Source organism: Solanum dulcamara, chromosome 9, assembly GCF_947179165.1.
Source record: "Solanum dulcamara chromosome 9, daSolDulc1.2, whole genome shotgun sequence".
Classification (NCBI taxonomy): domain Eukaryota; kingdom Viridiplantae; phylum Streptophyta; class Magnoliopsida; order Solanales; family Solanaceae; genus Solanum; species Solanum dulcamara.
In genome coordinates this window covers 18,231,131-18,375,309 of record NC_077245.1, presented here as the reverse complement: position 1 = coordinate 18,375,309, position 144,179 = coordinate 18,231,131, and the positions used below count along the sequence as shown (strand labels likewise).

The 144,179-nt window shown below is 35.5% G+C and overlaps 7 protein-coding genes, 1 long non-coding RNA gene, 1 other non-coding gene and 1 pseudogene across 10 annotated transcripts; 5 read left to right on the top strand and 5 right to left on the bottom strand.

The window, feature by feature from the left end:
- The first annotated feature begins 40,316 nt into the window (after nt 1-40,316).
- LOC129902512 (dihydrolipoyllysine-residue acetyltransferase component 5 of pyruvate dehydrogenase complex, chloroplastic) lies at nt 40,317-48,792 on the top strand. Its single transcript, XM_055977801.1, has 6 exons — nt 40,317-41,367; nt 41,699-41,890; nt 41,987-42,074; nt 47,934-48,004; nt 48,108-48,191; nt 48,318-48,792. Exons 1-6 carry the CDS (start codon nt 40,501-40,503, stop codon nt 48,420-48,422), a joined length of 1,407 nt encoding a protein of 468 aa, XP_055833776.1. The 5' UTR covers nt 40,317-40,500; the 3' UTR covers nt 48,423-48,792.
- Nucleotides 48,793-49,545: 753 nt separating this feature from the next.
- On the bottom strand, nt 49,546-53,169 carry LOC129902503 (leucine-rich repeat receptor-like tyrosine-protein kinase PXC3). The gene is made up of 2 exons (XM_055977764.1): nt 50,417-53,169; nt 49,546-50,119 (listed from the first exon to the last, which is right to left on the bottom strand). The coding sequence occupies exons 1-2, from the start codon at nt 52,962-52,964 to the stop codon at nt 49,812-49,814; spliced, it is 2,856 nt and encodes a 951-aa protein (XP_055833739.1). The 5' UTR covers nt 52,965-53,169; the 3' UTR covers nt 49,546-49,811.
- An 11,422-nt stretch (nt 53,170-64,591) lies between these two features.
- On the top strand, nt 64,592-67,988 carry LOC129904390 (leucine-rich repeat receptor-like tyrosine-protein kinase PXC3). The gene is made up of 2 exons (XM_055979956.1): nt 64,592-67,157; nt 67,478-67,988. The coding sequence occupies exons 1-2, from the start codon at nt 64,667-64,669 to the stop codon at nt 67,786-67,788; spliced, it is 2,802 nt and encodes a 933-aa protein (XP_055835931.1). The 5' UTR covers nt 64,592-64,666; the 3' UTR covers nt 67,789-67,988.
- Nucleotides 67,989-72,381: 4,393 nt separating this feature from the next.
- On the bottom strand, nt 72,382-76,210 carry LOC129904462 (pentatricopeptide repeat-containing protein At1g31430). The gene has a single exon (XM_055980033.1). It carries the CDS (start codon nt 76,098-76,100, stop codon nt 74,271-74,273), a length of 1,830 nt encoding a protein of 609 aa, XP_055836008.1. The 5' UTR covers nt 76,101-76,210; the 3' UTR covers nt 72,382-74,270.
- Nucleotides 76,211-80,065: 3,855 nt separating this feature from the next.
- Nucleotides 80,066-86,662, bottom strand: LOC129902720 (COP9 signalosome complex subunit 5a-like). Its single transcript, XM_055978097.1, has 6 exons — nt 86,121-86,662; nt 84,110-84,391; nt 83,832-83,979; nt 83,627-83,709; nt 80,540-80,617; nt 80,066-80,445 (listed from the first exon to the last, which is right to left on the bottom strand). The coding sequence occupies exons 1-6, from the start codon at nt 86,541-86,543 to the stop codon at nt 80,356-80,358; spliced, it is 1,104 nt and encodes a 367-aa protein (XP_055834072.1). The 5' UTR covers nt 86,544-86,662; the 3' UTR covers nt 80,066-80,355.
- Nucleotides 80,746-83,617, bottom strand: LOC129902721 (uncharacterized). The gene is made up of 2 exons (XR_008770149.1): nt 80,965-83,617; nt 80,746-80,881 (listed from the first exon to the last, which is right to left on the bottom strand). It is a non-coding gene; the product is annotated as an uncharacterized LOC129902721 (long non-coding RNA).
- Nucleotides 86,663-88,714: 2,052 nt separating the features above from the next.
- Nucleotides 88,715-95,540, top strand: LOC129902158 (early nodulin-like protein 3; annotated as a pseudogene).
- An 11,825-nt stretch (nt 95,541-107,365) lies between these two features.
- Nucleotides 107,366-118,436, bottom strand: LOC129902157 (pentatricopeptide repeat-containing protein At3g22150, chloroplastic). 2 transcript variants are annotated; one of them, XM_055977224.1, is made up of 4 exons: nt 115,718-118,436; nt 115,466-115,593; nt 108,871-108,948; nt 107,484-107,503 (listed from the first exon to the last, which is right to left on the bottom strand). In XM_055977224.1, the coding sequence occupies exon 1, from the start codon at nt 118,328-118,330 to the stop codon at nt 115,847-115,849; it is 2,484 nt and encodes an 827-aa protein (XP_055833199.1). In that variant the 5' UTR covers nt 118,331-118,436; the 3' UTR covers nt 107,484-107,503; nt 108,871-108,948; nt 115,466-115,593; nt 115,718-115,846. The 2 variants fall into 2 exon arrangements, with proteins under 2 accessions (XP_055833198.1, XP_055833199.1); XM_055977223.1 differs by lacking the exon at nt 108,871-108,948 and having other exon boundaries at nt 107,366-107,503.
- LOC129903583 (uncharacterized) lies at nt 111,783-112,291 on the top strand. The gene is made up of 2 exons (XM_055979136.1): nt 111,783-112,072; nt 112,162-112,291. The coding sequence occupies exons 1-2, from the start codon at nt 111,783-111,785 to the stop codon at nt 112,289-112,291; spliced, it is 420 nt and encodes a 139-aa protein (XP_055835111.1).
- Nucleotides 118,437-128,963: 10,527 nt separating the features above from the next.
- Nucleotides 128,964-129,037, top strand: TRNAT-AGU (transfer RNA threonine (anticodon AGU)). The gene has a single exon. It is a non-coding gene; the product is annotated as a tRNA-Thr (tRNA).
- Nucleotides 129,038-144,179: the final 15,142 nt, after the last annotated feature.

Below are 144,179 nucleotides of genomic sequence, written 5' to 3'. Positions count from 1 at the left end.
AAACCTTAAATCGGCTAACTTTTTCAAGGTCGCTCGACTAACGTCTTTGATTGTTCGTTGGAGTTAAAACTTCTTGGGCTTTGCAATTACTATATTTTCTGTTGTCCTGCAACTTTTGGAGGCCTTTTCCACAAGTTGGAAGTTCCAAATTGAGACTTGCTCCATCATGAGACTTAAGTCGGCCAACTTTTTCAAGGTCGCTCGACTAACGTCTCTATTTATCCATTTGAGTTGAAACTTCTTGGGCTCTACAGGAGGTGTATTTGCTGTAATCTTGCCCAATTTGGAGTTCTTTTGGTGTTGCATGATGTATTTGTTTAGTGTTGGTGGTTTCCTCTGACTTCTGTTGTTGATGTTAGGTTGCTGCTGCTGATGATTAGTGGCATTCACTTCTGCTGATGTAATGGAGCTTTTGCAATTGATGTTGTTGAGTTGATGCAGGTCTATGGTGGGTTGTTGGTCCTTAAACATTGTTCCTGCAAAATTAAAACCAACAAGAAGGGAACTCCTAGAGTTGAATGAGCCTCCACCTGCTGTTGATGTACTGTAGTTGCTCCATGTGTTGTTGCTCAGCTGCTGCAACACCACCACATGGCTCAAAGTTGCATGATACCTGAACAATGAGACACCCAACAGTAAACATAATTGGAACTTAAGCTTCCTTTTTGATGGCTGTTGAGTGTGGATCCATATGTGTGATGTTGTGTTGCTGGTCTGGGTTGTTGTTGCTGTATGCTCTTGAGTGTTGTGATAGGTGGAAGTTCTTGTTCTTGGAGGGTGCAGATGTGTAGAGGGCACTCCTACTCTATCTTTTACTTCTAGCATTGTGGTATTATTTCTACTGAAGCAATAAACAAGGGAGACTCTCCCCTTACAATAAGAAATAACTAGGTGGAATATGAAGAAGTAAAACAAAATACAGTTAATTAATCTATTACACATTGGGAATGAGATCAGTCAAGAGGATAGTTTGATTCTTTTCAGAGTTTTCCTTCTGAAACTTGCCATTCCTAGCTTGTCCATCTTGATGTAACCTTTTGTTTCCTGTGGTAGCTGCTGGAGGTTGTAGAAGTGTTGTGTATCATTGAACATGTGGCTGCATTTTGATAAGGTATCTGCAGGATGGTTTGCTTCTCTGAATATATGTTTGCACTGAAAAAATTCCAATTGTTGGACCTGGAATTGTAACTTTGTAACATATCTATGAATGCTCCAAGGTGGCTTAAGGTCTTGTTTCAGCCACTTAGTCAATAATTCAGAGTCAACTTCCAATATCACTCTATTATGTCCATGTTGAAGACACCAAGTGAGACCAATAGTTGCTGCCTGCACCTCTGCTTGGTTATTAGTACCCATTCCCAGTGGAGTTGCAAAGGCATATATTAAGTTACCATTGTGGTCTCTTAATATTCCCCCTGCTCCAATTTTCCCAGGGTTGTCTAATGCACTCCCATCAGTATTCAATTTCACAATGGAAGTTGGAGGTCTGATCCACATAACTTTGGTCACTCTCATGTCTTGTTGACACTGTTCTAACATAGGAACCAGTTCCTTCCAGCTCTGTGGCCACTTAATGTAGGGGAAAGCAGTGTGCATCAGCATGTAAAGGTCCTTGACTATTGAGAATTTAACTCTCTTAGTACTAGAATTCTTTCCTCCATACTTACTTGCACATCTATTCTTCCATAAATGCCAACATACAAAGATAGGAGTGGCCTGCAACATGAGCTTCTGAGCCTCATTACTGGACTTGGCAGTCCACCACTTCATTAGTATGCTTCTCAGTGAGCAGGTCCCTTGTATTATTCCCCATGAGCTAGAGAATTGTTGCCAAATATGCTTGGCAAAATTTCCAGAAGCAAATATGTGATCTACATTGTCCAATCCTGGTCTGTAACAACAAGAACATGCTGTTGGTGCTGCTCCAAACTGGACAAGTTTATCATTAGTAGGGAGTTTCTGTCTCACAGCTCTCCATAGTAAGAAAGATACTTTGAAGGGAATGTTAGCGTGCCAAGTGCATCTATCAATCAGGGTCTTGGCTCTTTTCTTCCTAACTATTTCCCAAGCTGATTTAGAAGTGAAGTTACCATGTGAAGTCAACTTCCAGCAAGCTTGATCAGCTGTGTTAGAATGATGGTCTACCTCAGTACTTAGTATCTGCTGCACCAGTTGAGGAGGGGCGTATTTTCTGATTTTCTGCACATTCCACTCCCCATTCTCCATGTAATCAGATACTCTACTATTGTTGAGTCTAGGTAGATGGTTGTTATGATAAGCTAGGGGGCCAATACCCAGCCAATCATCCCACCAGAAGCTGCATGTACCAGAGTTGATGTGCCAGTGTATATGCGGCTCAATATCACTTTTATTAGCCATCATGTGCTTCCACATAATAGACTGACCTTTGTTCCATTTTTTTATAACAGGATTAGCTCTTTGGCAGTACTTAGCCTTCAGAAACTCTCCCCATAGTGTCTTTTTGGATCTGAAAGTCCACCATTGTTTGTACTGTAAGGCTAAGCACACATCTTGTATATTTTTCATGCCAATACCCCCTTCCTCCACAGGATAGCTGAGAGTCTCCCATGATGCCCAATGATATTTCTTCTTCTCTTTGTCCCACCCCCAGAAAAAGTTAGCTATGAGGCTTTTAATCTGATTGATAGTTGTAGCAGTAGGTCTGATCGCAGATAACAAGTGGATTGGTAAAGATTGCAGCACTGATTTCACCAAAGTTGCTCTGCCTCCAAAGCTCAGTATTTTATTCTGCCAGCCTTTAATTTTGCTTATAACTTTGGACACCATACCTGTATAGTATATGATTCTCTGTCGTCCAATGTAAAGTGGACAGCCCAGGTAAGTAATGGGACCATGTGTGCACTTGAAGCCTGTGATCCTGCCTATCCTATCAATAATATCAGGATTGGTATTAAGAGGAAGCATGAACTGGCTCTTGTCCTTGTTGATTAGCTGGCCTGAAGTTGTTTCATAAACCTTCAAAGTCTTGGTAATAAGAGTCATGGAAAAGTTGTTTGTAGCAGTGAAGATGATCACATCATCTGCAAAGCTCAAGTGGTTCACTTGTGGACCCTTTCTTTCCATATGGAATCCAGTATATAGGTAGTGTTGGTTAAGATTATTCAGCATCCTGGATAACACTTCTGCTCCTATAATGAATAAGGCAGGTGATAATGGATCTCCTTGCTTGAGACCTCTTGTTGAATGAAAAAAACCATGTCTCACCCCATTGATGATGACTGAATACCAGTTGTCAGACATGATCCTCCATACCATATCAATAAAGACTTCTCCAAATCCCATCCTTCTCATGACCATACAAGTGAAGGACCAAGAGACCCTGTCATATGCCTTAGCCATATCCAGCTTAATCACTACATTGTCCCCAACTGTGGGCCTCTTAATGTTGTGAATAATCTCCTGAGCCAGCATTATATTTTCTGAGATGCTCCTACCTTTAACAAATCCTGACTGATTGTCAGAAATGAGCTGAGGTAGAATGGGAGCAAGTCTGAGATAGAGGAGCTTGGATATGATCTTGCTAGTGAAGTTGCTGAGGGAGATGGGCCTGTACTCTGACAGTTTGTTGGGGTGTTCAGTTTTAGAAAGTAGAACCAAACAAGCATGTGATATGTACTTGGGAATACAGTGACCATTGAAGAAGTGCTGCACCAGCTTCAGCAGATCATCACAAATGATATCCCAGCATGAGTGAAAGAACTTACCACTCATGCCATCTGGCCCTGCAGCAGAAGTAGGACTCATAGAAAATACTACCTCCTTTAGCTCCTCCTTTGTAGGTATGGAATGTAATAATTCATTCTGCTGATCAGTAACTATCCTTGGGATGCATTTAATCACATCTTCATTGATTTGTTTCTCCTCAGCAGTAAAAAGTTTCTCAAAGTGTGCACAGGCTGCACTTGCAATATTGTCATCACCCTGGATAGAGTTTCCTTGTTCATCACTGATTTGATGGATGAACAACCTTCTTCTTCTCCCTCTGATGATGGCATGGAAGTAATTGGTATTGGCATCTCCATCTTTGAACCAATGCAACTAAACAAAATTGAGTCGTGGAAAGGTCTGCTTGCGAAACCAATTAGAATTATCATAAATTGGTAAGTATTTTTTCATCCTTTCGAGTTTGAGTCTTCTTGGGTACAGAGTCGTCCTTGTTAGAGAGCACTTTACCCCCTCCTCCCCCCCCCCGCCCCCCATAATGTAGAACTTTTTCATGCGAATGCAAATTTAATTGAATTTCAACGTGAATACCGAAAATCGAATAAAAAAAAAACGTTTAATTGAATTTCAACGTGAATACCGAAAATCGAATAAAAAAAACCCGTTTGCGTCAGAAATGTCATGTGGCGCACTTTAACATTATGGAGCGTAGTGTGCACGCTTTGCTTATGTGCGTATTTAACTTCTTAAGATGAAGCTTTAGTTTAGCTTGTATTTAATTTATTAATTATAATATTTTATTATTAATATGGAAAACCGAATTAAAAATGAAAAGGGAGAAATTTACTATTTTTTTTCGTCGTATATTAGATGGACATCTTACTAAAATCGTTATTTCATATTACTTGATCATTTACTAAATCAAAATAGAATTAATTAAATTTTTTTCATCTTAACCTTTATAATTAATATGCTTTTTAAAAGTTTAAATAATTCACAGTAGTAACTATTCTTATGTTTTATGTATATTTTTTAATTTATTTTTATATGCATTGATATGAATAAAAAATAAATAAAAAATATTCATATAATATAGAACGGAGGAAATACGTAATAAGGAAGGAAGTTAGTTTGAGCGTGTGAAAGGGGGACTTGTAAAGGGTGTTTGTAATGGGGATCCACACAAAGCTATGTGCACTTTCTTATAACACGTCTATTTTCTATTGTGTTGTCACCTTCTTTCCCACTAAAGTCCTCAAACTACTTTCTGCCCTTTGTGATCCAAGCAAGCAAAGAATTGTCCCAAATGTCATTCACTTTAAGAAAATTATTGACTTTGAGAAATATGGTCTCTAATTGGATATTTTTTATGAAAAATACTAGAGTAAATAGTCAAAAACATATTGTTGGTGAAATTAAAATTATAATTAAAAAATAAAATAAAAAATAAAAAAATAGAATATCTCGCTCTCTTTTATGAGATACGCGTTCACTGTAATAATTTTTTTCACCGATCCAACAGTAATTTTTTTAATTTGTCCTCTTCATAATACAACGGCTCAATCATAAATGTACAACTCAACAAACTCTTGATGAAAATTGAGTCCAAAGCTTTACAAAAAAAACATTGTCTTTCAATTAATAAAAACTATCATTTTTTACTACTCCCTCCGTTTTTATTTACTTGTCAAATATTTTTTAATTTGATTTCTCTTTTTACTTGTTAATTTTGACAAATCAAGAAAGAACAATTTTTTTCTTCCTATTATACCCTCAATTTATTAATATTGAGTTAATGTATTTGAAAAATATAGTGAGTAAATATGTTTAAAACTCTATTAATTAATAGGAGTAAAATAGTAAACTTACTATACCAATCGTTGTTTTCTTAATAGGTGTGTCAAGTCAAAATTTAATAAGTAAAAAAAATGAAAAGAGTGATTTTTATGCACTCTATATTTTCTTGTACGCAAAAGATGGACAAATTCTTTCTTGCAATGAAAAAAAATTATGATATAATAAACTAGGTAAATGTATGATGTAAAGATTACACAAGTTAGAAGATATAAAGAGATAGAATAATGGACAAATAAATTGTTAGTTGTTATAATGATTTTAATAGAGAAAGAAACCACTCTTTGCCAATTAACTAAATGCCAGTAACGTCAAAAACAATTGCGGCAAATGAAACAAATGTTGCATAATGACGACGCCCTCTATTGACCCAATTTAATGTAATATTAAAATGCTAAATAATCAATAATTTTTTATTCATTTTAATATTAAAATAAGAGATTTAATCAGTTGGAGAGAGACTAGTATGAAGGTGTGCTCTGTATTACATTTTTACTTAATAAAATAGTAACTTCAGTGGTTTCAGACTTGAATTATGATTGCTTAAGGAAAATAAAATATCACTGCTTACACATAATAATCAAGATGTTGACATAAACTTTAACGGGTTGTTTAGTGTGAAGGATAACACCAAATAATCTCGGAATTAAATTATATTGGCATTTAAGTTGGTGTTTAGTTGGCAAGTCCGGAATAACTTATTCCGGAATTAATACATAGCACCGGAATAAGTTGTCCTACCTCTTGGGTGGTATACTAATCCCGAAATAACTTATCTCGGGATAAAATAGGTAAATGACAAATATATCTCTTTAAATATTTTTTATACCTTACTTCTCACATTCATATATATTTACGTTATTTTTAATATCATATATATCAAGATTCACTCCTTATTTTTATGATAATTTTTCATATTTTTTCTATTAAAAAATTACACTATATAATATAATTTTTAATTATAAATTTATTTGACTAATTCTTATGTTTATTTATATTTTGATTTCTCATAAATCCTTTTTTACTTTAACAAACTTAAAATAAAAATTCTATTTTAAAATTAAATAAGAAAAAATTTTATTTTTAAATACATACGGGCACCATGGAAATGCACACATAAAAATATTTAAGGTAAAGAAGATGAAAGTTTTATTTTAACAATGAATATTGAATAACTAAACCTTGCAAAGAAAATATAAAAAACTAAATAAAGTGAAGGGTATTTTTGTAAACAAACAACATATTCTTAAAATTTTATGCAATGCATATTATTTTGATTACAACAAACCAAACATTCAATAAGAAATAATCTTAGCATAACTTATCCCATCATAACTAATCTCATCATAACTTGTATTCTCAAACCAAACGACCCCTAATAACCAATATATTATGTCTTTATGTTTTTATGAGTGTTTTTGAGAATAAGCCCAATTCTCATAGAAAACGGTCTACTTTCACACTCACATAGGTGAAATATGTCGAGAGTGCTCCTGTAAATTTGACATTCCACTTATATGAGCAATAAATTTTCATTAAGAGTTTTAAACTTGACATTCATAAATTATTACAAGAAAAAATGCACTCACATTATAGGGAGGGAAAAAATAATAGTGCATTTCACAACAAGTAATCATATGATTAGTTTTTCTCATTGAACATGGTTATAGGATATCTAGTCCCCAAGTTGGATTTCCTCATATATGACTCATAGATTTATAGGTTTCAATCTTGTCCCTCTCGATGTGCTCCTGACATTTTCTCTTGCTAAGGTCGTAGTCAATAGATCTGCAAAATTATCACCTAATTTGACATATTTAACGGTAATGATATTATTTGTCAAATATGATCTCATATTACTATGTTTTCTTCTTATAAGTCTGAATTTATCATTGTTATAACGATTTTGAACTCTACAATTGCAGAGCGGTACTATCACAATGAATTAAAATATGAGATTTTTTTTAAATAAGGTATTTAAAATAATAAATATCTCAACTAATTCGCTTCCTCACTAGCTGAACCTAAAGTAGAACGTTCAGCCTTCACGGTAAAGTTAGTAATAATATTTTATTTTTTTGATTATCAACAAATAGTACCACCACTAAGTAAAAACATAATCAGTAGTAGAACTGGAATCACCTGATAAAGTATTTTAATCTGCATCAGAAAAGGCTTCAAGTACAACATGATATTTTTTATAGAACATATCATAATTTTTTGTTCCGCTTAAATATCTCATAATTCTTGTTATGGCATGCCAAAGTTCATTACCTGTCTTGTGTCACGACCCAAAAACCAAGATCATGATGGCACACATCCCAAACCCACCCCGATGTGTAAGCCGAAAAGTAAACCATATGAGACTTTTCAAGGTATCAACTACCTCGCCACCCAACTCATGGCCAAGGACTCATGATACTAATATCTCATTCATTTGCATCCTACTCGTGGTCAAGGATATATGAAATGTGTCACATTTTCTTTCTCAAAAAGAGTTTCCACAATTCTCAACTTTCCAGTGATCAATAATAATATGAATGAGCATGAATGCATTTACAACATATAAGGCACGGAGGTAATATTCAACTAAACATGTAATAGAAGGTTCAAAGTTCTCAAAATTTAACCTAAGCATGATTTTCACCCTCAATAGACAGTAATGGGAAAGAAATACATCAATTTAAGTGTTTACCCCTTTTTCGACAATATCTCACTACTCAAACATTTTCAAAACCCTCAACTCAACCCCTCAGGTAGGCATTGCAAGTCAATCAACCTCTTCACATCTCTACTCAATCAAGTCATAGATTACACAATCTCAATTACAAATAAAATGTCACTTTAGGCCCCCACACAGGCTACACAACATATAATAGCCCTCACATGGGTATCACAACTATTAATTATCAGTCCCAAACTACACTAAGACCCCATCCCAAAGTCTAGAACATAGATATTAACTAATTATCCTAACTCAGCCCTAAGAAGAATAGCCAAACCTACCCCAATTGCCGAAACGACCCTCGAACACTCTATAGGATGAACAACCTTTGAATTCAACGCCCGAAAGGATGACCCAATGTCAAGAATGAGACATACGCGTCATAAGGAGTCTAATGACACCCATATTGATAGGTTTCAGAATCGGGGGTTAAATAGTCCAAAAATTGGTTAATTTCGAAAAGGTCAAATCTAGAATTTTATTTAAAAATCACGTATTACTCATAATAAGAAACTCATGGTTGAAAAACTCATGATAATAGAGTTCAAAACGATTTAGAAATCACCAATTTTCATAAATTCAGATTAGGAAAGAACAAGAGGTTTTTGGAGTTTGAAATTGATATTTAGGAGTTAAAATCATCAAATAATTAATAAAAAAGGAAGGTTTTAGGTTAAAAAATCACTTACCCAATGATTTTTCTCGAACACCCCTTCTCAAATCGCCCCAAGAAGCTCAAGAACTCAAAAATAGTGAAAATGGGGTTTCTCCCGAAGTTGATCACTATTCAGGTCAAAAATGACCTTCGCGATCGCGAGTCACTAAATCTCGCGATCGCGAAAAGTACTGGGCACAATAAATCATCAAGATCGCAGATCTACTCATCGCGATCGTGAAGCACACTAACACTAATGCATCGTGATCGCGTGACCTGGGGTCGAGATCGCGATGGGTTAAGTCACCTGCACCAGAAACCAGCAGAAACTCAACTCAAATTCTCCGATCGGACCCTCGGTATTTGTTCATAATCCTGTGAACACAAACCTTATATGCACTCCTACTAAATTCAACATTTTGGACTCAACAAAACCATCGGAATTTTAATTAGAGGTCACTTTGACCTGAAATCCGATAACTCACAATTAAACTAGTTTCAGCACTTGAAATATTCAAATTGCCCTCGGAACCTCTAAAAATTACAACGAAGTATTTCTAGTGTTAGAATCACCCCCCAAAACTACTGAAATCATCAGAAATCTAATTTGAGTCTCCAAACTTGATTTGTTGACCAAAATCAAACTTAACTCATTTAAACCTAACTTTTCAACTCGAGACCTCAAATTCATATATCAATCCAAAAATTGATTCTGACAACTCTCCTAAACCAATTTCTACATTCCAGAGATGATGGAACTAATAGAATTCCATTATGAGATCCATAGCTCTGATTGGTATCGAAAACAACTTTTCACCTCTTAACTCTATAAAACTTAAAAATTGGCCTAATTCACTAACTATTAAGATTTTAACATATTCAACCACATAAACTGAATAAATAACACTCAAGAGCACTAATGATAGGGGTAAAATAATAATTTTATATAAATTTTCAAAAATGACCCTCAAGGTCATTACAACATCCACCACTAAAAAGGATGTTCGTCTTCAAACATAAGATAAGGGAAAGTACCTGGAGTCTCAAAAAGCTGAGGGTACCGGGACTGCATATCAGATTCTAACTCACAAGTCGCCTCCTCAACAGGCAGATGCTGCCACTGCACCTCTACTGAAGCGATCTCCTTTGTCCTGAGCCTACGAAACTGTAATGACCCTGTAGGTCATTTTTGAAATTTTTATAAAATAACCATTTTACCCCTTCCTTTAGTTGCCTTGAGTTGTTTATGATTGGTATCAGGTGTTGATTTTTAGAAAATCCTATGAAAAGTTAAGTCTTTAAAAATTTTGACTTTTCATAAGCTTTAAATATTAAAAAGTGGTATTTGAGGTCAATCGGAGCTACATGTTTCGGAATAGAATTCCATCGATTTTAGCAACTCTGAAATGTCAAAAATGGCTTGATAGACTTTACGGAATCAATTTTGGAGTTGTAATAAAGATTTGAGGCCTTGAGTTGAGAATTTGAGGATTTTAAGCCAAGGTTTGACTTTGGTCAATATTCTTGAAAAACGCACTTAGATAGAAATTCTAACAGCACGGTTAGCTCTAAAGTGTTGATTTTAGTCTAGAATGACCTTTTATTCGGTTCTCGAGTTTTTTGGGTTCATTTTGACCCCCTTAGTGGATTTTGATATTCGGAAGTGGGACCTATTTTTTATTGTAAAAATCTCTGATGAAAATTTTAACCACTCCATTGAGTCCGAATTATTGTTTCCAATTAGATTCCATATATGGCTTGTGTTTTTCCAACTCGGGATGAGTCCGGAGCATCAAAACCAAGGATTTGGTAAATTGCTGAAATCTGGTGGTACACCCTCGCCTCTATTAAAGCAACCAATTTCAGCATTTATTTGAAAATTAGTTTCACTTCATACCTCGATTTCTCCTTCGTTTCAAGTTCAAATTTGATGATATAAAGGTCCAAAGTCAAGAGAATTTCGTGGGAAATCTGTTGGTGAGCTTTCTCGAGGGGAGGCTTTGTTTGAGGTAAAACTTCGAATTTAGCAGCTAGTTGTTACGTTTCCGAGTTAGAATTGTGTTGATCTTTGAGGGGCTGGTTCTTGCTCGTTTTGACTCCTATTTGGGTGATTCTAGAGTCTATATTGCATGGAATTTTGAGGAGAACATCGTGGAGGTATCGGAATATGTTTTTGGCACATTATTCGAGGTAAAAATTTAATTTTTAGCTGCAGATTTAGTTATTTTCGAAGTTGAATTTTGTTGAATTTTGAAAGAGTGTATCTTGGTCAATAGAACTCCATTTTGAGTGATTTTTGAGGCTAGATTATGGGGTTTTTCGCAAGGAATGTCATGATGTAATTAGTTTGATTGGAAGAGTTTTGGTTTTGAGAAATCGATGCATAAAAAGGTTGTCTTGTTTGTTTTCTTAGTTTGAAAATGTGGAATTAATTGTTTGATCGTCTTGCGTTATTTTTCCATCCGAATTGTGTTATAAATATGATTTGTGAGCTTGAAATTACATTTACAACCCTGCTTTTCTTTTCTTAAAAATGGCGAATTACACCAAATTTTGCCTTCAACCAAGCCTTTCCTATTTTGGGGGTCAAATCCAGAATTCCAAATGCAGGTCTCACATTCTCTGTTTTAGACCCCAAAATTGATCTGTCTTCAAAAATTATGAAATTAGTGTCTAAACAATCATATCAAAGTTCTACATCTAATTTTGACAGCGTGGCAACATTTCGAGATTGCTCGAAAGGAAAAGGCTCCGGCACTGTGATTTGGAGCTCACGTGTTCAGCCTACAGGTAGGCTACGGTTTATCTTTCTTTAGATTGAGATGGAATTTGTGAAAGAATGTTGAAATAGTTAGAATTTGGGTTGGATAGTTTAATTGTATATCTTAGATGTTAGAAATCATGTTTTAGGCTTTTTATCGGGTTTTTTTGAGTATTTGAAAGCATGTGTATCTTGTCATTATTTGTTAGTATTGTAAGAAGAGTTGAATAAGCATGTTGGTGATACTATGGAGTATTTTGGCCTTAGTATAGGATGTAAACTTGATTTAGATGCTCCGACATCGCACCGGCAAACTTAGATCCTAGTAGAATGGTGTAGCAGGCTAGTGCCTAGTAGTTGGCCTTAGCTAGGCGATACCCTTGCTCTTAATAACACCCTCATCCATAACTCGATATAACCATGACTTCGAATTACATCGGCAATACTAGATTTCGTGACCATTTGGGTTTGGCTCCAACTTAAGTTTTGGCAGCATATTAGTTAACACATTGGGGAAGAGATCCTCGGTATTGTTGTAGCCTAGTTGGGAAGAAGAATATTCAGCACCATGGGATAAATTATCTATAAGCATCCAGATACCAAGTCTCGGCCCCCGTTTTGGATTATCGGAAAGCATCCGGGTACCAAGCCTCGACCTCTGTTATCTTGCTAGTATGACGAGCATCCAGGTATTCAGTCCTGGCCTCGATCATATCGATGTGTTATGGCGAGCATTCGGATATCCAGCCCAGACCTCGACAGCACCAATGTATCATGGCAAGCATCCGGGTACTTAGTCCCGGCCTTGGCCACTTTGAACATTTAAGCGAGTATTTGGGTCCCAGTCCTGGCCTCGACCCCTAAGGCACCCCTAGTTTATTGAATCTTGGAGATTCTGGGTTTGGAAATGATACTGTACTTTGGTTTCGGACATCGCAGATTCTTAATTCCTAGCCTTGGTAGTTGTAGCTATTCCGTGTACTTGGCGAGCTTATGAGGGTTCGTTCGGGTTTTTATATAACTTGCGCAGAGTGTCTTGGCTGGGCTTATGGGGGCCCTGTTGGGTATAGTTAGTTGTAGTTCTTATATATAGTACATTTTTCGCTTGTGATGCTTATGTTGACTCCTATTTAGTCTTATTCCTCTTTTTCATATTATTTTCACCTTTTTTGCCCAATCGATCTATGATGCCTATTGGATACCTGTTGTCTTATTACTCATACTATACTCTGCATCTAATTTCATGATGCAGGACCGAGCACCAGCTACCGCCGTGGATAGATCGTGCCAGTTGCAGTCAACATCGGAGACTAGGGTGAGTACTTGACATTTTTGGATCATTTTTGTCTCCTTTAGTATGGATGACCCATCTTTTGTCTTTTGAGACTAGCCAATTATTGTATATATTTTTGGTCCACTTCGAGAGTTGTACTCATCTTTTATTTTATAGCAACTTTATACTTGTGACTTTTAGTTTCTGAGAGGGATCTTTAGTTGTTTATATCATGTATTGGTTCTTCTGCTTATTCTTTTTGCTTATCTTTATAATTCGCCACTCTTGTTTAGTTTCTACCCTAAAACCCATTAATTGATGTTTTGGGTTGATGGGTTGGCTTACTTACTGTGGGTTATTGTAGGTGTCATCATGACCTAAGGAATTAAATTGTAAAAAGTTAGTATCAGAGCCCCAGATTTATTGATCTCACTTTTACAGAAATAACATCTAGTAGAGTCTCGCAGATGGGTGTGGAGACGTCTGTAACTTATCTTCAGGAAGCTATAGGATGTCATTAGAAACATTTTCTATGTTGTATCATTTCATGTAGTGTTGTTTCTTATTGATTTTCTGAAATCTCATTTGTTCCACTCTTTCGCAGGGATGGTTCATACGCGTGGTACCACCGATCGTGATGATGCACCAAGGCCTGGCAGGCCTAGAGGACAGCCCCATGGGATAGATAGGGGAGAAGTGTCGCAATCCAACCTCATAGGCCGTGACTGGGATCCGATCTGAATTCTCGTATATATAACTATCAGACGTAACAATTGATATACGAACTATACATAAGAACCTCAGTGGGTTACATTATTTTCACATACATGTAGCTATTTTCTTTGTATTTTACTATGAAAGGGCATGCAAGCCGACAAGGCCGCCATAGCATCTTAACATTTACTATATATCATGTAGACATAACTGAACAGAACTTACACGTACAACCCACACACATATCTACAGACCTCTAAGAATATTAACAATGGCATATGGCGGGATAGGGCCCCCATTGTACCCCTGAATAAACTAATATATACATTAAAAGATCAGCATCAAAAGTTAGGCTCCGAAATAGTAGAGTACTTCCGACATAGCTGAGTGGAAATCCTAAGCTGGTAGATCACCAAATCTAGTACCTGTACCTGCGGGTATGAAACGCATCCCCTCGGAGAACGGGGAGTCAGTACGATATATGTACTGAGTATATAAAGCATAACATATCATAACTGAGACAACAATTGAAATAGGGATGCAGGTAACAAGTGTAACAGTTAACAAATCACTATACCAGCACTTTATGAAATGAGGGCATGTACATCTTCCTCACATACCATACCTGGCCTGTTGTGGGACTCGGAGCTATAAGTGAATCACTATATTTTATATGCATGTCTATATACTGTATCCGCCCCTTTGGTAAAGGACTCGATGAGTAATCATCTTATTATTTATCAGGCCCGACCCTTCATGGGATGCGGTGAATAATCATGTATCATGCCCGACCCTTCATGGGATGCGGTAAATAATTATTTCATTGTTTATCATGCCCGACCCTTCATGGGATGCGGTGAATAATCATTTCATTATTTATCATTTCCGTCCCTTCATGGGATGCGGTGAATAATCATTTCATCATTTAGCATGCCCGACCCTTTATAGAACACGGTGAATAATTATTTTATCATTTATCATGCCCGACCCTTCATGGGATGCGGCGAATAATTATTTTATCATTTATCATGCCCAGCCCTTCATGGGACGCGGTGAATAATCATTTCATTATTTATCATGTCCGACCCTTCATGGGATGTGGTGAATAATTATTTTATCATTTATCATGCCCGGACCTTCATGGAATGCGATAAATAATTATTTCATCATTTATCATACCCGACCCTTCATGGGATGCGGTAAATAATTATTTCATCATTTATCATGCCCGTCCCTTCATGGGATGCAGTGAATAATTATTTTATCATTTATCATTCCTGGCCCTTCATGGGATGCGGTGATTAATCATTTAATAGAATGCACGAGCAGAGTAGCGAGTAACCATATGCAAGTAAAATCACCGTCTAAGATTCAGGAAAATAGTCAAGTGAACCGTCACTTGAAGATCAGAGTAGTACTTGTCTTAAGTACCCTCTAAAGGTCATTAGGGATCATAATAAGTGGAGACTCAGGCAACATAGATGTGCATCAAGATAATGCTACACAGCTTATGCAATCAGAGACATTCATTATCACAGAGTCTTTAGAAATAGGAGCTTACGTACTCAGTCATTACTCAACATATAGAAGGCTCGAGGGTAGTAGTTCAACTACTTTAGGACTTCTAGCATTCAGGAGTGAACACGAGTCATGAGTTATGTCCGAAAATTATAAATGGAACTCCCTCCAAACTCTTATCATATATCAATTCACTTACATTTAAGACATTCCAAAAGAAAGAAGAGATAGGCTTTACGTATACTACCCTTCATCATATAGAAGCCTAAAAAGGAAATAACTCAACTATTATAGGAGTTCTAATACCAAGAAGTGGGTAAGAATTATGAGTCATGCCTAGAGTTTTATGAATGGAATTATCCCCACATTCCATATACAAACCACTTATGACTAAGACATGCCAAGAGAAAAGAAAGATAGTTTCACATACTCATCACTTCCTAACGTATGGAAGGCTTGAGAAGCCCTAGTTCAATTACTGTAAGAGTGATTTCATCAAGAAGTAAATAAGGACCGTGAATTATGCTTGGCATTTATGAGTATATTTACCCTGAAGCTCATATCATTCATTACTTAACTTTAAGACATGCCAAGACAAAGGAAGAGATAAGCTTTACATACCTTTTTATAGATTAACTGTAATCCAACTTGCCTCGTTATCTCCTTAACCTATTAACATGAAAGCAATACTAAGATTAATAACCTTTCACTTTCCAATTTCCAAAGCTATAACCAAGTATCCATAGGAACCATTTCCTTATTCTCCTTTCTCGACTAGTTTATAACTTAGTTAAGAAGTTAACGAAAATTGGGCAGCACCTCCCCTATAACTTGCCCTATCCAAACTTCCATTTTAATCTCCAAAACTTAGCATCCATATAAAAAACAACAAACATCAGCTATATAACATTGAATTACTACAATACGATGCAATACAAGTTCCAAACAACTCGTCCAAAACTACGATATTAAAATAAGGTTTTCTATCTCTATTTCATAAAACCTTTAACCACACGAACCGAAGGGTTATGTGGCTGCAACCAGAATCTACCACACCCCTTTTGGAACATGTTCCATCCCTACAACATACAATAAAACCATCTCCAACTGCATCACCATAATCGCAACAACACCACTCGACTTCGATTTAACTAGAACGACTTCAATTTAGTTTATTTCTAACATCAGGCATACTTATACAATTTTCCTACTTCCAGCTCCATTTAACATATGTAATATATCCCATAACAACATCCTTAACTCAAATTTGAAAGGGAAAACCTTACCTCGCCAAAACTCAACTTGGAAGTTCCTTAACGCGGCTAAAATTGTGGTGGCTGCTTGTTATCCTTTTGGCACTACTCTAAATAGAAAATTCATGATATGAAAACCTTCCCTTAACCGAGGGATACCCTAAATAATTAATTCACATAATGAAATCAGAGGGCTTACCTTAAATTGGCCAAACCCGTGGCTACTCTCTCTTCTTCCTCTTAGCTTTTCTTTCAACTTTCTCTCAAGTTTCTAAGTGTAAGGCTGAAGAAATGACTCCTTAGTCATTATAATATACATATATATACCTCTACGTGATCGAGGAACATCTTAGATAATCAATTCACGGAGAAATATTGGAGGCTTACCTTCCTTTAGGTGCTGTTGTAGCTCCTCTCTTTTGTTTCTCAAATTCTCTCAAATTCTAAGTGTAAGATGAAGTGAAAATGAGATAATAGTCATCTTTATACGTATATATATATATATATATATATATATATATATACCTCCCTTTAGAAGGTGACATATGGCAGCCCCTAGGGGTGACACGTATCTAGCCCCCTAAGGCGCTACCTAACCTTATACATCCACCTACATACTGCCACATGGCATGGTGGGGACCACCTCAAGTAGATGTGTCACCTACTTATCCCAAGTAGGTGCATCACCTACTTGTCACCTACTTGCTTCTTTTCGTAAGTTCAAAATCTAGTTTTTTCTCTTTTTCATAGGTTCGTAATCTCAATCTCATCTCACTTTAAAAATCTATGTAGTCCTTGCTACTTAAGCTCGGTGTGTACTCAAGTAGCTTAAGTATGTGAAGTATCCAAAGTGGTAGCGTATGCAAGTAAGTCGAGTCCTACAACTCATTACTTGGCCTCCAACTCCTTTCAAATTTCTATAACCCTATTTCCAATCTTCCCTATTATGGGGCATCACATTCTCCTTTTCTTAGAGTTATTGGATAACATTGTAGATGATAGGGGTCACATGGAAACTTTTAAGAAGCTTAAGAAGACGTTCCAAGGTGCAAAAGGATGGGGTATAACAAGAAACACCAGCTCCCAACCTAGAGATAAAGCCGAAGCTGGTAGAGAAGCATTAGGACACTCTTATTCCTCCTCATCCAGAGGGACCACCACCAACAACATAGCCCCCAGTTGAACTAGTTATAACCCCAGCATTGCAGGCAGCGATTGTGCAGCTCCTTGTGGTTATTGGGGTTGTACCACAGGCCTCGACCCCAGTAGTGAGCATACCAGCATCGCAGGATCCACCCACCCATCCAGCACTTGAGGTTCAGCTGCCTCAACCAATTATTGCACCCCCACCAGTAGTTCCGTAGGGTGTGATGTCATTATAAGATCAGAAGATGTTAGGGGGATTTCAGAGGCTGTCACCCCCGATATTTTCTGGAGCCATTGGCGAGGATACCATGGAGTTCTTTACTACCTGTCAAGAGCAGCTCCATTCCTTGGGTCTTGTAGAGTCTAGAGGCATCGACTTCACTTCTCACCAATTTAGAGAAACAGCCAGACAGTGGTGACGCTCTTATTTGTAGTACAGGCCAGTTGGGTCACCACCATTAATATGGACCCAGTTCTTAGAGGTTTTCCTAATCGAAACATCCCTGGGAGTGCTATAGACCAACTCTGGAATCAGTTTACTCGATTGGAGTAGCACCATATGACGATTACAGAGTACGAGGCCAGATTTCATAAGCTTTCCTGATATGCAGCTATGATTTTACCCACTAAGGAGGAGCAGGTACGATGTTTTATGCATAGATTGAGACCTTACCTGAGGTTGGGGACCGAACACTTGGTTTCTATTGGCCGTTCTTTTCTAGATGTGGTGGATCATGACTGCACGATCGAGATTATTCATCATTAGGCCCAAGGGGGCAGCGATAATAGACCCAGGCATCAAGGTAGATATAGTGGGTCCCACTCTAGAGGTCATGATAGTTATGATAGGACCGCTAGCGGTTCCAGTAGGATAAGTACCAGTAGGGTCAGTCTAGCCGATGGGTTTAGGCTGCCCTGCCAGTAGTTGAGGGTAGTCAACCCATTCGGGGGGTTCCACCATAGGGCAGAGCTCGAGGGGATTAGGTCCACTTCCTTCCTACCACAGATATGTTATCACGGGTTGCTCAACTTCAAGATGCTTTAATTGTGGCTTACTAGAGCACTGGGCTAGAGAGTGTCCCGACCGAGCTAGACTATTGGCAGTAGCGCCACCTCCACCAGGAGGTATAGATAGGAGTCACGGCCACGGCGATGGTAAGCAGGGTATTCGAGGAGGTTCCCAAGGAGGTAGGTCAGGTGGTAGGGCGAATGTTCATGGGGGAGGCCGACAAGGCCACTTTTATGCTACTTCGGCGAGGGCAGAGGCTGAGGTATCATGTAGCATCCTCTTTTAGGAGAATGCCACTTACGAAACTAAAACTAATTATTACTATTATTTTACCCTCAAAACAAAAACTTATTGAAATACAATATAGGAGTTTTATTTAAAAAACATGATTTCCAATTCAACAATACTGCAGGTCCATAAAATACACAAAACGTCAAATAAGTAATTATCACAAAAATATTATCTTCCTTCGTGCATAATGACAAGTTAAAATATAACCTAGTACATTGCATAATTTGAGTTAAAAGCACACTCTAAAATAACAAAATTAGTCACTTGGTTCAAGTTACAAGCCTTCAAAATTTCGTTCATAAGTGCCACATATGTATCATGTACATGTCCCCAAAATAATATACAAAAACTAGATGTATATGCATATGTGATCTTCAAAAGAGCTCCTAAAAAGTTTACTCCACATGGCCATCTTCATATCCCGTCTTGCACATCACCTATGATAGAAAACAACTATCGCTAAGCATAAAACTTAGTGGTGTATAACCTTTGGACTTAGAACCATTAAAAATTCTCTAATTTCCTTTTTCATCATAAGCGGTTTAATAAGGTAGCATTAAGTCCAAGTGAACAAGTATATCAAGTATCGAATACAAATTTTGGAGAGTTTCAAAATATCAATACTAATATTCAAAGGCTTAAGTACCAAGGATGCTTATAATTCAATTCAAAAGAGTAGTCAAATAATCAATTTCACCCCATATGTATGTCATGCCTTCACACTAAGCACAATCAATATCAACACGGACCGAAGCCCCGAAATCAAGAAGTGTCCATATCAAGAAGGGTCGTCACCCAATATCAAGAAGATCAAAGACCATATTGAAAGTGGCTTTTCACTCGTACTCGAAAATAGACGAAAGTCTATCGGCAAGATGAAATGTAAATCCAAAGTCAAGATGGGCAAGATCTAAATCGAGAGGCATGCCAATATCGATAACAAGAAGGAAAAATTCCTAATAAGAATGCAAAATGATCAAGCAATTCGTACAAGTGGGCGATTCAGCAAAAATTTTGCAATACTTGAGATAATAGTCATACCAAAATACAAAACAAGGAGTAAGGAAACAACCCAACAAAATACTTTAAATTTCAGAAAAATAAAATATTCCAAGTTCAATTTTATACACGAACCTTGGCGTTTTAGCACACAACAAGTTCTACCACCACTCGAGGAGTTCAATTTCTCTATGTCATAGATCAACCAAAATCCACTTCGTCAAACAGTTCCTCTTAGCTTGTATAAGAGAATATACACCTTAAATACACAATAAAATATCTACTTAAGTTTAAAAGTTCTAGCATATCGAAACTAAACATAAAATCACTGAAAATCAACCCAAAGTATCAAAATAGAATTTCTGGGCAGCACTACGGCCTTGTATTGATGCTCAGTTTCGAAGGGATAAATAGGAGAAATAGGCTTTGTGTCCTCAAAGAAAGTTATATCTATATGTCGTAGGGTCATATACAACTTTGAATCACCCCTACAGCAATTATGTACAACAAGATATGCTCAAAATACCCACAGCAGTCCATGTAGGATTTTTAGACCAAAATCTGGGCAGTACCTCCCCTGTACTTCATCACCCTTTTTCGATTCAATAAAAGCAAAACTGGATTTTAGATCCTAAATACAATTTATATCCCTATGAAATATATTTCCAAAACATCTTGAATCACTCAAAACTAAATTTTACACAAGGAGTTATACTACAATTACTAAAAGTAGTCCCAACCAAAAATGGGTTTGCAAGCAAAGTTTATTCCCCCAATTTCGACAACAACAACTTATCAAGAATATCAAAAACAATATAAAAAATCATTATACTTCATAACGTAACTAATTTCACCCATTTAATACAACCAAAATAGCCCCTAATCCATAAATTCCAACAAAGCAACAAACAAGTTTATAACACTATTTTCTCCGTTCTAATCCGTTAAATCTCTAAACAAGCTTGATAATAAGGAAAAACAACACATCAATCTTACCTTGAAGTATAAGTCAACCACCTTAATACACTCCTTCTTCTCTGATTTTTAGCTCAAAGTGAAGACAACGCAACGTGCAACATTTTTCTCTTCACGAGCTTCGGAAATCGGGACTCGAATTTGGGTCAAAATGGCTTTTAATTCTCTCTCTCTCTCTATGGTGTTCTAGAAGTGTATTGAATAAAAGGAAAGACATAAGGCTGAAATTATCTCTTACATGGTAAGAAATATGGGCTGACCCGACCTGGAATCGGGTTGGGCCGAACTTTCTGCCCATCTTTACCCTTCTTCCTTACAATGTCCATAACGTTTTATTCCAATGTCATAAATAATCCCATGACCTATGATTGGAATGGTATTTCAATTATCTACAACTTTCATTTTATGGGTTTTCCCAAATTTTCAAATTTTGATAGGGTTATGTCCTCCTGAAGTCAGATCACCCAAAAACATAACTTAAAAAATATAAATATTTTTTTGAAGAAAAAAAATAATTCTTAAAAATAAATTGGGGTGTTACATATCAGATAATGTTATCATAGGTACTATACTTATTTGTCAGCAGACTACTTTAGTTTTATTTGATCCAGGTTCCACGTATTCCTATGTGTCTATATATGTTTCTCCATATCTGGGTATTGCTTATGAGTCATTTGAGGTCCCGCTATATGTTTCGACCCCGATAGGGGATTCTTTAATAATAGATCAGGTTTGTAGATCCTGTGTGGTGACTATTCAAGGGCCTGAGACTCAGGCAGATCTTATTTTACTTGATATGCTAAACTTCGATGTTATTTTGGGCATGGATTGGATATCCCCTCATCATACGATTTTGGACTGTTATGCCAAAACCGTTATATTAAAAATGCCAGGCATTTCCCCGGTCTTGTGGTAGGGTATTTATAGTCGCTCACTAATTGGGATTATATCCTTTATGCGGGCCCAATGGCTAGTTGCATTCGGGTGCTTGACGTACTTAGCATATGTCTGTGATGTATCTAGCGAGGCCCTTACTATTGATTCAATCCCTGTGGTTAGGGAGTATACTAATGTTTTCCCTACTGACCTACCTGGCCTACCCCTAGAGAGAGATATTAACTTTGCCATAGATTTGGAGCCGGTCACTAGGAGCTCAGTTTGCAACTTGAGGATCATTTAGGTAAGGGATTTATTTACCTGAGTGTGTCACCGTGGAGGGCACCCTTCCTGTTTATTAAGAAGAAGGATAGGACTATGCGGATGTGTGTTGATTACAAGCATCTGAACAAAGTGATGGTGAAAAACTGTTACCCCATACCTCATATCGATGATCTATTCGACCAGCTTCAGGGTGATACCGTGTTTTCTAAGATTGACTTGAGGTCCGTCTACCACCAGTTGCAAATTAGAGCAGCCGAAATTCCTAAGACTGCTTTTCGAACTCGCTATGGCCACTATGAGTTCCTTGTGATGTCTTTTGGGCTTACTAATTCCCCCACAGCTTTTATGGACCTTATGACTCGAGTATTCAGGCCTTATCTGAACTCTTTCAAGATTGTATTCATTGATGATATACTGGTATACGCGCGGTGTAGGGAGGAGCACGCGCAACACCTGAGGGTTGTGCTCAAGTCTTTGAGAGATCAGCAGTTTTATGCTAAATTCTCAAAGTACGAGTTTTGGTTGGAGTCTATGGCATTTCTGGGACACATGGTGTCCAGAGAGGGTATCAGGGTAGATACGTCAAAAATTGAGGCTATTCATCGTTGGTCTAGGCCTACATCTATTACAGAGAGGGATTCAGAGCTTCGTTAGATTGGATGGATATTATAGATGATTCATTGAGGATTTCTCCACTATTGCAGCCCTATTGACTCATTTGACCCGCCAGGATATTCCCTTTATATGGTCCAAGGAGTATGAGTCGAGCTGTTGGAAGTTTAAAGAGTTGCTTATCACCGCTCCTGTTCTTACTCTTCCAATTAAGGGAGAGATCTTTTTGGTATATTGTGATGCTTTTGGTGTAGGTCTTGGGTGTGTACTAATGCAACGAGGCCAAGTTATTGCATATGCTTTTAGATAGTTAAGAGTGCACGAGCGCAATTACTCCACTCATGACCTAGAACTGGCGGCAGTAGTTTTTGTGCTCAAAATGTGGAGACACTACTTATACGGAGTCCATTGAGAGATATATAAAGATCACCACAGCTTACAGTATATTATGAGTCAGAAGGATCTTAATACTAGACAGCGGCGCTGGATTGAGCTACTAACAAATTATGACATCTCTATCCTCTACCACCCGGACAAGGCAAATGTAGTAGCGGATGCGTTGAGCCGGAAGATGAAGAGTATGGGTAGTTTAGCTTACTTGTCTATTGAGGAGAGACCCCTAGCCTTGGATATCCATTATTTGGCTAATCGGATGGTCAGGTTGGACATCTCAGATTCCGGATAAATTTTGGCTTTGTGGGAGCTCGATTATCTCTACTAGACCAGATTTGTGGTCGGCAGTTTGAGTATGGAGAATTAATAGAGCTTCGAGAGTTAGCATTTCGAGGTGAGGGTGGAGAATTAGTAGAGCTACGAGAGTTAGTATTATGAGGTGAGGATGGCTAGGCTTCTATAGATTCGAATGGGATACTACGATTCGAATGGCCTGGTAGAGTCTTTCAGAGATTACCCATTCCCGAGTGGAAATGGGAACAAATTGCCATGGATTTCGTGATGGGATTGCCTCGAACATCCAGAGGTAATGATGGTATTTGGGTCATCATTGAGATTGACCAAATCAGCGTATTTCTTGCCATTACTATCCACTTTTACAATAGATCATCTAGCTCGGATCTATATTCACGAGGTGGTCCGTCTACATGGGTTACCAATATCCATTATATCAGATAGGGGATCTCAATTTACTTCCAGTTTTTAGAGGGACTTTCAGAGAGAGTTGGGCACTCGAGTTGATCTTAGCACGACATTTCATCCACAGACTGACGGTCAGTCAGAGCATACTATTCATATTTTGGAGGATATGCTGCAAGCTTGTGTATTAGAGTTTGAGGGTCATTGGGAGCAGTACTTGCCTTTGGCAGAGTTTGCGTACAACAACAACTACCACTCTAGTATTCAGATGGCCCCGTTTGAGGCCTTATATGGTAGGCATTGTTGTACTCCAGTTGGTTGGTTTGAGTCTTCAGAGCCTGGGCCGCACAGTACCGATTTACTTTAGGATGCCTTAGCCAGAGTTTGGGTTATTCAGGATAGGCTGAGGACAACTCAGAGTAGGAACCAGAGTTATGCTGATCGCAGGCATCACCAATTGTATTTCGCGGTAGGAGATCGGGTGTTCTTGCGGGTGTCACCTTTGAAGGGCGTGATGAGATTCGGCAGGCGGGGTAAGCTTAGCCCCAGGTATATCGGGCCCTTTGAGATTCTGAGGAGAGTTGGAGAGGTAGCTTATGAGTTGGGTTTGCCATCAACATTTTCAGCTATACACCCTGTTTTTTATGTTTCTATGCTGCACCAGTACATTCCAGATGAGTCTCGCGTGCTTCAGTATGATTCTGTTGAGTTGGATGATCACCTGACTTTTATTGAGGAGCTGGTTGCTATTCTAGCCAGACATATTCGTCATGATGTAATTTAGTTTGATTGGAAGATTTCATTTTTGAGAAATCAACGCGTAAAGAGGTTGTCTTGTTTGTTTTCTTAGTTTAAAAATGTGGGAATTGATTGTTTGATCATCTTGCATTATTTTTCCACCTGAATTGTATTATAAGTATAATTTGTGAGCTTGAGGTGACGTTTACAACCTATTTTGGGGTCAAATTCAGAATTCCAGCTGCGGGTCCCATATTTTCCATTTTAGACCCTAAAATTGGTCCGTCTCTAAAAATTATGAAATTAGTTTCTAAACAACCATATCAACGTTGTACTTTTAATTTTGAAAGTGTGCTAGCGTTTTGAGATTGCTCGGAAGAAAAAAACTCTGACACTGTGATTTAGAGCCCACGTGTTCAGCCTACAAGTAGGCTGTGGTTTACCTTTCTTTATATTGAGATGAAATACGTGAAAGCATGTTGAAATAGTTGGAATTTGGGTTGGATAGTTTAATTGTATATCTTAGATGTTAGAAATCATGCTTTAGGCTTTTTATCGGGTTTTTCGGGTATTTGAAAGCATGTGTATCTTGTCATTATTTGTTAGTATTGTAAGGAGAGTTGAATGAGCATGTTGTTGATACTATGGAGTATGTTGGCCTTAGTATAGGATGTAAACTTGATTTAGATGCTCCGACATCGCACCGGCGAACTTAGATCCTTGTAGAATGGTGTAGCAGGCTAGTGCCTAGTAGTTGGCCTTAGCTAGGCGATACCCTTGCTCTTAATAACACCCTCATCCATAACTCGGTATAACCATGACTTCGAATTACGTCGACAATACTAGATTTCGTGACCATTTGGGTTTGGCTCCAGCTCAAGTTTTAGTGGCACATTAGTTAACACATTGGGGAGGAGATCCTCGGTATTGTTGTAGCCTAGTTAGGAAGAAGAATATTTAGCACCATGGAATAAATTATCTGTAAGCATCCGGATACCAAGTCTCGGCCTCTGTTTTGGATTATCGGAAAGAATCTGGGTACCAAGTCCCAACCTCTGTCGTCTCGCTAGTATGACGAGCATCCAGGTACTCAGTCCTGACCTCGATCATATCGATGTGTTACGGCGAGCATTCAGATATCCAGCCCCAACCTCGACAGCACCGATGTATCATGGTAAGCATCAGGGTACTTAGTCCCGGCCTTGGCCACTTTGAACATTCAAGCGAGCATCTAGGTCCCGGTCCTGGCCTCGACCCTTAAGGCACCCCTAGTTTATTGAATCTTGGAGATTCTGGGTTTGAAAATGATACTGTACTTTGGTTTCTCACATCACAAATTCTTGATTCCTAGCCTTGGTAGTTGTAGCTATTCCGTGTACTTGGCGAGCTTATGGGGGTTCATTCGAGTTTTTATTTAACTTGCACACTAGTGTCCTGGCTGGGTTTATGGGAGGTCCCGTTGGGTATAGTTAGCTATAGTTCTCATATATAGTACATTTTTCCCTTGTGATGCTTATGTTGACTCCTATTTAGTCTTATTCCTCTTTTTCATATTGTTTTCACCTTTTCTGCCCAGTCGGTCTATGATGCCTACTGGGTACCTGTTGTCTTATTACTCATACTATACTCTGCATCTAATTTCGTGATACAGGACCGAGCACCAGCTATTGCCGTAGATAGATCGTGCCAGTTGCAGTCAACTTCGGAGACTAGGGTGAGCACTTGGCATTTTTGGATTATTTCTGTCTCCTTTAGTATGGATGACCCATCTTTTGTCTTTTGAGACTAGCCAATTGTTGTATATATTTTCGGTCCACTTCGAGAGTTGTACTCATTTTTTATTTTATAGCAACTTTATACTTGTGACTTTTAGTTTCTGGGAGGGATCTTTAGTTGTTTATATCATGTATTGGTTCTTCTGCTTATTCTTTCTGCTTATCTTTATAATTCGCCACTCTTGTTTAGTTTCTACCCTAAAACCCATTACTTGATGTTTTGGGTTGACGGGTTGGCTTACCTTCTGTGGGCTATAGTAGGTTCCATCATTACCTAAGGAATTGGGTCATGATAGAAAACGCCTATCTAGGATTGCTACCGGCTTTTCCTCATAAGTCAATTCTGAACCCAACTCCACCACATCATAATAAATCACATGGGACTCATTTGGTATATACTTGCGAAGCATGAAGACATGAAATACTGGATGGACAACTGACAGTCTAGAGGGTAAGGCCAACTCATAATCTACCTACCCACTCTCCTTAGAATCTCAAATAGGCCAACAAACCTAGGGCTAAGCTTACCCTTCTTCCCGAACCTCATCACACCTTTCATGGAAAATATTCTAAGACACACACAATCACCCACCATGAGCTCTAAGAGGCAAACCCTCCTGTCGGCATAACTCTTCTGACAACTCTAAGCTGTCAATAGCTGGCCTTGAATCAAACGTACCCACTCTATAACATCCCTGAGTAAGTCAGTATACAATGTATCCACCTCAACCGAATCAAACCACCCAATGGGTGATCGTAACCTACGACCATACAATGCCTCAAATAGTATAATCGGAATATTGGAGTGATAACTGTTATTATAGGCAAACTTCGTTAAGGCCAAGTGTTGGTCCCATCGGCCATCAAAATCAATCACACAGGCCCTAAGCATATCCTCCAACACCTGAATAGTTTACTAGGACTGGCCATCAGTTTGAGGATGAAATGCTGAACTTATCTCTAGCAGTGTACCCAAACCATGTTGCAATGCCTCCAAAAAGTAAGAGGTGAATATTAAACCCCGATCCAACACAATTGAGATAGGTACCCTATGTAACCTAACAATCTCACGAAGATAGAACCTAGCTAACTGCTCTGCCCTGTAGCTAGTCTTCATGGAAGGAAATGGGCTGATTTGGTCAATCGGTCCATAATTACCCAAATAGAGTCATAGTTACCCAATGCCATAGGTAATCCAGACACAAAGTCTATAGTGATATGCTCCCACTTCCACTCGGAAATGGGCATCTTTTGCATAGAACCACCCAGTTTATGATGCTCATACTTCACTTGTTTGCAACTCAAACACTTAGCCAAAAAATCAACAATGTCCCTCTTCATGCCACACCACTAATAGTGTTATTTCAAGTCATGAAACATCTTTTCCACTCCCGGGTGAATCGAATACTTGGAACAATGAGCCTCTCCAATATCATACATACCCAATCACCAACCTTGGGCACACAAATACGACAATTAATCCTCAAAACTTCCTCCGGATCAAGAGAGGCATATTTTGCTTCGCCACTCAATACTTTGTATTGAATGGCCCTCAACTTGTCATCCTTAAACCGGTGTGCGCGAATCTAGTCCATCAAGGTAGACCTAGCCTCCACAAAAGCGAAAATGCTATGATAGGTAGAAATATCAAGTTGAACCAACTGTCTAGCCAATGACTGAACCTCCAAAGCCAAAGGCTTCTCATCCGCCTTAAGAAAGGCTAAACTACCCATACTAGGTTCTTTCCAACTCAAGGAATCCGCTACCACATTAGCTTTGCTTGGATGATAAAGAATAGTGATGTCATAATCTTTCAATAACTCCAATAACCTATGCTGCCTCATGTTCAGATTCGGCTAAGAAAAGATATACTTAAGGCTACGATGATCGATAAAGACCTAACAATGCACACCATAGAGATAGTGTCTCCACAACAGAATAAACACCACTGCCGCCAACTCTAGGTCATGGGTAGGATAATTCTTCTTATGTACCTTTAACTGTCGAGAAGAATAAGCTATAACTTTACCTTTTTGCATCAATACACCACCCAAGCTAACTCTCGAAGCATCACAAAACACAATAAAGGCCACATCCTCCTTGGGTAAGGCTAGAATAGGTGTTGAAGTCAATAACTCCTTGAGCTTTTGAAAACTTCCCTCACACTCATCAGTCCACTGATATACCATGGTATTTTGAGTTAGCCTAGTCAATGGGGGTGCAATAGAAGAGAAGCCCTGAACAAACCAATGATAATAGCCTGCCAACCTAGATAAAACTCTGAATATCGATTGTTGAAGTAGGTCTAACCCAATCACGAACCGCTACAACCTTGGTTGGATGAACCATAATACCATACTTGGTCACCAAATAACCCAAGAATACCACAGACTTGAGCTAAAACTCACATTTGGAGAATTTTGCTTACAACTTTTGCTCTCTCAATCTCTGAAGGATTATCCTTAATTGCCTAACATGATCCGCCTCATTCTTGGAACAAGCCAAGATGTAGTCAATAAACACGATCACAAATGAGTCCAAATAAAGTCAGAATACCCAGTTCATCAACTCTATAAAATTAGTCAGGGCATTAGTCAGCTCGAAGGACATAACCATAAACTCATAATGCCCATAAAGAGTCCTGAATGCAGTCTTTGGGATATCAGATTCCCAAACTCTCAATTGATGGTAACCCGACCTTAAATCAATCTTAAAGAACACCAATACACCCTAAAGTTAGTCAAATAATTCATCAATGCGAGGAAGGGGATACTTGTTCTTGATAGTGACTTTGTTCAACTATCGATAGTCAATACACATCATCATAGTACCATTATTCTTCTTCACATAAAGACTGGTGTACCCCATGGAGATACACTAGGTCGAATAAACCCCTTCTTCAACAAATCTTCCAATTGTTCTTTTAACTCCTTCAACTCCGTCAGAGCCATCTGATAAGGAGAAATAGAGATAGGCTTGGTGCAAGGTTCCAAATCAATCACAAAATCAATATCACGGTCAGGAGGAACACCTGGCAAGTCTGTCGGAAACACATCTATAAACTCTCTCACCACCCTCGTAGTCTCTAAAGGAGGTGACTCTGTAGTGAGATCACGCATATGAGCCAAATAAGACAAACAACCTTATCCATCAGACGACGAGCAAAAATGTAAGATATCACCCCTTTCGGATACGAACTCAAATTATCCTTCCACACAAGCTAGGCAAACCAGGATAAGTTAAGGTCACGATCTTTGCATAACAATCAAATATAGCATGATAAGGAGATAACCACTCCATACCCAATATCACATCAAAATCAAGCATGTCTAATAAAATCAAGTCTGAATGGGTCTCTCTACCCAAAAATACCACCAAACACCTACGATATACCCATCCACCACTAAGGACTCACCTACTAGGGTAGAAATAGTAATAGAAATAGTAAGAGGCTCACACATATAATTACTACCCACATCAAAATACGCCGATACATAAGAATATGTAGACCCTGGATCAAATAATATTAAAGCAGGATGTTGGCAAATTAGAACAATACATGTAATGACTGCATCAGAGGCCTCTGCCTTAGACCTACCTGGTATAGCATAGCACAACTGACGGTCATCCATAACCTGGGAACCACCACGAGTACCACCTCTAGATCCACCCTTGGCACCCCTTGTGCCATCTCTAATGCCCTCTATAGTACCTCAAACAGCTGGAGCGGGAGTAGAATGAACAGTCGGTATCCCAGGCCATCTAGTAGATGAAGCACGTCTAGGGTAATCTTAGCCCTTATTCCCAAACTCATCATATACAAAGCATCCTCGAAGTCCTACACCCCTTAGATAGATGATAACCAGAAGTGTCAATACGTCATCCGGATCCCGAAGAACCACTAATCTGACCCTGTATAGATCCATATGTCCCATCTGAACCCTAAATAGATGCATGGACTAGTCTGCTCTGATAGCCATAGGAACGTGAACCTGAATACTCCCTGCCTCTAGAGGAGTGACCACCAAACTGACCTTGCCGACGGAACCTCTTGGGCCCTCCCTATCTAGTATGATGAATGCTCTCTATCATCCTGACGTGGTCAATAACACTCTAGAAAGTACCATCGGATAGTACAAGGAAAGTTGTAGCCTCCTGAAGATAACCTGCGAATCCCTTCACTAGGTTGTAGATCTGCTCAAACTTAGTAGGAATACTAGACATGGCATAATAGGACAACTCATGAAAGTGAGCCTCGTACTCAGATACAGATAAGGATCCCTGCTCCAATCTATCAAACTCATCTATGCGCTAGTCACGGAGGTTATAAGGCACGAACCTCTCAAGAAACACCTCTAAAAACTGCTCCTAACTCATCATAGAGGAACCAGAAGGACTACGGGCGATAACCAATCTCCACCACTCTTTGTCCACTCCTGTAAACTGATATGAAGTGTACGCCACTCCATGTACCTTAAGAATACCCAGGTTGAACAATCTATCCTAGCACTCAGTCAACAAATCATAAGCCTTATCCCCCATTGTACCATCAAATCTAGGAGCTGACATTTGAAGAAAATCTCTCAAAGCTCTTCTGTTCACCTATCGACATGGCAATACTAGAAGAAACTGGTGGAGCTGCAAATCCAGGGGTATGATAGAAGGAACAGAAGAAGATCCCGGGGTTTGAAGCCCAATACTAGGCGCCTGAACTGGTGGCATAGTACCAACTGCGATAGGAGAGCCTGAAGTACCTAGAAGAACACCAAGAGTCGGAGCACCATCCAATCAATCTAATAGTCTGATCAATAACTCCTGAAGCATTGATAGGTTTAACCAAATGAATATAAGAAATTATTCAAAAAATTTGAAATAAACTAAGAAACGCTTCCACCTATATGCAGAAAAGTCCAATTTTGGCTACGTCGCCGCCAATTTATATAGAACAATGAAAATAAAATAAACATGTAAATACAATTCAATATAGAAATTATCAGATAGAACAAATATCACAGGTATCAATGCAATTCAATGCACTATAAAGATGCAATGATGTAATGGTAAGATAGGATCAAGGATTTTGCACAACCTATCGTATACACCTGCTGAGTTGTGCTATCAAGCAGGACTCATGGGGGTCTCGCAGACCATATACATCATCACAATCTCAATATATCAACTACCATGCCACCTAAACCATGTCCAGTGACTCATGATACTAATATCTCATCCGCTTGCCACCTATTCTTGGTCAAGGATATATGAAAGGTGTCATATTTTCTTTCTCAAAAAGGGTTTCCATAACTCTCAACTTCCCAGTGATCAATGATAACACGAATGAGGATGAATGCATTTACAACATAAAAGGCATGGAGGTAATATTAAGCTCAACATGTAATAGAAAGTCCAAAGTTCTCAAAATTTAACCTAAGCATGATTTTCACCCTCAATAGACAATAATGGGAAAGAAATACATCAATTTAAGTGTTTACCCCTTTTTTGACAATACCTCACTACTCAGGCATGCTCAAAACCCTCAACTCAACCCCTCAGACGGGCATTGCAAGTCAATTAACCTCTTCACAACTCTACTTAGTCAAGCCATAGATTACACAGTTCAATTACAAATAAAATATCACATAACCCCTACACGAGCTACACAACACATAATAGCCTCCACACAGGCATCACGAATATTAATTATCAGTCTCAAACTATACTACGATCCCATCCCAAAGTCTAAAACATAGAATTTAACTAATTACCCCAACTCAGCCCTAAGAAAAATAGCCAAATCTACCTCAATTGTCAAAACCGCCCTTGAACACTCTACCAGATGAACAACCTTTGAATTCAACGCCCGAAAGGATGACCACTATCAAGAATAAAATATACGCGTCATAAGGGGTCCAATGACACCCATATTAATAGGTTTCGAAATCGGGGGTAAAACAGTTTTAAAATTGGTTAATTTCAAAAAGGTCAAATCTAGAATTTTAATGAAAATCATGTTCTACTCATAATAAGGAACTCGTGATTGAAAAATCCATGAAAATATAGTTCAAAATAAGTTAGAAATCACCAATTTTCATAAATTTGGATTATGAAAGAACAAGAGGTTTTTGGAGTTTGAAACTGAAATTTAGGAGTTAAAATCATCAAATAATTAATGAAAAAGCAAGGTTTCAGATTAAAAAAATCACTTACCCAACGATTTTTCTCGAACAAATCTTCTCAAAATTGCCCCAAGAAGCTCAAGAACTCAAAAATGGTGAAAATGGGGCTTCTCCTGAAGTTGAACATTGTTTATGTCAAAAATGACCTTGCGATCGCGAGTCACTAAACCTCGCGGTCGCAAAAAGTACAGGGGCACAATAAATCATTGCGGAGCTCCTCATCACTATCTCAAAGCACACTAACCCTAACACACCGCAATCGCATGACCTATTATCGCGATCGCAATGGGTTAAGTCACCTGCACCATAAACCAGTAGAAACTCAACTCAAATTCTCCGATCGGACTCTCGGGATTTGTTCGGAATCCTGTGAACACAAACCTTATATGCACTCCTACTATATTCGACATTCCGGACTGAACATAACCATCGGATTTTGAATTCAAGGTCTCATTGACCTGAAATCCTATAAGTCACAATTAAACTAGTGTCGGCACTAGAAATATCCAAATTACCCTCGAAACCTCTAAAATTTGCAACGAAGCCATTTCTAGTGTTAGATTTACCCCCGAAATCACTGAAATCATCAGAAATCCAATCCGAGTCTCCAAAATCAATTTGTTGACTAAAGTCAAACTTAAGTCATTTAAAATTAACTTTCGAACTTGAGACCTCAAATTCACATATCAACCCCAAAATTGATTCCGATGACTCTCCTAGATCAATTTCCATATTTTGGAGCTGATGGATTTGATGGAGTACCATTTCGAGACCCATAGCCCTGATTGGTACCAAAAATTACTTTTTACCTCTTAACTCTATAAAACTCAAGAATTGGCCCAATTCACTAACTATTAAGTCTTTAACACATTCAACCACACAAACTGAACAATAACACTCGAAAGCACTAATGACAGGAGTAAAGTGGTAATTTCACCCTTAAGGTCATTACAACTTGCTTGAAAACTTGTTGAGTAATCTTAATGCATATGCAATGTCAGGCCTAGTATAATCAGTCACATATCTCAAACTTCCAGTTACGATAGCAAGTTTATTTTAATTTATCATATAATTTTTACTTTGAATAAGAAACAAGTGAATATTTAAATCAAAAGGAGTTACAACATGCTTGAAATAAAAAACGTTATATTTTTAAAAAAAATTTCAACATAATGGATCAAGAAAAATTCCATCACATGTTCTAGTAATTTTTATTCCAAGAATAATTTTTTTCTCACCAAGATCTTTTATATTAATATAACTTACGAATATTTTAGTTTCTCTAGTAACATTCATGTTAGAGGCTTAAAGCCAAAGCTCAAGAAATCATCAACGTAGAGGCAAATAATAACATGTGGATTATTTCAAGATTTATAATATATGCATTTGTCATAGACACTTGTTTTAAAATTATTTTAACTCGTGCAAATCAAATTTTCCATGTCATTGTTTTGACGCCTGTTTCAAGCCATGTAGAAAGTTACTTTTAACACTTTATTTTCTTAACCAGCCTCAACAAAATACTCATATTGTTTCAGATTTTTTTTAAAATTTAGGTCTCCAGTAAAAAAGATAAATTTTACACCCATTTAATGAATATGCATATCAAAAATTATAGCCATAGCAATTAAAAGTTTAATGGATAAAATTTTAATTACCGAAGAAAAAATATCAAAACTTCTAAGTCTTCTAGTTACTTAAAACCTTTAGCAACTAGTCTAGACTTATATTTATCAATAGATCTATCTGATTTTATAATGACCCGAAAGGTCATTTTTTAAAATTCTAAGAAAATTATTATTTTACCCCTATTGATAACTGTCCCGAGTCATGTTTGATAAGTTTGGAAGGTTAGTTTTGTAATTTGACTTAAATGTTGTGATTTTTGAAAGTTTTGAGTTTTGAAAAGTTTAAAGTTATTAAAAGTAATTTTTAGCAACAATCGGAGTCTTGAGTCTTGAAATAAAATTCCATCAGCTTCAAAATGTGAAATTTGATTTTGGAGCATCGTCGTTTTCTATTTTAGAGTTGTTTTGTGGAATTGAGTTCTTTAATTGGAAGTTTAAGTGAAATTTAGGTCTTTATTCATATTCAATAGTTTGGTTCCAAGGTCCAGAAAGAGTTTCAACAACTATTGTCAGCATCAGCCACTTTGCTCAAAGCCTTGACAGGCCAATAACCCACTGGTAATCTAGAAAATTTAACCCATATTGGAATTTAACTAAACATATCAGCATCAAGCTCAAAATTCAACTCTTAATTTCTTAAAATCATGGGTTTATTACCATAAAAGTACGGCCCTGTTTGAATGACGTTTTCCTTTTCATCAATGGTGTGGAATTTAAACACATAGTATCCATCATCATAATATAGCACCTAAGGTAGAGTAACAAAACCCCAAACCTTCTTGACATATTCGATCATTTGTACTTCATACGGATTTTCATTCCTTAATTTGGGAGCAAATATCCTCCTTTTCAATTTGTACTGTAATCACGCCCTCCTTAATCACAGGAGGTATAGAGTTCAAGGTCTTACCATTATTGCGATTTTCCCTCACACGGTTAGGAGAAACTAGAGTTGGCTATGCAGACGTACCAGCATCAGAGAAATGTAATTGTCGCTCCGAATTTTCATTTCCAGTAGCATCGTCCAAATATATGACATCGTCCAAGATGGCATCATCATTCTCCTCCGTAATAGTGCAAATTTTCGATGGCAGGAAGCTCCCAAAAGTAAGAGGTGGTAGCTGTTGAGCTTCACTAGTAGCAGGTTTAACTATTTTGGGTGTGTGTATAGGTGGTGGTTGCCGACGACGGGCCATCAGGAAGCAATCTCCACTCACAATCACGACCTTGCTATTGTGCATCGAGAGCACTCATTTTCATGTTATCGTGCTAAAAAATATTATATATCAACTATGTCTAAACAATTTTTTTGAAAGCAAGGAAGTTTGGAGCTCATTGTTTGGCTTTTTAAAACTAGGGATCAACATCTCTCCAGCCTAGTTACAACATTGTCATCTTCTATTTATGGATAAATGATACACTTAAATTATGCCATGAATGTTAATTACTTGAGCTGAAGTGATCAAAATTTTAATTTCACTTATCTCTTCCTCTAATCTTTTAAAAGAAAAATTATTTATATGTAAAGTGTTAAAAAAGGAAAAAAATTGTGTGAAACTATTTTACGATAGACAATCCTAAAATGCGAAGCCACGATTCTTATGTGACATTATGTTGTGAAGGAAGTAATTTTTTTTGATGATTTTGCTTATATCAATCTGTCATGATCCAATCCATCGACCCGTGCGAACACTTACTCTAACACCTCGGTAGAAAAGTCTTTTCATCCATTTAAAAACAGGTCATGCGGAATAACTAAAAACACCATAATTCATTTTATCCAAATACATAAAGATTTTATATTTAAATTTTTAATATAAACTTTTGAGAAATACAATAGAACTTTTTTAAAAATACTATGAAATTCTTCAAATGGAACTAGTCTGAATAGGTACAAAAGCTTCTAAGAGTATAATTTATGAAAGAAATAAGACACAACTTGAAAAATAAGGAAAGATGAGTAGAAGATGTCGGAGACCATCATCATCTTCATCTAAGAAACATCACCAATCTTGCAACCAGACTATGCTAAGCGACATAGCAAGAGTAGTATTAGTACAAATAATACGTACTGGTAGGCATTATCGATCGATCCAAATCAACCACATAATATCATGCAAATAGTCAAGAAACATGAAACTTGAAGATTAAGTTAGGACCCAAATCCACTCAATCACCCCTCTTATTATTGTTAATATAACCTTGGATACTATACACCCCATCGCAAGTCTCCCCACCTCCTTTCTATGCCAACTCTATCAGGGACAAAGCTAGAATTTTCACTAAGGGGTGTCAAAATATAAAGAAATAAATTAATGAAGCAATCAAAGAATGTCAATATGTAATATGTCTATACATAAAAAACAATTACCTAGATACAAAATGTAATTTTTGAATGAAGGGATGTCAACGTACATGTGGCTCCGTCACTGAACTCCACCCTCTAGGCCATTCCATTATGCTTATCATATCACAACCTAACCCTTCAATCTCATAGAGATTTCCTCAAAATTCAAGGCAACTTTGTTAACCAGTGTACTATTCTACCTCAAGCCCTCGTGTCAATACCCTGACCCTTAATCAAATAAGTAAACCACCTATCGAACTCTTATCAAACTACCTAGATCCAAATTATCCTTTATCATATGTGTTCCAGACCGTCCATACTGACAATACTGTGTAAGTTAGTGACTAAGCCAACTACCAGTCAATATTATGGCTTAACAACGCTCTAGTTTTATAAAATATGAGCAGGTGATCACCACTTGGCAAAACAGATACTTACAATTGTAATTAAAATTGTAACATAGTTCGAACTTTCAGTTCTCACCTTAGTTTAATATGCACCATAAACATGAACAACACTTCTCACCTTAGCATTACGACAAGTCATACCTGATCAATTACACTTCTAAATAATCTGGGCAACCAAGGATCCTTAAGACAACATCTACGATGTTTAATATGTGAACCCGATCTACACAAGAATCATCCTAGAATCTAAACACAATTTTTGATCAGTCAGGGACCAACAGATAATAATCACAGTACAAAGAAGTACATTTGATCCTCTCATGGACCCACATAACTGTTAGTGTATCGTCGGGGTACCCGAGTCAATTATTGTTAATAAACTGTATTGGTGTGGTATCCGATCCAATCGTATAGATATCTGTACCAGGTGTGGTACCTGAGATAATTGTTAGTCACACAAATCACAACCATAATCACAATGATATGCAATGTCTTTGTAAATACAAGTAAACAACATCCAATATTCATCATACATTATGCTCTTTCTTTTTCCTAATCATATCTCATGCACACCATACTAACGAGGAGTTGACAAAACGTAACACCTAGACGGAAAACCAAGAAACTATGAGCCTCCTATCAACTAAGCCAATTCATACTCGGCCTCAATTACAAATAACCACACATTCAACCATTTAGATTTCGTGCTCGAAGGCTCATACATACGATCTCTGATAATCCACAAGATATAATGTGAGTAAAAATGGGTCTAACTACTAAACGAAGGAAACCTAGCCTACCTAGATGCCATACACTGTTGAAAAGCTCTGAGCACATACTTTCGACTCCGTGGGGGCGAATTCTAACGAACATAGATCGAAAATTTTAAGGTTCTAACTTTCCTTATGCTGAAATCCCTCCCCTCCGTGGTTCCCAAGCTTAAAGTGGCTTGGAGAAATTTTTGGAGCAACCCTTGAATGTTTTCTCAATGAAAGGTGGGAGGAAAAATAAAAGATCTCGCTTTACTTAGGGTCTGGTTCTATCACTCCCACTGTAGCGGCGTAGCCATAGTGAGCAACTTTTCATTATGGTGAGCTGATGTCCGCCCGGATCAATTTGAACTACAATTTTTTGTTGTGTACCTAATTATTGAAATTGTCCATATTTTTAAAGAATTTTTGAAATTTCGTTCAAGGTGTCTTTGATAACAACGGTTTAGGTCGTTATAAAATCTTCAAAATTGATGCAATTTTACATTAAATCACTGATTAAAAATAGAAAAGTGAATATGATTTGATGAATTTTTTCTCGATAAAAATTTAGCATGCGACTGCTCAGATATGATTGACTGATAGTGATGCGAAGGTTGAATATGGAACTTCATCATAAATTCCTTGAGATCTCTTCCATCAGTGAAATTGAGTTGTTAAGTACATATAATCTATTTTTAGCAGAATTGTCGCAATCTAACACGAATATTTTCCTTACGACAGGTTATCATCAAATTGTGGACTTTAATTTTTGAAGTCCAATTCAACAATATATTACTTGACATGACAAGAGCAAATCATACCATTCTTCTGTTGAAGATTTTGTTCATTATTATTATATGGTTAGTTGTGTAAAAATGCATTTTTTTATGTTATGTATATTATTGCAGTTGTATTAAATTTATATGAATATTATATACGATGTTGTTGTAGTTATATTAAGTTTTCAGAAATCTAACATGTATATATATATAGTTTTTATACACAAAATTGTAAGCAAAATTTGAAATCCTAAGCGAGATTCAAAGCGTATCCCCTCCCCCCTCAAATTTTAAAGTGAGATTCCAAATTGTATTAAAATTGTCTGATAATTGTATGTTTAGTTTGTATGAAAATTGTATTTTAAGTTTTGTATTTTATTGTAATTGTATTAAATTTGTATGAATATTCTATAAAAGTTGTATACAATGTTATCGTAATTGTATTCCAAAAATTTGACATGAACTTTGTACAAAATTTATACATTTATGTATATATTTCATACCAATTTAATAGTTCATACACACGAAATTAGATCAAAATTATAAGCTTTATGCGATATATATATATATTTCATATCAATTCTATATAGTTTCATACATAAAAAGTGTGAGCGAAATTATACGCTTTGAGCGAGATGTACTTTTGTCATCCGATTCTATACAATTTTATACACGAAAAAATATGAGCAAAATTTCAAGGCTTGGACAAGATATACATAGGTCATACATGAAATATTGAGCGGCTATTTTCAAGTCTTTCGCAAAATTTCTGGTATGTTTTGTAACAAAACTCATTCTATGTTTAGTAAACTGAAAACTCTTGTCATTTTTTTTGTAAATATACTTCTTATTATGTATATATAGGTGATTATTTCTTTGACGGTATGTTTTTAATTTAAAATCTCTATTATTCTATAAAAATATCTTAGGTGCAACCCTATAGGAAAATGATTTTGTTAGACATGACATTTTGGCGAAATTGAATAACTTTTGATATTGTTAATATATTAATAGTTGATATTATTCTGATCAAATAGAAATATTAGTACGGAACAACAATTAATGAGTAACAATTAGGGGCTGAACAATATATGTGGAGGCCTAAGGCGAGATTTTAAGTAAATGCCTAAAATCTAAATGAATTTTATACATATTTATTTAAATTATTATTTTTTTTACATTTTTTAGATGCAAATTATTACTTGATAATTTTTTTAAGTGATTTCTTCATTTGTTTTTTCCAACTATTAGTTTTAGATAAGATTCTATCCTTTCAACGTTGAAAAAAAATCATTATATGAATTGTTAACATAATTTCATAAGTAATAAGTTGACAAATTTTAAGTAAAGATAATAGTTAGAACCATCGAATCTGATTCAAAAAGTTGATAAATAGGTCAACACTTTAATATGCTTGTTGTAATGTTTGAAAATTTAAGAAGATATAAGAAAATAATTTCCAATTCACTTTGTTCAGCACTTTTTGACTATTAATTCATATTTTTGATAGATTATTACTCTAACTCATAAAAAAAATGAAAAAGACGAGTACAAAAGGAGTTTAAAAGAATAAAATAAAGAATATAAGAAGGCAAAACAACATTTTCTTGATATTTTCTATTTGAATTGGGTTAAAAAGAATAATATAATATAATTTTTTTATAAAATATATACTTTTATCATAAATAATTAATTTTTTTCATAAAAAAATTAATATATAATTTATTCTTTATAAAAATTTGAGGAGCATCAAGTCGGCCTGGATAACAATATGACTAGTTATCTAGAAATGTTAACCTAATATTATTCCAATCTCTCAATAGAACACAAAAAAGAACGATATTACTTTATTTATTATAAGTAAATTTTGAGTTTGGACTTCCTTTATTATTTTTATTATTTTATTTATTTTTTAAAATTTATAGAGAAGAAAAAAAAAACATAGTTGGGGGCCAAATTTATAGTTCCCATTTCCATAGTGTCAAAACAACCAAAAATAAATAAGTTGATATTTGCTCACGAAAATCCACGGGTAATGTAGTTGAATCCTCCGCCCACTCTTTCTCTTTCGATGCATTCGAGAAATCCATTCCCATAAAACACACACAAATCTACGCCTTTCTTTTCCTTAATTCCTAAAATCAATTCTCCCAAAATGTCTCATCTCCTTCAATCCACCTTCATCCCCACCACACCCACCACCCTCCGCCGTTCTTCCGTCTTTCTAACAACCCATTTGCGTAAAACCCATGTCGTTGAATCCAAGATCCGTGAGATTTTCATGCCAGCACTTAGTTCTACTATGACTGAAGGCAAGATTATCAGTTGGGTTAAAACCGAAGGTGATAAACTTGCTAAAGGTGAATCAGTTGTTGTTGTTGAATCAGATAAAGCTGATATGGATGTTGAATCTTTCTATGATGGGTATCTCGCTACCATCATTGTACCTGAAGGTAGTTCTGCACCTGTTGGTTCTCCAATTGCTCTTCTTGCTGAATCTGAAGATGAAATTTCTCTTGCGAAATCTCAATCTCCGACACCCACTTCTAGTTCCAGTCAAGAAACTCCCGCTGCTACTGTAACCGAAGAGGTTTCTCCGGCTGCAATTTCATCATCATCTTCTGATGCTGGGCCGGTGATAATGGCGTCATCGATACACCCGGCATCAGAAGGAGGGAAGAGAGTGGTGGCCTCACCATATGCTAAGAAATTGGCTAAGGAATTGGGATTGGATTTGAGGGGAATGGTTGGGAGTGGGCCTAATGGGAGGATTGTGGCAAAGGATGTTGAAGCAGCAGCTGGTTCTGCTCCTATTGGTGTTGCTGCTGAGGTGTTTGCAGCGGCGAAGCCAAGTGGTGGTGGTGGTGCACCAGCGGCTCCAGCAGTAGAATTGGGGACGACTGTGCCATTCACGACAATGCAGAATGCAGTGAGTCGAAATATGCTGGAGAGTTTGGCAGTTCCAACTTTTAGAGTGGGGTATACTATTACTACTAATGCCCTTGATGCTCTCTACAAGAAGGTATGGTTTTTGCTTTATATTATTTCCTTGATTAGTTGTTAAAAAATTGGACTTTTTGGGATAAACTGTGGAAGTTTATTCTCTGTCATACTTTAGATAAGCTGAAAATGCAAGCTGAAGTGTTATAACTGAAAATCATTAAGAGAAATGTAACAGCAATATCTAGACTTTCTTCTTTTGGATAAGATTTCTCTGAGAATAGGCAAATAGGAGTGGATCTTCTATGCTAGTTCCTAGATGTCTAGACGCCCCACCTTGATTATGTTTAAGTAAATTTTAAGATAAACAGTTTCATCATTTCAGTTCCTAAATGTATTTGTGTGATTTGTAGATCAAGTCGAAAGGAGTGACAATGACAGCATTGTTGGCAAAAGCCACAGCTCTTGCATTGGCAAAACATCCTGTTGTGAACTCTAGTTGTAGAGATGGGAAGAGTTTCACATATAACAGCAGTATTAACATTGCTGTTGCAGTGGCCATAGATGGTGGCTTGATTACTCCTGTACTTCAGGATGCTGACAAGGTTAGTTTGGAATCAATTTTTAATATTCTGATTTCACATGGTCTCCCTTCCTCGGGTTATCGGGAGGTGATTGATTCGATTAAATGTTCCTTCCAGGTTGATTTATACTCATTGTCAAGGAAATGGAAGGAGTTGGTTGATAAGGCTCGGGCTAAGCAACTTCAACCCCATGAATACACCACGGGTATGCTATTACATTTAATGAGTGAACAGTCTTTGATTTGATAGAGGTGTTTGTTTACATACCTATCACTAGCTGATCATATTGTTAACTGCATTTGCCTGTCTTTACATAGGGTGGTTTTCTTGAACTAGATTTTTTAACGTGGAAAATGATTATTATTTGGATTAGTTTACATACTTATTTCTGAAGTCCATATGACTAAGGCTCTCACTCACTCAGTAGATTGATACATGCCTAGAACTGATTAAGAGATATGAGTTGGTCTGCTACTAGAGACATGTATATTTGGAGAAATGAGAATAGCATTAATGTTTCTTCAAAGCTCCTCTTCCGTATGTGCATTCCCCGTCTCCTTGAATTGGAGAAATTGTAACTGATCATCAGAAGGCTGGAGTTATAGTTTGTTGTTTGAGCCAAGTTGCCTCCAAAACTCCAATTGAGAAATTGAGGTACTCCTGCTAACCCAGTCTCATGCAATACGGGTGGTTTAGCCACCTTATGAACCGAGGCTACAACATAGAACAAATTGTTGGTTACTTGTTTTAATCAGTAGTGGGTGTTGCTAGGACTTGTTTCCTGAAGTTTTTTGGTCCAACTTCAGAAAAGAAGAATTTGGTACTTCTGACTGCTTAAAATACTAAAATTGTTGTTTTAGTGGGTCAAGTCCAGACTGCTAGTAAAATGAGTTTTTGTTCCACTTTATGTACATGGGGGCATAGCTTCACAGCCACAAATAAGTGATTCCCCTCCAGTATGGTTTAGCATCATGATGTTCTCGTGTTGCTGGAGATTTATTCTTTACATAGTGCTGATGCATGTGTAAATGTTGTTATGGGCACTTGTTGGAGAGACTGATGAAGCTAAAAAGAAAATTCCCTCCATATTGATTTTATGTAATTCTGTTTGATTGGATTTAAAATTTAAGATGTTAATTAGATAAAATTTTAAGGAAATTACTTTATCTATAAAATTATGTAGTACCCTCTCTCCCTCTCAAAATACTTGTTTGTTTCTTTTAGTTGTGAAATATTGTCATTTGTTATATCAGAACTTTTAAACATTTTATATACCACAAAAGAGTTTCATGGGATCCCTGTTTACTATTTTTAATACACCTCAATTGCTAATCGATTTTTAATAAAGTGAATTGGAATGAAAGGGAGAGCAGAATGGATACAAAGGATTAATCTGGCTGACCGCAGTCAAATAGATTAGAACACAATTGCAAAAGACAAAGACACCACATTTTCCCCAACAAATGCTTAACAGATCATGTTTTCAACTTTTCTCGTAATAATCTTGTCAAATAGAAAATGGACTACCAAAATTGGGATGATGAGTAACCGAAGAAAATAGAAGAATTAACCTATATAGACGTTCGTTCTCTCGTTTAAACTAGAAATAGCCAGTGGATGTGTTGTATATGTACAATCCATGTAGAATATGTGTATAACCGTGTATCATCTATGTATACATGCTAGGAAAAGTAAACAGTAAATCCGACCGGTTATTTGGTATAACGGAGAAGACCATATCAAAGTTCTAATTTGATTAGTTAAGCAAATTTGAATTCTTAAAACTTTCGAAAGTGGTATAAATAATATTACTAAAAGAAAAATGTCTATCATTCTTGGGATATCACAAAAGAGAAATTGCCATTTAAGTTTGGAATGGAAGGAGTACTTTTTATTCATTGTAATAGTTGGTCTGCTTCTTTAATAGGTGTCAACTCCTACTTCCAGCGAAAATCCGGCCTTTCTGGTTATTATTTTTCCTTAGTTGGAGTTGGACAGAGAGTTAAGATTCTATTTTGCAAGATATTACTTACCTGCAACTTGATATGGTAAGATTCATATGTTCTTGCATGGTTGCTTAATGCTCAAGCTAAGCAAGACATTTCTATAGGACCATATCTATAATAGTGAGATAATAGCATACAATCTCAAATAATGTCCTCAAAACAAAATTATTTTTGTTTATCCAACTTTCTGAACATTTTCTGAGGTTGAAAGAGAAAGGAGGTGAAACGATTGAATGAGGTTAAACCTTTCAAATTTCATCAAGGAAGTCAAACTTAAAACTTTCAAGTTTAACCTTAAAAGTGGGTAGGGTAGGATGATGAAGCATACCACATGGCCTTGTTGTTTTTTCTTTCTTTTCTCTCCAATTCCAATGCTCATTAGATTCTTCAATGCCTTCTTGTTTTTTCTTTTCTTTTCTCTCCAATTCCAGTGCTCATTAGATTCTTCAATTGGATCTTCAAAGCATTCTTGACAAGAATATTTAATGTCCCATGGACAATGATCTGTGAATGGATCTTTGAACCACCGTACACCATTACATTTTGAGTTGATATGTTTAATCTGGTCTTTCCACAAGGCCTATAGTAGCGGGGATCGTAGAATGATAAAAAATATAGTGAAGTTTTCATTCTGACAACAAAAGTCCTACAAGGGGGTTGCTAGCCTAGCTCACAAAGGCACCCTTGCCAACAAAAGAGCTCCCTTTGGATTTCCTTCCTTTTGGTGAAGCATTGGCTGGGTCATTTAAATTAATCCTAGCAAATTCTGCTGCAGGAACAATTTCATTTTTTTTTTGTCTTGGGAACCTTGGAAAATTGCATACTACTCCAGCTCCCTTCTTCTTTTGGCCATATCTCCTTTGGGATGAACCCGTTCTATTGGAAAATTATTCTCTGAGCTTTGGAATATTCTTCTTTAGGATATATGTTTTTCTCTCCCATGATAGGATAAGGCAATTCGGAAAGCTCCAAAGTGAATACGAGTAAAACCATGAGTTTTCCATTGTCTAGGAAAATTATTTGGAATTTGCAAGGTGATGAATTGTTTTTCTGGAGTTTATCTCAAAAAACAAAATTGGTTATCTCAAAAAAAAAAAAAGAATTGTTCTTCTGGAGTTGCAAGAATAGAATGTTGATCAAGTTTTGAAGCAACAACATATTCCCTTCCTCCTATGAGCTTGTGTTGGACTAAGGAATGAATATGGATCCATGGCGATAATTACTTCTTGGCAAAAGCAAAATAAGAAGTTATAAGAGGTAAGGACATGGATGATGCCTTTTGCACTTCAAGTAGGACATCAATTTCATTCAAGTAGTCATATTTTTTTGGAAGGTTTTTTTGAAAGAGTAGAAGACATTAATATTTGCAAGAGAATGAACAAGTTTGGAAGATGAAGATATTTCCTACATGATTTTATAAACAACTTGAACCAAGGGTCTTTCGGAAACAACTTCTTTATCCCCATGAGATAGTGGTAAGGTCTGCACACATCCTACCTTTCCCAGACCCCACTTGTGGAATTTCACTGGGTATGTTGTTGTTGATTTTATAAACAACAAACTAATGGGCTTGGCTCTGATACCACAAGGACAATCTCAGAGGATAATTTTCAACAGAACAAGTGCATCCCAAAGGAGATATGGCCAAAAGAAGAAAGGAGTTGGAATTGTACTTCTAATCATCCTTATTGGGAAAATGTAATGGAAGCATGCAAGAAGTTATATGCAAATTTTTCAAGATTCTCAAGACCCAAACAAAATTGATACAACGGAATTTGTTAGGATTAATTCAAATGGTCCAACCAATAATTCACCACAAGGTTTGAAAGGGAATACGGAAGAAGAATTACCATGACAAAAGTGATACAATGTTAAGGAGAAGATGTGATCAATCGAGAATCAGCGAGAAGAAACAAAATTTGAAAAGTCGTTATTACTGTTCAATTAGTTAGTTAACACTGTTCACAGTTAGTTAGGCAGTTACAAGTTAGTCAGAATATCTCTAATCAGCTATTATTAGCTAGTCACTCCAATGATTGTAAGGGGAGTATAAATAGAGTTGTAATGCTACATTTGTGATTCATGAATAGAAATACCTATCTTCTCTCTTTCTTATAATTTCTCTCAACTAAAATCTTAGATTCTCCTGATTTAGTTACCCTCTACCTCGAGATTTCTTCTCCTGGATTAACCCAATTCCCTGCGGTTTCTTTTCCTTGCATCAAAAAGATAATTTACAACAGCAAAAAAATAAGAAGATTGGGGAATAAAACAAAGGTTAAAAGACTAACATGACGAAGAGTGGTAGACTCAGGAAAATTTCACAAGTTATTAAACACTATAATTTCCCATTAGAATCCAAGCCCCTTCTTTCAAGACCACTATCTTTTCTTGTCTTCATGTTTTTCCTTTATCTTTTTTCTAGTCATATCTTGCCATAAAATTCCACTACTTCATGCCACGCAAATCACTATTCTTTTTTCCTTTACCATAAAAGCCAATTTTTTCACACACTGTCATAAAATTCTACCATCCCATGCCATACAAATCATTATTCAAGGGTAATCCCATGTCTTGTTTGACGTAAAAGTAACTCTATCTTATGACCTCTTCACTAGTTCATGAACAGATCCCCACAATTCCTATGACTTGTCCATTACCTATAATGTAAAAGATTCTCCACTACTACTTGCATTAGTTTTTATGCCCTTTATGTGTGTAAGACTATTCATGTTATTTCAATTCCCCTTGATAGAAATTGTAGTACTGTATTTGTGGTAATTGGAAGACATCTTGTAACCTTTGTAAATATTGTGGTGTAATAAATGTCTTCTTCTAGGTAATTTCTCTCTTCTTTCTTTTTTCAAAATAGGGGTGGCTGATCTTTATGACTGTAGAGTGTTGAATATTTTTAGTAGTTTTATTATAGTGCATAAGTTTTTTCGAGTTAATGCTAAGCCCGGCAATTTGTTGGCAAGAGTGTCTTTGTGAGCTAAGCTAGTAACCCCCTGGAAGACTCTTGCTGCCTTAATAAAATCTCTACTGTATTTTTATTATTCTACATTCCTGGAACTACTTTCACCAATTGTGGGCCACTTGAACTGCCAAGGGAGGTGGAAATCTGCAGAAAAGGGTGTTATAGGAAGACGTGGTAGAGGTGATAGCCGTCATGTGTGCCAAGGAGATGGTGATTGACATTGAATTCCCTCTTCTGGTTTTAATATGAATCGACTCTGCTTTTGTCACTAGCTCCGTAGGTCCCTAAGCAACTTCTCTCGTCACTAGTCTCCTGGCCCCTGTAACACTATCAATATCCCTTCTTCTAGGGCATGTTCTAATCTTCAGAATGCTAATTTCCATTTTGTTTTTGTTTTTTTAAAATCTGTTTAATATTTCTGTCCATTTTCTGTTATTGGTAAAGCATATCTTTTACTTTTATGCCTTTACACTTTTTCGATGGTCTCCTATTGTTTTTGCGTACCAACAATAATCTTGTAGACTATAAATTGCATGACTATTTAGAGCTATGTGATGTTATAGCCCGCAAATGATTACATAGCTGTTCATGCTTTTATGCTGGAAGCATGTACATTATCTCCTCTTGCAAGTAGAGACTAGGCCATTTTGTTGTAATTTGGCATGATTTTTCTGCACTGAAATAATAATTTGTTTGGACTCGGATAAACTCAATCAAAGAGTGTTATTTTATTCTCATGACTCCTTACAGAGAAAGAAGGTAAAATGAAAATCAATTACCTTGCTAAGATGCCTATTGACCAAATATTGAAATATGAGAAAGGGAATGTCTATTTCTTGTCTCCATGCCGGGAGATCAGTTAAGCTAGCTGAGTTTAGCATGTTTCCCTTTTTTTAATTTTTGCAGTACAACTATGCCTTAGTCCCTAACAAGTTGAGGTCAGCTATATGAATCCCCACTTCTTCATTTAGGCTCATTTTTGTATCCAGCTGACTTCTCTGCTTTTGCATGTCCAAGGTTCTTGTTTTTCATCTGTTGCTTAGGAGTTTGATTGTTTTGGCTGTTGGGATTTGTACTGCAGGCACTTTTACTCTATCCAACCTTGGGATGTTTGGTGTTGACCGTTTTGATGCCATCTTACCGCCAGGAACTGTAAGTCCCAATCGTAAATACTCATCTGTTTGCTATATTGTCTCCTACCTGATATGTGAATACTTCTGGTATTGTTTCTCACATTGGTTCAACTCTTGTCTAGGGTGCAATTATGGCTGTAGGAGCATCTCAACCCACACTTGTTGGCACCAAAGATGGTCGAATTGGCATGAAAAACCAAATGCAGGTAGAGTGATGATTTATGTTTGCTATTAATCTTTGGCATGCTAGTTCTTTTTTCTCAAATAAACGCTTAGGATTGTGCAATTATCAATTTGTTGATGCTTAAGCTATAAAATGTTGAAAATTTCAGGTCAATGTCACTGCTGATCATCGAGTAATATATGGTGCTGATTTGGCTTCTTTCCTACAAACCTTAGCACAGATAATTGAGGACCCTAAAGACCTTACTCTCTAGGCTCTTGTCCTCATTGTGGGAAATTAGGTCTTTTGTAGTGTAATTTGCTTGAGTCTCAGCCAGGAGCTTCATGGAGTGAACAGAAAATCAGATTCTATAACATCTGAAGTATCATAATTCAGAAGCTGAATGGAAATGAATGGTTAGGTCATTTTTTCGCTTGGTTAATCTTTTTTCTTTTTTGTTGAAGTGTAAACTCATGAGGATATTTTTCATGGCTGCCATAAATTATGGCCTGATGATGAGCTCTTTGTTGTCTCATCATTCAAATATTGTTGCAAAGAATGTTGCAAAACTTTCAATTGATTCTATATTTAAGAGTGTTCTGCAATTTCAGTTGTATCTGCAGTTCACTATTGCCATTATAAAACTCCTTATTTCCAGTTTAATGCTTCAACATGGAATTTAATATGAGGTTCCACAAGGAAAATACCTAAGACAAGGGCTGTGGCTGCACCTTCCCTTTGTGTCAGATGCTCTGTACAGATGAAGAAATGCTGCAACCAAACTCAATTAGGTTTAAAAGGAGCTCTACACTTGGCTCCATTTGGACATGATTTGAGATCAGATTAATTTGTTTTTGTTTGAACATGTAATTTGAATTTCTTAAATTATATTTTTTTTCTCATAAATATGAAAACCTCAAAAGTTACAAAAACAATAAAAAAAATCAATTTTTATACAGGCAAATCATAGTTCATAAATAAGATTTTAAAATATTCTAAGGCGCCAAATTGATAAGTTGCACATCTCTGTGTTTCTTTTATAAATAAATGTTTGCAGTTACAGTTTTTTAAATACACATAATTTTATAAAGATCAACAAGTCAATAAAAGTATTAACTAGTTATTCTTTAATATAATCTTTTCATATGGTATCGACATTCTTTTCATAGCGAACATGAGTTTTTTCTTTTCAAGATTTAAAATAATGATTTTTTTATTTTATGGGTAAAGTTTTATATTTTAAAAAAAAATAAATTGAAATCACGATTTGAAATCTCAAATGCTCCAATTTCAAATCGCTTGTCCAAATGCCTACTTAGTTTGTCTTTAAACATGAAAATGTAAAAGATTGGTATGCTAAGAGGGTCTTTTAAAGAAGCTTTGTAATACAAACTGGATTCATTCCCAAAGACCTCTTATATATATATATTACACATGAACAAGAAAAAGGGACTATGTTACAATGATAACTAACATCATATTCAAAGTTATGTAGCTACTATCATCATCATATATCTATATGTTTACATTAATATGTATAAACTGGCAAAACTGGCATATTCTGCATAGCTCACAACACCTTCACCACTTGTGGCTCCTCCCCAAAAGAAAAAGAAGAAAACCATCTTGGCTATTTTCTCCTTAACTTTCCTTTGACGTCCGATTACCTTGCATGGAGAAGCATTCGAAGCACACTCTTCATTTTTGGCCGGCCTTCTGGTGATACACTGACACAAGCCAGAGCCAATTTGAGGACTGCTAACATCTGGCTCCTAACGTTGAGCGATGTCTTAGAAATGCTAGAATCCAGAATGTGATCCCACTTGCTGTGCTTCTCAGAGTTGCTCAGCACTGACTTGGCTAACTCGGTTCCCTGACTAACTGCAGGCCTTCCTGTCAACAATTCCAGCAGGACAACCCCAAAGCTATATACATTTCCAGCCATTGTGACTCTCATTGTGTATGCATATTCTGTAACACAAAAAGGAAATGCATCACTAATTATATGCTAAACTTTGAGGCTTCTCGTGTTACATTTTAATCCAATGCTCCCTCTCTAAGCTATACTGACACACTCTTTCACTTTAGATATCGAAAGACAGTTCAACTCAGTTTCATGTTGGGAGGATATAATGAAGTCTTGGGTTTGTAAACAACAATAACTATATGAAGAATATACACAAAAAAATGAGTTTAAAGCATGGTATGGCAGTTAAGACAAATTATTGTTGAATGATCTTAAACTTTAACCAAGTAGTAGTTCATTACCTGGAGGAATATAACCGACAGAACCAGCAACAGCAGAAAAGCTGCCTGTGCTCTTAGAAGGATCCATCACCTTGTAGAGTTCAATGTCTCCTATCTGAGCCTCATTCTGGGACTTCAAGAGAATGCTCTTGCTGGAAAGGTCGAGGAGGAGGATTGGACCCGTGTCACATCCATGAAGAAAAGCTAAACCCTGAGCTACTCCAATAGCTATGCTGTAACGACTTGCCCAATCTAACGAGTAACCCAAGCTACCACGAAGAACATCATACAATGCGCCAATGGGGGCAAATTCATAGAAGAGATAAGCACTATCAGCAGCCAAAAGATAGCCTAGTGGAATCATGACATTTGAATTATTCAGCTTTCCGATATTTTTTAGCTCTTCCCCAAATAGTTCATGGCTTCCCAACTGAAATATTTTGTCACTCCAATTAAGCTTCTTGACAAAATAGGTTGTACCCGACGGCATAGCAGCTTTATAGTAGGTTGAAAATCTTGTCTTGAACACAACATTTGAGGGCTCAGACACTGCTACCATGGCCTTTGAAAAGTCTATATTTGACTTGTGAATGCTGTTTGCAGTCAAAACCTTTCCCTGAACGACAGGGGATTGAGAAATTTCTACTCCTGAGTGAAAATGTTCATCATTGATCCTGTAATATCTTCTAGAGATTGAAATAGCAATCACCGCGAAAAGGGCAATTGTCGCTACGCTTGCAATTGGGACAACAACTGCAACAACTATTGATTTTCTCTTCTTTACAGCAGCTTGTGGTGGAGAAACTGGGGAAGGATAGATCAGATTCCCATTTCCAGCTGTCTCAACACTGACAAAGTTTCTAAACTTAGGAACAACCCCAGAAAGTTGATTGTTTGAAAGCACCAACCTAGTCAAGCCTCCCATTCCGGCCAGGAAGTCTGGAATCTGACCCGAGAACCTGTTGTAAGAGAGATCCAAAACTTCCAGTGAAGTCAATCTAGAAAGACTACTTGGTATAGGTCCTTGAAAAAGATTGTGACTCAGATTCAAAACAATCTGTAAACTCAACGGCATCTCTGGAATAGGCCCACCGAGTTGGTTCAAACCAAGTTGGAGTTCCAACAGCACATTTAAGTTACTAATGTCAACCGGAATTCGACCACTTAGTTTATTTCCCTGCAAATTCAAGTTTGTGAGATTTCTCAAACTTGATAATGAACTTGGAATGGAACCAGTCAACGAATTCCAGCTGACATTGAGCTTCTGCAATCTGTTCAACTGTGAAATGTTACTTGGAATTTCTCCAACTAGGTTATTGGACTGAAGACTCAGTACCTGAAGATTATACATATCACCCAGCTCAACAGGAATAACACCACTCAGCTTATTCTGGGCTAAGTTCAAAAGGGCCAATTTTCGGCACATCCCCAATTCAGAAGGAATTGGTCCAGTTAACTGGTTGTTGTCCAGTTCCAAGTAGGTCAAACTTTGAAGCCTTTCAAAGGAAGCAGATGGAAATGACCCATTCAAAGCATTTTGCCCCAATCTCAACCTGATCAAATTTACCGACATGTTTGAAGGAACAGGTCCCTCTAACTTATTGGAAGTTAGATCAACAAACTGCAAGTTCAGTGGGGATAAGAGGTCTTGAGGGATGGTACCATTTAAGTAGTTAAAACTTAGGTCCAAATTCCTCAGGTATGTGGTTATCTCAAGGGGTATATTTCCAACAAAATAATTCTGATTCGCAGCAAAACGTGTCAGTGTTTTGATACTCCTAAGGGATTGTGGGATTGTGCCACTCAATCTATTGGCTGACAAGATCAAGACTTTCAATTTGGGAAGTTCTCCTAATCTATCAGGAATTACACCAGATAGATTGTTTAGAGAAAGGTCAATCAAAGTTAAGTTGCCAAAGTTCACAATTTGGGTGGGGAATTCACCTTGAAAAAAATTTGCAGAAAGTTGAAGCTCCTCCAGATAATTAAACTTTCCAAGACTGGTAGGAACTGAACCATTAAATCTGTTATAGCTAAGGTTCAAACTCTTGAGTGAATTCAATCCATCCAACTGCAAGTCAACTTTCCCATTCAAGTCATTAAAAGAAAAGTCCAAAGACTCCAACTTTCCAAAACCAGTGAAAGTAGGCAAAGAACCCTCCAATTTATTCCCACTAAAGTTCAACAATTTCAAGCCACTAATTCCTCCACAACCAGTGATGAACCCATTTGGGATAGAGCTCAAAAAGTTCTGGGAAACATCAAGAGACTCCAAAGTATCAATTTGACAAATAAAAGGTAAGAATTCAGAGCTAGAAATAGAGAACAATGAAAAGGTGATTTTGGTAAGGGAAGAATTATTAGAATTGCAAGAAACCCCTTTCCAAGAACATGGGGTTGAAGTTTTATCAGTCTCATTCCATACAAAAGAAGAACCAGTATCATTCTGAAGCAGATCATAGACACTTCTCATGGCACTAGTTTGATTTGGGGGCAATTGGGAAAACACCATTTGAAGAGAAAAAGAAAAGAATATAATAATTATATGGGGAGCATACCTTAAGTTCATTTTTATTTTTTTTGGCTTGACAATCAGAAAGCTTGAAAACTTCAAGAAAATGATAAGGGGTATCAAGAAAATCTATTTACAAGATTGCATATACTTTGTGAGCTCAGGTGAAATGAGGGGACAAAGTGTTGTTTTCATATATGCTAAGAGAAAGAATGGAGAAAAAGGAAATTTTGTTAGGCACTTGGTTGGGAGTGGGACGTGGGGAGAGGGGGCGTTGACTGGACTTTACTGTTTTTGTATGGAAAATAAAAACGTGGACTAGACTAATGAGGGAAGGGGGATGGCAACAACCTTAATTTTTGTTGTCCTTTTCTATGAAAGGATTTCTTAATGGAGGGAATTGAAAAAAAAATATGGACTGAAATTACTACTATTATTATTTTTCCTACTCGATATTCAGAGTCCGATTAAATTTGAATCACATATTGCATGACTCATTTAGAAATGGTGCTCCCAACAGAAAGCAATTCCACCATAATTCATGTTGGTAATATGGACTGCGGCACAAAGAGAGAAATTATAGTGGAAAAATTACTGGGGTGAGTATTTTTTTAATAAATAAGTACTGATCTTAGCGATATTTTTTTATTTATTATCATCTATAGCAATACTATAATAAATTTGCTACGTACTAAAACTGAATTATGGATACAATATAAATGTATTATAAGTGTTTTAAAATATATTATGCTTGTTTGATAAAAAATTGACAAACTTATTATAAATGTATTAAAATATGTCATAAAAGCATTATCCATGAATAAAATTTGTATTATATGTGTTCTCTAAATTGTTCTTTGTAATATATATTAAAACTGTATCATAAATATATTATAAGTGTCCAGCGAAAAGAAATGTTATTGCTATAGATGATAAATATTTTCTTAATATAACATATCTATGTAATATAGTCACACTTAGGGGTCGTTTGGTTTGAATAGTTATGATGGGATAAGTTATGTTGGGATTAGTTATGATTGAATAAGTTATGCTGAGATTATTTCTTATTGAATGTTTGATTTGTAGTATTCAAAATAATATGCATTGTATAAATTTTAAGAATATGTTGTTTGTTTACAAAAATACCCTTCTTTTTATTTAATTTTTTATATTTTCTTTGCGAGCTTTAGTTATTCAATATTCATTCTTAAATTAAAACTTTCATCTTCTTTACCTTAAATATTTTTATGTGTGCATTTTCATGATGTCCGTATTTATTTGAAAATTTTGTGAAAATTTTGCATTTATTTGTTTTCCAAATGGCTTGTTTGAGATAGACACAAACACTGCCACACTCCATGGGTGTATTTTCAACTAGGGGTGTCTCCACTTTAATAAAAATGATCCAAATCGAATCAAATTAATTAAAGAAATAAATTTTATTTGAGTTTGGTTTGGTCTCATATATATATATGCTCTTTAATTTAGTTTTATCGGACATTTATGTCCTCTAACTTTGAATATTCATGAGTAAATACTTAAACATATCGTAGGATACACGTATCATATATGACATAATACATGTAGGATGTCATATAGTAATTTAATTTATTTATTTGATTTTGATTTGATTAGTAATATAAGAAAATAAAAAAATAATTTTGTAATTTTAAATAAAAAATATGTAAGTATCAAAATATGATTTAAATAGTATGATTTTAAACATATCATGTAAAAATTTAAAATTAAAGAATTATCAAAAAATAAAAATATTTTTTTTGAAATAGATTAAATAGAAAAATAAGATAAGGAAATTAAAAAAGAAGGGGTATTATTTAGAGAGTGTAACATTTCTTTTCCTTTAATTAACAATAACTTTTACCAACATGGGTTGTGGTGCAGTGGTGAGACTGTTTTACCTTTAATCAGAGGTCTCAAGTTCGAGTCCTGAGAATGAAAAAAATCATGTTGGGAGTGTCACCCCCTAATGGTCCCTACAGTGCACGATTCAAATTTAGTCGGGGCTCCACGGACTCTAGACATCGGGTGGAAAACAAAAAAAAACAATAACTTTTCATATACTTTAGAAACTATTTTCAATTTTTAAGGACATTATATACAGTACCTTTTGTTTAATTATAATTTTAAAAAATATTAAAAAGTTGATAAAATAGGAAAATGTTACTTTCATTGTTCTTTTTATAGAAATAAATAAATTACCAATATGAATTATAGTGCAGTGATGAAATTATTTTACATTTAATTAGAGATATCGAGTTCGAACACTAAAAATAAAAAAAAAATCTATTAGAAGCGTCACCCCCAAATAGACTTGCAGTGTCCAATTAAAATTTAGTTAAAGCTCTATAGAGCGATAAGAAAATCAAAAAAAAATTGCCTCGCAAAAGGAAAGGTAAGCATGCAGAAAACGTTGTGGAAAATTTGCATTTCTTTTCCAAATAGTTTGTTTGACTTATAGAGATAGAGACACAAACACTGCCTCTTTGGTTGGTCGAGAACAAATTATTCTGAAATTAATTTTATCAGAATTATTATTTTACTTTTAATATAAAATAAAAATAATATTATAATTTCAAAATAACTATTCTAAGACAAATTATTATATAATTTTATTTCAATCAAATATAAAATAAACTCAATTTTATTTCCACAAGGTGTGGATCCCACTTTTGACCAATGGAAAATGGAAAGTTTGGAAAACGCGTATGCATTATTGAAAAATTGTACCAAAAGATTTGAACTGGTCAGCCTTTGTCATACATACACGCCCCAACTTTTGTATCTCTCTTTTACACGCTCTTGAAAAAAATATAAATTAAAAATATTTTTATGTTATTTATTTTATTTATATCTTAAAATAAATTAAATATTTATTTAATTAGAGTATTTGTAGTTTTTAAAAAATATTTATTATTAAAAATCAAATGAAAAAAATAATAGATTTTATCTTGGACTTTTAAAATAAAAAATAATTTAAAATTAATTATTTTTAGAAATAAGAAAAAAAGATAAGATTCAATGCAATTCATGTTATGTCATTTTCTTATTCGGTCGTTCTAAAAGTAACGATACGTAATGTTCGAAAATAATTTTACCTTTAGTTTGTTTTAACCTTCATAAAAAATTTGTGATCATACAAATATTATTTTACATTCATTATTTTAAATCTAAAAAAAAATCTTGTCAGGATATTTTATTTAGGAACTCGAATTAAGTTCTGTTTCAATTGAGCAACTCAACTCTTAATAAAGTATTTTAATTAGATACTTTCGATTCAAATTTTGATCATTTCTTTTTGTGTGTGTTTCAATCGTTTATTTGTAAGTTAAGCTAAACACATAAAATATGGCTTTTTTTTAATTATATGCATTCATCTTAATAAGCTGTTAAACCTCCGACATTTTCTACTTGAGGTTAATGTATATATTTAAATGATATGACATATTTTAAGTGGTGAACTTAACTATCTAATAAATAAATGAAAACAAACGCCAATTTTTTTTCTTCAGAATTTGAATAAAAAATATCTAATTAGAACACTTGATTAGGATTAAAGGTATTTAATGAGAACAAGACTTAATTTGATGTTTAAATAAAATATTTCGATAAATTTAAACAATTGACTACGTATTAAATCTTATATTTATTTCCAAAAGTGAAGTCGTGGATCATGCGTTTTTCAAGGATTCTTTTTTCCCCTTTTTAAGATGGAAAACACATAATACATATTATAACATTTTTTGGTGGACCAAAGCATGTATCTCATATAAATCTTTGTTTTTGAATCATTAAATCAAGTAATTAACAATTAATCACCATTAACCTTTGATAATTTGGGGGGTTAAAAATGCTCACTCGTTCAAGAAAATAATCTATATCTATATATATAATAAAATTAGATAAAAGAAAAATGATGTAGCATCTCTTTTTGGTTAAGACTCATATTTATTTATTTATTCTCTTTTTGGGGACTTTTTCTCCTTTATTTATTAATTTATTTTATTTTAATAGCTCAAAACCCTTTAAATTTAATTAATCAACTTTTCACCTCCCATTATAATTATCTTCTTTATTAGACATGTTCATATGCATTTATGTATGGCCATTTGATATTCTTTTTATCGCTTTATAATTTTAAAACATTTCATGCTTCATTGATTTCATTTTATTTATCTTTAAAAAATTATTGATTTTTGTGGCTACGTCTCAACATCCATTAGAGGTACATAATTTTTTTTAGAGGTACATAAAAAAAATCTTGTTTTACAAAAAATAATTGGTAGAAAGGATTCTCTCTTTAATCCCATGCTATTTGAGTTTTCTTTTTTAGCAGTAGTGTATATACTAAAGTAATTTATCTTAGTTAGCAACAATCTCTTCTCTCCTTATCTCAAATTTGTTTTTCGATTTATAACTTTTGATTTATTTTTTTGGAAGATTTCAAATGATGACTTTGTCATTCCCTTAATTTGATATGAGGTTAGTTCTTTTGAGATTTAAAATGATGATATAATTCTTTTTAATCTACAAAATTCTACTTTGAATGTAAGTTTATTTATCTTAGTTTTGATAATTTATTTATGTTTTATTTTCTCCTGAAAAAATTATAGACTTATTGATGTGTTGTTTTGATTTCAATTAATGATATTGTTTTAGTTTTATTTCTTTGTTCTAAACAAAGACACTTGATTAAATGTATGATTACTTTCTATATATCAAGAATAGAATTATTAAATTTCCTCCTTAGGTAAAACATTTGAATTATCATTTTTTTATGTGAATTTTAATTACTTAATGAAAGGGATATTTTATTGTTATTAACTTTCATCTTTTTTTTCTTGCCCTAAGATGATGAAAGAATATGTTTATACTTTATGTATATTTTTTTTGTTAGCTTATAATTAATTTGACTATGTTATTTATATATTATCTTTTTTCAGTGATTTTTAATGTTATAATACATGATTTTTGTTAGGAGCAATATTTTATTTTTTTGAGAATTGAGATTCATATTGCGTAGGTGCATTTTTCATAGTTATCGATTGTTAATGCCCACAAAAAAAAGAGTTATTTTACTAGAGGAGAATAAAAGAGAAAATAGAATTGTATATTTTCTTATTAAGGAATCATCCTCTCGACTTTCAAAAAAAAAAAAAGCAACAACAACGGCAACATACCCAGTGAATCTCATAAGTAGGGTTTAGGGAGGGTAGAATGTACACAAACCTTACCACTATCTCATTGAGGTAGAAAAATTATTTTCGAAAGACCCTCGGTTCAGATGTAACAATTCCATATATTAAGACAAAAATATAGCGAGTCATAAAGAAGCAACAAAATAGTGCAATGATCGAAACACAATACACAAATAGAGTATTGAACACAATAGTAAATAATGATAGATATCAAAAACAAGAACTACAATAACACAACTAGTACAATGGCAAACACCAACCACCTTAAGCAAGACAACACCACACTACCTACTAACCTTCTACCCTAATACGCGTCCTCCACACCCTCCTTTCTAAGGTCATGTCCTCGGTAATCTAAAGTTGAGTCATATCCTGTCTTATCATCTCTCCCCAATATTTTTTCGGTTTACCTCTATCTCTTCTCGTACCCTCTTATAAACAACCTCTTGCACTTCCTCACTGGTGCATCCACACATATCCCCTTTATATGACCAAATCATTTCAGTCTCGCTTCTCTCATCTTGTCCACCACAGAGGCCACTCCCACCTTATTCCGAATATCCTCATTTTTTTTTTATCTTATTGCTTCTAGTATGACCACACATTCACATCAACATCCTCATTTCCGCAACATGCATCCACTGAACATGAAAGTTTTTGACTGGCTAACACTCTGCCCCATACAACAAAAACGGTCTAACCACCACTTTATAGAACTTACCTTTGAGTCTCAGTGGTATCTTCTTATCACACAAAACTCTAGATGCAAGCCTCTACTTCATCCACTCCAGACCAATACAATGTGGCATCATCATCAATGTCCCTATTCTCCTGAATTATTTTCTAGAAATCTCTTATTTGCTCCCCAAATTTTATATAATAAGTTTTAAAGATATGCTTCTTTTTGATCTTTTTTCTATTGTTTTCATTGATGTCTATGTTAAAAGTTCAAAAACTACTCCTTTAACTCTCTTAATTACGCTAAATATATATTTTTAAAAAATTAAAATTATTTTCTTAGCTCTCTTAATTATTATAAAAAAACTTCAAAGTCCGTCATCTAAAAAAGAACCGGGTACATAAGAAAATATTCTTTAGAATACGTAAATGAGGTATAAATAAGAATAACAAATGATTTTTTTTTCTTTTCCTCTTCTACCACACTGAATGTGAATAATATGATTAATATTGAAAGCAAATTTTTTTTTCTTCATATCAAAGGAAGACTCTTCCACTATCCTATAAGGCAATAAATAATTCAATTTTTTTTATACTTTTTCTACATCTTCAACACTACATACACATATTTTTTTAAATAATTCAATGCTATGCTACTCTTTGATGATCTCTATTCTATGAAAGTAGGTAAATACAATTCCACGTCACTAAATGGTATCATGACTTATTTCTTATATTTAATTTGTGTTAGATGTTTTAATATTTTTTTCCACTGCAAAAATATAATATCCACAATAATATTTCACCACCGCAACTTAATTTCTTCTTCTTGGAATGCTCTCTTCAATATGTATTAGTATAAGAATGAAAGTTAAACTATGAGATCTTTAATATTAATGGATCTTACGTAATACAAATATACATAAGATAAACCTCAGTACAGACATCGAATATTGAAAAAAAAAGATCTTTTTAACTTTTGAATTTCATGAATAAGTATGTTGGAATATAGTCCAAGTATTGTTCTCACCATAATTTGCCATAATTTTTTTACTTTTTATTTTTACTACAAAGTATTTTATAGATAAAGAAAGGCATGTAATTAATAATCAAATTACTTAATGTAACTGTTGATTGAACTATTAGTATTGCTATAATATTTGTTGGATTTAGTATGAAATTATGATAGTGAGATGGTCAATTTGCTGATTTTATTTTATTTTATTTTATTATGTTTTTCTCTTTTTCATCAGCAGTTTTAAGTTGAAAATTACAATATGAGAATATCCCTCTAACAATTTTCATAAATAAGTTATCTTAGGATAGTGACTTAATTTGCATTTTCTTTTTTATTACACTGTTTATCAAAATATTTATCATATAGTAATATTAATTATTTAAAAATATATTTAATCATTTTTTATAATAGCATGAATCACGGACAAATTCACTAATTTATATATATTCCTTAGAAGGGGATTTTGTTAAATCAACAATTAATCACCTTTAACCTTTTCATTATTTTATTTTTAAGAATATAATTTCCAAAATCAAAAGCACAACTTGGAAACAGTCAAAGTCTAGTAGTATTAATTAAAAATGACTCCAAACCAGTCAAACTCGATAGCTAATAGGGAGGACTTGCAGAATGGCTATTTTCTCTGACCCCACAAAGACTAATTTTGGCCTTTAATTTAGTCAAGTTCCCACAATTAGCAGTTGTTTGGACATGCATGATGTACACAAATCAAATTAATATGAAATTGAAGTTTTATTTTAAACATGCAATTTAAATTTCATAAGTTGTATTTTTTCGTATAAATATAAAAACTTCATAAGTATGAAAATTATCAAAATTTATATTATCTTACCAAATAAACAATCATATTTCCTCAACAGAATATCAAAATATTCTAAAGTGCCGCATCGATGAATCATATATCTTCATGTACCTTCTATAAAAAAATATTTCACATAATTATTTTATAAAGAACTCATAGTCAATAATAATAATAACTGGTTATATTCTTTAATATAATTATTCCACATGATACAGATTGATTTTCGATGGTAGTTGAGCTTGTTAGAGGTACTGTCATGATATGGAGGTGTTACATTAGTTACGCTATCCGAAAGACTCCCTTGAAATAATAAGATGATCATAAAGAATTGTTTAAAGCTAAATTAGTATACGTTATTTATGATACAAGACCTAGTTTGACATATACATGAGTATTCTTATTTGTTGTCCATTGAGGCTTATTTGTTGGCCGCGGAGGCTTTTTTGTTGGTCTAATGAGATTTATTTGCTGGCCTACAGTCTGTAGGCCATCATAACATTAGAAAAATAAGATGGACAAAATAGTATGTATATATATGTTTTGGGATGTTCACTCGTATAAACTATTTTGCCCATCATGTTTTTCTAATGTGTTGTTGCTTTGTTGATCATGTTTATGTTTCCTACTTTTAGCTCGTTATGTGTGGTGATCTTGTCGGCTCAAGTGTCTTATAGGTTCAAATGGCATGATTTCTATATGGTACGCTCAATCAAGTGAGACATCAGGTGTCGGTCTTGCCTCTCCAGGTTGAGGCGTGACAAGCTTAATTCTTGAGAAAGATATATGACAAAATAAATTTGAGATTCGAACCTCCAACTTCACTTGGTGCACCCAATAATATTATTTGCACTATTTGAGTTTGGGCATGCACATAAGGAACTTGATGTACATTGTTATGATAGTACTTTTATACATGTATGCAACTCTTCTAGATGAAGGATATGCTCTACAAAGAAAATAGAGTAATAGTAACATATGAATGTGAGTATTAATCACGTCCACAACACAAGGGAGATTAATAGCGCCAAAAATATTTATTTTTTAAACAAGTGCTTATTTTAGAAAAGAAAGGTGCTTGATCAAGTTTTTGGGAGAAAATAAGTATTTCTGAAGAGTAGTTGAAACTGTGTTTTACGAGCTAAACAAAATAGTTTTTCCCCAAAAGCAACTTTTTGAAAATACTTTTGAGAACAATACATTTAGGGTCTGTTTGGAAAGTCACCTAGTAATTGAAATTAGTATAATTACTAGGTTAGTATTTATCAGCTTAGTAATTACACAAAATATTAATTACAATGACCTGTTTGTTTACCTGAATGTAATTACAAGTATAATGTTTGGTTGCACAAGTGCAATTATAAGGTTATATTAAAATTTTAAAATAAAAGTAAATTATTTAAAATTTAAAATTTATATTAGACAAATAAAGACCTTTATAAATGATACTAAATTAAATATTTAAGATATATATTGATTAATAAACATATGTTCTTAACTAATATTTTAAAAAATAATTTATTTATACTTTTTAAATTAATATACTTTAATTAATTTAATCAAAAAATTAAAAGTATAAGATTTTTATGAACACCAGAAAATGTATGTTTGACAAAATATTATAAATATAATGTCATAAAATTATTAAAATATTTGACAAAAAAATAATCCATCAAGTTTAACTAAAAAAAATGGTTTACAATGTGAAATATCAAGTCAATACTACTAAAATAAATGAAATTGAAAATATGACATAAATTCTAAATTCAAAACAAAAAAAATTAACATAATACTCTTATATCAAATTTTAACACAACGTACATAAACAGGATTTAAAAGAAAAGGAAAACGTAAGTCTATAATCTTATTTTATAATGAATTCTACTCTAATTTAAAAATTAGAATACAAATAAAATTATGCAAATAAAAATAATAAAATAATATAAAAAATTGCATGGTCACGTGAAAAAGTAAAGGTTGAGAATGAGAAGGAAATAAAATATAAATAATAAAAAATAAAAAATATATTTTTAAAAAATATTAGAATAATTAAAACATAAAATAATAGAAATAAAAAAATAAATTAAAATAAAAAATATCAATATAAAAGAAGAATTTTAAAAAGTTTCATGTAATTACACTAATCCTTACCTTTCCTTGGGAATTGAAGAGTGTAATTACTCCCCTTCAATTAAGGGTGTGCAAAAATTGAACCGACCAATAAATCGAACCGAATAAAATGTTATTGAATTATTGAGTTAATGAGTTTTTACTGATTTTATAAAAAAATTTATCGGATTATTGGTTCGATATTGGTTTTTAATATTGGGTTATTGGAAAAACCGACAACCCATTAAGACAATAATAATTTACTATTTTATCCCTAAATAAATGTTAAATATTAATATCAATACCTTATTGGTTACTACCTTTGCCCTTTAGACTTTAATTCACATTATTGTCCTAATTCTTTTATTTGTGTTGCACTTGTAGAGTTCTTTTTATGTTAGTCATCATTGTTTCTATTTTATGAGCATTCCATAAAGTTATATTATTGTCTTGTCGTGCCAAATTATTGAAGGAGTCATATAATTATTTTATGAGCATTTTCTTATTGGTTAAACCGAAAATCGATAAAATATATCTTATTGGTTTATTATTGGTTTAGCATATTTCAAAATAAAAAACTAATAAAGCGAGCGGATAATACATAAAACCGAACTGACCAATGCACACCCCTAACTTCAATTATACCTAATTCCTCTCTCACCAAGTAATTACTTGGTCTACCAAATATGCCAAAGGGTGTAATTACACCAAATTCCAATTACATTGTGGCTTTCCAAACATGCCCTTAGGAATTGTTTGGTAGAGTATATAAGAATGATGTTGAATAGTGTATCTTAGTAATGTTGGATTAGTTATGCTGAGTAGGGCTGTTCAAAGCCTAATTAAAACCAGTAACCTGACCAATTTTTTTTATTGATTTATCGGTAATGGGTTATTGGTTTTATGGTTTCGGTAATGGCCTATTTTTTTTATCGGATTATCCGTTCTTTAACGGTTTGAGGTTCTTTCTAATAGGTTCTCCAATAGTAAATTAATAAACTAATTTATATCATTCGGTATATGGAGTCCTCGACTTAGGGTTTAGCTTCATATTTTAATTTTTTATTGTTTCAAACTCTCGATTATTCTATAACGTATCAATACTTGCTTTTGAGCAAGATGCAATCTCTCAACTTATGTGCATTGTTCATTTGGTTTGTTACCTTGTTTCTATGTGATTTTAAATGATTTGTTTTGTGTAAAATTTTAACGGTTAAACTAATAACAATCAATAACCGATAAATCAATATCTTAATCGTTATATAACAATTTAGCATGTCTACACACCGATAATCGATAAGTTGAACCGATGAACATCAAAATCAAACTGGACTAACCAATACACAAGCCTAATGCTGAAAATATTTCTTATCCACTGTATGATTTAATATAATAAAGACAGTTTTGTCTTTAACCATGTTTATCCATATAGTAGTAGACCTTTACTACTAATACTATGATTTGCAATGAGTTGTACACCCTATAATACTGAATAAGGTATATATTAGTTATACATGGGATGGAAATCTTACTAAACAAACGATTAAATAATATCATATTTAATACAAGTATTAGAATCTTTGATACATCCTATCAAATAACTCTTTAGAAGCATTTTTAAAAAGCCTATCAATCATTAATTGTTGTTCAAAAGTATTTTTAAAATTTTTTGGCCAAATATAATTATTTCTCGCCTAAAGAACTTATTTGAAAACCACTTTTTTAAAACTAATTTAAGCTGATTTTAGAAACTTGGTCAAACAGGCTAGAATTCTAATTATCATAGTATTGTAACTTTTGCATGAGTCAAGGTCTTTCGAGATTCCTGTTGATCGTTCTACTTAGTTAGTAATGACTTGTATCTTGTGCATGCATAATATTGCCTACTGAAGTTTGTCAGTTCAATTCTTGACACCAAATGCAAGCCACAATGTTTGTCTATCTTCCTTCTTTTCTGTACTTGTCTTTCTTTTTACATTTGGTGTTTTCCCAACTGCCCCCAAATCAAATTAGTGCCATGAGAAGTGTCTATGATCTGCTTCAGAGTGATACTGGTTCTTCTTTTGTATGGAATGAGACTGATAAAACTTCAACCCCATGTTCTTGGAAAGGGGTTTCTTGCAATTCTAATAATTCTTCCCTTACCAAAATCACCGTTTCATTGTTCTCTATTTCTAGCTCTGAATTCTTGCCTTTTATTTGTCAAATTGATACTTTGGAGTCTCTTGATGTTTCCCAGAACTTTTTGAGCTCTATCCCAAATGGGTTCATCACTGGTTGTGGAGGAGTTAGTGGCTTGAAACTGTTGAACTTTAGTGGGAATAAATTGGAGGGTTCTTTGCCTACTTTCACTGGTTTTGGAAAGTTGGAGTCTTTGGACTTTTCTTTTAATGACTTGAATGGGAAAGTTGACTTGCAGTTGGATGGATTGAATTCACTCAAGAGTTTGAACCTTAGCTATAACAGATTTAATGGTTCAGTTCCTACCAGTCTTGGAAAGTTTAATTATCTGGAGGAGCTTCAACTTTCTGCAAATTTTTTTCAAGGTGAATTCCCCACTCAAATTGTGAACTTTGGCAACTTAACTTTGATTGACCTTTCTCTAAACAATCTATCTGGTGTAATTCCTGATAGATTAGGAGAACTTCCCAAATTGAAAGTCTTGATCTTGTCAGTCAATAGATTGAGTGGCACAATCCCACAATCCCTTAGGAGTATCAAAACACTGACACGTTTTGATGCGAATCAGAATTATTTTGTTGGAAATATACCCCTTGAGATAACCACATACCTGAGGAATTTGGACCTAAGTTTTAACTACTTAAATGGTACCATCCCTCAAGACCTCTTATCCCCACTGAACTTGCAGTTTGTTGATCTCACTTCCAATAAGTTAGAGGGACCTGTTCCTTCAAACATGTCGGTAAATTTGATCAGGTTGAGATTGGGGCAAAATGCTTTGAATGGGTCATTTCCATCTGCTTCCTTTGAAAGGCTTCAAAGTTTGACCTACTTGGAACTGGACAACAACCAGTTAACTGGACCAATTCCTTCTGAATTGGGGATGTGCCGAAAATTGGCCCTTTTGAACTTAGCCCAGAATAAGCTGAGTGGTGTTATTCCTGTTGAGTTGGCTGATATGTATAATCTTCAGGTACTGAGTCTTCAGTCCAATAACCTAGTTGGAGAAATTCCAAGTAACATTTCACAGTTGAACAGATTGCAGAAGCTCAATGTCAGCTGGAATTCGTTGACTGGTTCCATTCCAAGTTCATTATCAAGTTTGAGAAGTCTCACAAACTTGAATTTGCATGGAAATAAACTAAGTGGTCGAATTCCGGTTGACATTAGTAACTTAAATGTGCTGTTAGAACTCCAACTTGGTTTGAACCAACTCGGTGGGCCTATTCCAGAGATGCCGTTGAGTTTACAGATTGTTTTGAATCTGAGTCACAATCTTTTTCAAGGACCTATACCAAGTAGTCTTTCTAGATTGACTTCACTGGAAGTTTTGGATCTCTCTTACAACAGGTTCTCGGGTCAGATTCCAGACTTCCTGGCCGGAATGGGAGGCTTGACTAGGTTGGTGCTTTCAAACAATCAACTTTCTGGGGTTGTTCCTAAGTTTGGAAACTTTGTCAGTGTTGAGACAGCTGGAAATGGGAATCTGAGCTATCCTTCCCCAGTTGCCCCACTGGAATACAATAAGGGCAAGACATTGTCATCAACCATAGTCCTGGTCCTCTTTGTTTGCTGTGGCTTTGCTTTTGGTGTGAGTGCAAAAATTTGTATCCAGTACTTTATGTCGACTAACCTGCACCAAAGCGAGGTTTGTTGGATCACTGGTGATAGCCTCCACCAGTTTCAAATTAAACTGTCCAAGGCCATGACCACAATGTGTAGGCCAATTAACGTTATGCAAAACAACCAGTTCTACACTTACTACAAGGTTATGATGCCTTGTGGTGTGTACTATTGCATCAAGAAGATTAAGAAGAGGAACAAGTCATTCAGCTTGCATAGCTTGGAAAGGTTCAAACAAGGGCTTGTCAATATTGGCCACCTTAGCAACTATACCATGGCTCCCCTTGCTTGTGTTGTGGAATCAGATACTACATATATAGTTTATGAATACCCTCAACATGGAACACTCCTTGACCTCCTCCATGGAAGATGTGATGACAGTACTTTAGACTGGAAAAGTCGCTTTGACATAGCAGTTGGCATTTGTAGAGGTTTGGCTATCTTACATGGAGGCTCTCTCTTCAGCGATCAAATCATCCTCTTCCATATTTCATCAAGCAGCATCTTTATGAAACATTTGAACCAGCCCTTAATTGGAGATATTGAGCTTGGGAGGGCATTTAATTATTCACAATTGTCTGTAGCAGTGGGATATGTTCCTCCAGGTAAACTGATCCTTTGTTGTTTTGCAACGATGATGTGATTCAAATGTTAAACAAGTAATTATTGAATGTTCTTTAATTCATGTCTATCTACATAACAATCACTCACTTCACTTTGCACACAATTTTACCTACATTTGAGAAGGCAATTCAGAGTAAGGATTCAAGAATCCCTTTATGGCTTATTTTCTTTCTGTTTTAAAAGTCCATGATTTAACAGGATTTGGTAAAATCCAATTTCCAACATTACATGTAGGCTTTAACAAAATCTTGTTTGTTTTAAGCCACCTTGATGATTTTTCAAGTAATGTGTGTATTTGCAGAGTATGCATATGTGATGAGAGTGACTGAGGCTGGTAATATGTATAGCTTTGGGGTAATAATGCTTGAGCTGCTAACTGGGAAACCAGCAATTAGTGAAGGAACAGAGTTGGCTAAGTGGATCATTCAGCATGAAGATTTGGGTGAAGTTGTTGACAGCAGAGTGAGTGGAAATTCTGTTCAAGTTCATCAACAAATGCTTCTAGTGATTGAAATTGCTCTGCAATGCTTAAGTGTCTCTCCAAGGGAAAGACCTGATGCCAAAGAATTACTAGAAACATTGCTAACTTTGGGCCAACAATTTGGCATTTAATCACACATATAGTATTAGGTTGCCCAGATTCTTAAAAAATGTTGTCGGTTGCATGTCGGATCCCTCAAAAGTAGTGCATTTTGGGATGATCCGACAGCATTTTTGGCGATTTTGAGCAGCATAGACCTCAATGTCCTCATTATGTCTCTTGAATTTTTTGCACACCTCTTAAGAAAGATATTTAATAGCGTTAATCATAAGTTTGTATATACTATCCCATTGGGTGTGATATACTATCCCATATTTGGCTCTAGACATGACTTATCAACATTGAAAGAAATCTAAAATAACACATATAAGAAAACCTAATATCACTCCACAGAATCACAAAATATGGATACAATGCAACATGCTACAAGTATATTGTTGAATTCCGGAATTTGAAAACATTGTTGTTTTCACTCCAAACTACTCACAAAAATTCAAAAACAATTCCAATTTTCAAATATCATTTTTCACTTTGAAAACAAAAACTACTTTTTTCAAATACTCACAATTTTCATGGACAAACGCCCCCTAATGGCTTAGCTAGACAAGGCTATTTCTTTGTTTGCGCCTTAATGTTAAGTTCTCAGTCATTATTTTTTTATTTTTTTGGTACACTGAAAAAAACTAATTAAAAATCCTAGAATCTTTCATAAGCAACATTACCTAAATCAGCCGAGAGCAAAAACTTCATTTCCACAAAATCGTCTTTTCACTATTCTATCTTTTCTGATATTAACTATTAATTAATAATAATTAAATCTTAAAATAATTCATATATAAAATAATAAATATTTGCCTATAAAATAATTTTAAAAAAAATATGAATCCTAATTCATATTCGCTAATCCATATAAGTGCCTATAAAATAATAAAAAAAATATGAATCCTAATCCAATAATAATCAAAATCCTAAAATAATCCATATAAAGTAATAAATATGTGCCCTTTTCACTATTGCCTTTGAAGATGGATGATTTAATAAAATAATTTAAAAAAAATATGAATCCTAATCCATATTTGTCTCTAATCACGCCTAATGTATCCTAAAATAATTATATTGTGCCTATAAAATAAAACAAAAATATAATATATATCTATATTATATTAAAAACATAAAGATCCTTAATAACATTGTTTAAATTTTGTGTCCTTACTTTGCTTTAAACAAAATCGTCTTTTCACCATTTTTCTTAATTATTAAGCTATTAGTTTATTGATATTAAATATTTATTATAATAAACGTTAAATGGAGAAGATTTTCTTATTATAGTAAAATTCCTACTAAAGAATCTTTTTTCAACTAAAATATACTAGGTTTACAAAAAATTCCCAAAAATTAGCCAAAGAAATAGTCAAAAGAGGTAAAAAAAAAAAACGTCCAAAAAATATAGCTAAAAAAGTCCCAAAAATAGCTAAAAAGAATTTTAAAAAAATAGTTTTCTTTTACTAGACTTTTAAAATATATGGAAAGAAAAATTAAGCAATTTTCTTTTATTGGATTCCTAAAATATATGAAAATTAAGTAGTTTTGTACTAGGCTCCTAAAATTACCAATTTATATATTATTAAATGTGAAAATTATTGCATATTGAGGTAAAAGTTCTATAGAATTTAATTTTTCTCTCACGTGCCCTTTTGGGGTAAAAAAATTCACAATTAAATTGATTTGTAATTTCTTTAGGTTTAATTATTTTATCTAGATAAAAATTCATAATATTTAATACTTCTAATGCCACTAGGATTTACCTCATGTACAAATCCTGTATACAAATTACTATTGATTTAAAATCGTGCGTAGGTAAAAAAAGAAATTATACCAGTTTTTTTTTTTTTATCTTCTCATGTGTCCTTTTTGAATAAAACAAATTCTCTTTAAATTTGCTTTTCAACTTTTTAATGTACGGTAATCATAATATTTAACACTTTCAAATCAATTAGAATTTTAACTTATGTAAAAAGAAATTCTTATAATTCTATTGAAATAATATTTTGGATCAAAATTTATAATAAACACATGCTTCTTCTATTTCTATTTTTTTTCTTCTTATCTTGATTTTGATATTTTGATATTCAATCTTGATTCAAGTCGTCTTTTTGTATTAATTATCAACATCATTTTTGTCTTTCTTTATTTTTTTAAGTTAGTTGATTTAAAGATTATATAGAAATTATGCATAATCAACAATTGACAATGAATTCCCTTTTTGATAATTTCTCACATTTCTCTTTCAGTTGAAAATTTATGATCACGAATGCCATTGAACGAAGAAACCAAACAAAAAGCAAAGGTTTATCTCTTTTCTCTTTTTATTTCCCTTTCTTTGTTTAATCGTGAGCTAATTAATTATAAACGATTCAATATTGGTTTTGCCTTGAGAAATATGTTATTGAATTAGAATTGTTATTGGAACAAGCTACATATGTTGGGTCATAGTATAAGACTGTACATATGGGTAGTTTTCGATTTGGTGTTTTAGAGTTGAAAATTTTAATTATGGATAATTTTATAGTAGATGAATAGCAATGATCATTGTTTAAATAAAATTATCATTTATTATTTTTTTCAAATAATTATTACTCTATTTAATTATTATACGAGTTCAAAACCAACTAAAAATGTGATTACTAAATATTCATTACTGGAAATTAAAGTAAATTTACCTCCACACTTCATAAAAAACATAACAGTTACTATAATATGAGTAGTAAAACATAAGTGAAAAGTAAATTAATGAGTAAATTACACACACAAAAAAAAACCTTTTCATGTAGCATATAAGTGATGAGTCGAAAAATTTGAATTCCAACTTAGGTGCATTAGGCACAACGATAATGTATAATTAATTGTTAATTAAAGAATAAAACCTAAATCTAATAAAGAATATACACAGTAACAAAAACTAATCAAAAATTAAAAATTGAGTCCACACTAAATAAAATAATCATTTATTTTTATTAAGTATTAAAAATAAATATTTGCTTTTCCCCTTAAAATACAGAAAGTTTAAAATTCTTTTCTTTTAATCCAATAGGTGGAAGGGGGGCAAATTTGATCCATAAGGTGAAAGGAGGATATTTCTGAACCATTTCTAATACGTTAAAGAACATTTTTGAACATTTTTCCTTCTTTCACTTCCTTTTAGATTTAGGAGTTATGTTTTCTCATATGTTAGTATATTAACATTTTTTTTGTTATTAAATTTGAAAATTACTATTGACATATTCTGCAGCTGAATTTAAAAATAATTTGGAAGAATTAGAAAAAATTTACCAATAAAATTCGAAAAAGTGTTATATTGTGTTTTTTTTTTATAATGAAGTATTTTAAATATCTTTGTAATTTAAAAAATAATAGAAAGTGTAAATTAGTCAAATCATGATTTTTGGTGAAACAATAAATATATTTTAAAAAAATGTGACAGTAAAATAATAATAGGGGAGGCCAAAAGGATAAAATAGTTCAATTATTAATCTTTTTAATTACTAATAAATAGATTAAAAGATTGTGACAGGAAAATGAAAATAAGGTAGGTGAACAAAATATTATAAATCAAAGTGAGAAAAATAAGGAGAAAAGTCTTTCAAAGAAAAGGCAGGTAGATTTTTTTACGTTGATAATCTACTATTTAACAAAACGAAACTTGAAAAGAAATTAAACAAAATCACCATTGTTTCATTTGTTGGTAAAATTTTCTTTTTAAGGTTATAGTTCAAATTATTTCAGTATAGGCAGTAGGATTGACTTTATATCTTCAATATATTCAAATGCAAAAACTTGATATTATGTTTTTTATTTGAGAATTCTCGACTCAATCATTAGAAGATATTGATATATTTAAGAAAGAAGATTGAGGAAGTAATCAAGAATTTTAGTATTTGTTTTACCTAGAAGCAATTTAGCAATGGATTAATGGTGAAGTATATATGTATCTAAGTCCAATTTTTTTCCTATAATATTTGTTGTCAATTGAGGTACACAATTTAATCACGCGTCATTTACTATTTTCATCAAATTATAATATAATTATTATGTATAAACCATAATATATATTAAGACATTAAAATTAACTAAAACTTTAACTTTAAAATAGAAATAAATACAAACCTACTTAAGTTAGAAAGCATATCTATAAAAGAAGCTATTAACATGAATTTGCATTAACTTATAATACTAATTCCCTATTGCTCGAATGTTTCAGTGTTTTGGCTAATTGAAATATTGTGTCTACTTATGTTCAAATTACAAAGTCATACTAATCTCACACACTTTCAATCATTTTCTATAATATAAAGGGATACTTATGATGGTGTACACAATTTTTTGATTTGTTAAAAATCACCCGTCCTTGAAATTAAGGCACTACCAGGTACGTGGGATTTCTGTTGGATGAAATCTTTCTTGAAGCTTGTCAAGAAAATCTTATTCACTGAAACCACATCTTATGCTTCCTTTTGAAACCGAATTTGTTATTCCTTGATTGATGAAGAACACATCACCATTGACTTGGAAGAATTTTCAAGAGAAGAAAACATGTTATAAGTTGGATGAACACTGAACATGAAAACCAGGTTACATTATTATATTTGAAAAATAACACAGCAAAGTGACTCAAAACTTTGTCAGCAAGAAGCTGTAAGAGATATATACAATGTACAAATTCATTGAGAAGCTGGAAAGTTTTACACTTCTCTTTACACTAAAGGTTCAACTGAAACAAAAAAGATTTTTAAATAATCTGCATATCTGATTTTCATCCTTTGAACAGTGAAACAATCTTCTATTCTGTCTCATTCCAAATTTCCAAGAAAATGCAAAATGGTGTTGCCTCTGAAACTAATTCACTTCAGCTCCCAATCCTACGTAATCTCCAGCTTGGAATTTTGTCCATCACAGGTTCTCGATTACACCCCACAGCCAGCGCATCATGAAACCAGCTTAGGTCCTTGCGACTTCTATCCATCTCCTTTGGCATTCCTACAGTTGTTTATCCAATGGTGCCAGAGGTCAGATCACAGGAAGACCTTACCCTTGTATTGGACAATTTCTCAACTTGATGTAGAGAGGAAAGTACCATGAATACTTTCCACAGCAAATATTTCTCTAGATCTGCATCACCAGAATATAGCCAAAATTTCCAGCATAAGCAAGACTTAAATTCCATCTCTTCTGCTGTCATTTATTGTCTTGGAATCTTTCTCATGAGATTTTATTAATTTTCATGAATCTGCTGAGAACTGAAGGATTTCTAAATGATGATTATCACGGTGTCATTATACTTGAAAGGCAGATGTACTCACACACCCATACAAACCACTAGTACAAAAGTTATGTCATCTATCTGGGACTAGCAAGATTGATTTTGGAGCTTCTTTTAGCAGGATGAGCCTTCGTTCGGTATCTTAAAACCTCTTCCAAATGATCTCACACCCCAAACCTAAGTACTGTAGACCCGTGAGGATTCATCTCTAAAGTCTTCACAGCAGCAAGGCTCATATATAGGACTTCTTGATATATTTACAGGTTGAATTCCGCTAACCCAAACGGGCTCTAAGCAGGTCAGGAATTAACTAGAAGCATGTCAACATTTTGCAAAACCCTTTCAACAGACTCATGAGTACAAACGTACCTAGTCCAGGAATGAAAGCTCACATTTGGCTACCACATAAGTCCCCTCTATTGATTAGAGTTTAGAATTATAAGCAGCATCCTTCATATTAATCGCTAGTTTTCCACCATAATGCTTCTTTTCATTAGGTATAAAACAGTTAGAACAGTCAGATATGTCAATCCAAGTACTGCTAACCTCCTTTTACGAGCCCACTCTCCACATTCCCTTTCTAACACCTGCTGTGGACAGCCAATTTCCTTCCTCTGCATACTCTGATATTTCACGCAGTTTACTGGCAACTACTTTCTCCCGTTCAAGATGTCTATGAACTCAGTAGAAAGCAAGGATCAAACCAGATAATCCCAAGACATCACCCTTCTCATCAACTGCTGAGCAAAAACATCTGCTTCAACCACTGGTCCGACTCTTCCTGACATATCAACAATGCTGACCACTGACCCATATTCTCTGTCCATCAACTCAAACCTTTTGAAGACCCTCATCAACCAACGCAGCTGCAAGAAAACCAGATTGCTAGAACGGAAAGACTTCATGTTTTAAACCACTCTGCAGTGGAGATGTAATAGCGCTGGAGCTTTTTCACCCATCTATGCTGACCATCTCACTTGTGGTAATCCTGTATGGAGTAAATAGAGCACCAACTTGGATGTCCAATAAATTGGCCACATCCAAGAGATCAAAAGTTTTCTCATGAACGCAAGAGGAAAAAGAAGCACCATCAAAGGACAGAATCAAGTCTAATGAGAAAGAAGATCAAGTCATAAATCACCCGAACCTTTCTACTGTCAGAAACTTCTATGGACTTGCACCTAGAAGTAGCTAAGAGATGCTACCCAACAGATAGAATATTTCATTTCAAGTGGATTAATGTCCAACAATGAACTCGTGCACATTTCCATTGATATCAATTGAACTGCATCCAGGTGACTTCTTAACACCTAAATCCCTCATAGTTCCCCTGACCTTTGATACATCTTCCCATCTGCCAGCAGATGCATAGGTGTTTGCCAGAAGTGTATGAGTGCTAGAATCATAAGATTCAATCTCCATGAGCAGTTCAGCCACACGTTCACCAACATCAATATTGCCGTAAATTCTGCAGGCACTAAGCAAAGCCCCATATATTGGAACTATAATCTCTTTGTCTTTATTGGGTATCTGAGATATCATTACTTCAGCTTCACTTAGGAGCCCAGCACGACCAAGTAGATCTATCAAACAACCATAATGTTCTAACTTTGGCTGAATTGCATAAATCCTACTCATTGCATGGAAATACTTGCGGCCTTCCTCTACCAAGCCCCCGTGGCTACATGCACTTAACACTCCAATATAAGTGATATCATCAGGGCGAAATCCAGCTTGTTCCATTTCTGAGAACAGTTCCAGTGCCTTCCTAATGTTCCCGCTCATGGCTAGTGCACAAATAATTGAAGTCCATGATGCAGTATCTTTCTCTTCTAATTCATCAAATATTTCCATTGATTTTTCTATACAACCACACTTTGCATACATTTCTATAAGGGCAGTACCAACAACGGCAGTAACAGTTATTCTGTTTTCCTTCATGTAATCATGAATCCATTCACCTTGCTGCAAGGCACCTAACTGAGCACAACCAGTGAGAAGAGCAACCAGTGTGTATTTGTCAGGTTTAATCCTTTGCATTTGCATCGAACGAAACAGGTCCATTGCATCATCAACACGATTGAATTGCACATACCCATTAATCATAGTTGTCCACAGAACTAGATCCCTAACTGGACTCCTCTCAAAAAGTTTTCTAGCTTCATCCAATTGACCACTATTAACATACCCCGACACCATACTAGTCCAACATATCACATTTTTCATTGGCATATCATCAAATATCTCCCTAGCCACCATCAAACATCCACACTTAGAATACATGTCCACTAATGCATTCCCAATAATAAGGCTGAACCCAAGCTCTTCAACAATGTATCGATGAATTTCTTTACCAAGTTCCAATCTTTTCAATGCAGTGCAAGCTGACAAAGTACTCACAACCGTAGCTTCATCAGGCTTAACACCACCTTCCTCTCTCATCTTCTTGTAAACCCCAACAGCATCCTGGAACCTACCACATCTAACAAACCCAGAAATCAATATATTCCACCCAATCGAATCTCTCTTAGGCATTTCATCAAACATCTTGTTCAAACTCTCCACATAACCAAACAAACCATACATATCCATAACAGAATTACCCACATAGTTATCAAACCAAACACCAGATTTCAAGACATACCCATGAAGCTTTTCACCTTCTTTCACCATTTTCAACTCACCAATAGCTTTAAACACAAATGGGTAAGTGAAACTATCGGGAAACAAGCCACGTATTCTTAACTCATCAAACAAGAAAAGGGCTTTCTTGAATTGACCCGTTTTCACATACCCTTTAATGATTACATTGTACATGAACAATGTTCGATTCTCGCAGCAACTGAAGATTTTCTTGGCATAATTTAAGTCTCCTGGGAGTTGGGTATCATCATCATGAGTGGTAAAGGCTAATAGCTTGTGTAAAATGCCAATGTGTTTGTGGAAATTGAGGATGATAACTTGGGCATGGATTTGTTTGAGTTTTGTAATGGATTTACAAGTCTTAAGAAGCTCAAGGCATGTTCTAATGTCAAGTGTAGCAGAAATTGACCTTATTGAAGACATATTAGGATTATTGAATAGAGGTAAAAGGCAGCTATAAGTAGGACATGAAGCGCCTCTTTGGAAAGTCACCCGGATTTGATTATAATGTATAACATATTTGGTTGATGATTAGCAGGTAATTAGGTATAATTTACCGGGATAATTAGCAGGTAATTAGGTATAATTTACCGGGATAATTACACTCTACAATTTCCACGAGAAAGTTGTGAATTAGTCTAATTACAAGCTTATTATTTTTGAATTTCTTCCTTTTTATTTTTTCATTTTAATTTACTTTTTTAAAATTCTTATTATTTTAATATTTTCTAAAAACATATTTATTATTTAAATTTCATTTCCTTCTCATTCTCAATCTTTACTTCATGTGATTCCATGTAATTTTTCGTATTACTTATTTTTATTCTATGTTTATTATTTTTATTAGCATATTTTTGCTAGTATTTGAATTTTTAAATTAAAGTAGAAGTCATTATTGAATAAAGTTGCAGATTTACGTTTTTCTTTTCTTTTAAATCATATTCATGTACGTTATATTGAAATTTGACATAGGAGTAGTATTGTATTTAAAAATTTTATTTTGAATTTAGAATTTATGTTATATTTTTAATTTCATTTATTTTTGTAGTATTGACTTGATATTTCATATTGCAAGCCATTTATTTTTTGGTTAGACTTGATAGATTATCTTTTTGTCAAATGTTTTAATAATTGTATGACATTATATTTACAATATTAATATTTTTGTCAAACATGCATTTCATGATGTTCAAAGAAATCTTATATTTTTAGTTTTTATAATTCATTAATAAAAATATACTAATTTTAAAAAATATAAATCAATTTTTTTTATAATATTAGTAAGAATGTATGTTTATTAATTAATATATTTTTCAAATGACAATATATATATTAAATATTTAATTTAATATCATTTATAAAGGCCTTTATTTGTTTAATGTAAATTTTGAGTTTAGATAATTAGCTTTTATTTTTAAAATTTAATATAACCTTGTAATTGCACTTGTGCAACCAAACAATACACTTGTAATTACATCGTGGCAAACAAACAGGTCATCATAATTACTAGACTGTGTAATTACTAGGTTGGTATCAGGGGCGGACCCAAGGCATGTTTAGGGGGTTCATCCGAACCCCCTTCGTTAAAAAATTACACTATTTATATAAGATAAATTTTTTAATTTATGTGTGTATATTTAATATTGAACCCCTTGAGCATAAGTCAAAGGACTAGCTCAGTGGCAAATGAGGTTCAATATTTTGCTTTAGCTTGTCTCAGCTCACGAGTTTGAATCCGAATAAGCACATTTTTTTTGATTAGCGTGTTTAATTTTTTTTGAACCCCCTTCATATAATTTCTGGGTCCGCCACTGGTTGGTATTACTACCCTAATAATTACACTAATTTCAATTACCAGATAACTTTTCAAATAGACCCGAAAGTAATTACATTAATATACATTAATTATGTATATTATTTATTAATAAACAAAATAAAATTTTATCGGCTATTATTTTGATGAGGGACTATTTATGTGGGTTCTTTTTTAAAAAAAAATATGTATATCAAATCAATGCAATTTGAGGTAGCATAAACTGTACTGCTAACATTAATTGATATAGCTATGACTACTGCCAGTATTTATTCGTCTACCACAATAAAATTGAGAAAAGAGATAAGTGTTAAAAAATATATATGAACTATTTTTTATTTTTTGAGTTTTATATCTAAATTATTGAGATTGTGAGTTTTATATTTAAACTATTATTTATTAGTTTGAGAAACACATCTCTCTTTTATTCTATTTTCATCATAGTGTGTAGGAGTGTTTACGGTTTGGATAAAAACCAATCCAAATCAAAAAACTAAATCAAATAAACCGATTTTTAATTTGGCTTGGTTTGATTTGATTTTACATTTTTAAAAAATGATAATATTTTGTTATGTTTTGGTTTTGTTCAAAAAAATCGAAGAATTAATCGAACCGAACCGATAAATTATATACATATTTTTTTATAATTATATAGACATAATATATTATCTTTTATGAACACTTTTATCTGCAAAAAATACGGCACGCTAATTTAAAATAGTAAGGTATGATACATTTTTTATTTGTACAACTTTATCATTAGCTTATGCATTATTCAGTAAGTTTATGTTGTTTAATACATTGGTTAGCTAACAATATAAGCATGAAGTTAAACATAATTAAAGTTCTAGTATAAGAATTATAAGATTCAAAATGACACGAAGCCAATTTATTTCTTTGAATGAATTATTGATTTTTCTTCTCTTTTGAATGAATAGTTTCTTTAATTTTTGTGTATAATTATAACCGAATAACCGAAACAAATCAAACCAAAACCGATAACAACCAAACCGATGGATGTATATTTTAATTGATTTGGTTTGGTTTTAATAATTTTAAAATCAATTAAATTGGTTTGGTTTTAATAACTTTAAAACTGATTAAATTGGTTTGGTTTTGATTTTGACCAATAACTGATCCAAAACCAACCTGTGAACACCCCTAATGGTATGTGTACTACACTTTCTCTTTCATTTAAAAAAATTGTCATATCACACTCCACATGGGCAAAACATTCCACCTTAACAAAAATTAAATAAATTATTAGAATTAGTTAAAATTAAAGATTAAAGTATTATTATTTCCCGCCATAAATACTTATAAAATAAAATGTAAATAGTTTTCTTACCTCACTCCACCATTTTCTGTCACCATACCCTCCCCCCCCTCCAATTTTTTAATTTTATTTTATTTATTAAATTTCTTTTATAAAAGAAATTTTTAAAAATCTTACTTCATCTTCACCCCCTTCAAATAATAATTTAAATATTTTTCTTTTTTTACAAAAAAAAGTTTCTACCCTGCCCTATTTAACCCATCGCTTTCAAAAAAAATTCTCGTTTTGTGTTAGATATATAAATATGATTTTAGGAAAACATTTTTTACTTGCTGCAAGACTTTTCTTAAAATAAAAATTTTATTTCTATTATATCAAAGTACGCAAATAGGAAAAAATATTTCCCTAAAAATATATTTACATATCTAACACAAAACGAGAAATATATATATATAGATAGATATAGATATAGATATAGATAGATAGATAGATTAAGAGCGGAGGATTAGATGGGGTGAGTACAGTTTTATTTTTAAAAAAATAAAAATAATAATATTTTTTAGAAAAGAGTGGGGAGAGGATGAAGTATGAATTTTGTAAAATATTTTGCAAAAGAAATTTACAAAATTTTAAAAAATAAAAGGATGGGGATTGTGTGTGTGTGTGGGGGGGGGGGGGGGGGATGGTGGAGTTTGTGAGCAAAATATTTTAAATTTTATTTTTAAAAAATTAATTCTTTTTTTAAAATGTAATTTCTTTTATTAAAAATAATTTCTTTTTTTAGAGGATAGAAATACTAGTCTTTCACTTTTAACTAATATTAATAGTTTATTTATTTTTTGCCAAAATGAAATATTTATTCAAGTGGAATGCCATGTGGTAAGATTTTTTTAAAAAGTAGAAAAAGTGTCTTACACATACCACTAAGATATTTTTCTCAAACTAATAAGTAATAATTTAGGTATGAAACTCACACTTTCAATAATTTAAGTATAAACTTCAAAAAAAAAAAAAAGAAGAGAAAACAAAGTATGTAATAATTGAAACTTTGCTTAAATTTTACTAGTGTTTTTGCAATATTTTCAGAGTCCAATAGGAACATTATAGGAAAAATATTATATTCTAAGTTTGTTTCCCGATTTAACCCATATTTGTGTATAAACACCTATTATACAAAGGTTGAACATGTCCACAATCGTAGAATGCGGAAAAGTAGCCAACGACACCAAAGGTTCAAGGGCTTGAACTCATGGAGGGATTTTTGTCATCCCACACACACTCTGGAGGTCAACAGAGGAATTTCCATATTTAATACGATTCATAAAAGGATGGTTCATGATTTACTGTGACCCAACATGTCGATTTACAGAACTTCTAATAACAAAAGAAAGGAAGGCAAGGAAAAGAGCTAGTCAAAGATTTGGCAAAATATCCAAAACGTTAAACAGCAATGATAACTGATATCTCGGGAGCCAATCACCTTAAACTTTCACCTCTTTGGACCTACATATAATAAAGTTGTATGTATAGTGAACTGCAAAAAGAAACCTAGAAACAGATCTACATCCGGATTAATAGGATAAAAGTTTTCAGGTTTCGATCATGGGCTCTGGATCAGAGGGTTCCGTCTGCGACTTGCCTGACTGACAAACGCTATTGAAAAGAATGTCTTTAATAACCTGAAAAACCAAGGATAAATACATCCGACTGTCAAAATATTGCTGGATGTTCAAAGAATGATATGCAACTAAAGTAAAATACAACAGCATATACCTGCGACATTAAGCCATGAACTTGCTCGACAGTAATCTTAGCACTATCACGTGTAATCTTAGCAAGCTGAGATTCTTCCTGCAAGTCAACGGACCAACAGATTTAGTACCACTATGCAACCAAAGTTGCATGATGCATGTTGTATTTTGCAATTTAGTGAAGCAAGTATAAGTAAGCAAGGCAAAAAATAAAGGGCAAAAGACTACTGAAAGTTGAAGTAAAAATATGACAGCAGTCAATACATAGCCTGAAGTTGAAGATCAAGACTAGGTAACTATTGCATAACCAAGCCCAATAGCGCAAATACAATTAGCGAAGTGAAACAATATGGCACATCACCACCTACCACAGCAAATTACTGATGTTATGGTTCACAAAACATACATGAAAAGGGTATAGAAGTACAAGAAAGTGAAAGGCTCCACCCTGGTACTTCCATCAAGCTCATCCCTTTCTACTAGGGCTTCTAAAATAGTAGTAGAGATAACCAGTAATTGTGATTTTAAACTGCCAGACAATGTGGTGTTGACTAGTCAATTGTGAATCTCATCTTCTTGCTCACTACCATGGATCTTTAACTTGTCACGAGTGTACCACGAAGGATGCTGCAACTTCAACAACAACATACCAATATAATCCCACAAGTGGAGTCTGGGAAGGATAGTATATACACAGACCTTAGCCCTAACTTTGTGGGGTAGAGAGGAGGTTTTCGATAGACTGTCAGACTCAAAAGAAAGAAAAACGAAACTGTTTGCAAGGAAAATATGACAAGTGCACTAGCAAGATACATAACAACTAAAACGAGAAACCAAGACATGCTAGATAACAACAACATACCCAACGTAATACCACAAGTGGGGTCTAGAGAGAGTACACTGTACGCAGACTTTATCCCTGCCTCGTAGAGGTAGAGAGATTGTTTCCAAAATACCCTCAACTCAAGTGCAACAAATTAAAGTATTTACAAAAAGAAATCGATAGTGAAGAAAACATGTCACTTAATAAGAAAAGCAATACAAAGCATTCCGAGAAAGAAACAGTAACTAAATAATGCGGTAATTGAAAAGGAAATACATGTATATGACTAGTAAACAAACACAGTGCTCCCAGGCTCCCACCAAGCCTAAACCCGCCGAAAAGTGAGTCAAAGCTGAACTGCCTGCTACCCTTCTACCCTAATCTGCGGCCTTTATACCTTCCCTTATCTAAGATCATGACATGTCTAATCTCCTTTCCCCAATAATTTTTTCGCCTACCTCTATCTCTCCTCATACCTACTATATCCAACTTCTCACATCTCTTTATTGGGGCATTTGCACATGTCCTCTTCACATGTCCAAACCATCTCAGTCTCGCTTCCCTTCTCTTGTCTACCAATAACGGCAACATGTAACAAATGGATGAAGCAGAAGATAAGAATACTACTAGTAGGAGAAACGGGGACTAGACCCTGCCTCACCCACCTAAAGGTGCTACAACGCACGGCTACCTACTAACCTTTTACCTTAATTCTCGACAACCTAACTTTTCTATCTAGGATTATGTCCTCAATAAGCCGAAAGTGTGCCATGTCCAGCGAAATCACCTACTCCAGTACTTCTTCGGCCCGCCTCTAGCACTCCTAACATCCACTATAGCCAGCCTCTTACACCTCTCAAATTCTGTAACTTCCACCACTAATTTTGAACCAAATGGTTACATGCCAACTAAAATAGACTTCGGAAATGGGGGAATAGAAATGGTTGGTTCAATGCTTTTGGGATCTACTTTCTTCTGTACAAATATTGCATGTGCAAACGGAAGTAGAGAGAACACATGAAGGCTGAAAATCAGTGCCCAAGGCATAAGACTGATTTACCAAATATGTAATCACAAAGTTTTTGCTTTCCCATATCGCTTTAAACTTCTTAGCCTTATCTAACCTCTTTTTATGCTTTTATTGAGCCGGGGGTCTTTCGGAAACAACCGTCCTACCTTGGTAAGAGTAACGTCTGCGTACACTTTACCCTCCCTAGACCCCACGTTGTGGGATTTCACTGGATTGTTGTTGTTGTTGTAAAGTTTATCCTCAAAATTTCACTAGGTTAGTTGCTAATATAATCCTATAGTTTTTGTTTTCCACTCATTTGCCTTTGACTGCTTTCTCATCACTTATATGTGTCTGCTCCCCCCTCCTACCTCCAAAAGAAAAACCTCAAAACCCTAATGTAACGATGAAAACACAGGCACTTGTTGGTATTAAACAAAGATGTTCAATAATTCGGCAAGTGATTATTTTCCACCACTCTTAATTGACAAATGCCTTTATTCTGCAGGTCTACTGTAATAGAGGACCAAACCGTTCATAGGTAAAGATAGGATCACATTGGCACATTATCATAATGAGCTAGTTTTTCATTTGAGATGTTATTTCACACACATTCACATGAGAATGAGACTTTTCTCTATCCACTATACCTTTTTGCAATATCTTCTGTTAAAGTAGTAAGAGAACTCTTCATTCATACAATCATGGCCATTTCTCCCTTTCATAAGGGTTTCACGTGCAAGCTATTGCTGAGAGTTGCATGAACCTAATCCATAATCAATCGATTTTCTTCTTGTATTGCATTACTTTCTCCTAGTTGAACTACATAAGAATGAATTAGGTGCTCCAGTATATACGTTTTAGCAAACTCTCACCATTTAAAAGAGAAGAGAAAAATGAACATGTACAATCAGAGGCATATTTATATTTACTTCCCTTTGCATATCCTTGCACATTTTAATTATAAAAACAGTTTCATAGCCCAGCAAAATATGAATTATGATCAAGAGGCCTAGTATGCTATAAGTTACAAAGTTCCAAAAATAGCCGCTCTGTAAGCACAAAATATTACCTAGGTTTGATAATGTCTAAATAGAAATGACATGTCAAAAAGATTCAAAGATAATGGTTCAACAAATACAAAAGAGTAAAAACTGTCAAACTAATATTCTTTTTTTCCAATTGGTCAAACTAATATTCTCAAACAAAGTAAGAGATAGACTTGTAAGTTAGAGTATGCATTCTCAAGACTAGAGAGAAAACCAAAAATAAATTACCTCCTTCTTCCTTTGAGGGGCTGCCATTAACGGCCCAAAACGTGAATGAGACAGTTGATTTTCAGCTTGCTCCAACTTTTCAGCTGCATGAGTTAATGGGATCAACTAATTTTGAGGTGTTTCAATATTGTGTAAACTCATGTCCAGGCATCAAACCATCACGATGATTAAAGAAAGTGGAAAATGTAGGCAACAATGACATTACCAAGATCAGATATCTGTCCAGCAACATAGTCTCCATTTCCAAGCAAAGGAGAAGAAGAAAGTGTGTTCACCCAATACTTATTCCATAGTAGGTCCAAGAGATGGCAATCGAGAGAGGACTTAAAATACGTAATATCCAATGAATAATACTGCAAATTAAGAGACAAGTTGGTGAGTTAAAAGTCAAGAGTAAATCTGAAGTTGAAGTCCTAGATTTAACATAAATGTGTGAGTGCCAAATAGCATTTAACATAAATGCGCTCATGCCAAAAAGCTGACCTGCTTGCAATGTACTCCAAAGTCTTCAATTTTATTCAAAGGAATGGTCTGGTACTCTGAGATAGGGTCATCTGGAGGCTTATATCCTTCAGGATATGTTCGAAAGGCACCAATCTCAACTTTTCCAGCAGAAACAGTTCTTGTAGGATCAATAACAACTGCAAGAAAGGGCTCTTGATACTGCTGGTTAAGCATTTGTGTAGTTACATCAATGCCAGAGAGCCAGCATCCATAGCCAGGATGGGAATGGTACCACCCGACCACATTCTCCAACCGACCAGCCTATACCATAAAGTCTTAGTAAGAGAATGGTCTGAACAAACTACAGGGACAAGCACACTCCACTTCAGAAAACAAATCCACACACAATGTATAATTCCTATATAACAATGTATACAGATAAAATATAATCAGCTCAAAAGAATTTCTAGGTGCAGCAAGATTGAATTCTATGACCTGAGGAAGTTTTTTGACCTGAAGCTCAAATAAACAGCTAAGGTTACTAACTACTGAAATTATGCACATATATATATAGACTCTACTTCAAAAAATATATTTTTTTAATTTTTTTTTAATTGACAAGGAAAACCCGCAGCCACTACCCTTTGGATACGCACAGGGTAAAACATCTGCTCCTATGCAATAGCTCGCAAACCACATAGGAGAGTTAACCCGCACTAGGCAAGCCCAGTGCGACGAGCTCGACCAGAAGACAGACCCCTTCCTTTCACTAGCAAGGGGTTTCGAACTTGAGACCTCCAACATGAAAGTCTCAAGCCAAAGCCCAAACCACTAGGCTACCCCAAAGGTAACTTAAAAAAAATAAAATAATAATAATAATAATAAAAAAAAAAAAAAAAAATTATAATAATAATAATAATAATATATATATATATATATAGAGAGAGAGAGACTCCAAGAAAATGATTATAGAAATGCACATGAAGCTAGATCATCTGAAAGAATTGAATTTTTGCTAATGATTATAAAAATGTACGCGAAAAGCAGCCATGACACGTGCGCAAGAATCTCATGTGTATGTGCATGATGATGGAAGTAACCTACGTAATATATTCCAGACTACTAGCAGGTTATGACTATGCTGCTCGGATCCTTCAAAAATGTTGCCACGAGCATGTCAGATCCTCCAAAAGTTATACATTTTTGGAGGATCCAACATGGGTGTGGTGGCCTTTTTCGAGGACGTGGACAGCAAAGGTTTATGACTACAGAATTAGGAATGAGTGCCCCTAAGATGTCATTCCAAAGCAACGGCATGAGCATGCTAACATGTAATTGGAGAGATTGAACTCTATTAACTTCAGATACCAAACAAGAATCTCTTTGTAGGAGCATCCTGACCTCAAATCAAGTAGCAAGCCCCACTCTTATATAGTAATAATATAAGAAACACAGAAATGATCATATCTCTTGTTATTTCTTCAAAGAAATTTACAAATATTATGTAGGTAACTAAAGAGAAATTAACAAATTCTACAACACCAACGAATTAAAGCCTAATTTAAGACAATGCAACAGGATTTTCTTCTGGACTAAACAGGTTTCCACTTAAGTCGCATGGTACAACATCCATCCATCATAGACTGTGAAAATGTCACACAGCCCTCAAGTAAAATCAATTAACTCAAGCTTGACAGTATTCTAGTTACTCGTGAAAAAAAGAAACTTGATTTTCTTTTAGCCTTTGGTGCACCCACGAGGCTCAAATAGGTAACTAGTCAATGCAAACTGGCCCGGACACCAACAAGAACAAAGCCTCAATCTCATACTTGATGGGATCTGCTATATAAACCTTCACTGCTCATTTTTGCTTCCATTTGAACAGGTATTTACTCTATCAACTTACCGTTCTGCCCCTTTTGAACCCGTTTCCAATATTTATTGAATCCTAAAATTCTCCGTACATTGACTAGTTTAGCTCTAGTGTACCCTTCTCCATTATCGACAACACAACATAAAAAGGAAGAAAAAAAGGGATAAAGGCATTAACCTGCTTGTTGGTCTGTGAATATTCGACCATGTATTCATATGCATCAGCTTGGGCATTAACCCTAGTTTCAGTGCCTTCAACAGGGAGGGCAAAAGCGTCCATGACAATAATAGCATCTCCATCCGTCTTACCTTGCATGAGTCCCATGACCTCAATTGTACCTCCGGAACGCGCGTGAACAACCATCTTGAGAAGAGCAAGAGCAGAGATCTTCACGCGCTTGAAGTAGTGAGGGTCACTCGCCCACGGCTTCTCCCGCTGGAACTTGGTCTGTGCCGCATCGTCGTAGTGGAATATGGCGTCCGACGCGGAGTTCTCCGGTGTCGACCCCGACGGCGCGTCCATCGTCACGATGTTGTTCTCTAATTCCCAGGTTTGCTGTGCCATCGCCGCCGACGATGCGTAAGAATTTAAAGCGTCCATTGGAACTGAACTTCGGAGAAGATGCAATTGAGGAGCTCTCTTCTCTGATTTTATTCGACAAAGGGTTAATTAGAAGAAAAATAAGTAGATATAAGTAAATATGTCTTTTTAATTTGAATTTAGCTTGCATTTATGTTCTTAATTTTTAATATATATAAATAAATATTTAAATTTATATAAAATTCAATATGTCCTAGAACACCATATAGAATAGAAAATTATCATGTAGGATGTTAAGTAGACGGATGTATTTATTTATTTAAATTTTGAATAGTTAAAATATTTATTTGTACACTAATAAAATTTAAAATTATATTTATCAGCTAAAATCAAATTAAAGATTATATTTATATATTATATCTAATTTAAAACAAAGCTTGTTTTCAAAGCGGAAGAAATTTAAAGAATTAAAAGAACCTTAACAATATAATTTAATTTTAGATAGTATTTTAAAAATTACACATTTAACTTCTTTGTATAATGGAAATTGTGTATAGATATTAATTTCTATATAACAACAACAATAATAACATATGCAAAGTTTTAGAAAGAGTAGAGTGTATGCGGACTTTATTGCTACCTTGTAAAGGTAGAGAGGTTATTTTCGAAAGATACTCAGCTCAATTACATCAAACCCAAGTATAAAAGGATTAATTTTATATAACAAGGTTGGTAAATATTTTATAAAAATTGAATATATTTATAAATAAGAATTTTATGGATTGAATATTTCATGATATTAGATATTTCATCATTTTAGTTCAAATAGTAGAATAAAATAAATTTAGAATTAGTTAATGCGCATAACAAAACATGGAATAAAATATTTTTTTATTTTATTCCAAAATTGTTATTTTTATCTTACATACCAAACAATTCTGTTTCAATATTCTGTGAAGGACCATTGGAGCCTATCAAATGTTTTTTTCTACCCCAATAAAAGCATAAAAACAGTCTTTTAACACTCTATTATGTAAGTCGCTCTAAGTGTTCTTGAATGATATAGTAGCATTATCGTTCACCTTAGGCTCTTTTTGGAAGCTTGATTAATGGGCCTGATGATAATATGAAGAAAAGACAGTAAAATAAATTTAGTAAAGATTTTATAAATAATATTTTACTTAAACTAATAGGTCCAGATGAGTTATAAATATATCCTTAAAACTTGGTTTAAGTCATGGACAATCATTTAAAGTTATCTTCATATTTCACCTCAATTAAGATTCGTATCTAATAAATACTTACACAATAGAAATTTATACTGATTAAATCCTTTTTGCAATACACATTAGAAAAGCGCGTGAAAGGACATTATTTCGCAAAGGTTTTACTTTGTTTCAATTGGTGCGCGCACCACCATTTTACTATCGTAACCATCGATGCCATCACCCTCCACAGCTCCTTCCCCTTCTTTCTTGATTTCCAGCCATTCTCCTTCTCCACACCAACTTGCTTTTTCCACCAGATCTATTGTCACCATCCACAAGTCTACCATCATCAATATATTTCTTCTTCCTTAGCCTTTCAAACGACCAACGACAACATTCAAATCTGCCATCTTAGATTTTTCGTCCAATAAAATGGTATTGTCGTTGTACCCATAAATCTCTCCAGTCAGTGATCGATCGTCTCATCACTTTGGTGTTCATTATTTCCGGTGAAACTCCATTTTTTCTGGCAAGACTAATACGAATCTGATATTTTTCTTTGAAATTGTTGATGTATTCAAACTCTAAAGAACTCACAACACAAGAAAAAAGAAAATATATCAATAAATTTAATATGTTTGAGAAAGAGAGTAAAATTGGACAAAAATAGCATTAGTGTGTGTAGTGTTTGCGGCGGGGAAAGGGTTCTGGCGAAAGAAGAAAAGGGGAAGAAGGTTTTTTTTCTTTTTCTGTAAAATATAATTTTTCTTTTTTATTTATTTTTTAATTGTTATTCTGAGCCAAATATCACATGTCTTCTTTTGATTAGTTACTATGCACGAAATATATTTTTTTGACTAGTGCAAATATTCAATTGGAACAAGTATAAATGAAACTAATGTAATAACTACTTCTATCGTACCTACAATTTCTAACATAGTAAGTAAATGCACGAAGTAATATGACGTCTCAAACACTTGTTCCTTTGTAGTTGTATTTTGCTATATATAATTTAATCTTCCTTTACCAAAAAAATAGTCTAACTTTTTGTAATTTACAGTTGAAAATTCTACTGGTTGAGTCATCATTCCAAAACAAGCATGATAATATTCATGTTCCACATATATTTCACAATAGTTCAGCTTATTAATTAAGTTTTTTATAATGTTCTTTTTTCTTAATAAATAAACTTAGCCGTCGTTGACGTTTCTTCAAACCTCTTTAAGATAAATATTCTCTTTTTTCTCTTAAGATTCTTAAGTTCACCGCCACACTGCCTCGGTCTGTTTCAATTGTTGAAATGAGATACATGGAAGGATTAATGTAAAGTTAATTTTGTTATAAATACAGTTGTTGTAACATTCAACATTTAACACAAACTTTAATAACGTAATGTGTTGGATTAGTAGTAGAACATTTATAAAAGGCAGTTTTAGTTCAATTGCACTAATTGTTGTAATTCACTTGCTATATAGCTTCGAATAGTAGGATAAATAAATAAAAATAAAGATACCACAATATGCAGTTTATTATTATTTTGCTACTTTTTGTTGTTGGAATTTTGATAAATTCAGAGAGAGATATTGTTGGAGAAGGCTATGGCTGGCGGCCTGCTCCTTACCCTGCTTACTACCAAGATTGGGCTGCAACTGTCAAGTTAAAACCTGGAGATCAATTAGGTAAAACTTTAATTCTTTAAGGAAAATATTTCATCTCAGAAAATTATTTGGTTACCAATTTCAAGGGCATTTATTACTTAAATCGTATTTGTAATTTAATGCAAATTCGGCAATTGTAGCGACTATAGGCTTTCTTATAATTTGGATATGCTATTTTGGGAGCCGAAGGCGAGTGTCCAGCAGGCCCCCTTCTCTGGCTTTCCCTTTAAGTGACAAGGGGGGTAAAGTAAGCTTCCTTTCAGAGTCTATGTGTTTCCTTATTCGCGAAAATTCTTCCTCCCTCCGATGTTGTCTCCTCACCAAGCACTCTTCCCGTCGTTTCAACCTTTCCTCATATCTAATTTGGCCTGAAGTCTTTCTTTAGCCGTGTTTGGAAGGATATAAAGGTACTGACTAATTTTAGGGGTGTACATAGATGGTTCTTTGGTTCGTATTTTTCATTTACCAAATCAAATCAGTTTTATCTGTTTTATAACTTCATAAACCAAATCAAATCAATAAAAGTGTCAGTCTTTTGGCGAAGGGGGTGTCAATTTACTCCCTTTGGACAAGGATAGCTCATTTCGTGGCATCTAAACTACGTACTTTGAATATGATTCATAACTTTATTTATGTTTTAGAAAGTTATTTTTTGTGTACATATATACCTATTGAATAAAAAGATTATTCAAGACAAGCATTGATATGTGGATATCATTTTATTTGTAGAGTTTAGATTCGAAAAACCAGAGGATTTGCTGGAGATGGAAAATACAAATATTATGCATGCAATTCCAACACTCCTTCAAGGCAGTATAAAGATAGTCCAGCTATAGCATTTTGTCGAAATAGAAGCTGCAGAGATGAGTGAATTGAAGAAGATGACCTAAGAGATTTGGGAGAAATTTTGAGAGTATTATTTCATCTGAAGAGAAGAAGAGTAAAGTGAAAATCTCTCCGACTTCCTTTACTGATGTACATATATATAGTGTGGTTAATTTATTGTTAACCACAGTTAGCCATATCTAACTACTATTAACAAACTAACTACTCCTTAACAGAAATTGTTTAACAGACTAACAACTACACATTTGCATCACTAACTACTAACTAATTGTTGTTATGTTTACTGTTATGTGTCAATACTCCCCCTCAAGTTGGAGGGTGCATAACATCTAGCACTCTCAACTTGTTCATCAAATACACATGCTGCTGCTTGTTCAATCCCTTTATCATCAAGTCGGCCTGTTGATCATTTGTCTTTACAAATTCAGTTTTGACGATTCCCTCCTTTATCTTGTCCCTTATAAAGTGACAGTCAATTTCTATATGTTTCGTTCTCTCATGATAGACTGGATTTGCTGCAAGTTGGATCGCTGCCTTGCTATCACTCCAAATAGCTACTGGCTGATGAACTTTTACTCCAAGCTCACTGAACAAGCCCAGCAGCCAAGTAACTTCTGCAACAACTGCTGCCATGCTTCTATATTCAGCTTCAGCTGAACTCCTGGACACTGTTTGCTGCTTCTTTGATTTCCAAGAGATTAGAGACTCTCCAAACTTTACTGCATATCCTGTAATAGACCTCCTTGTATTGGGACATGCTGCCCAGTCTGAGTCACACCAACATGTAATTTCATGTGCAGGTTGTGCTCTGAAATAGAGGCCCTGACCTAGTGCATTCTTCAGGTATTTGACTACTCTTATAGCTGCTTCCCAATGTGAGACTTTAGGCTCTTGCATGAATTGACTCAGTGTTTGGACTGCAAAGCTGATATCTGGCCTAGTGATGGTTACATACAACAGCCTTCCTATCAACCTTTGGTACCTTGAAACATCCTCCAAGGCTTTATCTCCTTTAACTCCAACAACCTTGTCATATTCCACAGTGGTTAGTTTGTTTCCAACTTCCAATGGAGTGACAGCTGGCTTTGTGCCAGCTAAGCCCATCTCTGATATGAGCTCCAATGTATATTTTCTTTGATTAAGGATGATGTCATATTGTGATCTCAGAACTTCTATACCAAGAAAGTACTTGAGTTCCCCCAAGTCCTTCACCTTGAAGTCATACTGCAGGATCTGTTTGGCTGCTTCTATGAGACTGCTGCTGTCTCCGGTGATAAGAAGGTCATCTACATATACAAGTATTATGACAATGTTGTTACTTGATTTCTTTGTAAATAGTGAATAATCATGAAGGCTTTGTATGAATCCTACAGCTATCAATGCATCAGTCAGCTTGATGTTCCATTGTCTTGATGCCTGTTTCAGGCCATATAAAGATTTCAGCAATCTGCATACCTTGGTCTCCCCCTGTCTCTTGAACCCTTCTGGCATCTCCATATAGACTTCCTCATAAAGGTCCCCTTGCAAGAATGCATTGTACACATCCATTTGATGAAGCTTCCACCCTCTTGAGGCTGCCAGTGCAATCACTGATCTCACAGTGACCATTTTTGCTACTGGAGAGAAGGTCTCATGGTAATCAAGGCCTTCCTTTTGACTGTATCCTTTTGCTACCATCCTTGCCTTGAATCTTTCTACCTCCCCATTTGCCCTATATTTGATCTTGTACACCCACTTGGAGCCAACAGCATTCTTTCCATGTGAAAGATCAACAATTTGCCAAGTGTGATTGTCCTCAAGAGCCTTGATCTCCTGTTGCATAGCTTCTATCCACCTTGCATCCCTTGAAGCCTCCTTAAAATTTCTTGGTTCAGCTGAGTCTGAGAACTTAGCCAAATAACTTCTATAGTTTTCTAATGTGCCTGCATATGACAAATATTTGTTTATAGAATAGATGTGGTCATGGCTAGTATTGACAACATAGTCATTCAACCACCCAGGTTGCTTGGTTGACCTGGACGGTCTATTGCCAGTGACAGCAGGAGGAGCAACAGCCAATGGATTTTGTGCATTCTCCTGTGCATCATCAGGTTCTTCAGCATCAGGCACTGTATCTTCAGCAACATCCTTGTCAGTGTCAGTAGCATAGTGTGTCCCCCTTGCTCCTACTGGTGGAGACTGGCAAAGATGAGCTGGGGCAAAGGAGTCATATGCAGCATCAATATGGTTCAGTTGGAGAAATGTGCTATCTGTTGAGTCTGCAATGTGACTAAAGGGAAATGTATTTTCATGGAACACCACATCCCTGCTAACAAAGAATTTGTTAGTAGATAAATCAAGTACAATGTAGCCTTTTTGAGTTTCAGAGTATCCCATGAGTGCAACTTCTTTGGCTCTATATGCAAATTTGTCTGATTTAGGCAATGCAGTAATAAAGCATAGACAGTCAGGTACTCTTAGATGATCAAGGGATGTCTTCTTGTGATGTAGCATCTCATAAGGAGTATTGCCCTTCAGGGCACTTGATGGTAACCTGTTCATGAGGTATACTGCATTTTTAATACAGAAGCCCCAGAATTTTGTTGGGAAAGAAGCCTGGAATTTGATAGCTCTTGCCATCTCCAAAATTTGCCTGTGCTTCCTCTCCACCACCCCATTCCGTTGAGGTGTATAAGGACAGCTGCTTTGGTGAAGTATTCCTAGGGTCTGCAAAAGCTCACAGGTTTGAGAGTTAAAGAACTCAGTACCATTGTCAGACCTAATGGTCTTGACCCTGCAGTTAAACTGAGTATTCACAAGTGCAAGAAACTGTTTCAAAACCACAATTACTTCAGTCTTCAGCTGTAATAAATGGACCCAAGTGTATCTGGTATGATCATCAATAATAGTGAGAAAGTAATTCTTCTTATCAAAAGTAGGAGTTTTATAAGGACCCCACAAATCTAAGTGAATCAATTCAAAAGAGTGTTTTGTTCTAGAGACACTTGAAGGAAATTGTAATCTAGTTTGTTTTGCTAATGGACAGATTCTACAATTGTTATGCACATTTCTGTCAATCTTGTTTTGGAATTCCATCATATTCTTCATTGTGGATATAGAAGGATGGCCCAGTCTTCTATGCCATAGGCTGCATCTTTCCTCAGCATCTGCTAAGTAAACCTGTCTCACATCTTCTCTTCCTTGTTCATCAGAACCTTCAGCTGCCCTTTGGAAAATGTATAGTCCTCCTTGCAATCTACCAATCCCCTTCACCCTGCCAATGTAGAGATCCTGAAAGATACAGTGATCAGGGAAGAAATTCACTGAGCAACATAACTCCTTGGTTAATTGTGATACTGACAGTAAATTATATTTAAAATCAGGCACAAATAACACATTTGTGATTCTCTCCTGTCCAAATAATTCCGCACTTCCTGTGTGTGTAATTGGCACTGTACTTCCATTTGGTAAGTGCATCCGTACTTCTTTATTGGCTTGTAGATTATGAATGCTCTTAAGCATTTTGTCACTTGCAGTGACATGGTGTGAAGCACCTAAATCTACTATCCATTCACTTTTTTCTAGATGGGACATTAGACAAGTTACAATACCTGTCATGTGGGCTTGATATTCCTCAGAATCATGGCCATGATGCCTGCACTGGTATTCTGAATTATGATGGTTACTTTTGTCATCACTTCTTCTGTTGTCTTCAGTATATTGTCTTCCATTATCATCCTTACCTGCATTACCTGCATGTTTCCCTTGACAGCAATCTGCATTATTTGCCACTGCAACATGTGCTTCCTTCTTCCATCCTTCATTGTTATCTCTCTTGTATCTTTCTCTGTATCTATCCTTCCTCCATCCTTCACCCTTCACGATAGTTGTTATCCTTCCTGTAGCCATCATATGCACCTTCCACCTTTCTGTTGGTTTTGTTATCCCTTTCTGAAGGATATCCAACGAGTTTGTAACATTCCTTCTTTGTATGATTTCGCATGTGATAATGCTCACAATACATTGGACTACCTCCCTTATAGCTATCATTTCTTTTGACTTGCATTGCTATGGGATTGGATTTCTCAGCACTTAACTGTTGACTTTCATCTTGCACCATTAGGGCATATGCCTGATTTACAGATGGTGCACTGGACTTCATCAAAATTTGCCGCTTAGCCTGATCGTAAGATTCGTTCAAACCACTCAGAAACTGCATTAGCCTTTGTTCTTGTAGATATTCAATATAGTCTCTGGACTTTGGACAACCACGGTTTGGAGAAGGAGCTATCAAATCGTATTCACTCCACAACTCCTTCAGCTTAGAGAAATACACCGACACTAGGCTTGTTCCTTGTTTGAGACTTGCAATAGCTGTGTGCACCTGGAAAACTCGCACTCGATTTACCTTGTCAAAGCTCTCCTTCAGATCCTCCCAGACTAAACGTGCATCTGATGCATACACAATGCCGCTTAACAAGCTTTCTGATACCATGTTCATAATCCACGATAGTACAATTGCATTTACCGTCTCCCACTATTCATGAAGTGATTCGTCGAACGACTCCTTCGTGCATGTGCCAGTTACGAACCCTAGCTTCTTCTTGCCCAAAAGAGAGATCCTCATAGCTCGACTCCATACCTCATAATTTTCAGATCCGGTGAGTTTCACCGGTGCTAGAACACATCCCGATGTGTCCGATGGGTGCACATACAAGGGATGGCCGTGCTCTATAACTATTCTCTCAATCGATGCTTGTGATTGTGAGAGTTCACCCATGATTTTCAGTTCTGAACTTCAATGGTGATATTAAGCCTTTCCGACGAATTCCAGTTTCCGACGAACTCCAGTTCTTCAATCGTTTCTCCAACAGACTTCAGCTCTCTGATCGAAGACTCGCTCTAATACCATGTCGAAATAGAAGCTGCAGAGATGAGTGAATTGAAGAAGATGACCTAAGAGATTTGGGAGAAATTTTGAGAGTATTATTTCATCTGAAGAGAAGAAGAGTAAAGTGAAAATCTCTCTGACTTCCTTTACTGATGTACATATATATAGTGTGGTTAATTTATTGTTAACCACAGTTAGCCATATCTAACTACTATTAACAAACTAACTACTCCTTAACAGAAATTGTTTAACAGACTAACAACTACACATTTACATCACTAACTACTAACTAATTGTTGTTATGTTTACTGTTATGTGTCAATACATTCATGTTGGTACCTGGAGATTATTTCTTCAAATCCAGCAACAATACTAATTGCATTAATGGCCAGAAGCTTTATGTAAATGTAGCAGCTCCAGTTGAAGATGATGATAAGAATTGACAACAAGGGTTAGAGATGCATGAATGGGAGGTGAAATCATGAAGATAAAAATAAGGATAACTTAGCTAAGCGTATTTCAAAATTAGATAATAATAACCGGTTAATGAGTTCAGAATGAAAGTGGGGTATATGTATGCATGCATTTTCTTTCTTTTGTTTTTGCACACATATAAGCATATAGTTCAAGTCGAAAAGAATAAGTTCAGTTGAACTCACAAAACCTGTCGTAGCTATACAACTTTTACTTGTTTCAGATGGCGAAAGAATAATGCTCATGGACACACTTTCGCTGTTTTGTTTTTAATGTGAACTTTGATATGTATTACATGAAATCTATTTTCCTTTGATATGTATTATCAGAAATCTATTTGTTGGATTATCCAAAAAAGAATATAAACAAATGAAGAAGCAACAACTAAAAACCAAAATAACATATACATATCTGTGAGACCAATATTGGCATCAGAATGTATCTCCAGCGCGAATCATAGTATGTCTTTTCAAGTGCAGCATTGGTGAAGACTTGACAATTCTCTGCGAGACCAAAAACAGAACAAAAAGTTGTAAAATATTAACAAACATAAACATGATCTCACTCAATTGAGAAGTTTAAAAGCATACTTACATGTAACTGTAAGCATATAATACACATGGAATGAATCTCTTCTAAACGACGAAGAAATCATGGTCCTTGCTAGATATCGCCCCCGACTAAATCTGGCAAAGCATCTATGTAATTGAGACCTTGAGCTATGCTCCAATCAATGCCTCAAGGCTTCATATATAAGCTACTTCACACACACAACTCCTTCAGTTGTTCTTTACTATAATATGCTCAGTTGTTCTTTACTGTAATATGCCACATTGGCTATTACTTTCACAAGACAGGGAGTTTACATAATATGTTATAAGAGGGTGATTAGATAAAAATAGTCCTTAATGTACAGAAAAGTGATCCTTTTAGTCCATATATACCATGTAATCGAAAATAACCTTAATGTATGAACAAGTGATCGTTTTAATCCTAAACCTTGAACGTAACCGTGCAAATAACAAAAAAAAAAACATGTTAAGTTTAATTAGCAACTCACCTGAGTTGGATAAAACATCAAAAAAAAAATGGGAGTAAAACTAACCAAATCTTATAAGATGAGAAGAAAGACCAACTTTTCTACCTTTGATGAAAATTCTTGCACCAATAATATATGGTTTTGCCTTCGAAACCATAACCCATCTGTGAGTCTTGCTGCAGGAACAAAACTCTGTTATAAGGAAAACAATAAAATTGTATACTCCATTGTTGCATGTGCACACAGTGGTGGCGGGAGGAAAAGGGTCACTTTTCTACACATATTTTAATTACAAGGTATATATAAATGACTGAAATAGTCCAATCCCATACATTAAGGACCATTTTGATCTTTTAATTGATAAACAGATCTTAAAGCAGAATAGGAGTAGATAACGAACAGTAATACTGTCTAACATGATGCAATAAGTCTTCAAAAAACCAAGTGCAGTATCAATATTAACAGCCTATTTGGTTGCGACCAACTAATATCAACATTAACAGCTTCTCCTCCACCAAATCACAACATCTGATCTGTGAGCAGTTCATGCAGATCAAAAATGCCTTCATCGTTAACGGGAGTGTTAGATGAGGGAGCAAAGGGAGGTAACTGAACAGGAGCCACCCCTGAATCTGCATAACCGTACATTCTACAATGAGAAGCATTGAACATCATAGCATCAGTGTTAAAATTGACAAGATTCTAGTTGAATTAATGTGAAGATTTGGTAGGAAGATAATTCTTCTTTGGTATAAAAAGTCAAGGTAGGAAATTTGTAGTTGAAATATTGGTAAACCATTAAATGGTTTCACAAGATAAACCTTGACATTTTAACCCATAGTGATGTCATGGATGACGTCAAGAGGAAGATTTCATTCCTATAAATAGGTAGCTCTTGGTTCATTTGTAACAGACCTCTCACTTGCCTTTTCACCTTCTAAGGCATTTGATTTTCTCTCTCTTGTAGTATTTCATTTATATTCTTTTGGAGTGAAATAAATATTAGTTGTGTTGTGTCCGAGGATTAAGCAAAAGAAAATAAACTTTTGCCGAACCTCGTAAATTTCTGGTGTTCTTTTTATTGTTGTCTCATTTACTATTAATTAGTTGTCTTTAAATATAGTAGTTGTGATTTCATCACTGTCTATATATTCGGCTTCCGCAACAATCATAAGTTGGTGCTTTCCCAACATCAAAAATGGAACTGATATCATTGTCTTCGTCCATGGGCTGAGTGACTAATGCTCCTTTTTTGCCTCTTCCTTTACCTATAGAACAATCTTCTCTTATGGCCTTCACCCCCTGCCTGGAAACAGAGAACTAGACTGCAAGGAATGTAGACAGAGATACAAGGGAAAATAAGTGTGATTATTTAGCTATGCAGATGATGGAATTCGCTTATTACCAACTTCAACGCGATCTTTTCTTGTGATGCTATTAATTTTTTGTTAGGTGATGGAGGTCAAAGCTTGCAGTCGGAAAGAGAAAAATACTTTTAGTGCTCCTCGCTCGAAAGCAAAGACTTCTAAGAAAGTAGTTGGGGATGGAAGTCAATCACTAACTCACACTTGAGCATTGTTATTGGAGGTTGAAAAAGATTGAGCTGCTAAATCTTGAAAAGATCAAGTCAGTTTCCATTTGTACAATGAGAAACCAGGGTGTTAAAGCACCAAATCTTGAACACTTGTCTTATTCTAGTTCTTCACTGGACAATTTGGATGTTATTGAATTTCAGCATATGGAATCTTTAGATATATCATATCACCCCATGTGGACATGTGATGGATATCTTGAGCACCTTATTTCTAGATCTCAATTCCTAAACGTCTTGAAGATTAAGGCGATTCAGGTTTCACAAGTGAGATTGATGGTCCAAATTTAGTATCGCTAGAATTTAGAGGACGTCTGATTCCTGAAATGAAAATTGCAAGAGAGTCAAGACAACTGAAGCACTCAAAAATAGATTTGCTTTGCCGTAAGTTAGATTTGGCATGGCTTTTTAAGTTGAGCGAATTTCTATCAAACATGGCCATTTGGTCTCAAGTTTCCATTCATTTTGACAAGGAAATTAAGTTCAGCGGGAAATATTGGCAACTACAACACACATTTTCTATCTTCTAAGTTGACATTTTAGATTTAGATATAGATATAGAGTCACCTGAGGAGCTTCCAATGCTTGTGGATGCTTTGCTATTGAGTTGTCATCCTAGGAGACTTGACCTGCAATCAACAAGTGAGATGGTTACAGTTTCATGGATCGTTTGATGTATATGATGAATTCGAGGCAGTGCACTTCTCATGGAAGCAAGCCTAGCCATAGCAAATTAAAAGAAGTAAAAGCCTACAAGTTTGATCTCGGAGCCTTACAAAGAGGGTGAAATCATATTTTTTATTGGATTTGTGATTGGTGATGCAGTTAATTTCTCTCTAAAGTTTATTAATCTACTGGTCAGGAATCAGGATTGATTATTTCTAACTATCATTTGATTGGTGTTGTTGATTTAAGTCAAAAAATTACCGAGCAGTATCAACATTCCAATATATTTTTGTAGACATGTGGATTTGAAGGTTTGTGATCAGATGTATCAATTGTTTTCAATCCTTGAAGCAGGGGACTCTATTTTGAGGTTGGCGTAATGATCTACACACAACGTTCAATATACTCTTCTTCTCCCTTTCTTCCTCTTCCTCATGTAACAGATTCAACATCTCGGAGCTCACTTGCTCCTTCATGTGATGAATATTCAGACCTTCTACTTATTGGAGTCACATTGAAGGCATCATCTCAGCACTCTTTTTTTTCTCGTGTAATGAGGCGCTAAATGGATGTATGAGGAGATAGATCATTCAATTGGGAGATATAACGTAACACCTGATCATTAAATAAGAGTTCAAGAAAGGAGGTGATGAAGTGTCTGGGAAAATGCAAGCATCAACGTTCAACTCCTTTTAACAGAGGAAGATTGTTTATAGACACGGACTTGAAGATTTGTGATAACAAATAGTATTAATGTTATCCTTGGATCAGTGGACTCTTTATGGTAATCATGAAGTGACAATATTTTAAAATGGAATAACAGTCTTTGAGAAAGCTTTCTCTAAATGAGGTCAATTTAGACGATTTTTCACGAAAGTTGTGAGTTTATATCTTGAAAACCAAAGATCAGGTGTTTCAAGTATTCCAGAAGTTTCATGCTATGGTAGAAAGGGAGACGAATAGAAAGCTAAAGCGTCTCTGCACTGACAACGGAATTTGAAGAGTAATGTTCAAGACGCTGGATCGGACATGAAAAGACAATTCCTGGAACCCCACAACACAATGGTGTTGGTGAGAGAATGAATCTCACCATTGTTGAGAAGGTGAGAAGCATTGCTCAAAATGACTAAACTGCTCAATCCTTGAATGAGTTGACTCTATATAGTGGATCTGATTCCACAACATTAAGAGACAAGAAGAAGTTGTAATATTTGAGCCATAGCTCTTTAGTATAAGGACACTTATGAAATGAGTGTTCATTTGTGTTGGTCCTCAATCTGTTGTTGCATAATAGTAATAATATTGTTATGATAACATTAACCACAAGAGTTTCTTAGTGCTAAGGCGTAAGGGTACACCAGTTTTCGTAGTACTATGTGGTACCTGTGCTAACATATGTTTCCTTTTGAGGACTAAATTTACTCAGCATCATAAGGAAAGAATGTTGGATGGAAATTGCGGAAGCATGACAAAGAGCTGATTATCGAGTTTTGCAGCAAAATCGGACTAGAAAATCAAGTTTTCAAGGTATGTTTGCTCATTAATAAGAAGAATTATATGACCGGAGACATATTTGCCTGAATGCCTCATTTACAAAATACTCATATATCTTGGTTTTAAAGAAGCAGCCAAGATGAATAATCTCTCTAAACATGGTTGCAACTTGCAAGCTTGGTTGACTCATCAACTGCGGTTCTTTGAGAAACTTTCTCTAAATTAGGTCAACTTAGAAGAAAACCAAATCTTATAAGATGAGAAGAAAGAGCAATTTTTTTCTACCTTTAATGGAAACTCTTGCACCAATAATTAATATATAACCTCGAAACTATAACCTAACAGTGAGTCTTGCTGCAAGAACAAAACTACGTTATAAGGAAAGTAGAGCAATATAAATGTACACTCCATTGTTGCAGGTACACACGGTGGTGGCAGAAGGAAAAGGGTCAATTTTTTCGACACATTAAGGTCTATTCTGGTTATGTGGTTTATATGAAAGACTAAAATAGTCCCACCACATACATTAAGGAGCATTTTGATCATTTGATTGATAAAAAGATCTCACCAGTCCACACACCCCACCCCCATCCCTACCTCACCCTACCCCACAGATGGTGGCTAGTAAATTACTCATTGTTCCCACTCTTCCGGTCGTACCAATTTGGTATACAACTCCTCATAGAACTAGATATGTTTTATGATCAGGTAGACATAAGAATACAGAAATACACTTAGCTTATTAGCATTTGATTCTATTCTGAACCTTTAGCTTGTAAGAGGTTTCGGCAAAAAAAAAAGAAAAAAACAACAAACTGCAAAAACAAAGAACTTGCAAGAACTCGAATGGCTAATGTTTTCTTTTGAAAAATTTCAACCAAAAGCCACCTAGTCCCTCAAAAGAGTTTGAAGATAGACAAAATCCTGGTCCCTAAAGCAGATTAAGAGTAGATAAAGAAGACAATACTGTCTAACATAATGGAACAAGTCTTCAAAAAAACAAGTGCAGTATCAATATTAACAGCCTATCTGGTTGTGACCAACTAATGTCAACATTAACAGCTTCTCTTCCACCAAATCAGAACATCTGATCTGTGAACAGGTCATCCGGATCAAAAATGCCTTCATCGTCAACGGGAGTGTCAGGTGAGGGGGCAAAGGGAGGTAACTGAGCAGGAGCCACCCCTGCAGCTGCATAGCCGGACATTCCACTATGAGCAGCATTGAACAGCATAGCACCACAAGTTGGTGCTTTCCCAACATCAAAAATGGAACTGATATCATTGTCTTCGTCCATGGGTTCAGTGAGTAATGCTTCAAGTTCACTCCCAATACTAGTGATAGGATGACTGTAAGTTCCACTTCTAGCAGCAGTACATGGTTGCTTGCTGGGTAATAGGGATCTTTCAGCGTCAACATTCACATTGGGATACATACTATTCATTCCATGCACAAATGCAGCATTATGGCCTGAGGAATCTCCTCCAACAACTTCTATCATCTGCTCCGCATTGGTGCTTTGTCGAGGAAACATGCTCTCATTGCTAATGTTTGGCACAGCTTGTGATCCTCTGTAAGCAGACCCAATCATATCCTCGGTGTGTGGAACTTCGGAAGTTCCAGTGGCTTCAGCCTCCACACTAGTTATATCGAGAGCACTTGTTCTTGCTCTTCTATTCCCTTTGTTGGTGGCTTTGAGGTGCTTGAAAAACTTTTGGGCATGGCTAGCCACCTGCTTTGCCTTTCTTGTTATCACACAATGCCTAGATATACTTCTCCAGTCACCTTTTCCATATATATCTAAGCCCAGGAGAAATGACCTATAGCAGGAAAGATAGAGAAATAAGTTATTATCGGCTTTGAAGTTAATCCAGGAAACAAGATCGCATGGCAGCATTCACTCAAAAAGTTTTACTTTCTCTCATTCAGCTAAAACAACAATCTACATCTTATAAAGTCCAGAGCAAATAGGTATGATTCTGTAGGCATATTTATTGCTTTCTGCATGCACTGTGTAACATCACGGATAACACTCAAAACTAACAACACCCCATCCAAAATAAAATCACCATTCGTTTTTTTCTTTTCAGAGAAAGAAGAAGGGACCCAAAATGTCATTCATTGGATACCTAAAATCAGGGGATAACAAATGTCCTCTGTTTATGTGACTCCAATATTTGCTGAATTATCCATTCCCCACTCTTTCTCACCTCGTTGGTATATGAACTCACTTCAACTATATGTGCTACTTTTATTTTTATTGATAATCAGTTCGACGACCAGATCTGTCTCTCTTCTCATTCGCCTCTCGGAGCTTGTTAAATTCTTGCAGAAACGCTGCATTGTTAGCGTTGCTCTGCGATTGAATAGCTCCGTTCGCCGGCGAACTCTTGGTGACCTTTTTCTCCGGTGAAGTCTTTCTGATTGTTGCTGTTGCTGCTGCTTCTCTCCTGCATCAACTTTTCCTTCTTCTTCTTCACTTTTTGGGTCGTAACGGAAATCGTTTCTTCTTGTGCTGCTTCTGCTCCTTGCCACTACCCATTTTTGGTGCCTCCTCTGCTTTGCTAGCTTTGATTTTGAATGCACCCCATCTGTTCGATAAATTGTCTAAGAGGAAAAGGAGCTTGTTGGTAAGCCGACGTGAACGGTAACTCCGACGTGAACAGTACTCCGAAGTGAACAGTGTTTTCCGGCGGCAACCAGGTTCATTTCAACTGGAGTTGGTACCTCCGGTTTCCATATCTTCACATATCTATTCTGTGTTCATACACTTTTAGTTACATTTTGTTGACTTTAGACCTTTGAATAATTTATTAGTTCATATGCGTTTTCATGGCTTTGGATAATGATGGTAGACTAGGGTCATGTTCTCGCTCAGGGACGGGGACGAGGGTAAGGAGGGGTAAGTGGGTTAAAGGAGAGTCTAGACTGAGAGTAGATTCATGGAACATTGGGACGTTAACGGGAAAATCTATAGAGCTAGTTAAGATTATAAAGAAGAGGAAGGTTAATATAGCTTGTGTCCAAGAGACCAAATGGGTAGGTTCTAAAGTTAAGGAGGTAGACAGGTATAAGCTTTGGTTCTCTGGTAGATCAAAGTATAGGAATGGGGTAGGCATTTTAGTAGACAACGATTTAAGGAATCAAGTGGTGGAGGTTAGAAGAGTCACTGATAGGATGATGTCGATTAAGGTGGTCGTTGAAGGGATCATGTTGAACATTATTAGTGCTTATGCGCCGCAAGCGGCCTTATGCGAGGAGGATAAGAGGCGCTTTTGGGAGGATTTGAACGTGTTAGTGGGAGGCATACCGCCTACTGAGAAGCTTTTCATGGGAAGGAATTTAAATGGGCACATCAGGTCTATTTCGGGAGGGTATGATGATGTGCATGGAGGCTTTGGCTTCAGGGACAGAAATGGAGGAGTTTCACTTTTGGATTTTACAACAGTTTTTGGGTTGGTGATAGCCAATTCGAGTTTCCCAAAGGAGGACCACTTGGTAACCTTCCGTAGTTCGGTGGCTAAGACTCAGATAGATTTTCTACTCCTTAGGAAGGATGATAAAGGTCTGTGCAAAGACTGTAAGGTCATTCCAATCGACAACCTTACAACCCGACATAAGCTCTTGGTGATGGATTTAGGGATCACGATGACGAGGAAGAGGAGGGTCGGGGATGACCAACCTAGGATCGGATGGGGGAGTTTGACCATGGCTAGTGCCTTGGAGATGGGAGATAAATTGAAGGATATGGGGGCCTGGAATAGTAGTGGGGATGCGAACAGTATGTGGGATAAGACGACTAGTTGTATTAGGGTTGTAGCAAGGGAAGTGTTGGGAATCTCGACAGGTAGTCGTAGTCGGCATTGAGGGGACTGGTGGTGGAATGGAGAAGTGCAAGGGAAGGTAGAAGCAAAGAAGATGGCGTATGCGAAGTTGATAGAAAGCAAGGATGAGGTGGAGAAGTGGACGAATAGGGAACTTTATAAGATAGCGAGAAAGGAGGCGAAGTCGGCGGTTTCGACGACAAAAACGATAGCTTTTGAACGCCTTTATGCTGAATTAGAAGAGAAAGGTGGGGATAGGAAATTGTTCATGCTAGCCAGGGCGCGGGAGAGAAGGGAACGCGATGTGGATCAAGTGAAGTGCATTAAAGACGAGCATGGAAAAGTATTAGTAGAGGAGACCCTCATTAAACAGAGATGGCAGTCATATTTCCATAAACTCTTGAATGAAGAAGGGGACAGAGAGATTGTGTTGGGAGATTTGGAACATACAGGGAGGCGTCACGATTTTGGGGGTTGCAGGAGTATTACGGTCGAGGAGGTTAAGGGTGTTGTTCGTAGGATGCGTGGGGGAAGAGCAACCGGACCTGACGAGATTCCTGAGGAATTTTGGAAAAGCACGAGCTCGGTAGGTTTGGAGTGGCTGACTAGGTTATTTAATGTCATCTTTGAGACGGTAACGATGCCCGAAGAATGGAGGTCGAGTGTAATGATCCCTCTATACAAAAACAAGGGGAATATCCAGAGCTGCAACAACTATAGAGGTATCAAGCTTCTAAGTCATACTATGAAAGTGTGGGAAAGAGTGGTGGAAATGAGGGTGAGGAGAGGCGTGTCTATTTCAGAGAACCAGTTCGGATTTATGCCGGGACGCTCAACTACAGAAGCCATCCATCTTATGAGGAGACTGGTGGAGCAGTATAGGGAGAGGAAGAGGGACTTGCATATGGTATTTATCGACCTAGAAAAGGCTTACGATAAAGTTCCACGAGAGATACTATGGAGATGTCTGGAGGCTAAAGGTGTACCTATGGCGTACATTAGGGTGATCAAGGACATGTATGAGGGTGCCAAAACCAGGGTAAGGACAGTAGGAGGGAACTCAGAGTACTTTCCAGTTGTGATGGGGTTGCATCAAGGATTAGCTCTCAGTCCATTTTTATTTGCCTTGGTGATGGATGGATTGACGCGACAAATTCAAGGTGAGGTGCCATGGTGTATGCTTTTCACGGACAACATAGTCCTAATCGATGAGACTCGTAGTGGAGTTAACGCTAAGCTGGAGGATTGGAGACATACCTTGGAGTCTAAAGGATTTAAGCTGAGTAGAACCAAGACAGAGTACTTAGAGTGCAAGTTCAGTGAGACACCTCAGGAGGTTGGCGCGGAAGTTAGGCTTGGTGACCAGGCCATCCAAAAGAAAAGTAGTTTCAAGTACCTTGGGTCTATCATGCAAGGTAGCGGGGAGATTGACGATGATGTCACACACCGTATTGGGACAGGGTGGATGAAATGGAGGCTCGCTTCCGGTGTGCTATGTGACAAGAAGGTGCCACCACAACTTAAGGGCAAGTTCTACAAAGTGGTGGTTAGACCGGCTATGTTATATGGGGCGGAGTGTTGGCCAGTTAAGGTCTCTCGCGTTCAAAAGATGAAAGTTGTCGAGATGAGAATGTTGAGATGGATGTGTGGGCATACCAGGAGCGACAGGATTAGAAACGAGGCTATTCGAGACAAGGTAGGAGTGGCCTCGGTGGAAGACAAGATGCGGGAAATGCGACTGAGATGGTTTGGGCATGTGAAGAGGAGAGACACAGATGCCCCAGTGCAGAGGTGTAAGAGGTTGGCCATGGATGGTTTCAGAAGAGGTAGGGGTAGGCCGAAGAAATATTGGGGAGAGGTGATTAGACAGGATATGACGCAACTACAGCTTACCGAGGATATGACCTTAGATAGGAGGGTGTGGAGGACCCATATTAGGGTGGAAGGCTAGAACATAGTCTCGTTATTCTCCCTTATTAGTAGGTGCATTAGCGCACTATTATTTCTTGTGTTATGATTTCTGTTATTATCTATTACTTCCTGTACTTTTTGTACTTTGATTACTCTATTTTATCTGTGTCGCTATCGTTATTTGCTTTTTCATATCGCTTTAAACTTCTTAGCCTTATCTAACCTCTTTTTATGCTTTTATTGAGCCGAGGGTCTTTCGGAAACAGCCGTCTTGCCTTGGTAGGAGTAAGGTCTGCGTACACTTTACCCTCCCCAGACCCCACGTTGTGGGATTTCACTGGGTTGTTGTTGTTGTTGTAATCACTTCGACTATATGTGCTGTTTAGCTTCTCAAACTGAAATAGGCCATCCTTAAAAGTGATATCTCAAATGTAATTTATTACTCAAACAGAAAGTGATAAATATCAAGAAAACAAGAAGAGGAATAACAAGACATATCCATAAAAATACTTTAAACCAAATATTTGATCAATATTTAAAACATATTCTTGGTTAATGGAGCTTTTAGATGCGGGAGAAGTCTTTGGGGGGAAGGGAGGACAGCGGCTTTGTTACAACATTGAGGAAAACTAGGGTCCAACCAGTTTTTGATTTAAGCTCAAGCAACAAAGAATTTTTTTAAAAATAAAAATAAAGAGAAGAAAGAGAGAACGAGCATACTAGAACACTAATCCCGAACAGCATGTTTTCCCCCTAGTCTATTTCCATGATTATGTATTGCCAGCATGAAAGGAACTCTTCACGTGATATTCAATTCGATGAAATACATGTAAGCACCGTTTATCTTAGCTACAAATTACTCAAAATATTTCCAGAACTGAAGCTTTTGTGAAGACCAAATACACCTATGACATATATGGGAATGTACTCTATACACCTAGAAATATAATAATATCAATTTATATGATTAGAAGCACACCAACATGGTCGTTGAGAAATAGGAAATTTTGAAATTCTGTTTTAGTAAAAATGTAAGTCGTGCAATCAATTACAAGAAATGATTATAAACATCAATTCAGATGATTAATGTCGTCCTCAAGAACTATACAGGAAACTGACCTGTGTTCCTGTTCTGTTCAATAAGCCCCTTTTCGCCATTCTACATCAGCTTTTGAATTCTGGTTGGAATCGCTTTGCATTTCAGGATAATTAGGTAATGGAACACGTCCAGACTCGATGGCATTGATATCTTCAATTAATATATCATAGTGATTGTTGATATCATCAACCGATTTCCCAGGAAGTGCTTCTGCCATCTTCTTCAATGGATCGTTGTTATCCTTAAAGTTGATCGCTAGGGTATTTTCAAAGATTTTATCCTCCTCTTTAGTCCAGAAGGAGCTATTGCATGTCCGATCAGTGCTCATTTTCTTTTAGATCTACAAGGAAAGGCTCAAACATGAAAAGGGTAAGTTCTTGAAGAGGATTCAGAAAACAGATGAGTGTCAATATATGACAAAAAACTACCATAAATATCGGGCATCTAAAACAAGATTTTTCTTAACTCCTGACACTTAGTAATCAGAAACAATCGCAGCAAGACGCATTCTTTTAAAAATCAGTTATGGATACTAAGAGAAGTAATGAGTGACTGGTAAAAGGAGCAAACATGAAGATACATGTGGTATACTACCCACAAAAGTTCCTAGATATACGAAGAATATTATGAAAGCATTTGTGTTCTTTACCTTTTCTGTCGGACGGAAGGTTTTATTATAATAAGAAAGAAGAGTACAAAGAAGAAAATTATTTGTCTCAAGATAAGAAAAAATTGTATCATTGAGTATATGTTTTGTTCTTGTTAGTGATGCAAAAAAAAAAGATCTATGGCCTTGTAACACGTAACGAGAAAGAAATCCTGCCAATCCAACATTTGTTATCAAAAGAAAAGGAAAAAACCCAAATTCCCTTGTAATTCAACCTAACCACTTAAAACAAGGGAATATCCAAAGACAATATATTCTGGACCAGAAATCAAAAGGAAAGCTATACAGATTCTTGTTTTTCCATTTTGAGAAACACTCAAATCTCTACACATTAATTTTCAACAACGGAAAGCATGATAAAGAAGAGTCCCCAGAAAATGTTGACACAATTTTTCCCTCCTGAGATAGAAACAAGATGAATCTCATGATATTCAAGTAGGTGAGTATCACTTTGCATCTCTTCAGAATCTACCCCAAAACCAATATATAAATCAACCATATGTGATTGTCTGCACATTCTCTTGTGTCGTCATTACCTTTATATCATGAATTAGCAAATTATTGATCATTTGAATGGAAGATTCACAGAATCAACAACAACAACATACCGAGTGTAATCCCACAAGTGAGGTCTGGGGAGGGTAGAGTGTATGTAGACCTTACCCCTACCTTGAGAGGTTAAGAGCCTATTTCCGATGCACACTCGGCTCAAGGAAAAACATATAAAGCCGATCGAAAAAGAGAAGATTTACAAAACCAACAACAACATCATACCCAGTCAAATTCCACAAGTGAGGTATGGGGAAGGTAGAGTGTCTATAGACCTTACCCTACCTTGGGAGGTAGAAAGGTCATTTCGGATTGACCCTCAACTCAAGGAAAAGCATATCAAAGCAGATCGAAAAAGGAAAGATTTACAAAACCATGACAAAAAATCATAAAGGGAAAGCCATGAAAGATCTTACTTTTTCCCTTCAAAGAAATAATCATATCTCTAAAAATTAACTTTCATAAACACAAAGCATGTTAAAGAAGAGTACCAAAAAACGTCGGCACAATTGATAGTCAGTCAAAGCAAACTTCTGAGTGAATCAATCTACAGTGATAAGCTGTATCACCTATAAAAACAAGCATTCAACCAAAAAGGAGTCACTCACACACACACATATATATACCCCCTCTATCCCAATTTATATGACTTTCCTTTTTAGTCAGTCCCAAAAAGAATAACACATTTCTATATTTAGTAATAATTTAACTTTAAAATGCTCATTTTATCCTTAATGAAATGATTTATAGTCACATAAACATTTATTACTTATTTTAGACCACAATTTTCAAAAGTCTTTCTTTCTTAAACCCGTGCCAAGTCAAACTACCTCATATAAATGTGGTTGAAGAGAGTAATTGTTACAAAATGTATATAGAAATCATTCTGAGTAATGTACATAGGCATAATTAGCTAGCAGATTTGTAGAAATCTCTTATAATTAGTTGAGGTGCGCAAAAGCTGGCCTGGACACTACGGTCAATCAAAAAAAAGTTAGCTAGCACATCTGTAAGAATCCCTCTTTATTTTCTTTACCTGATGTATTATATTTATATCTTGCTTACCTGTTGGAATAAGATCATCAACTTCCATGCGATGACATGGTATCAGAGCCTATAGGCTCCTTGATCTTGATTTGGCTATTTTCGAAAGGCAACTCGATCTTGTTTTGCTGTCTTACTGAAACAGGCTCGAATTTCGAATCGATCACTTTCAAAGTGGTCAATTTGTGTCACCGCCACTGTCTGAAGTGGCAGATCATCCTTTCGATCACTTTCAAAGTGGTCAATTTCCACCACGCGCCACCTACATCTCTCATCTATCGGTCACGCACCGGCGCGTGGAGGCGCGTGCTCCATCAAAATCTTTCAGAGATTGAATGCCCGGTGTCGTCTTATCAGTTTCGACATACCCCTAGTTTTATTTGGTGTTGAAACAGTGTTTGGGTAACTCTTAGTCACTTCTAGGTTCATATTGTTTTTTGAAAACTACTTCAAGGTTCATATTTTCCATGAAGCTTTTGTGATTTAGATATGGTTTTTTGTTTGTTGCTGCCGCGATTTGTTGAGTTCTACTAAATATTGAATTAATAGTGTTTTTTGGATACTTGTTCTTCATGTCAAATTAATCTGGTATTTGACTATCGGCTACAACTATTTTGTTGGGTGAATTGGCTGCTAATTTCTTGGAATCAAATATTATTGATGACCTTCTGAAGCTTGGTTATTCTTAAGTTTTTCATAGAGGTGAACTGGTAAAGGGAAACACAACTTTTCAAAGCTAATGATGTGAAAGAAGTACTTAATAAAACAAATCAATGAAATTTGGCATGCGGATTGAACTGACATGATCATGATATAAGATGTGTGCATGCTTGGGCTTGAGAGGCATAGGGGCCAGTACAATCTTCAATGGACCAATCATGCGCTCAAGCGCCCAACCTATACCAAGGGCTTGGCTTGAAAACCGGCCTTACCCAACAAGCACCTTTCTTAGTAAGGTTGCTTGTTACCACTGGTTAAAGATTTTATCTACAAAAGAAAGTGCACGGGGGATACTCAAATTGCTCCCACGGACACCAGAGAAGGTGGGGGCGTCTTTTGTTCCAGACGCCATATAGTTCGCCTTAAAGCCTTAAGGAGAAGGGGGCAACAGTTATCTATGTAATTGGTCTTTGTTGGCCGTTGTTCTGGTCGAGTACTCTCTTTTCTTTGTTCAATTCCATCTTGGAATCTTCCAAGATGTTATAGAATTTTCAAGATGCCTCCAAAGAAAATATTTAGACCCTTTATTTTATATAGACATGGATTAGAGTTTCAGGGTAGCCTCCAAGTAATCCTAATGGACCATTGGGCTTGAAATATGTGGGTGGACCATTTTGTAGAGGCCCAACCTAGACCAATGTTGTTGGATTTGACTTAAGTCATGCAATCTCGACTTAAATAATTAATCCGGCTTTATTAACCCAAAATGTTGACTTGGGTCAATATGTCTTGAATTTATAACTTTGTCCAAATTTTGTATAGACTTAATCCCATAAAATTTTGCATATCTTGATATTAAAGAACTGACTTTCAGTATTGGATTGTATTTGACGGTTTTTTTTGTGTTTGTTGGCTTCTCCTATATTGATATTTTGGGTATTTTGAGTTGGAAAATATTGCTCAAACAATTAGGAAGGAGAAAATATGGCTATAAATCAGAAGGGTAAGACAATTTTGGTTTCAGCGGATGAGTTTGAAGAGTCCTCTCAGTATCAGGAATCCCTTAAAGAATTCACTTCAGTTACTACCCTTGTTAATTGAAGAAAAGCATGTGTGGTCTCCTCTTCGAACAGCTGGGTGATTGATTCAGGTACTACAAATCTCATGACACGTAATCCTAATATATTTTCTATCTTTCGATCACACAAAGAACTCTCTCATATAAAGGTAGTTGATGGCTCAACACGTAACATTGTAGGATTTGGAACCGTCAAAACAACCTCTTCTATTACCCTGTCATCTGTATTAAATGCCAGACTCTACTCAGAACTTGAATTCTGGACACCCTCTTTTGATTTTGTAGGATGTCCAATAGTCTCTACAGAAGAAAATGAACGGTTACAAAGATCATTTACAGAAGAGGAAGTGCTACTGATCATCAACCAATGTGATGGGGAAAAGCACCTGACCCTGATGACTTTACTATGTATTTCTTTAAGAAATGTTGGGATATTTTGAAAGAGGAATTGATGTTGAGTATACAAAATTTCCATCAGAGGAGTGTGTTTGAGAAATCATTTAATGCTACGTTCATCGCTTTAATCCCAAAGAAACCTGATGCATTTGAGCTAAAAGACTTCAGACCCATCAGTCTGATAGGAGTAACTATAAAATCATCTCCAAGTTGCTGACTGAGAGAATGAAGACAGTGATAGGGAAATTGGTTGATGAACACCTGCGAGGTAGGCAAATAATGGACGCAGCATTGTTGGCTAATGAACTGGTAGACTCCAGGGTAAAGCAGAAGAAACCAGGGATTCTATGCAAGCTAGACATTGAGAAAGCCTATGACCATGTTAATTGGAATTTCCTTTTAAAAATTCTAAAGGACATCGGATTTGGTAGCAAGTGGATTGGCTGGATCGATAACTGCATTTCAAGTGTGAAGTTTTCCCTTCTCGTAAATGATAACACTGAAGGATTCTTCCAGTCTCAGAGAGGTCTTAGACAGGGAGATCCTATGTCCCCACTCCCCATTCCTATTCTTAATAGCCATGGAGGTTGAATCACATGTTCAGGAAGGCAAAGACTAATGGTGGGAGAGGATTTAGTGCACTTGCTGGGAGAAGGGAGGAGCTGGAGATCACACACTTATTCTATGTTGATGATGCTCTTATATTCTGCGAGGCAAAGGAGGCACAAATTTAGACACATAAGGGTTATACTCACTATTTAGTAGGGCATTTCAGGCCTCCATGTCAATTGGCTGAAGAGTCATCTCTTCCCTATCAACCAAGTTGACAATTTTCTTGGGCTAGCTGAGATATTGGGCTGCCAGGTAGATGCACTACCAACAAAATATCTGAACTACCTTTGGATGCTAAGAACTGTTAGAATAGGAAAAGTAACAAGAATAGTATACAATCCTACTTAGAATAGAAATAATATATAGAATCCTACTTGAAAAAGTATTATCATGTAGTGTCCTAGTTGGGAAAGGAGTCTAATGTAGTGTCTATAAATAGGGTCTCGATGTAATAATGTAGAGACAACAGTTCAATAATATTTTTCTCCTATATTTTTTCTCAAATGGTATCGGAGCCTCTACAATCTTGCTAGAGAATCAAAGAGCTTCCGCTGCCGACGGATGGTTATTACCCATATATGTTGCCCGTCTGGCCAATGGTTATGTTAACAAAATTAGGGTCAATGATATATGCATGAATCCCATATTCAGGGGAAGAAAACTCAGTCCGACAGGTCACTGTGCGTCAATTTCCGGTGACTTTCTAGGGCTGTTTTGTGTCAACCTCATATCCGTCAGTGTTTGTGTAGCACCGTGCCATCTTTCCGGTGACGACTTTCACATATCTGATTTGCGTAGTACCGTGCATATCTTCGGACTACTTCTCATATTTAATGTGTAGTACAGTGAATTTTTCTGAACTACTTCCTCATATCTGAGTTGCATAGCACCGTATGTCTTTTTCCGAACTATTTTCTCATATGCCTTACACTGTTCTTTTTCCAAATAAGTCATTATTTTCGGTGAAACCAAAGGTATTAGAAAGTATGTGTGATGTTCGAGAGGTACTATCATATGTTACTAAGTTGGACCCTAAGGCATTGAAATGTGTTTTCTTGGTTTATTTTCGTCTTTAGAAGGGGATCAATGTTATTCTACTGAACTTGGCAAATATTTGGTGTCAAATGAGGTGATATTTTCAGAAACTACACCATTCTTCTATACCCCTCCCAGTTCTACAAGTCAGGCGGTGGAAGATGACTGGTTCGTTTAGAGGTTACTCGTGTTATGCAATCAGATGATGTTATTCTTCCATCTCCTAGTTACTCTATTGAGCACCACCCAACTATTGTGCATTTAATACATGTTCCAGAAAAACTGCCAATTGTTCAAGTTTATTCCAGGAGACGAGAGGCCGGCGATACATGTGTTGCACCAGTTCATTTGTCATCAAATCCTCCTCCACGTGATCCTTCAGAAAATTTTGACCTCCCTATTGCGCTTCGGAAAGGTACACGGACTTGCAAATCCACATATTCCATTGCTAACTATGTTTCCTATGATCACTTATCTTCTACATCTAGATCCTTGATTGCTTCTCTAGACTCTGTTTATGAACACACAAAACTGTGAAGGAGGTTTTGCATAATCCTGGATGGTCAAATGCGATGCTTGAGGAAACACATGCATTAGAGGAAAATCACACATGAAATTTGGTGGATTTACCCAACGGGAATAAACCTTTAGGATGTAAGTGTGTGTTCACAGTTAAAGTTAATCCAGATAGTTCCATGGCAAGACTTAAGGCCAGGCTTGTGGCTAAAGAAGATGCTTAAACTTATGGGGTGGACTATTTAGACACCTTTTCTCCAGTTTCCAAACTCATTTCTGTCCGATTGTTCATTTCTCTAGCTGCTTTCGAGAATTGGCCTTTACATCAATCAGACATCAAAAATGCATTCCTTTATGATGATCTTCAAGAGGAAGTGTATATGGAGCAACTACCCGATTTTATTGCTCATGGGGAGTATAGGAAAGTCTTTCATTTGAAGAAGTCCTTGTATGGCTTCAAGCAGAGTCCCCGAGATTAGTTTGGCAACTTCATAAGGTAGTTCAAGAGTTTGGGATGAAAATGAGCAAACGTGATCGCTCTGTCTTCTACCGACTATCTGCAGCTAGCACTATCCTTCTTGTTGTATATGTTGATGACATTGTCATCACAGGAGGTGATTGTGAGGGGATCTCTTCCCTTAATTCTTTCTTGCCTACTAGGTTTCATACGAAGGACTTAGGCCAGTTGAAATATTTTTTGGAAGTAGAAGTAAATAGAAGCAAGGGAATTTTTCTATCTCAGAGAAAGTATATTCTTGACCTACTTGCAGAAACTAGAAAATTGGCAGCCAAACCTTGCAGTACTCTAGTGGTTCACAATGTGCATCTTATGAAAAATGTTTGTGACCCTTTTGAAGGTTTGATAATCCAGAGAGATTTAGAAATTACGAATGTTAGGATCTAGCGACATCAATGTACCATATGACTTTATCAGTTTCTCACTAACTTACGCATATTATCTTCAGATAATAAACAACCATTCTATACCCTGCATGTTCACAAATGAACCACCCAGCACCGAGGTGAGTTTTAATACCACGGGGGTGATAGTTTAGGTAGGTAAAGGGAAAAATGATAGTTGAGGTATGAAACTCGCAAAAAAGTGATAGTTTGGATGTGTTTATGACCATTAACTCTTAGTAAAATTATTTTCCTTATCCAAAAGGAGAAAACTCCAAGAGGAGATGCCCTTACGCCCTTGGTCCCTTCTGAAAACTGAAGAGCAATAATTAACTTTAAATTGACACAAGCAGCTTGTAAGCAACCATGTGGAGCCTTATAAGCCAAGTAAAGATAATATGGTCTCGGAACTTAATTGGTTGACAAAAATCTATATGCATATTTAGTCAACAAAACCTCTTACTAATCACTAGAACTAGACCTACTATATAGAAAGCTTTTGCTTGCCAATGTCCAATAATTTAAGCCGACAGCCTAATAAGGAAATTTTCAGTGATTTATCTTATCGATATGGTTTGTTGTAGCTTCAGAACAATTTTCACAAATAAAAAACTCCACTTATGCCAATTCCATTGAGATTCACATACTATAATCAGCTGAACCAACCTTAGCAGACATACTAATAGTTATCTGGACCAACCTTAGCAAGCGTTATTAATGCCATTTGGCTCCAATATAGTAACACTCATGAACTTGCAAACACTGTATCAAAGAATATCCTCAATACAATAGTTTAAAAGTCGACCAGCACAAGTATAAGTTATTCAAAGGAAAGAACTGGTCACCTAATTTAAATGTGCTTCAGTCAATCAGATAGCTTGATAGAAGTTGTCATCTTGGATAGGACCATTCATTTGCCATCTGGGACTCCTCGTTTCCCACCAAAAAGGTAAAATGGATGTTCTTGACTGATCTGTATTAATAAAGAAATATACATACATTTCACTAACTGAATATCGAGTATCTTTACAAAGTAAAAAAGCATAATTCAGAAGAAAAAACTAAACTAAAAAAAAGCTAAAACACAACTTCATTACCTCGAATTTCAAAGGCAGCTGGTCATTGATATCGTATTAACTCTAGCAAAATCCTGTCCAAAAATGTGATGAATACAAAGGTACATAGTGGGAGAACAACAACAACATAGTGGGAGAACTAATAGCTTTCTATTCTTCTAGCCCATAGATCCACTCTTCTATTAGTTCAAGTTTAGGCTTATAGCCAGCATCCTTCATATTGATGGTTAAATATCCCAACATATCATATATCATGCAGCACTGAGGATGCTTCTTATCTTTAGATACAAAACAGTGTGGATATCCAGAAGTATCTATCCAACTACACCCAACCTCCTTTGACAATCCCATTTTGCGCATTCCTCTTCTGACATTATCTACAGACTGCCAGTTTCTTTCCTCTGCATATATATTTGAAAGCAGAACATGATAACCAGAAATTCCATCACTCCCCTCTAATTCAAGCAGCTTGCTGGAAACAATTTTCCCCAATTCAAAATTTCTATGCACTCTACAGGCTGCAAGGAGTGATCCCCATATTCCCAAGACATTACCCTCAGCACCCAACTGTTTAGCAAAATTATGAGCTTCATCCAACCGTCCAACTCTTCCTAACATGTCAACCACACAAGCATAGTGCTCTGCTGACGGCTGAATCCCGTATTCTTCGCCCATCAGCTCAAATATTTGAAGGCCTTCATCAACCAATCCAGTGTAGCTGCAAGCAGACAGAACTGCTACGAAGGTAACACCATCTGGTTCTAAACCATTCTGCCGCAAAGAGTAGAACAGTGTTAGAGCTTTCTTACCCATCCCATGCTGGCCATATCCCAAAATCATATTTGTATATGTCACAGAGTTCTTCTCAGGAGATTTTAGAAAAACACTTTCAGCATAATCAATGATTCCTGATTTTGAATACATGTCTACCAAAGCGGAAACAACATAAACATTGTTCTCAAACAAATTGCGAATTGCAAAACAATGTAGCTGCTTGCCTATTGCTATACTTCCTGACTGGCTGCATGATGGGAGAATTGATGCTAAGGTCACAGTATTTGGCTTCACATTCTGCTCAAGCATCTCCTTGAAGACAACAAAGGATTGTTCAATGAATCCATTTTGAGTGTTTCCAGCAATCATAGCATTCCACGTGGCTTGATCTTTATCATTTGTGAAGTTCGACTGGAATATTGCTTGTGCTTCTCTAATCATATTAGATTTGGCATACATGTCTATCAGGTAACTCTCCATCCCTTCAAATTGAATATTGTGCCTCAGAAGATAAGCATGGGTCTGTTTACCAATTTCCCTGTCCCTAAGATTTGATGCAGCAGAAAGCAGGACGGTAATTGTTATATCATCAATTGCAACCCCAAGCTTTTGCATCTCATATACAAGCATCAAAGCCTCATTATCCAGTCCGTTCTGTACCAAAGCAGATACCATGGTGTTCCATGACACTATATCTCTTTCCTTCATTCCATTAAAAACTTTAAATGAATCGCCAACATGGTTACACCTAGAATATGTGGCTATCATAGCATTAAGCGAAACAACCTGTGAATCCCTGCATTTCTTTATCAGGCATGCATGTAGCTGTTGGGCAAACTCCAAATGCTGCAACTGTGAAGTTGCCATAAGAGCAGATACAAATGTCACATCATCAGTAGTAACAGCATCCTCAGCTTCAAGAAAGAGATCAACTGCTTTAAAAGGAAAATTGTTCTGTATATACCCGCTAATCATAGAGTTCCAGATCTCTGTATTTCTTTCACAAGTATTCTCAAATATTCTGGTCGCCAAATCAATGCAACCAAGCTCAGCATACATAACAATCGCAGCACTAACAACAAACAAGTCATTTACATACTCATTACCTAATTTTACAAGCAACCCATAAAGAACATCAGCAACTCTAACATCCCCTATTTCTGATACAGCAGGAAAAATATTAATAAAACTAACAACAGTTGGCTTAATGCCTAATCTCATCATCATAACAAAACACCTCACTGCTTCCGAAAACCTCTTCCTTTTCACGTACCACGAAAAAATAGTATTCCATGCAACAACATTCCTTTTACGCATAGTTCTAAACACCCTTTCAACTAAATCACAATCAGAGCCATTATCCAAGGTGAGACAAGTAGCGGAGTACATATTCAACAAAGAATTACTAACAATCCTACTAGGATGAATCCCAGAACGCAGAATGTGGCAGTGCACAGCTTTACCTACAAGAATCCGTTTGGTCTCCGCGCAAGCCTTGAGAACAGAGGAGTAAGTGTACTGATCAGAAACGGATAAACCCACATGTTTCAATCGAGAATAGAATGAAATGGCTTCATGGGGCATGTTATTACAGATAAACCCAATAATAATTGTGTTCCAAAGGACGGTTGTTGGTTGAGGAATTGTATCGAACAGTTGGCGGGCGAGATGGGGTTGACCTTGTCTGCATAATTCGCTTAAACGAAAGCGAATTGTTCTGGGTTTTGAGTGTGTGAGAATGCATTGTTGGTCGGTGAGGGGTAAAGAAGAGTAATTTGGGAGATGGGTTAAGCTCAAAGATGGAGATTGTGAGAAAGTTGAAGGAAGAGGAAGAGCTGAGGAGGACATTGCCAAACGCATTTCGACCTCAAAACTATCACTTCATCCAACAAAAATCCCAATGAAATTTTCAACTGCTGCTTCTTATTTTCAGTTAACTAATTTCTTAAAGATTTTTGAAAAACAATTGTTTGGTTGAAGTCTAAAAAAAAGGGACTTCAGACACACACACACACATATATATATATATATATATATAGTCAAATCTATTAAAATGACTGAAATGAGTTAGTTAGAATGTTTGTTAGTGGAGTTGATCAGCTGTGATGAGCTGCCATCACGTGGTCCTAATTGAGTCGGTTAGAAGCTAACTAACTAGCAGGTTTATATATACTTAGCTTGTATGCAACATAATTCAGATTTTGATATATCAAAAATAATCTCCCTCCTCATTCTTCTTCTTAATCGTATGTATGCAAAGCATCTGAGAATCTCAATTTCCACAATATGAATGCTCAATTGAGCATAATTTCACATGGTATCAGAGCGTCGATCGTCGTTTTTTGTTGTAGCTTGCTGTGAATTTTGATATCTATTTCAAAAAGTACCATGGCAGTTAAGGAAGAAACTGGATCTACAGAAGCACCTGTTGTTGTGGTTGATCATCACCATCCGTTGTTTCTTCAGACTTCGGATACACCAGGAGCAATTATAATTCCAATTAAACTTACAAGACCAGAGAATTACACACTATGGAGTCGATCAATGAAGCTTGCTCTTCAGGGAAAAGGCAAACTTGGATTCATCGATGGAACATGTGGAAAACATCATTATAAAGGAGAATTGGCTGAATTGTGGGAGAAGTGCAATTGTACTCTCGTGGATTGAATGTACAGTAGTAGCTGGGCTAATGCCAACGATCCTATATGCATCACATGTTAAGCAAGTTTGGATTGAGTTCAAGGAGCGTTTTGATCAATCAAATTTGACGAGAATTTATCATCTCTGGACTGAAATTGCAACCCTGCGGCAATGTATGGATCATGTAACCACTTATTATTCGAAGTTGAAAGATTCATGGCATTAATTAGAAATCATGGTACTATTACCTCAATGTGACTGTGGAGAATCACGACCTTACCTGGAGCATTTAAGATCTTAAAGATTGTTACAGTTTCTTATGGGATTGAATGAAAGTTATAGACAAATTTGAAGCAGTATTCTAGCTAGGACTCCAATTGTTACAGTGAATGAAGCTTATGCAATAGTATCACAAGAGGAGATCCAAAGGACCTTAGGTGTTGTTGATGATAAGAAAGAGGTAGTAACATTACTAGTAGGAAAATCACAATCTTACAGGCCACCTCCTAAGAAGGAGCAGGATAGTTCCAATAGTCCTCAGAAATTTGAGTTGTTCTGTAAGTATTGTGGGTATAGAAACCATAAAAAGGACAGTTGTTATCGATTGGTTGGTTATCCTCCTGGTTTTCAGAGTAAAGAGAGGGACAATAATAATGATGGAACAAGACATTTTAGGCCTAATGGAGGTGTTCAAGGTGATGGATCCAACTCATTTGGAAACAATCAGACTCATGCTACTGGATATAGACCTCAGGGTAGGACTCAACACAACTCAAGTGGCTATAGGCCTCCCAGATCTGTGGCTAGGGGAGATTCATCTAGGATTAGGCCTCAAGTCAATACCTCTCACACAACAGCAGAATCTTCATCATCCAAGGGTTATTTCTTTAGTGATCAACAATATGATGAAATGCTACACATGCTTGGAAAGAAATGCACACCTGAATATTCATCAAATCTAGCAGGTATCACTGCGTTACTGTCTACTACATTAGAACATGAGTGATAATTAACACAGGTGCTATACACCACATCACTCCATTTAGGGGGCTTCTTACTTCACTGAGAAGCTACGCACCACATCACTCCATTTAGGGGGCTTCTTACTTCACTGAGAAGCTTACAAGATGATGCAAAGTTCAAGTTCCAACAGGTGATAAATCTCCAATCAGTAGTGAAGGAGAGATACTTGTTATGGGAAATTAGGCTATCCACAATGTCCTACATGTTCCTAAATTTAAATTCAATTTACTCTCAACTTCCAAGTTAACTAGAGAATTATTTTGTGATGTTACTTTTCTCCCTGATTTTTGCATCTTTCAGGCACTCTCCAATGGCAAGGTCATAAGGATTGGTAGGAAAAGAGAAGATTTATACATACTCAAGGATTGTGTCACGACCCAACCCCATAGGCCGTGACTGGTGCCCGAGTTGGGCACCCAAACGTACCCTTATCCCAAATTAGCCTTTTAACCGAATAAACATAGGTAGTGATTAGGAAAGATTGCTAAATAGATCACAAAAATAGATGTAGGCACGAGGGCTGATAGGCCATCACGAAACACACTCAATCCAAAACATATATACAAAACCCACAACATAACTCTGTCTACAGACCTCTACAGATGATAGCATAGTCATATGACGGGACAGGGCCCCGTCGTACCCCTGACCAAAATATCCAAATATATAGAGATAAAGTCAGTACCAAAATACAAGCTCCGAACAAGGGAGCACTGTCAACGACGCAGCAAATATCCTAAACAGGTGGATCAGCAAATCGAACTTCAGTACCTGCGGGCATGTAACGCAGCCCCCCGAAGAAAGGGGGTCAGTACGAAAAATGTACCGAATATGTAAAGCATGAACTGTAATAAGTAAAACCATAATCTGAATAGTAGGTGCAGAAAACGAAATAAATGTTCAAAATTTCAAAATGCATATCATAATCACAAATCATATATGCAAAGACATATGCGATATCCGGCCCCATGTCATGGGACTCGGTGAACAAAACGTGGTTGCCCTCCCGTCATTGGCGCCACAGCATATCATAACACCAGAGTAAGGAATATCTCCGTAACAGATCATATCATATCAGATGGCCATATCAAATCATATCAAATCATATCATACCATATCATAAGCATATGTGTACATGGCACAGCATAACTCCGTGGCATAACATACACCACAACCCATGTACATGTCATACCTGCCCCCTCACGTCGGGGCACGATGAAAAATGCAGAGAAGTACGCTTGATAACATATCCTGGCCCAGGCTCAGTGAAAGAATGGTTACAGTATGCACGAGTAGAGTAGTGAGAAACTAAATGCAATTTAAAATATAAAAATATTTATAGAGACTCAATAGCTTAATCCTGATGACAAGTCATATAAAAGAAACTGAGCTATAATCATAGTGTACTTCTTTCTGATGTCACAATGGTCTAGGTCAAAACAGTCTTTCAGGAATCATTTTCCATATTTCGAAATATAATATGGGGATCAATTGAATAATTGAAATAACTATCATTTAAGAATCAAGATAATAGTTATTTCAAGTAACCTCCGATTGCCATTATAAATTATACTAAAGCATGAATTATATCAAAAGATGAATTATACCCAAATAGGATGGCTGGAATCAAACTCATGTATCAAAATATAATGATATAATTTCTAGGAATTTACGAACATTAGCCATCCTAGTGTCTCTAAGAATAGGAGCTTCTTTGGAATTTATACCTTCGTCCGTTTGTTTCATATAAATCATGCCAAAAGAAAGAAGGTTAGCTTTACATACCTTTAGTGTTTATCCACACACAACATGTATATGCTGCCTCATACCTATATTAATACGTTAAGCGTTATGGTTAAGATATGGAAAGGCATAAAACATTTTTATCGTTAATAGATTATTTCGAACAAAAACAAAAAAAACTGGACAGCACCTCCCCTTAACTTCATCACCCTTTTTCGAGTATATAAAAGTAAAACTGGGTTTTAGAGTCTAAATGAAAGTTTTAGCTCTATCAAATAGCTTTCCAAAACATCTTTAATCAACCAAAACGGAGCCTTACACAAGGAGTTATGCTAAATTTACTAACAGCAGTCCCATCCAAAAACGGGTTTGCAAAACACAAAATTCTGGACAGCAACTCCCTTATATTGCTCACTTTTTTCCACTTCCAAATCAGTCATAAAATCCCCAAGCAACATCAATAATCACACCTTCAATTGCCATGTCAAGACAAGCCAAGACGATATTCAAAAATACTCCAAATCTGTCCATTTTAATACCAACACTAATCATGGGATTTTCTTGCTTCCAAGTCCATTTAATACAAGTTAATATCTTCATTATAACCTTATTGGTAAGTTAAGTCAGCCCACATTCATAACACTCAACAACAATTCCAATGCACATACAACTACTACATCTTCCAATTATCTTTAATGATTCATAGTGTTAACATTTTATTGAAACAATCCTAAAATAGCCCAACCAACATATAGTGCAACATATGACCTTCATTACCATTAATCCTCTAATCTCAACAATAACAATAACAACCTATCAAAATAGCCCTTAACTACCAACATAAAGATGCTCAAAAACCTCATGAACACCTACCACAAGCCAAGCAAACCACCTATAATATTTACACCTTATTTCATACTATTTTTCAACAATTTTCGTGACCTATTGCAGCAGCCACACACAACCACAACATCATTCATTCATATGTAAGAAAGTCATGTTAATATCACCACAAGTTCTACAACAACCCATAACAAATTCAACCTCAACCTTAACCATTTAATTCTTTCATTCTCATCACAAAATCCATAACAATAACAATCCAATACTAAGCAAAATTAATTCATTCTTTTCTACACCAAGAAGCCCCAAATGTCTCCTACCATGCCTCAACATCAACATCCATAATTTCATACATTCATCAACTTATAAAAATTTAAATTGCTTCCAAGATGAAGAAAAAGATGAAATCTTACCTTAGGCTAAAAGGACACAATTTGGTGAGGTCTTGATTCATCAAAGATTTTGCAACCCTAAATACTCCAACCTTGCTGTCATCTACATGAGAAATGACCACACTTCACTCTTTAATTTCTTTCTCAATTGATGCCTTATCCGAGAGCCCTTCTCTCTACCCCTCTCACTTCTCTCTCTAATTTGTTTTGGTCAAGAAGATAATAAAATGTATTTTCAGCATTAGACATTAAGGCATAGACTTTATATGCTCTATATGCTGCTTCCCACGTGCCCCTCTATGTTTTTTTCTATCTATCTTATTGATTAACTAGTGTAGGTGGGGACCATACAAGTGATTAGATTAATTAATTTAATGAACCACTAGTTCCTACTTAATCATCTAATTTCAATTAATGAATTTATTCCTAATCTCCAATGATATAAGTTAGTTACACTAATTAAAGTTGATGAACAATTTATGTTCTAATTAAAATTGGAAATTAAGGATTTCCACTTCGTGTCCGAAAATGATCCCGTCTTTAACTTGAGTCAATTCTCTTGCGTATGACTCAATGTATGAAAATACGGAATATAACAATTTTCATTTTTTCTGACATATTTTTGAGCCTACGTATAATGATAAAAGGCGGTGGATTGGTCCCGCCACGTATCCACCACGTGTTAGCTCTCTACTTGTGGCCAACGCCGATGTTCAGTAAAATAGTCATATCTTTTGATTCTGATATCAAATAAATTCCCACAACCTATGGTTGGAAAGATAATCCAATTATCTACAACTGTTATTTTATAAGGTTTCCCAAATTCCTGAGCCATGATGGCGTTATGGTCTTCTCAAGTCAGATTGCCCAAAAACATAACTTAAAAACATCTTTTTGGAGGGCTCACACTTGGATTTGGCTCAAGGGTCCTCCTTGAGTTGTGTTTAACTTCACATACATTATCCATATAAATTATCATATGTCCTTTTTATAAAAATCCATTAAGTGGGCTCCACCTCAGCTCACGATTAAGTCATCTATAGCCATAGTAAGACAAAAAATTTCTGGGGTGTAACAGATTGCATCCCAAGCATATTTCATACATTAGCTAACATGTCAACTAAAAGCACTAGTACTGAAGAAGTGGCACTACAGGCTAGGACACCCTTCTGGTGGAGTCATGCAACATATTACATCTCTTCCTAAGAAAGTACAACCTCATGTTCATGACCAGTGTGACATTTGTCCATTGGCTAAACAACACAGGCTTAAATTCCCTATTCACTCTACCAAGGCAAAAGCCTATTTTGATTTAGTTCATTTAGATATCCGGGGACTCTATAAGAAGCTTACATATGACATGAAATACTCATTTGTTACTTTTGTAGATGATCATAGCAAATATACTTGGATTTGTTTGATTCAATTCAAAAGTGAAGTGTTTTCTCTATTGAATTTATTTTATCATTAATAAAAACTCAGTTTGGTGTGTCTATAAAAGTGTTTAGATCTGATAATGGTAGAGAATTTGTTAACTCTCAATGTGTTGATCTGCTTAAGGCTGAAGGAATAATTCATCAAATCAGTTGTCCTTACACTCCACAACAAAATGGTACTGTGGAAAAGAAGCACAAGCATATTCTAGAGGTGGCTAGAGCATTAAAGTTTCAAAGTGGTATACCTATCAGATTCTAAGGGGAATGTGTGAGAACTGTTGTGTATCTCATCAACAAATTTCCCTCACTATTATTGAATGGCAAATCACTATATGAAATGTTATTTAAGAAGCAACCAAAGATTGATAATCTGAGAGTTTTTGGATGTCTTTGCTTTGCTAGTGTGCTTCCTAAAGGTGAAAAGTTTCAAGAAAGAGATAGAAAGGCAGTCATGATAGGTTACTGTGAAACCCAAAAGGGCTATAGGTTATATAAGTATGAAACTGGAATCTTGTTTGTCAGTAGAGATGTAACATTCAAGCAGACAATATTTCCCTTAAAGGAGAGATCACATTGTGATGCTGAAGATATGTTCACTGTTATCCTACTTGGAGCTCCTAATGAATTAGTATTTGACAATGGTTATGCTCGAGAGAGTGTTCATGTCCCTGATGTAGTCCCTGTTGTAGTCACACAAGAGCCTACAACTATACATGATCTACTTGATGAGCCTACTGCAACCATAATAACAGAAGATGTAGAACTAACTGCTACAAATGACAATGTAGATCAATCAGAGTTACCTGCAGACAACAATGAAACTGTACATGAATTTATGCATCATGAGGAACAGATAGATCCACCTGATAATATTCAAGAAAGGCCTCTCAGAAATATTAAGCCTCCTATTTGGCTCAAGAACTATGTCACCCCTACTAGAAATGCAACAACTTGCACATATCCTATAGCCAACTATATTGGATATTCACACTTGTCTAACAAGTATCAGGCATATTTGAGTTCTTTTTTAGCTATTCAGGAACCCAAAACATTTGAGGAAGCATCACAACATCCAGAATTGATGGATGCAATGCAACAAGAAATTAATGCCTTGGAGGAGAATCAAACATGGGAGCTAGTACCTTTGCCATATGATGTGTATAAAGTCAAACTCAAAGCTAATGGTGAAATTGAAAAATACAAGGCTAGATTAATAGTAAAAGGATATACTCAAAAGGAAGGCTTGGACTATCATGAAATCCTCTCCAGTGGCAAAGATGGGGACAGTTAGAACAGTAATAAGTGTAGCAACTTCTAAAGATTGGTGCCTTTTTCAGATGGATGTAAGTAATGCATTTTTACAAGGAGACCTTTATGAGGAAGTGTACATGTCTTTGTCTCAAGGGTTTCATAGTAAAGGGGAGACTAGAGTGTATAAACTGTTGAAGTCACTATATGGACTCAAGCAAGCCTCAAGACATTGTAACATTAAGTTGACCACTGCCTTGCTTGATGCAGGCTATAAGTAGAGTCCACATGACCATTCTTTATCCACTAAGCACTGTGGTGATGATATTGTGGTGTTTTTGATTTATAGGGATGATATATTACTTACTGGGAGCAGTCACAAACTTATTGATGATGCAAAGCAATATTTGCACAGTCAATTCAAGGTGAAGGATCTAGGGGAGTTGAGTACTTCCTAGGAATTGAGATTTTAAGGTCTCAACATGGGATTTTGATGAATCAGAGAAAGTATGCATTGGAGCTTATATCTGATGTGGGACTAGCAGGAGCCAAACCTGTGCACACACCACTAGAGCCCAATGTTAAGCTTACCTCAGTTGAGCATGATAAATATACAGTGGCTCAGGATGATCCATTATTTGAAGATATGAGCAGATATCAAAAGCTTATTGGAAAGTTAATTTATTTGACAATCACTAGGCCAAATATTTGTTTTGTTGTTCAATTACTAAGTCAATTCATGCATCATCCTAAACTGTCATATTGGATGGCTGCATTGAGGATGGTAAGGTATGTGAAGGATCACCAGAATTGGGAATATTCCTAAGAAAGGGCCTATAGATAGCTCGGTGGTTCATTGTGATTCAGACTGGGCTGCCTGCCCCAATACAAGAAGATCAGTCGCAGGTTTTGTCTTACAATTAGGGACCTCATTGATTTCTTGGAAATCCAAGAAGCAACAAACTGTAACTCATAGCTTAGCAGAGGTAGAATATCGCAGCATGGCTGCTGTAGTTGTTGAAGTCATTTGGATGATTGGATTACTGAAGGACTTGTGTGTGGAAGTGTCAACTCCCATACAGCTCTATTGTGATAGCAAAGCAACTATGAAGATTACTCCAAATCCAATATTTCATGAGCGTACCAAACACATCGAGATTGATTGTCATTTTGTTAGGGAGAAGTTAAAGGAAGGGCCTATACATAGTTCATGTGTCAACCAAGTTCCAACTTGCAGACTTATTAACAAAAGGATTGGGAGTGTCTCAACATAGTTTCTTACCATCCAAGCTAGGAGTTCTTGATATATTTCACCCTCCAGCTTGAGGGGGAGTATTGAAATGACTGAAATGAGTTAGTTAGAATGTTTGTTAGTGGAATTGATAAGCTGTGATGAGATGTCATCACGTGGTCCTAATTGAGTCGGTTAGAAGCTAACTAACTAGCAGGTATATATATACTTAGCTTGTATGCAACACAATTCAGATTTGATATATCAAAAATAATCTCCCTTCTTCTTCTTCTTCTTATTCTTCTTAATCCTCTGTATGCAAAGCATCTGAGAATCTCAATTTCCACAATATGAATGCTCAATTGAGCAACATTTATCTCAAATTTCATGGCTACTAGATAATGTTGTATATGTATATTTTTATTTGACGTTTAAATCTCATCATGAACAAAAATAAAATACTTGTCAAATTAAAAATTTCAATTGATTTTTATATTTCATTAATTAAAAATCAAAAAGACTAAGAAATTACTAATAAATCTATAATAAATTGTACCGTACCGATAAAGAATTAAAATTTAAGGAACATATGCCTTAAAAATTGATTGATTTTTTTTTAAAAAAAAACAAGTTTGATATAAGAATTCTATAATTGTAAGTTGTTTCGTAAATTCTAGTTTTTTTAGTGACAAAGGCAAACATCAATAGCTTTACTAGTGAAATTATGACCATAACTGATGGACACTATTTATTTATAATTCTTTTTGTTTTTGATATCCTCATTTGAAATTTACTATGTGCATGACATAAATGATGATTATCATAAATATTTAATATTTTACATTATACATAATATGTATCTTACAAAATACTATCACACAATATTTGATTATGATTGTTATAAATGGGTAATTTTAAAAAAAAGTGTAATGCTATAATGAATGACATTGTTATTATAAATAGAATGTTGTTATGGAGAAGTAAAATATAACATGAAAAATTGGTTCTGGAGAAAATCAGTCTGTTATAGTAAATTGTCATTATAACGAATGATCGTTATAGAGAAGTTTGACTGTATAACTTTAACTTTTAAATACTCATCCATTTTAATTTGTTTGTCTGGTTTTAACTTGAGACGGAGTTTAAGAAAGTAAAGAATTTTTTTGAATCTTATGGTCTGAAAATAAAAATATGCGGACTATGCCAAAGTGTTTTTTAATTAACTAATCTTAAACATACTTATATGGAAACTTGAAATTAAAGAATTGTCAAAAAAGAAAAGAGACATTCTCTTTTTTAAACGAATAAAAAAAAATAAGACAAATAAATTAAAACAGATAAAATATCATTTTTCAATTCAAATTTTATATAGTAATACTTTTTAAAAATATTACTCAATTCATGTTCAGACTTCTACGAAAAAATAGTTCCATCTCTCTTTAACTAAATTTGGCCGTACAATTATTTTCTTTAAGAAAATTATTTGATTATACATTATACTTAAATTTTCACTCTAACTTCTCGAAAGGTAAATTTGAGTTCACTATATGACCAATACAACATAAAGAAGGAAAAATATCCCTAAGATGACACATAAGACTTATTAGGGACATTATGAATTCATAGTGATTAACACCCTAAATGTCATAACTAATATATTGTACTCCAAGAACATGGAAGAACATGCAATGAAAAAAAATTACATTATTTTAATATATATTTTTAAGTGAAAGGCATGTTTAGATCAACACAATTTTAAATATTATTTTTGAAATTAATTTTAAATACTATTATTTTTTTTCAAATTCACGTTCAAACACTTAGTAAAATTTTGATTATCTTTGTTTGTTTTCTTTTCTAGCAATCTTCTTAATTTGTCACTTAATAACTTTGTATTTGTTCTGTTAAATAAATTGATTTAATAACAGAAAAGGAAAGCTCTTGTAGCTCAGTTGGTTAGAGCACCCGTTTAGTAAGCGGGAGGTCTTGAGTTCGACTCTCAACAAGAGCATCACCTTTTCTTTTTCCTTCATTTGCTGCTTCAAAATATTTGAAATCTATGGCCAAAGATTTTAAGAAAATAATAAAAATATTGTATCAAGATTAAATTATATGTTAAAGTGCTTTTTCAATTCTTTTGTTCTATTCCTAACAGAACGTTAGGCATTATTGCCTTACTCATTATGGTGATTACTTCTTTTGTCCGTTGTGGCATTTGATGCCATTCTTTATTCTTTTTTGGCTTAATTGCCATTCTTTTATTGGTGGTTAACGTTGCTAAGAAGAACGTTGGGGGTTATTATTTTGCTTATGGCTGAATGTGGTCAGCCTTTGGCCATTATTCCTCCATTCAATCTACATTACTTCACTCTTTATTCCTCCATTATACCTTGTAATTTATGTAATATCTATGCCATTTATCTTCTCTATTTACTTCACCACTATCTTCCTATTCATTGCAAGGAAGACTTCCTCACCTATAAATAGAGATGGTGTTACTTTGTTTTAGAGATATATAAGAAAATATAGAGTGCATAAAAGTTAGTCAAAAAGAGAGTTCTTATTAGTTGAAAGGAAGTGTTCTTTTTTGTGGAGCTTTAAACTCAACTCTTATCCAGAGTTTGTTGAGTTACACTTTGTGATAAGGCTGTTGTATCATGGAGGAGACAAGTCAAGAGGACTACTGCTGGAGCGGTGAAAAGATTTATTGCAGTGGGCTTGAATCTCCTTAAAAAGAGCGAGATATTCATTCCTCAGCCTGAAGATTTTATTTTCTTCATTTTATTTTTTTAATTGTAATTTGTAATTTTGTAATTTTCACCAACATGAACAAATTCAAAATGCGAAGAAGTCAAGGGATTCATTATGTGTATATATATGTGTGTGAACTTATAAATACAATATAATTCTCCATTGAAGATGGTTTGGATTTGAGTTGTATAGATTTTAGGTCAAATCTAGATCCCGAACTGATACTTGGTTTATAAATTAGTGGTTCGGGTTATTGATTTTACAGTTTGGATCTCGTTTCACTATCCTATAATAATCGGGTTATTAGTTCGAATTTCAATTTGACCAATTTTCTTATCAAACAAGCCGATAACCCGATAGTCATTTATTTAATTACTATAATTTTCCCCACACTTAACTAAATTAACTAGAAAGTTAGGTTACAATTAGTTCATTTCTCACTTTAAAGTTCAGATCATTCACTGTCAGTAGCGGCTACTCTTGCCAATAATCACAAGTTAATTACTCCTAAGTGAGATCATATTTCTTATAATATCAAGATTTCTATATTCAATGGTTTGTGCTTCTTCTTAGTCTCGTCTATGTCGTGAAATAAACCTAATGAACTTGCAATATTTATCTAGAAATCCTTACACTTTGTCATTAAGTGACTCTCAATGAAAAATTTTGTGTGAAATTTTAACGGTTAACCCGATAACCGAACTGATAACAATCAATAACTAATTAATCGATATTTTAACAGTTTAGCATATCTACAAAACGATAAAGATAAATAGAACAACCGAATTTCAAAATCAGATCAAACCAAACCGATCGATACACAATCCTAATTCAGATGGACTCCCTTATCCCTATTTAATTATTTTTCATAATAAGAAAAGAACAAATAGAGCAAACCCTACATAATCTTTCTTCGTACGTATTTAAATTGCTCATATTTATTAGACTAATAAATGCACTACAATGTGAGTAGTAACTTGCAAACATACTATGTTGTGGTGCAATGTTGGGACTGCTCCACCCTTAATCAGAAATATCGAGTTTGAGCCCTAGTATGGAAAAAATACTGTTGGGATCCCAAATGGACCCTGCAATACGCGATCCGTATTTAGTCGGAGCTCAATGCTCTAAACTCGGTACTTTTGACATAGCATATAAATTTATATGTAAAAATTCATGAAATTATAACAATAATAGATATGAATTCATAACTTTAAAAAAATAAATAGATTCAACATTAAGAACTTAAATATTGAACTCATAAAACTTAAATTTGAATCCGCCTTTGAATTCATGTCCACCCTATACTTTGAAGAGTTATTATTTTAAAATTGATTTTTGGCTTAATAACACTTATTCAAATTCTATGGAATGGTCATTTCAAGGAGTAACAAGCGGTATTTTTTTATAGTATGGGCCACTGTGATCACTTAAGTAGCTATTACAGTTAGAGATTTTTCTAAAATACAAAGTTCCAACGATGGCTGCCCAGATATGTTTAGAAGCAAACATTGGTGGAACTATCTAAAATGGTGTGGGTTCCAAAAGTACTGCATTTCGCTCCCTCTTAATTTAGAAAATCCACCATTTTATTCTGCTCCCTAAATACATGCGTCACTAGTGCCTCCCCAATCTCCGGATCAAAGATGTGAACTCGAAAACAATGTTAGCATATAATATATTGTCATGTTTCAACATATCAATAACTTCCATGAAGTCTGAATTAATCACCAGCGATGTTAAATTATGGTAGCAAGCCAATTGGAGTCCTAATCTGAGGGCTTAAAGCTCAGCCAAAGTAGAGTTGTCGTGGGTTGTTTTGCACATGAAACCAATGACCCAGTCTCCCCTATGTTTTCTGATGACTCCGCTCACACCCCCAGTTCTAGCACCTTTCATTAAAGCACCATCAATGTTTAACTTGAAATTTCCTAGTAATGGGGTTTTCGTTTGACGGATATAGTGGTGTGGTGGCCATTAAGAGCCTTTGGAGGTCTAATTAAAAGGTGGTATTTAGTGTCTTGGTTAAGAACATGATTAAAAGAGATGCCTTCCTTTTTTCCCTTGAAGAGGTTTTCATTTATTTGAATTCAGATATTCTAGAAACATAAGGGTAGCATTACCTCCCATGGTAAGAGGTCGTTGTACGACTTTCCTTTGCTTACTATCCAGGTTTTTTCCCAGTTTTCACTAGAGAGGTCATGGTTAGCCAATGACAAAGGTTGTAGCATTTGTACACGTAAAGAAGATGTGGTTGATATATTCATTTATGTTGCCACAAAGATTGCAGTTTGGGTTTACTTCTAATCCAATCCTGTGCAGAAAGTGGACAGTAAGAAGTCTTCCATGTTGCATGAGCCAAAGGAAAGTTTTGATCATGTTTGGGCCCTAAATTTTTCAAATCCATTCAAAATTCTTGCTGGTGTGTTGCTTACCATGAGGGAGGGACTTTTGGATGAGGGTATAGGCACATCTAGTTGAGAATTTCCCATTGGTAGTAACATCACAAGCAAGGATATCTTACTTATCGCAGTCAGATATCATACAGATTGTTTCAATGCTACTCTTCACAAATACAACACATAAAAAGATAGGCTTGATAGATCCCATCTACCATTTCTCTAAAAGATATTGACAGTTGCTACTTCCTCATTCTTTCTTAAAGGTCTATGCAACATGCTTCTGATGGTGTCATGATTGGAAATTCATTTTTTATTGAGGAAATTAACTTTGTTATCTTGAAGATTGTCCATTTGTTATTCATCATGCTATCCTTCCAACCATCTAGGACACATTTCCAAATTCTTGATACTTGATGTTTTCTCTAATTGAGATTTTTCTTGAAATACTTACTTGTGAGTACCTAGCCCGATAAGTTTTCTTGGTTGTGGAATAGCCTCCAAGCTAAACTTACATAGAGGGATCTGTTCTTGATCTCACTCGTTTAGATCCCCAATCCCCCATCTTTCTTAGAGTCAGTAATAGTGTCTCAATTCACCAATTGAATTTTCCTTCTTTTATCATTAGTACCCCAAATGAAATTCCTTTGGATTTTATTCAGGATGATACTCACCTTATGAGGAACTTTCATGAATTAGATGATATGGGAGGGAATGCTAATGAGAGAGGCTTTTGTTAGCGTAGTTCTATCACGCTTCGAGCCTATATCCAGGATGTGTCCATCACTCAAAAAAATTTGTTGGTCCCATGTGAACCCTTGGCTTGGAAAACTGTAGAATAGATGACTCAATATGATTTGCGGAAGCTTAAGTAGATGAGCATTTAAAACATTTAAAGAAATCTTAAAATAATTGTCTAAAAGTAATCAATATTAATACTAAAAGTATTTCAAAACATTTGAAAAGAAATGTTAAACTGACTATCTACTTGTGTCCATGAAGCCTCTACTAAATTGATAGTCGGTGCCGGAACAGAACCTTTGGCTACCTCAAATCCTAATGTTTACTAATACTGAAATAAGCATAACAAATGAATAAGGTCCTTCGAAAACAAAGAGGTCTCACCAAAAGTTGATTGAAGAGAGATCTCAACAAAACACCTATTGATGATCGTGAATATTTATATCTGCATCATAAAAAATGCAACATCGAATAACATTAGTACATGAAATATACGATATGTAATATGATTGAATCAAACAAATAATTGAATTGGAAGTTTGGATATAACTCAACTGATGTACGACATAAACATGAAGTAAAAACCATTTAAGCCTCACAATAAAATATGCAATAGAAGAAAAATATTAAAATAATATAATTTACTTTATTAGGGAGTTATTCTAATCGACAACCATTATTATGAGTCTCGTGATAATACAACATTCTACCCACGTCACCAGAGCCATCTTATACCTTGTCGGGGCATAGGAAAACCACTTTAACATATGTATCTATCTAATAGGCCTTCTCAAAGGCAAGTGAGGAGTCGCTCGAATTGCGGTACGATCCTATCCTACATTGGCTACGTAGTTTATAGGGCTTTGAGTTATATGAGTTTTAATCCAAACAAATACTCAATACTACTCCCAAAAACATGCAATATCAATAATGCTCATATAAATCTGTGTTGAGTTAATACTCAAAAATCCCTCTTAGGGAAAACTATTTGACAAAAATGCTTTCTGAAAACCATTTATACTCTTCTCGAAATACTACCTCTTTTTTCAATGTAAAATAATACAATTGGAACCATTTATGTTCCTTAAAAATTCTTTTTAAATAAAGCTTTGAAAAGTATCCCTAAAGTCACTTTAATTTCAAAAATCAATGCATGAAAATACTTTCACAAAGGTTTTCAATCAGATTCTCAATAACTAGGGCTCATGTGATCAAAAGCATGAACAATAACTCAAAGAAATCAATAGAATGTAGTATCATAATTTTAATAAATAAGAGAATCAAAATTCATCCTGTGAAATAGAAACCAAACTCGAAACTCATGGAGCTTTGGTTAGAACTCTAGAATTAACTCTTTATTGACTGAATTTAGATGTAGGGCATGAGGACGAACTTAGTTCATCACTATGAGTATCTTTATATACTTGGAAGAACAGTGTTCTTGGAGAAACTTGAAGAATACTCTTGAAACCTTAGTTTTCTCCTTTTGAATTGTTGCTTTATGTCTTGAGAGTGATTATGGGATATTGGGGTCGAATAGCACTATTTAGAACCTTAATTAGTGTAAAAACATTGGGGTTTAGGCTTAGAAAGGGTAAAAAAAGACTGAATTATCCCTATTTTAAAAGTGCCAAAATGCACATATGGGTGTTATCTATGTTTTATAGGTCCTTCTATGGTCCGTAGAGGCCAAACATGGAAAGTCGACTGAAATTCTAGGTTTCTGAACTTTGGGTCTACGGTTCGTAGAACAAGCTACGACTCATAGACATGGCCCGTCCTGTCTATTTTAAAAGTTTTCTCTGAACTCTTTCTATGTATGAACACGTTTTATGGGTCATGGATTATTCCACAAGCCGTAGGAAGCGTCCGTAGAAAAGGTATTGAGATTGGAAAATTTCACCAAGTCTGGAATCTCCCCACGACCCATTCTTACGGGTCGTATACAACTATCTATGGATAATGATGTCAGTACGTAGGAACTCAGCAAAGAGTTTGTCAAATTCTAATTTCCTAACTCAGCTTCCACGACTACCATCTATGGTTAGTAAGTGGACTCGTTCAAACTGGCACCAATAATTTTATGCAATTTCTGCAATTCTAACTTAGCTATGGACTTCCGAGGTGTCACAAGTTCTACCTGTCATGTTTAAGAACTTATTTTTTCATCTAAAAAGTTTGTTGTTCATGTAATCAATAATGAACTGGAAGTCATTATTGATAAGTTTTTTTGTAGATGAGAATCCAATGTACTTCCCAAAGGTGGTGTTGGCCTTAATATTGAGCATGTTGGAGTAAGAAGCTGGATTTTTCTTGGTGCAATTTGAAGAAAAGATGACCTTTGATTTGCTATTATTAATGCTTTGGCCAGATCTAGTGCAAAACTCCCCAACGGTGTTAATAATGGAGGTATAATTGAGCTTACTAGCTTTTGTAAAGAGAGTGAGGTCATCAACAAAGAATAAGTGGGTCAACATGGGTCCTCTAGTGGTGATCTTAACATAGGACCATGATTTATTAGTCGGTTCTATATCAATTTTCCTAGCCAGTCTTTCCATACACAAGATGAACTAGTATGGGGATATGAGATCACCTTGTTTTATGCCTCTTGAGGGATTGAAAGGATTAGTTTTTTCTCCATTAACCAGAATGGAGATGGAACTGTTGCTAACACAGAACATGATAAATTTGGTCAGATCTAGAGGGAAGTTAAAGAAAATGAGGGTGTTTTTATGTAGGAGTCAAAGGTTTTTTCAAGATGAATCTTAAGGACCACGTTAGCCTCATTCCCTCCCATCTTCTTAAAGTGGGAGAGGTATTCTTGGACAATGATAGCATTGTTAGTAGCTTTTTATGGGAAAGAAAGCTTGTCTAGTTTGGACTAATGATGGTTCTGAGCAAGGGTTTGATTCTATTAATAATGATTTTTGTCAAAAGCTTGTAGATAGTATATTACAAAAACCAATAGGTCTGTACTTCTTTAATATAATGATCCTGAAGGTCATTTTTAGAAATTTTTATAAAATAACATTTTACCCCTCCCTTTAGTTGCCCTAAGTCATTTCTAATTGGTATCGAGTGTTGATTTAGACAAAATTCTATGAAAAAGTTGGGTTTTGGAAATTTTGAGTTTTAAAAAGCTTTAAGTGTTCAAAAGTGGTATTTGGGGTCAACCGAAGCTACGAGTGTCAAAACAAAATTTTGTTGATTTCAGCAGCTCCAGAATGTGGAAATTGGTCTAGCAGAGTTTATAGTATCAGAATTAGAGTTGTAACGAAGATTTGAGGTTTTGAATTGGAAATTTGATGAATTTTAGGCCAAGTTTGACTTTGGTCAACTTTTGGAGTTTGGATGCTCGGAATGGAATTTCGATGACTCTATTGGATTTGGGGGATAGTTTTAGGTCTAGGAGTGTCTTGGATTGAATTTTTGGAGCTTCCGAGCTCGTTTTGATATTTTGGAAGCTTTAGTTAGTTTAGTTGTAACTTTTCGAGTTTCAGGTCAAGGATACATGAAATTTGAATTTTGATAGTTCCACTGAGTTCGAAACATCGAAATTAGTAGGGTAGCATATAAATTGTGTGCTCAAGATTTTGAACGAATTCCGAGGGTTTATTCTGGGACTTGAGACTTGTCGGATTTTGTTGTGTTTGTTGATATCTGGTGCCTGTATTTTTGTTCTTCTCGATCGCGTATAAGTGTTTTTTTGGTTAGTCATCACGATCGTGAAGCCTCTTCCGCAATTGCAATGGTAAATTAATGAGTTAACCAAATTTCTTCATTGCAATCGCAAGGAGGGGTGTCTCGATCGCTAAGAGCAATGCCTGGGCAAAACTAAAAATTTCCAAAAGTCGAGATTTTATCCCATTTCCACCATTTTGAAACCTAGAAGCTCAGATTAAGTGATTAGGAAAGGGCTATTCAAAAATCTTTGTGTAGGTAAGTGTTTTTGACTTCAATCTTTCATTACCCAATAGTTTTAATGTATATTTTACTTCAGATTCATGATTTTAGAGCTTCAAAATTGGGGGTTTCACCAAGAATATTTGATTCCTTAATTTGGTGTTTGAGGGTTGATTTCAACTCCAATTTCAAATTAGTTTTCAGCATTTATTTCTAAATACTTGAAGGATCGTTTTCATGTAAAAAAATTTGAATTTTCTATTCATTTTTGAAATTGGGTATTTTGGATTTTTGGGTCAGATTTGGCTCGATTTTCAAAAAATATTGATTTGGGTATCTTTAGACTCGTGTTCTTATTGAGATTGCATATTTGAATAGATTATCTTGATTCGAAACATCGGCAAAAGGGTAAAGCTCAGGTTCCGAAGTAGTTCGAGTTTGAAATCGAAGTAAGTGAATTCTTAAACCTTTGCTTAAGCTTGTAGGATCATATATTCTTGTCTTATGTGTTAGGGAGTAATGGGAAGTGATCTTGGGTATTATTTAATATTCAATTGAACTTGATAACGAAAAATGGGGTAATAAATGGAAATTGAGATGATTTAGCATGTTGTGTCCGAAATATGAATTGATCATTGGCTTATTGTGAACACTTGAATATAATTTACGTGATATAAGTTGTTACTTGTAGATTATATCATTTCATCATTTTGTTTTACATAAATATTGCCTATTTGCATTAGTTTCGATACTTTGAGATAGAATTTGATTTGATGATTATGCCGATGAGAAATGGTTTCGACAAGAGATGATTATGCCGATGGAAAATAATTTTAGAGAGAGATGATTATGCTGATGGAAAATGGTTTCGGCAGGTACATGGTCCATGTGTGACCCCATGGGTTTCGACATGCTAGTCAGTAGATATGTATCATTAGGACAGACATGCATCACTATACGTGACATTGCATTGCACTGTATTTGCACCATACATCTTTTGCAGTTGTGGACTGCTTTACCCCTAATTTTTCCCATTCTATAATGTTGAATGTTGTGATTTTATTGAGACTTGAGTTGTACTATTGTTGAGATAATATGTACTCGTGCTATTAGAACTGTTAGACTAGCTGATTTTTATGCATGTTGTAGTCTGAGGGGCTGGTTGGTATGACTGGAGTACGTGTATTTTACTAGCTTAGCTTAGTCTTAGTTGTTCGCTTGCATGGTACTATATCGGTAGTACTCACTATCTACACTTGTGTAGGTTTCGAACTCGGGCAGTGACACAGCTCTTTTTCTTTCTATTCGAGGCTTTTAGAGGCGATTCAAAAAAAAGTTGTTGATTCTTGTTCCTCTTTACTTTTACTTTCTTTTATTTGAGAGACAGTTTTGAGACTTGTATTTATTTCAGTATCTTTATATTTAGAAGTTTGTACATGTGACAACAAGTTCGTGGGGAAATTTGTAAATGACTAATATTTCTGTTTTTATTTTTAAATTACTTATTTTGAACTATTTCTATTTTTATTTTTGCATTTATTCGGTTTAGGCTGACTTGTCTGGTGGGAATGGATGAGTGCCATCACACTCGGATTTTGAGTCATGATAAATGGTATCAGAGCCCCACATTCATAGGTCTCACGTGTACAAGTCAAGTCTAAGTAGAGTCTCGAAAATTGATATGGAGACGTCTGTACTTATATTCAAGAGGCTATAAGGACTGTTATGAAACTTTTATTATTCACTCTTTTTATCGTGCGAGGTGGTTATTATAGTATTGAGTATCGCATATTATTTTGGCAGATGCCGACGACCAAATCTATAGTTGTTGGTAGAGAGAAGACAGTCCCTGAGTTGACATTGAGACCCCAGCTAAAGGTAAAGGTAGAGGTCGAGCTAGATGCCATTGGCGTGGACAGGTCGCAAGTAGAGGTTGTGCCCAAGGAGTGGCACCGGCCCAAGATCAAGCTGTGGAGGCTTCTCTAGAGCCACGTGGTGAGGTTTGTGGGGACCAGGTCCTTTTCGAGGTCGCAGCGATGTTGTTTCAGGATACTTTGTTAAGGATGTTGGGAGTTCTAGAAAGTGTTACTCATACTGCTGCACGTATGCCCCAGGATTCAAAGATTAGAGTTGGAGTACAAACTCTAGATCAGTGTCAGGTTCCAGTAGTTCAGGTTCCTGTACATCAAGCACCTGCAGGTCCTATGATTGATGAGGCTTCGTCATATTGCGGGTATCTGCAGAGAGTAGAGACTTTATTACTTTCATTGAGGCTCGTTCTTCACTAGTTGAGTAAATTCAGGAGCGACAATGGGATGATGAGAAATTGTGTCTCATTCGAGACAAGGTGATAAGAGGAGATTCCAAGAAGGCTAAGCTCAATTCAGATGATGTTTTGAGGATTGAGGATAGGATTTGTGTGCCCAAGGTAGGTGATTTGATCAGATTGATTCTAGAGGAGGCTTATTGTTCCAGATATTCTATTCACTCGGGTGCGGCGAAGATGTATCCTGATCTTAGATAGTACTATTGATGGTATGGGATGAAGAAGGACATTATTGAGTTCGTGTCCAAGTTTTTGACTTGCCAACAGGTCAAGTGTGAGCACCAGCGGCTGGAGGTGTGAGTCAGAGGATACCCATTACCACTTGGAAGTGGGAGAGGATCACCATGGACTTTGTTGTGGGTTTACCTCCCACCGTGGGTAGTTATAATTCTATATGGGTAGTGTTGACAGACTGACCAAGTCTGCTCATTTCATTCTGGTTCGGGTGAAGTACACGATAGAGAGCTAGCCTAGTTGTGTATCAGCTAGATCGTTCAACTTCATAATGTCCCAGTATCCATTATTTCATATAGGGGTTCATTGTTTACTTCACACTTTTGACAGGCATTACAACATGGGTTGGATACTAGGCTTCATACAAGTAGAGCTTTTTACCCACAAACTGACGGACAGTCCGAGCGGATAATTCAGGTGTTGGAGGATATATTTCGGGCCTATGTTATTGACTTTGGTGTTAGATGCGATCAGAATTTTCCCTTAGCGGAGTTCGCCTACAATAATAGTTATCACTCCAGTATTCATATGGCCCCATTCGAGGAATTTTATGGTAGGTGGTGTTGATCTCTTATCGGGTGGTTTGATTCAGCTGAGATGGATTCTCTAGACAAAGATTTACTTAGAAGTAGTTTTGTATGACTCAGGGTAGGCTCTTGACTGTCTAGAGTAGGCAGAAGAGCTATGCAAATAGGAAAGTTAGACCTTTGGAGTTCATAGAGGCTGACCATATTTGGCTCCAAGTGTCGCCCTCAAAGGGCGTGATGCGGTTCTGAAAGAAGGGCAAGCTTAGCCCTCGATTCATTGGCCCATATGAGATTTTGGGGCGAGTGGGAAAGGTGACTTACAAATTGTCCTTGCCACCTAGCTTGTCAGCTGTGCACAGAGGCGGATCCAGGATTTGAAGATTGTGGGGTGCCATATCGCCTTTAAAATAGTAACTTGGGACTTTAGTTCAGTGTTCTTCTTTTCAATTTATAAAGACAAATGAATCAAAAAATAATAAATTATGATAATTTGGCGCAAAGAAAAAAAACTTATAATAATATTCTTTATAATTGCACACGATAAATTTTCATATTCTAAATACACTCAATGATGACATAATTATTTATATTCATTAATACCTTATGCTCTATGTAAGAAACTCAATATAAAGTGGTAAAAAAAATTACTTGCATAACTTCAGTGACAGAGATGAAGTTTCATGTTAAAGTTTTTACTCACAACAATAAAAATCTAAAATGACCAACGAAATCATATAAGATTTTGGTATAATTTTCATGACGTCCTTTAATAGAACATGTAATTTATTTTGTAAATTTAAATTCTCGATACAATTTAAATAATTATTGTTTAAACAATTTTTTTCTCATATGCATTCAAATGGTTTCGATAATAGAACAAATTAAAGTGTAAGAGAAACTCGAAGTCGAGTTTTCAAAATTTTGACAAAAAGAGTAATTTTGGACGAGAAGGTCTAAAACTAACCTTAGTCATTTGTGTGACTATAAATTATTTTATTAAGGATAAAAGAAGAATTACAAACTAAAGGTATTTCTAATTATAGAAAAATAATATTTTTGGGATAATATAAAAAATAAAGTGTGCCACATAAATTGAGATAAAAAGAGTAATCTTTATGCTTAAAAGAAAAAAGAAAAAAAAGTTAACAAAATACAAATTAATAAGTTTTACAACATGTTAGCTTAGGAGGCTCATATATATAGTAAAGCACTTAACTAACATATAGTACCCATAGCTTAGTGGATAGGGTGGTTTCTAATCCAATGTCGCGGGTTCGAATCCTTGTTCAAATTTATTTTTACGAAAGAAAAAGAATGCATCATAAAACAGTACCAACAATTTGTGCCCTGGGAATCGATCTCGTGTCTTTGAGGCAAAAAATACGACCTACCACCAATAGCTAGGGGTGGGCATTCGGTATTCGGTTCGGTATTTTCAAAATTTAGATTCGATAATTCGGTAATCGGTAATTCAAAGTATATACCAAATACCGAACTTTCAAACTTCGGTTCGGTAATTCGGTAATCGGTAAATAAAAATTCGGTTCGGTACGGTATTCGGTAATACCCAAATTTCTGCATCTTATAAGATCAACACAAATGCAAGCACTTTTTTTTACAAGATAAGTAGCCACAAAACCATCTTAAATGCAACTTGTTAATGTTTCAATAACAAAAAAATCTCAGATATCCTCTACATAACAAAAATGCAACTTGTTAATGTTTCAATAAAGTAAAATCACACGAGAATACTAATGCACTATCATACAGTGCGACATCCAGGAAAACTGTGAAGTATCACTGGCCTATACAATTTGAAATTTGGTGGGGAAAAAATATCAGGCAATATCTAGTTTTCAACGCACAACTATCAAGAAAAAACTGATAATTAGAATCTCTGTTTTCTTTTTCATGATGATGTTGTCTCCACAAGAATGATACTTAGATACTGATGAACTAGAAATTGAATAGAAAAAACTGTTCCGGATCAATTAAAAGATCTATGTGAAAAGAAAATGTAGAACTTTTATAGTGATGATGTCTTACCAAATCAATGAACAGAAGTGATAAATGGAAATAATAATGCAATTGAAAGGTCCAGTGGCCAGTGATACTTCATCAGTTTCCATGGCCCATGGCCGCTTGCAGGTTGCTGTTCGTCGTTGCAGCTTGTTCGGTGTGTTCGTCGAAGTTGCTGTTGCAGCGGTGGAGAGGAAGAGGAAGAAGAATCAGGGGCTGCTGATGGTGGATCAACGTGGGCTTTTGTTCATCGTGCGAGCTCGGAGCTCGCTGTTCGCCGGTGACGGATGGTTGCTGCTGTCTTCTCTGGACAGCGGCTCGCGCGGAGAGGAGACGGCGAAGGTTGGTGGTTCTTGACGGGCGGCGAGCAGCGTGTGAGGGAGAGGGTCCGCCGGAGAAGGAAGTGAGGCAGTGGAGGATACAAATCTACAATGGCAGTGTGAGTTTTTTTGTTGGAGAGACAGGAGCCGTTTGGAAGTGAGAAGTGAGAAGTAGAGAAAATGAGAAACAGAAAGAAAGAATGAAAGTTAACCCTAGCCCTAAATGGATTTTTGTTGTAATGTTGTTGGAGTGGGCTGTTGGGTTATTGGGTTAGGGATTTGGGCTGCCTTAAAATAATTTCTAAAGGGCTTAGGCCCAACAGACATACAATAGTGGACTAGTGGTCTACTAGCCATATTAATTACGGTATTCGGTATTTACCGAACTACCGAACGGGAAAAAAAAAAATACCGAAACCGAAACCGAAATACCGAAATTATGGACTTTTGGTACCGATTACCGAACCGAATTACCGAATACCGAATACCGAAATACCGAAATAGCCGGTTCGGTTCGGTAATTCGGTTTTCGGTATTTTATGCCCAGCCCTACCAATAGCACCATGAACCACATTTGATCTCTGGGTGGAAAATGTCCTTTTTATAAGATATCCTATACATATACAAATAAAGACAAAATTTCAACCGAGATCACCGAGTGTTGAGGCACCCCCACGACCATACATTCATCTTCCCCTGGCTGTGCATCCGGTATTCCATATTTTCATATTTTGGAAGTATTTTCTGAATGAGTCTCATTTGATCTCCCTTGACTTAGTGGAGTTGGGTCCAAACTTGACATTTGAGACGGATCCCATAGCTAATCATGACAGGTAGGTCTGTAAGCGTAGAACTAAGAAGATAGCTTCAGTGAAAGTCTAGTGGAAATACCATACAATTGGAGAGGCTACTTGGGAGGTGGAGTTTGATATGCGTGCTCGATATCCTTAGCTCTTTGAGACTTCAGGTAATTTCTTTTACCTTATGTTCGAGGACGAACATTGTTTTTAGTGGTGGATGATATAATGATCCTAAAGGTTATTTTTGGAACTTTTTATAAAATAATTATTTTACCCCTCCGTTTAGTTGTCTCGAGTCGTTTTTTATTAGTATCGAGTTTCTATTTTGACAAAATTCAAGGAAAAAGTTGGGTTTTGGAAATTTTGAGTTTTTATAAGTTTTAAGTATTCAAAAGTGGTATTTGGGTTTAAGTGGAGCTACAAGTCTCGGAATAGAATTACATTGATTCCAACAGTTTTGGATGTGAAAATTGGTCTAGGAGAGTTTACAGAATCAAAATTGGAATTGCAACAAAGATTTGAGGTCTTGAATTGGAAATTTGATGAATTTTAGGCTAAGGTTTGACTTTGGTCAACTTTTAGTGTTCCGATGCTCATAATAGAGTTTCGACGACTTTGTAAGATTTGGGGGATGGTTTTATGTCACGACCCAACCCCGTAGGCCGTGACTGGGGTCCGACCTGGACCCTCCGTGTACCTAGCTATCAATAATGGTCAAATTGAACTGTAAATAAAACAATGTCATGTAACAGAGCCTCACTGGGCGATAACATTTTCATAACCTGTAGCCCTTTTCATTTGTATCACAACATGACAAGGAACGCAAGCCGACAGGACTGTCATAACATAATAACATATATCATATATCATGTAGACCCAGCTGAATCAAACTGACATACACAACCCACATATACATGTCTACAGACCTCTAAAAATATTAACGACAATATATGGCGGGACAGGGCCCCCGCCGTACCCCTGAATAGACACAATAATTTTACACATCCATGGTCCGTATAAATAACTAGGCTTCGATACAATGGAGCCTCTTCCTACTGAGTTGAATGGAATCCTAAGCTGACGGACTCCCAAAACTATTACATGTACCTGCGGTCATGAAATGCAGCCCCTCG

Bases quoted from the DNA above. Each gene is read 5' to 3' on its own strand.
- LOC129902512 (XM_055977801.1), top strand. From the start codon at position 40,501: ATGTCTCATCTCCTTCAATCCACCTTCATCCCCACCACACCCACCACC. The intron at 41,368-41,698 runs GTATGGTTTTTG...TGTGATTTGTAG, and splicing joins TTGATGCTCTCTACAAGAAG to ATCAAGTCGAAAGGAGTGAC. The intron at 48,192-48,317 runs GTAGAGTGATGA...TGAAAATTTCAG, and splicing joins GCATGAAAAACCAAATGCAG to GTCAATGTCACTGCTGATCA.
- LOC129902503 (XM_055977764.1), bottom strand. From the start codon at position 52,964: ATGAACTTAAGGTATGCTCCCCATATAATTATTATATTCTTTTCTTTT. The intron at 50,120-50,416 runs GTAATGAACTAC...TTTGTGTTACAG, and splicing joins TGTCGGTTATATTCCTCCAG to AATATGCATACACAATGAGA.
- LOC129904390 (XM_055979956.1), top strand. From the start codon at position 64,667: ATGCAAGCCACAATGTTTGTCTATCTTCCTTCTTTTCTGTACTTGTCT. The intron at 67,158-67,477 runs GTAAACTGATCC...GTGTATTTGCAG, and splicing joins AGTGGGATATGTTCCTCCAG to AGTATGCATATGTGATGAGA.
- LOC129904462 (XM_055980033.1), bottom strand. From the start codon at position 76,100: ATGTCTTCAATAAGGTCAATTTCTGCTACACTTGACATTAGAACATGC.
- LOC129902720 (XM_055978097.1), bottom strand. From the start codon at position 86,543: ATGGACGCTTTAAATTCTTACGCATCGTCGGCGGCGATGGCACAGCAA. The intron at 83,710-83,831 runs GTAATGTCATTG...TAACTCATGCAG, and splicing joins TGGACAGATATCTGATCTTG to CTGAAAAGTTGGAGCAAGCT. The intron at 80,446-80,539 runs GTATATGCTGTT...TTGGTTTTTCAG, and splicing joins TTCATGGCTTAATGTCGCAG to GTTATTAAAGACATTCTTTT.
- LOC129903583 (XM_055979136.1), top strand. From the start codon at position 111,783: ATGAAGACAGTGATAGGGAAATTGGTTGATGAACACCTGCGAGGTAGG. The intron at 112,073-112,161 runs GTCTCAGAGAGG...TCACATGTTCAG, and splicing joins AACACTGAAGGATTCTTCCA to GAAGGCAAAGACTAATGGTG.
- LOC129902157 (XM_055977223.1), bottom strand. From the start codon at position 118,330: ATGCGTTTGGCAATGTCCTCCTCAGCTCTTCCTCTTCCTTCAACTTTC.